At 38.8% G+C, this 115955-nt stretch overlaps 3 protein-coding genes and 1 long non-coding RNA gene across 12 annotated transcripts; 1 reads left to right on the top strand and 3 right to left on the bottom strand.

The window, feature by feature from the left end:
• Positions 1-11933: 11933 nt before the first annotated feature.
• CD200R1 (CD200 receptor 1) lies at positions 11934-68903 on the bottom strand. 4 transcript variants are annotated; one of them, XM_070243827.1, is made up of 10 exons: positions 52918-53034; positions 52144-52357; positions 48742-49059; positions 28741-28824; positions 24204-24263; positions 20637-20954; positions 20269-20517; positions 14727-14832; positions 14147-14192; positions 11934-13455 (listed from the first exon to the last, which is right to left on the bottom strand). In XM_070243827.1, exons 3-10 carry the CDS (start codon positions 48806-48808, stop codon positions 13333-13335), a joined length of 1053 nt encoding a protein of 350 aa, XP_070099928.1. In that variant the 5' UTR covers positions 48809-49059; positions 52144-52357; positions 52918-53034; the 3' UTR covers positions 11934-13332. The 4 variants fall into 4 exon arrangements, with proteins under 4 accessions (XP_070099928.1, XP_014588374.1, XP_014588373.1 ...); XM_014732888.3 differs by lacking the exons at positions 52144-52357; positions 52918-53034 and adding an exon at positions 67935-68903 and having other exon boundaries at positions 28762-28824; XM_014732887.3 differs by lacking the exons at positions 52144-52357; positions 52918-53034 and adding an exon at positions 67935-68892.
• Positions 68586-91657, top strand: GTPBP8 (GTP binding protein 8). 3 transcript variants are annotated; one of them, XM_070243829.1, is made up of 7 exons: positions 68599-68934; positions 70551-70649; positions 72333-72463; positions 73945-74044; positions 76150-76268; positions 76457-76480; positions 81099-81633. In XM_070243829.1, exons 1-7 carry the CDS (start codon positions 68599-68601, stop codon positions 81187-81189), a joined length of 900 nt encoding a protein of 299 aa, XP_070099930.1. In that variant the 3' UTR covers positions 81190-81633. The 3 variants fall into 3 exon arrangements, with proteins under 3 accessions (XP_001503003.3, XP_070099930.1, XP_070099931.1); XM_001502953.7 differs by lacking the exon at positions 76457-76480 and having other exon boundaries at positions 68586-68934; XM_070243830.1 differs by lacking the exons at positions 76457-76480; positions 81099-81633 and adding an exon at positions 91469-91657.
• On the bottom strand, positions 74744-76025 carry LOC138919265 (uncharacterized). The gene is made up of 2 exons (XR_011429295.1): positions 75795-76025; positions 74744-74831 (listed from the first exon to the last, which is right to left on the bottom strand). It is a non-coding gene; the product is annotated as an uncharacterized lncRNA (long non-coding RNA).
• NEPRO (nucleolus and neural progenitor protein) lies at positions 83959-98614 on the bottom strand. Of its 4 annotated transcripts, XM_023623776.2 has the most exons (10): positions 98336-98614; positions 97696-97833; positions 95949-96103; positions 92862-92941; positions 92351-92482; positions 91407-91484; positions 89858-90219; positions 89462-89523; positions 87108-87367; positions 83959-84595 (listed from the first exon to the last, which is right to left on the bottom strand). In XM_023623776.2, exons 2-10 carry the CDS (start codon positions 97796-97798, stop codon positions 84133-84135), a joined length of 1695 nt encoding a protein of 564 aa, XP_023479544.1. In that variant the 5' UTR covers positions 97799-97833; positions 98336-98614; the 3' UTR covers positions 83959-84132. The 4 variants fall into 4 exon arrangements, with proteins under 4 accessions (XP_023479544.1, XP_023479545.1, XP_005602037.1 ...); XM_023623777.2 differs by lacking the exon at positions 97696-97833; XM_005601980.4 differs by lacking the exons at positions 97696-97833; positions 98336-98614 and adding an exon at positions 96903-97641.
• Between the last annotated feature and the right edge of the window lie 17341 nt (positions 98615-115955).

Raw genomic sequence — 115955 nt, 5'->3', positions numbered from 1 at the left:
GTATCAATTGTAGTGTCTCCTCTTTCGTTGGTAATTTTATTTATTTATTTTTATTTATTTACTTATTTGCTTGTTTATTTATTTATTTATTTATTTTGAGGAAGATTAGCCCTAAGCTAACTACTGCCAGTCCTCCTCTTTTTGCTGAGGAAGGCTAGCCCTAAACTAACATCCGTGCCCATCTTCCTCTACTTTATATGTGGGATGCCTGCCACAGCATGGCGTGCCAAGTGGTACGATGTCCACATCCGGGGTCCGAACCGGCAAACTCCAGGCCACTGAGAAGCGGAGCATGTGAACTTAACCGCTGCACCACCGTGCAGGCCCCTCATTGATAATTTTATTTATGTGAGTCTTCTCTCCTTTTTTCTTAGTCTAGCTAAGGGTCTGTTGATTTTTTTTTATGTTTGAAAAATAAGCTCGTTGTTTCATTGATCTTTTCTATTGTTTTTCTGGCCTATATTTTATTTATTTCTGCTCTGATCTTTGTTATTTCATTCCTTCTGCTATCTTTGGGCTTATTTCTTCTTTTTTTAATTCCTTGAGATGTAGAGTTAGGTTGTGTATTTGGGGGTTTTTTAAATTAATTTAGGCACTTATTACTGTAAATCTCCGTCTTAGAACTTCTTTTGGACATCCTATGAATTTGGTATATTGCATTTCCATTTTTGCTTGTTTCAAGATATTTTTTAATTGAGGTAACATTGGTATATAACGTTATATAAATTTCAGGTGTACATTATTATTTTAATTTCAGTATAGACTACATTGCATTCACCACCAAAAATCTAGATACCATCCGTCACTGTAAAAATGTGCCCCTTTACTCTTTTGCCCTCCCCCACCTCCCTTCCCCTCTGATAACCACCAATCTATTCTCTGTATCTATGTGTTTATCTGTCACACATGAGTGAAATCGTACAGCATTTGGCTTTCTCTGTCTGACTTATTTCATTTAGCATAGTACCCTCAAGGTCTATCCATGTTGTCACAAATGGCAAGATTTCATCTTTTTTATGGCTGAGTAGTATTCCATTGTATATATGTACCACATCTTCTTTATCCATTCATTCATCTGTGGGCACTTAGGTTGTTTCCAAGTCTTGGCTATTGTGAATAATGCTCCAATGAACATAGGGGTGCATATATCTTTTTGAATTAGTGTTTTTGTGTTCTTTAGATAAATACCTAGAAGTAGAATTTCTGGATCCTATGGTAGTTCTATTTTTAATTTTTTGAGGAATCTCTATGCTGTTTTCCATAATGGCTGCACCAATTTATGTTTGCACCAGCAATGGACAAAGATTCCCTTTTCTCCACATCCTCTCCAACACTTGTTATTTCTCGTCTTTTTAGTAATAGCAATTCAAGATACTTTTTGATTTTCCTTTTGATCTCTTCTTTGACCCATTAGTTGTTCATGAGTACATTGTTTAATCTCCATGTATTCGTGAGTTTTCCAGTTTCCTCTTGTTATTGATTCTAGTTTCATACTATTGTCATTGGAAAAGATACTTGGTATTATCAACCTTCTTAAATTTGGTTTGCACTCTAACATATGATCTATCCTGGATAATATTCTGTGTGCACTTGAACAGAATGTGTAGTCTGCTGCTGCTGGATGGAATGTTCTTCATATGTCTTCTAGGTCCATTTGGTCTAAGCTATAGCTTAGGTCCAATGTTTCCCTTTGATTTTCTAACTGGGGTATTGAAGTCTCTTACTATTATTGTATTGCTGTATTTCTCCCTTCAGATCTATTAGTACTGGCTGAATGTATTTTGGTGCTCTGGTGTTGGGTGCATATATATTTATAATTGTTATACCCTCTTGATGAATTGACCCCTTTATCATGATATAATGACTTCCTTTGTCTCTTGTTACAGTCTTTGACTTAAAGTCTATTTTGTCTGATATAAGCAGAGGTATCTCTGCTGTAAGTTGGTTTCCATTTGTGTGGAATATCTTTTTCCATCTCTTCACATTCAACTAATGTGTATCCTTAAAGCTGAAGGGAGTCTCTTATAGGCAGCATATAGTTGGATCTTGTTTTTTTATCCATTCAGCCACTTTATGTCTTTTGACTGGAGAATTTGATCTATTTACACTTAATGTAATTATTGAAAGGCAAGGACTTACTACTGCCATTTTATTAATTGTTTTCTGGCTATTTTGTAGATATGTTGTTCCTTTCTTCCTCTATTGCTGTCTTCCCTTGTGATTTGATGATTTTCCATAAAGTATGCTTTGATTCCTTTCTCTCTCTGTTTTGTGTATCTACTAGAGGTTTTTTCTTTTTTGTGGTTACCATGAGGCTTGTGTATAAAACATCTTATAGTTATAACAGTCTATTTTAAGCTGACGAGAACTTAACTTCAATCCCATAAAAAAACTCTATCCTTTTACTCCCCCCAAAACATTTTATGTTTTTGATGTCACAATTTACATGTTTTATATTGTGTTACAATTAACATATTATTGTAGCTATAGTTAGTTTTAATACTTTTGTGTTTTACACTTTGTACTACAGTTAAGTGATTTACACACCAGCATTACAGTATTAGAGTAATCTGAATTTCACTATATATTTACCTTTACCAGTGTGTTTATCTTTGTACATATTTTCATGTTACTAACTGGCAACTTTTCATTTCAGCTTGAAGAACTCCCTTTAGAATTTCTGAGCAGCAGGTCTTGGGATGATAAACTCCTTCAGCTTTTGTTTGTCTGGGAGAGTATTTATCTTTTCTTCACTTCTGAAGGATGGTTTTGCCTAGTAAAGTATTCTTGGTTGACAATTATTTTCTTTCAGCACTCTGAATATATCATCCCACTCTCCTGGTCTGCACAGCTTCTGTTGAGAAATTCTCTGATAGCCTTATTGGGGTTCCCTTGTATGTGATGAGTTTTTTTCTCTTGCTAATTTCAAATTCTTTCTTTGTATTGATTTCAGAAAGTTTTAGTATAATGTGTCTTGGAGAAGATTTTGGGTGAATCTGTTTGAGGACCTGTATGTACTTAGATGTCCATATCTCTCCCAAGATTTGGACAGCTTTCAGCCATTATTTCTTTAAATAAACTTCTTGCTCTAGGATTCCCTTATGCATAAATTTTTTTCACTTGATGGTGTTCCACAATTCATGTGGGCTTTCTTCACTCTTTTGCATTCTTTTGTCTTTGTTCTTCTCCGATAATTTCAAATGATTTGTCTTCAAGTTCACAGATATTTTTCTTCTGCTTGATTGAGTCTGTTGTTGATGCTCTCTATTGCATTTTTCATTTCATTAATTGTATTCTTCAGCTTCATAATTTCTGTTTGATTCTCGTATGATTTGTACATTTCTGTTAAACTTCTCATTCTTTGTGGGTGTTGTTTGCCTGATTTTGTTTAGTTGTCTTTCTTTTTTCTTGTAGCTCACTTAGCTTACTTAAAACAATTATTTTGAATTCTTTGTCAGACAACTCATATAGCTCTATTCCTTTGGGTTTGGTTACTGGAAAGTTATTCTTTTCCTTTGGTAGTGACATATTTCCTTGATTTTTCATGTTCCTTGAAGTCTGGCATTACTGTCTTCACATTTGAAGAAGGAGCCACCTCCTCCAGTCTTTATTGACTGGCTTCAGAAGAGAAATATCTTCATCTTTCAGTCCTGCTAGGGATTCTTAGGCTTTATCAGATGTTTTCTATGCATGTATCTGCTCTATGTTTCTTATTTCCTCTTTAGGGAGAATTCTTAAGTTTGTGTGCCTCCTCTCAAACGTACAAAGCTAGCTTAGATGCTGGCATCCCATTTGCTTTCCCTATGGTAGTGCTGTAGGCTCAAATTTGTGTGCTTTCTCCCAGTCCTGTAGAGTCAACTGGTTTTCTGTACATGTTCATTAGCCATCTGCAAATGCCTGCACTCACCACCCATGGTGGCATGTCAGGGAGACAGGCACATGGTGTGTGTGGAGGGGGGTGTTATGAGGCATGCAGAGTGTTTGGGGGTGCCGTGAGGTCAGTTGGAGAGGTGTGTAGTTGAGGTGTCCCAAACAGCTCACGAATGGGTTTCCTGGTAGAGTCCACAAGGGTTTAGTAGGAACTACATTCCTATGATGTGTTCTGAGCCTTAGCCACCGTGCTCCCAGCCTCTTCACACTGTGTTATGCAGATCACTTCAGTATTCTGAGTGGGTCAAGAAAAAATTGCTTTTGGCAGTGTCCTGCACAGCTGGGGAAGCTGGGCACTCACTCACATGATCTCACTTTCCCCTGAGGAGAAACTGAAGGCTGAGTACATCTCTCCTGGCACCGAGTAATGCCTCCTTGGGGGAGGGGTCATGCAGGTAAAGTGAATCTGTTCCCTTCAGATTTTAAATCACTTTAAAAGTGATTTAACTGGATTTACAGAAGAAGAGAATGATAAAAATGGTGAAACATAATATTAAAAGAGAGAGTAACTAAGAATTTTCCAGTATTGATTTTTTAAAAAACGGAATCCTCAGATTCAGGATGCACAACAAATCCCGAGCAAGAAAAATAAAAACAAATCCATATTTAGGTGCACCACGACAAAATTTCAAAACAATAAAGACAAAGAGAAGATCTTAAAAGCAGTGAGGGAGAACGGACAGATTACTTATTAGAGAATAATACTGGTACTGACAGAAGAATTCTTAGCAATGATGGAGGCCAAGACAAACAGATTATCTCCAAAGTGCTGGAGTAAAATAACTGTGATCTTAGATTTAGTTATCCAGAAAAAAATGCTTTTCACAAATGACGAGAAAATAAAGACCCTTTTTCTATACAAACAAAAACTGAGAGTTTATTACCAACAATACGGATCTTCACTATATGAAGACCTGCACTCCATAAACTCTTGAACAAAACTTGAAAATAGGAAAGAGAAGAAAGAAAGTGATTACAAAAAGGAAGGTCTAATATTCAGGGAGAAATAACAAAAAAATTGGTAAATACATGAATAAACTTTTATAAACTACTAATAGTAATACCTAGTTTGAAGAATAGTTTTTAAAAAATGATAAAATTTCAATATTAGATGACAATAACTCTAAGAAGGAAAAGGAAGTAATTGGCATTAAAACATTCTAAGGTACTTTAAGTAGGGTAATATTAATTAACTTTAGATTTAAAGCATGAGTGTTAAATTTTGAATGGTAACCTCAAAAGAATAGACGTGAGTATTTAATTTCCAGTACAATAAAAATAGATTCTTTAAAGCTCTATAAGTACAAAAGGAAGCAAGAAATGAAAAAAGAGAAACACAGAAAACTCAGGAAAAATATAAAGTATAATATATTAATATTTAAATATATCAATATATCAAATATATAAACATGACAATAAATATCAAAATTGTCATATTTGATTTTTAAAACCCAGTTATATGATATTTAATAAAAGACTCACATAAATCCTATATACACAATAATGAGAATAAAGAATACCATTGAATTATACACTTAAAAATGGTTAAAATGGTCAATTTTATGTTATGTATATTTACAAAAATAAAATGTTTTACATTATAACGCATTCAGAGAAACAAGAAAATGCAACCCAAAAGGAAGAAAAAACAAATCAATCAAAATCAACCCAAACTGACACAGATGCAAGATTTAGCAGACGAAGGCATTAAAACTCTTTTAACTCTAATCCATATGTTCCAAAAGTTAACCTAAGACGTAGAAGACATAAAATAAGATTCAAACCAAATTTCTAAAAATAAAAACTAAAATATTTGAAGTGAAAAATACATGGAATGGAATTAACAGCAGATTATGCATTGCAGAAGAAAAAGCTGTTGAACTTGAAAATAGAAACTATACAAAAAGAAATACAGAGAAAATAGAACATTAACATGAACTAGGCATCAGTGAGCTATTGGTCAATTTCAAGTGACCTGATATGTGTATAATTAGAGTCCCCAAAGGACAGAGGAGGGGCTGGCCCGGTGGCGCAGTGGTTAAGTGCGCATGTTCTGCTTCGGCGGCCCAGGGTTTGCCGGTTCAGATCCCAGGTGCAGGTGGCACTGATTGGCAAGCCATGCTGTGGTAGGCGTCCCACATATAAAGTGGAGGCAGATGGGAAGGGATGTTAGCTCAGGGCCAGTCTTCCTCAGCAAAAAGAGGAGGATTGGCAGCAGTTAGCTCAGGGCTAATCTCCCCCCCCCCCCCAAAAAAAAAGGACAGAGAAGAGGAGAAAAAAATAAATTCTGAGGAAATAATGGCAAAAAAATTGTCCCAATTTGACGAAAACTATAAACCCATAGATCCAGGAAGCTTAAAGAATCCCAGGCACAAGAAATATGAAGAAAATTACACCAAAGCTCATTGTAATCAAATTGCTCGCAACCAGTGGTAAACAGAAAATCTTAAAGGCAGCCAGAGAAAAAAGACATATAGAAACAAGGATAAGAATGACAATAGATTTCTCATAGGAAACATGCAAGTGAGAAGACAACGGTGCAACATTTTTGAAGTACTGAAAGTAAAAAGTCCAGTCAGCCTAGAATTCTATTTGCAACAAAATAACTTTCAAAAATGCAGACAAAAAAGAGATTTCTTTGGGTGTAGAAAAACTGAAAAAATTTATCACTTGATGACCCACACTACAAGAAATGTTCAAGAGAATCTTTTAGGCAAAAGAAAAAGGACAACATAGAGAAATACAGATCTACACAAAGGAATGAAGAAACCAGACACAGTAACTACATAGTAAATATATAAGATATTTTTTCAGTAGTTAAATATCCTTAAAAGGCAACTAATATTTAAATATTTTAAATAGTTAATAGTTAAAATGAAATATTTAAATATAAAATTGAAATAACTATGTATCTTTAAATTTAAATAAAAATAACGCTATTTATTTCATAACATTAATAACATAAAGTTATAGCATAACACAACAGCACAAAGGATGGGAGAGAAGAAATGAAAGTATACTATTACAAGGTATTTATACTATATCCGAAGCACCATAAGAACATTTTAAGGTAGAATGTGATGTTAAAGATATGTACTATAAATCCTAAAACAACCACAAAAATAACAAAACAGAGTTATACCTAATAAGTATACAAAATAGAATCATAAAAATATTCAATTTCCAAGGTGGTAAGTGAAAGAAAAGGCAAAAAATACAAATGTGGAAAAACAGAAAGCAAATAGCAAATTGACAGACTTCACCCTAACCATATCGATAATCAAATTAAATGTAAATGGTCTAAATCTGCCAAATAAAGCAAAAATGGTCATATTGGATAAAATAGCAAGACTCAACTATAGGCTGCCTATAAGAAACATGCTTTAGATATAAAGAAAAATAGTTTAACAGGAACATAACGGAAAAAGATACACCATTCTAACACTAATTAAAAGAAAACTGGAGAGACAATATTAATATCAGACAAGGTAAACTTGATAGAAAAATTATTACCAAGGATAAAGAATGTCATTTCATGATGATAAAGGAGTAAATTTATCAAAAGGATATAATACTCCTAAAGGTTTATGCATTTTATAACTGTGTTTCAAAATATATGAAGCAAAAACTGATTAAATTGCAAGGAAAAATAGACAAATCCATGATTATAGTCAGAGATTTCAATACCCCTCCTCAACAATAATGGAAACAGACATGGGGCCCAGCCTGATGGCATAGCAGTTTAGTTTGCATGTTCCACTTCGGTGGCCCTGGGTTCGCCAGTTCAGATCCTGGGTGTGGACTTACACTGCTTATCAAGGCATGCCGTGGCAGGTGTCCCACATATAAAGTTGAGGGTGGTACACCCCAAACTGCATGGGGACAGAGCTCCCACATTTGGGACCTTTCCAGACCTCACCCTGTGCACCTCTTCATCCAGCTGTTCCTTTGTATCCTTTATAATATCCTTAAAATAAATCAGTAAGAGTAAGGAAGTATTTCCCTGAGATCTGTGAGCCATTATAGCAAATTATCAAAACCTGAGGGAAGCGGTTCCGTGGGAACCCTCAATTTGTAGCCAAGTCGGACAGAAGTGTGAAAAACCTGAGGTCCTACTACTTGCGACTGGCATCTGAAACCAGGGGGAGTCTTTTGGTACTGAGCCCTTAATCTGTGAGGTTTGTGCTAACTCCAGATGGTCAGAATTGAGTTAAACTGTAGACTATATCCAGTTGGAGTCCACAGAGAATTGGAGAATTGCTTGGTGTGGAAAATCCACACACTTTGTCAGAAGTGTTCTGAGTAGAGAAACAGTTATCATTTAACAAGTAAAACAAATAAAAGTTATCCAGATTGGAAAGGAAAAACTGAAACTGTCTTCATTTACAGATGTCACGATCATCTATGTAGTAAATCTGCTGGAATCTTCAAAAAAGCTGTTAGAACCAATAAGTACATTTCTCAAGGTTGCATAATATATAAGTTCAATATACAAAACTCAACTGCATTTTTATATGATCTCAAAGAACAATTAGAAACTGAAATTTAAAAAACAATACCATTTACAACAGTATCTAAGAGTATGAAATGCAATATTTAGGGATAAATCCATGAAAAGATATGCAAAAGCTGTACACACAAAAGTACAAAACATTGCGAGAGAAATTAAAGAAGGGCTAAATATATAGGAGACCTACTATGCTCATGGATTGGAAGACTCTATGTTGCTAAGATATCAATTCTCCTCAAATTGATGTATACTTCAACACAATCCAATCAAACTTCAAGAAGGCTTTTTTGCAGAAATTGACAATGTTTCTAAAATTCATATGGAAACGCAAAGTACCCAGTATGGCCAAAATGTTAAAAAAGAACAAAGTTGAAGAGATAACACTACCTGATTTCAAGACGTATAAAGCTACAAGGCAGTGTGGTGTTTGGCATAACAATAGACAAATAGTTCAATAAAACACAACAGGGCCCATAAATAGACCCATACAAATGATTTTCAACAAGATTAAAACGCAATCTAGTGGTGCAAGAATATCCATACGGCTATCCACATCCAAAAAAACTGAACTTTAATCTATATCTCAAACTACATATAAAAATTGTATCAAAATGGATCATAGACCTAAATGTATAACCAAAAACTTTAAAACTTCTAGGATAAAACCTTTGTGACCTTTGGGTTAGAAAAAAATTCTCCGATGCAATATCAAAAATAGCCCATAAAAGAAAACTTTGATGAATTGTTAATCAAAATCAAAAACATCCCCCTCTTAAAAAACAAACAAAAACAAAAAAATCTTCTCTTCAGAGAGTATGATAAAGAGAATAAAAAGGATTTGTATTCAGAATATACAAATAATTCTCAGTTAGGAAGCAAACTACCAATTTTTTTAAATGGGCAAAATATTTGGACATTTATCAAAGAAGACAGATGAGTGGTAAATAAGTATATGATAAGACAGTCAACATCATTAATCTTTAGCAAAGCACACATTAAAACCACAGTGAGAGGACAACATACGTCGATTAGAATGTCTAAAATTAGGAGGATTGACTATACCGACTTGGCAAAGACATGGAAGAACTGGAAATCTGGTACATGGGTGGGGCAATGTAAAATAGTACAATGGCTTAGAAAAACATTTTGGCAATCTCTTTAAACGTTGAACATCCACCTACCATATGATCCAGACAAACCACTCATAGGCTTTTACCCAGGAAAAATAAAAGCACATGTCCACAAAAATACTTGCACAGGAATGCTTGTAGCTTTGTTTGTAGCAGCCTAAAACCGGAAACAACCCAAATGTCCACCAACAGGTGAATGGATAAACAAACTGAGGTATATCTGTACAATGAAATTCTATTCAGCAATTAAAATAATGAACTATTAATGTGTGGATGTATCTCAAAATGATTGTGTTGAGTGAAAGAAGCCAGACCAAAAAATCTAGAAAATGCAAACTAATACGTAGTTTTAGAAAGAAGATCAGTGGTTCCCTGGGGAGGTATAGGAGCAAGAAGACTTAAGGGGTAGGATTACAAAGAAGCATAAGAAAACTTTTGGGGGTGATAGGTAAGTTCATTATCTTGATTGTGCTGATGGTTCCACAAGTGTAAACCTACGTCAAAACTTAACAAATTGTACACTTAAATATGTGCAAAAGTTAACAAAGTGTATGCTTTAACTATATCAATTATACAACAATAAAGCTGTTTTCAGGTGTTCATAAATAAAGTATAACCCCTAATAAATGTAAATTACAATGAATAACTTTTAAACTACTAGAGGTGAAAGAAAGAAAAGAAAAGAAAAGAAAACTAACCAATCCAGCGAAGCATAGTGAAAGAAAAAATAAAACAGAGTGGGGTGAGAAAACATAGAATATGAGACATACAAGATAAAATTGGAGAAATATGACCAAATAAATATGTAAGTAATCACAACAAATGTGTATGGTTTAAATTCTCTTATTAATAGTTAAAATCCTCAAAGAGTTAATAAAAATCAACTCTATCTTCTTTATAAAAAAAAGCTCTAGTTTCTTTGCAGAAGGTGTGCCTAAAATAAAATGTCACAGAGAAGTTGAAAATAAAGAGATAGATGATGCCATAGCAGGCAAATATAAAGCGGTGAAAGGATGGATTGGGCAGCTACGGACGTGAGTTGTTCAGATTTCCCATCAAAAAGGAACTTGCCATTCAACTGCAAGGAGTGCAGTTAGATGATGGTCTCCAGTTAACACCTTCAGGATCCGTTTCAGCTTTTGAGCTGAAGCCATACTCTTCCCAGCCAATGACTAAACTTGAAAGGGTATCAGAGTTTGCTATTTCTGCTCATGAAAGATTCTTCTTAGAAGCAATCTTTTCTGCTAGGGCTTCTCATTGGTTTGGCCAAGACTTTTACAGTTGTACATCGTGATCTGAGGCTCTCCCTCCTCTATGCTGCTAACTCCTCTCTTTCCTTTCACAGGTTTCATTCAGATCACCATGATGCTCTAAAGGCTTTCCCTCCCCTATCTTACATCCTGCCCCTTTACTCTTTTATAAGTGTAACCTCTCTCTCCCAATTAACTTTGTTGCCCCCAGCTCCATCTCAGCCTCTGCTTCCTGGAGCACCTAACTGAGGCACCTGATCCAATCTCTAGATTTTCCTGATTCATCAGGTCTGAAGTGGATCTGGGGAATCTATATAATTTGTTATTTCCCCACATGATTTTTTTTTTTAAACATTTTATTTTTTCCTTTTTCTCCCCAAAGCCCCCCGGTACATAGTTGTATATTCTTCATTGTGGGTCCTTCTAGTTGTGGTATGTGGGACGCTGCCTCAGCCTGGTTTGATGAGCAGTGCCATGTCCACGTCCAGGATTCAAACCAACGAAACACTGGGCCGCCTGCAGCGCAGTGTGCGAAATTAACCACTCGGCCACGGGGCCAGCCCCTCCCCACATGATTTTGATGTTCAACCACATTTAGCACCTCTGTAGTGGAAGATTTTAATTATTTTATTTTCCATGCAATATAATTTAGCATTTATAAAGCAGTTGAAGTCTTTACTATGGTGTCATTTGACGTGGCTGTTTAGACACGATCAAATTAAGATGTAAACACAGTTTTGTTTTTTAGTAATAATTAAATAGATATTTTTGAACCTAACTAACTGTGAGCTTCATCCCAACCAGGGTTGGATGAAAAGGTAAGAAAAGAAGAAGTACAGGGTTATAATGTCTATTGTGCACACTACTTGATAATATTTGTATGGAGAAATTTAATGGTTTGGTTTTTTGGGCAAGTCAAATGGTAACAAAATGATTTGGTGAAAATATCAAGTGTCAAGTGTCATTATACTAGTTTTACATCCAAAATAGACTAAAAATCCCTTTAAAGATAAAGCCTAGAGTAACCAAAATGTCTGGAGAGAGGAAAACATATTAATAAGACAAAATAGCTGCCTTAAATGTTTCAAATGGCATAATTGAAGAATGAATGGATTTGTTTTCATTTCTACCATGATGAAAAATTTTAATGCTTTTCCTGCTATGGAGAAACAGGCTTATTTTTTCCATAAATAAAACATACTTTCATAATATTAAAAAATGATTAATATACACATCCCCAATATTTTATTCCACAGAAAAATGCAGGAGAGGGTCAAGTCCATTGCCCATGGCCATTCTCTTAGCACATAGGTCATATTTTACAGATACCCAAAACCTCTGTAATGCATATTTAGCTGCTTATATAGTCAATAAATGTTTGTTATTTGATAAATACATCACAATAAAACGTACACCACAAAAATACACATTTTCAATTTATCATATGTACAAAACTGTTAGGCATTAGTTATCAATACCTCCATAGAGATATAATGAGTTCAGAAAATGCTAATGTCCTCACACTTGTTCTCTCGCTCTCACAAACATTACAGAAAAATATAAATCTAATTTTATTAAATAATATAATTGTTATCATAATCCAATATCATATTAGCTAACTGATTCGAAACAAGAAGTGGTAATCTTGCATATATTAAAATAACAGTATAGGAAAAGGCACATGCAAACACATTTGGAAGGAATGTAAATTGATACAATTTGACATGTTCATCAATAATAAAAATGCACAAACTCTTTGACCTAGTGATTTCACTCAAGGAAATTATCCTATGAAGATACTCAAACAAATACAAAAAGATGCATACACAAGAAACACTCTATGTGGTATTGTTTATAATAGCAAAACAAGCAAAACTTAAAACAGTCTAAATGTCCATCACTAGGGTTTTGGTTAATTAAATTATGACATAACTATACAATGGAATATCGAGTAGCCATTAAAAAGAATGAGGTAGCTCTGCTTGTGTTGATATAAAAGATCTCCAAGACATATTATAATATTAGCTTTCTAGAATTACACAACAGCACTATGGCATATTCCCATTTGTGCCTCGACAAGGATATGGGTATGTATATGTAAATAGACATATAAATGTACACATATACCATGGGCATACAGATATGTCATATGCACTTAGAAATTTTCTGGAGGAATACATAAAAATTTTTGATGATTGTTCCTTCAGCAGAGTTATTTCTTGAAGAAATTTGGTTTTCATTATCTACTATACTGAACAATTTGAATATTTTATCATGAGAATGATTTCTTTGTAAATAGTATCAGTTCTTCAGAGAACAAGCTAGTAGCAGCTAAGATTCTAAAATTTCACTTGTGTAAGAATGTAAATACAAATCCTTCTATTCTTTTTCTTCTAAGAATCTTTGAAAACCTAATTTCAAAATAGATCTTCCATTCTAGAACTCTAAGAAAGTCAAAGCAGTAATTGTACTGTTTCTTGATTCATTTGTCCTGGTGCTAGACTCCAACAACTTATAAAGTATCGAGACCTATTCCATCAACTTCACTTTGTAACATCCGACACCTCTCCTTGTTTGTAGTATCATAGAGTGGATTGTTCTTCTCTGTGTAGCTGGCATAAGGCTGCATTTCATCCTAAGAAAGAACTCAAAGTCAAAACTAATTTTAAAAAGCCATAAATTACAATAAAAACTACCTATGTGTTTCTAACATGTGCCCACAGCCTTAGCATCTACCAATAATGCTTATAGTTATGTCTCCGGTTTACATGAACATAGAGAAATACTTCTCTCCAATATTTTATGAAAAAAATATTTATTGATTACTTAAGTCTCAGTGTCAGATAATAAAGGTTGTGTGAAAGTAGGAATGGAGAAGAATGAAGTGACGTGAGAAGTATTTTTAAAAAGAGGGTCAAAGATTTGGTAAGTTACTGGTTACAGAGATTAAGGAGTAAGACAGGTTTTAAGCTTGGGTAAGAGGGAAATGATGATGCTATTGAGAAAGGAAAGTCAAGAATTAGAGATGGTTTCATAGGGGAGGAAACCCCAACTCAGTTTCTCTGCAGATTACCATCCAAACGAGGCAACCGTTATGTTTTGTAGGATGCAGTTCATGAAACGAAAATAAGGATTTGGGGTGGTATATAAATAGTATTTGGTAGATAATTAACAAAATAAATACATTTGTCAATTAGGACTCTAAAATTAGAATTTCTACTTTTCACCTAAAACACTAATATTGATGCAAATTATAAATTATGTGGCTAGGTTTTCAGATTACACAGCTTAAAAGCTTGCAAATATTTTTCTAAATCTTATCTTACCTCCTCAACACCTGGATTAGCTTCTGTTTTTTTCAATTTACATTTTCTGTAAAAATAAAAATAAGGTGGACTGAATGCAGGAAACATTATTATTTAGATCGACAGTGGAAAAACAATAAAACAGTATATTATTAACGATTGTGGTTCATTTTGATAGAAGCCACAATAAATCAGAAATGAGCTACCAGAAATGAGTGAAGAATGATGCTTGAAGTAGTACACTCAAATAAGATAAATCTGGATTTTGAAAAAGGAAGTGAAATTATGCAACAAGAGCTTGATGTAACAGAATATAAGTGACACCTCCTCTATAGTATATGAAATAAATTATTGTAATTCTTTTCCCAAATGAAAAACTAGCACGCCCTAAATGGCCTAATTCACCATCTTGTGAGCCTAAGTAACCTAACAAAGTCCCTCTCATCATTCAGAGTAGTCCAAGTCTATCACCTTCAGGACATGCCGCTTGATTATGGGAGAATTGATGTTAACATCTTAGTTTTACCCAGTTCATCAACTCCATATTTCTGACTCCTTTCTAACCCAATAAAGGTAAAGAAGAGAAAACATCAGTCAATACCTGCAGCCACTGTTTTTCAAAAGCCAAATGGATCCCCCGATGACAAAGACAATAAAAATACAGGGGATGATATAGAGAAAACGTAAGTTTGCTGTTGTTTGGGCACCTGTAAATATAGACACAAAAACATATGGTTCAACGTTGTGCAGCACTAAAAAGAAATGAGCTATCAAGCCAGGAAAAAGACATGGAGGAACCTTACATGCATATTACTAAGTGAAAGAAGCAATCTGAAAAGGCTACATACTGTATGACTCCAACTATATGGCTTTCTGGAAGGGGCTGAACTGTGGAGACAGTAAGAAAACCAGGAGGCATTCCTAGGGGTTAGGGTGGAGGAGGGGTTGGATAGGTGGAACGTAGAGAGTTTTAGGGCAGTGAAACTACTCTTTACGATACTATATGGTGGATACATGTCATTTACACATTTGTTAAAACCTATAGAACATATGCCTAGAGTGAACCCTAATGTAAACTATGGACCTGAATGATAATGATGTGTTAATGTAGGTTCATAGTTTATAACAAGTGCACCACTGTGGTGCAGGGCATGTAGATGGAAGGGGAGGCTGTGCATGTGTTGTGGCAGAGGTTATATGGAAACTCTCTGTACTTTCCACTCACTTCTGCTATGAACCTGCAACTGTTCTAAAAAAAATAAAGTCTATTAAAAATGAATAAAATATATGCACATATATAGCTCAAGGACGTCTCACAGTACATGAAATTCATTTCTGTGATTTTATTTTAAACACTTCTAACCCATTAATAGTTTAATAGTTGTTATAATAAAATTGTTTTATCAATTCAGATTCTAGGGTTTCCAGCAAGACATTATCTTAAGGCAGAATTTTATTGCTTTAAGGGTTTATGAATGGTACATTCCTACAGAAGAAATGTGAAATGTGAAATTTAGATCTCTCCATTAGATCTCTCTTCTCCAAGATTCAAAAATAAATAGGGGGTTGTAAGGAAGGTAGCTGGAAAAATAACCCTAATTCTGAAGTCACCTTTCTTCCAGGGCATTGAGACTGAAATGAATTCACGGCAGCAACTTTAAATTACTTATTAACTGCTGGCAGCATTATAAAGCTCAGTCTGACGAGAGCACAAGTCAACAAAGGAATTGCCAACTCTGAGAGGCAGTGGTTTGCAGCCTGTGCTCCTGGCGCTCCATGAACGTGGCTGGGGCGGCAGGAGAAGGTGAAGCAGAGGCTGAGCAGGCTGGCATCCAGGCCCTCCACCTTCCTTCAGCAGCTTGTTTTTACACTTCGGATTTCTCTGGGTTTATTTGAAAAAGAAAAGTTTTGCTTTACAGTTAAAAACAGCATTGTTTTGAAAACCTCTCTTCCAAACGAATGCGCTTTCTTTCATTGGAAGTGTACTAACAGAGGCTGGGGATTACCCTACAAAGAAGATGTGAAGGAGATCCCTGCACTGAGTGGGAATGGCCTAAGGGTCCCTTCGATTCTGAGATTCTATAAATATGATATCTCATTGTGATACTGGATGGTTGAATTTAATATATAACCAAGGCACAATTACTCTTCTCAGTAAATACTGCTAAACCCTTTTCTTTACAAAAACAAATATTCACTTTAAGAAGGAATATTGAAAAATAATGGGTTAAACACATGGGTTTTTCTCTTCTCCCTTCTTAAAATTTACTAAAACATGGGTAAAGAAATGTTTTAAAGTGCAGGCTTGCAAAAGCAGAGAACAGGGATGAAAACAAGAGCAGATAACAGATTTCAACCTGTTTTTAGGTGAAAAATGAATAGAAGAATGGGAAATAATTTAGGGTGGAATTAGTAAAAAGCCTTAGTGCCCATGCAACTCCAGGAAGACTCAAGAGTAGGAAACACCAAATACAGAGAAAGGGGTTTGTAGAGAGTGAAGTGTGGGACTAACAGTTAGGAGCTTATTTGAAAGTCTGTATTGGGAGCAGGTAGACTGCCAAGTTTCCTCCCACCCTGTGCCAGCTCACGCGCCTCCCCCAACCAGCAGAAAACAGGATGTTTGGCCCAGAGAAGATGAACCTGGAAGACTCCAAAGTCAAGATTCCAGACATAATGGAGGTTGGAGATGGAGGTTGGAGATGAAGGGCCAGACGGAAGAGAGGTGTTAACGGAAAGTCAGGGTTCTGAGCCATCACACACAGACACACATGAATGCACATTCCCCTCTCTCTCTGTCTCTCCTCCCAGAGCACTGATACGCTTACCCCTCCAGGGCAAGAGACTGAGAGTTATTTTCTGCAGAACCTGGACAACTTCAGAGAAGACCTTCAGATACATGAGGAAATAAGGAATCTTCTATTTTTTTTTTAATTTACCTCCTTTTCACCCTGTTGAAGCTGACTAGTTGACAAACTCACTCACAAATAACATAGCTTCCAATCAACACTTTAGCTTCCACTTTGATTTCAACGATAGGCAACGATTACCAAAGACTTAAGGAAAACCTCCTATGCGGAAGAAAGAGATTAAAACAAATGTCTGGAAGGCAGAAGGAACTCAGATTAAATAGACATGGATCAAGCAGAGGATCACGGGACAGAGAATGTCCAGACAATAGAAGGGCAGCAGGTTTAGTGACCAACTGGGCCAGATTAGACGAGCATGTATAAACTCAAGAAAGGATGCTTCAAGAGAAAAATGGAGCTGACAGATTACCTAACAAATCTGATCATGTGGAAAGTAGTATTAAGAGATGTTCTTTAAGCAAGTTTAGTGATAATTAACTGCATACAATATTAAAGAAACAAAAAAGTAAAGCAACTATTAAGTCCAAGAAAAACAAAAGGTTATTTAAAAAGGAAAGTACAAGTTTATTTCTTGATTCAACACAACAAAATTTACATGTTCAAAATAATGTAAACACTGGCTATTTCAGTTAACCAAAAATTGATATATTACTATATACAGAAGGATGATGGAAGGGAAGAAGATAAAGTTAAATTCTTATCTACCATAAGAGGAAGTGAGTACATAAAGTCTACATCTGACATATTAAGAAATAGCAATATAATCATGTTGTTTATAGAAATGGAGTTAAATACTAGAAGAAACACTTGAAAATTTAAAAGTAGTTGCCTCTGGGAAGTTGTGTAAGGATGGAGAGGTGGTGAGGGAGAGCCAGAGACAGGGCTAATGTTTTCCATTGTAGCCTAATAAAACAATATAGACTTAAACTATATGTGTTATGTTGATTAAAATGATATTTAACTCGTTTTTAAATAACAAGAAATGAGAGTAGGATGGGAGTAGAGAATAGAGAAACTAAAGCAGTAATGAGCTGAATCATAGACATTATTACAAGACATTTAAGAAATTTCACTGGAAGGGCCAGCCTGGTGTCATAGTGGTTGGGTTTGTGTGCTCTGCCTCAGGGGCCCAGGGTTCACAGGTTCAGATCCCAGGCATGGACCTGCACACCACTCACCAAGCCATGCTGTGGTGGTGTCCCATATACAAAGTAGAGGAAGACTGGAACAGATGTTAGCTCAGGGACAATCTTCCTGAAGCAAAGAGAAGATTTGCAACAGATGTTAGCTCAGAGCCAATCTTCCGCACCAAAAAAAAAAAAGAAAAAGAAATTTCACTGGAAAAGCCTGGAGGAGAAAATTCTACCAGACTAAAAATTCATGAAGGTAATTTATGAGTGGCTTTATTCTTCTAATAAAGTCACGAGTGTTTGTTTAAAAATTAAAACCGTAAGCATTCATTTAAATTAAATGGTGATGGGAAAACTGGACAGCCATATGCAAAATAATGAAAGTAGACCCTTATCTTACAACATACACAAAAATTAACTCAAAATGGATTAAAGGCTTGAAAGTAAGACCTAAAACCATAAAACTCCTAGAAGAAAGCTAGGAAGTATGCTCTTCAACATTGCCCTTAGCAGCATCTTTTTGAATATCATGTATCCTCAGACAATGGCAACAAAATAAAAAATAAACAAATGAGACTACCTCAAACTAAAAAGCTTCTGCACAGCAAAGGAAACCATCAAGAAAACAAAAAGACAACCTAACAATTGGGAGAAGATATTTGCAAATCATATATCCGATAAGGGGTTAATATCCAAGCTATATAAAGAACTCAAACAACTCAACAACAGAGAGACAAAGAAGCCAATTAAAACATGGGCAGAGAGGGGCTGGCCCAGTAGTAACCAGCTGGTGTAGTGGTTAAGTTTGCATGCTCCGCTTCAGTGGCCTGGGATTTGCAGTTTTGGATCCCAAGCATGGACCTAGCACCACTCGTCAAGCCATGCTGTGGCAGCATCCCACATAAAATAGAAGATTGGCACAGTTGTTAGCTCAGTGACAATCTTCCTCAAGCAAAAAGAGGAAGATTGGCAACAGATGTTAGCTCAGGGCCAATCTTCCTCACAAAAAAAAAATGTGCAGAAGATCTGAATAGACGTTTTTCCAAAGAAGATATGTAGATGGGGAACAGGCACATAAAAAGATGTTCAATATCACTAACTATTAGGGAAATGCAAATGCAAAAATGAGATATCACCTCAAGCCTGTCAGAATGGCTATTATTAAAAAGACAAGAAATAAGTGTTGGAGAGGATGTGGAGAAAAGGGAACCTTGCACACTGCTGGTGGGAATGTAAATTGGTGCAGCCACTATGGAAAACAGTATGGAGATTCCACTAAAAATTAAGAATAGAAATACCATACAATCCAGCTATTCCACTGCTGGGTATTTATCTAAAGAACATGAAAACACTAATTCAAAAAGATATATGTACTCCTGTGTTCACTGAAGCATTATTCACAATAGCCAAGACTTGGAAACAACCTCAATGCCCACTAACAGACGAATGGAGAAAGAAGATGTGGTCTATATACACAATGGAATACTACTCAGCTATGAAAAAAATGAAATCTTACCATTTGCGGCAACATAGGTGGACTTTGAGGGCATTTTGCTAAGCAAAATAAGTCAGATGGAGAAAGTCAAATACTGTATTATTTCACTCATATGTGGAAGATAAAAAAAAAAAAACCAAGAAACAAACACATAGATATAGAGATTGAGTTGGTGATTACCAGAGGGGAAGTGGGGAGGAGAGAGGGCTAAAGGGGTAAAAGAGCACATGCACAGGTGACAGATGGCAATTAGTCTTTGGGTAGTGAATACGATGTAGTCTTCACAAAAACTGAAATATAATGATGTACACCTGAATTTTATATGATGTTATAAACCAATGTTACCTCAATAAAAAAGAGAGAGAGGTAAAACTCATAAGTAGTCATTTAAAAGTACACTACTACAGCCAATTTACTAGTAGAAGTGAACATTAAAAGTAGAATAAACTGCATTGTATAATGTGACTTTTTACAATAATTTTCTGTATTATTCTTCTAGACATATCTCTTTATTCTGAGGAAGAGAGAGAGATAAACTGGAGGGTGGAAAAAAATCCTTGAATGAAATTTCTCTGCATATTTTTTTCCTTCTTAAGGTAACTCCTCTGAAAGAATGGAAAAATCAAACACAAAACGAGAAAAATTACGAACCTTGTGTCAGCTCTAAAGACAGGCTCTTGTTGCCAGTCACATGTGAGACAGAGCAGGACACATTAGACAAAGGGTGGTCCTCCCAGCGGCATGTACTCTGGACGGTCACTGTGCCATTGGCCCAATGTTCTTGCTCGGTGACACAGTCTCCCTCTGGGTTCCAGGAGATCTGTGCAGCCGGCTTCCCTGCAGCTGCCCTGCACACCGCAGTTCCATTCTTGCTTTGAAGCAGGGTCACCTCGGGGGGCACTGCAGAGACCGGGGAGAAATGCTTCAGTCTTGACACATGGGCTATGGAATTTAGAGGGACGTTTGTTTCAGTGCCAAATCTGGTTATCTGAAATACCACAATATGTGCTCTTCCTTACCTAAAACTTGGAGGTGATATCCACGATGGAAATTCCCATCAGGTGTTACCATTTGACACATGTAAAACCCATCATGAGTGGTGGCCACTGGATCAATCTGAAGGGCGAGGTTCTCATCAGGTCTGGAGGCCCAGGTTATTCTCTCGTCGGTACAGTTTCCTTCCTTGGTCTCATTTCTATCTCTCCTGTACGCTCTGGTGCAGGACAGCTTGTCTCTGAGGATTATTTGCCACGTTGTTACCACCAGAGAAGTCAACAGGATGGAAGGGCAATCGAACACAGCCTTCGTATCCACAGGTACGGACAGAGAAGCGTTGGCTGGATACACACACACACAAGGAGAATAACAAAAGAAAACCTGATAAAGAACTTCCTGTGTTAAATTTGTCCACAACGTATTACACAAAGTTGTACTAGAACATTGCTTTGCTGGAGAACTCATTCCAGAAATGTTAGATTTATAGGAAATTAACATTCATGAAATATATATAACATATTAAATCCACCCAAAGATTAATCAATTTTGTCCTGTACTATGTATCATTAGGAAAACAACATGAATTATGTGTACGACAAATTTTTTTAAAGCATTTTGAAATTAATTAGGAATCTGATGTCTATAAAACAAACAGAAGAGAAACAGAATTCTAAATTAAAAAACAAAGGCAATGTTCTAAATAAAATCTTTTGGTCATAGAGACTATTAGATGTATCATGCAATTCATGGCCCTCAGGGAACAAAATGGAATCTTTAGTGACGTGATTTTCTCCTCCTAGGTTTTGATGAAAGCAAAAAACCCAGTAACATCACAACTAAATGCCTGTCCTCGAGGGTGACACTTCAGACAAACATAAAAGTGGAAAGTATATGGGACTGGGAAATTTTTTCGTTTAATTTCCATGTGAAGAATCACAAAGTCAGTGAAATCAACAGATTTGAAAATAATCTGTTATTTTATCAGTTGAACCATCCCACAAAATGAAAAATAATCATGCCTAGTGAAAAGAGCTGCTTAGAAGTACTTATTCTTGTGAAAAAGTACTAAATTTTCTTCTATAAGTCTTCTATAAAAAGGATTTTATTGCAAATGTCTGATATGATCAAACGTGGCCTTTGAACGAGTGACCCTTCCTTCCTACTCCATCACATATACGCTCCCAGACAGTTCAGCCGCAAACTTTGTTCACAGATTTTGTTTCCAAACGTTCAATACAATTATCAGGATTAAATACAGAATTGACCTATTTTTCCATACTTTAAAGTAAAAATTAAGACCTGCGAGCATCTTCCCACATAGAAGCTCAGGCTTTCCCCTAACCTGACGTGTTCAGGACCGAGGGGTTTGCAGAGAGGTGAGCAGGTGTATCTGTTACGACCCACCTGCAACAGAGGTGTCAGTGATTTCATCTCTTTGACATGAGCTGAACCAGCTGGGGCAGGGCGAAATTTCTATGTATATGAAGCTCATTTTTTCCAAACTCTGCATTTAACCTCTCTCATATGGTCTTTTGGTGTCACCTGCCTCTTTTGTAACGTACTCAAGCCTTTGCATTTCATGGCCAAATAAAAATCACGTAACTAGAGAAAGGAAGAGGGAGGATTTTAAAGCAGATCTGAGAGGACAGTTCAAACCATACTCTTTCCACCACTCCAGGTGGCGTCTCCTCGCAGAGGGAACCTCCAACTTGGCGAAGGCTTAGAGGCAAGCAAGAACGTGGCTAGTTGGAGAACAACTGGAGGCGGGTGTGGGTAAGCATATCTGTGCACAAGGGAAAGAAGCTGACGATAAAACCAGGAAGGTAAGAGACTAGTGACATAACATGTTGTGAAGGCTCTTCTACTTTTGGTATTGTGAACTTTAGCTTGTAAGCAGTGGAAGGCTTGAATGTTTTTGCCTTATTTATCCTTAAGATCTGCCTCTAATTTTTTAAAGGAAAGTACTAGCTAATCAAATGAACATATGCATTTTAGCAGGGGCACAGTATCCAAAGAAGTAACTCAGGTGGTGAGGGTTCCGAGCACAGTGGACATTCTTTCACCTTCCTCCACTCTACGACCTTCAGTCAATCACCCTTCACCTACAATGATAGTTCTTATGTCACTGCTACGATTTCACCCTTTCTTCATCCTCTTCTTTCTTTTTTCATACCTGTTGTGATAATTTACCGATAGCCAGTCAACCCCGACACTCAGTGTGTTTGGCACCTAACAAATAGATTCTCCATACCCTCCCGCGATCCGCAGGACGATTCACCTCCTACTTCACAGAGAAGACAGAGGGCAGATTCTCATATTTGCTCCAGAACCAGCAGTCATATCCCATCGTTTCTGCATGCTTTGTCTATAAATATCTTCCAGTCTCATTCAGTCCTTTGCACGCAGACAAATTCCAGTTGGCTTTTGGGCATTTCCTTTCTTTTCTCATTACAATACCATAGCTTCACTCCCCATCACCATGCACATAGGTTTCTGCAAAAGCCTCGTAACCTCTGTCTCTCTCTAACTCTCCTCTCTTCAGTTCAAATCGTATATTACCTCCAGGTACATCATTTTATAACACAGTTGTGATTCTGTCAACACTGAGATTGCTTTAGAGATCCCTTCAGAGATCTCCCACTGCCTGAAGAAAATGTTTAAATTAAATGTCTTTGTATTGGCTCTGAAAGCCCACTTTTTCAAACCGACTCAACTTTGCAATCTTATCACCCCCTAGACTGCCCCCACATTCCAGCAAGGAATCACACAGCACAATTGCATTTCTATGTCTTTCTTCACATTGTTCCCATGGTCTGGGATGCCCTACACAATTCTCTTTGTCTACTAAAATCCTCCTCTTCCTTTAAGACTCAGTTTACATGCTGCATCCTCTGTGAAGCCTTCTCTGAGCCTTGGTGCTTGGATGCTCCCTCCTCTACATTCCCTGGTCCACTTGATGTGAATGCTTGTCTCCTCTGTCATATATGACAGCTGTGCTCATGTCTGGGTTCCCCCATAAAATAAGCTCCCTGAGGGCTCTCTGACAGTCTTACTCATCTTGCTTATCTTTGTGTTCCCCATGAAGCCTAGCACTGTGCCTGAGAGAGAAAGATCCACAATCTTCAAGTGGGATGAACTCTTTTGGGGGAGGAAGAGTGGGGTCATTCAGGCTCCCTCAGACCACAGCACTCACATCACCATTTTCTTTTCTTTTAAAGATTGGCACGTGAGCTAACAACTGTTGCCAATCTTTTTTTTTTTTTTCTGCTTTTTCTCCCCAAGTACCCCCAGTACATAGTTGTATATTTTTGGTTGTGGGTCCTTCTAGTTGTGGCATGTGGGACACCACCTCATCATGGCCTGACAAGTGGTGCCATGTCCGCGCCCAGGATCTGAACCAACGAAACCCTGGGCCACTAAAGCGGCGCTGGCGAACTTAACCACTCGGCCGTGGGGCCGGCCCCTCACATCACCGCATTCTCTAACCGGCCACAAGGCTGGCCCTCAGACCAGACCACCAGCTGTGTCTCCAAGGGCGTTCAACATTCCATCACTTCAGTACTGGCCTCTAGGAAGAAAAAGCATCTTACCTTCTGCAGGAAGTTCTAATTTTCTCTGCCTCTTGTCCGTAGAGGAACCATTAACTGAAGCTAGAAAATATTCAGAGAAAAGTAAATGAAATCAATTTTAGGTACTTACATGGAGTAGAAGTCACTATTTCTCCACAAATTCTTATATACAATATGATAGAAAGCAGTTAATCACAACTAAATTAAACAGAAAGCCTCGCAAAACAGAAATCAGAAGTTATTCCATATTAAATGGAAAAACGTTAACATTTGAAAATTACATTTATAAGCTATTAATCAATGATTTCCCATTTATGAGACACGTGGTTTTGTACTTGACAACGATTTTGTACCAGGTAACCCTGCCTGCACCGCTTCTCTAGCCACAGTGGATTGTCCATCATGGGCACCTCACCTGACCTGGGCTGATTATAGTCCTTTCTCCAGATGCCACCCCCTCATTAAAGTTTTTGGTCCGGTGGTGGGCACCTCACCCAGCTGGACAAATCAGCACTTTCTCAAGAGTTTTGGAACCAGAACTGAGAAGAGTAGTTCATCCCTCTTCCTGCCCCATTCTTCCTACTGTGATGATTAATTTAATGTGTCAACCTGGCTAGGCCACAGAGCCTAGATATATCGTCAAACATTATTTCAGATGTTTCCGTAAAGGTATTTTTTAGATACATTAACATTAACATTTAAATCAGTAGACTTTGAGTAAAGCAAAGTAACCTCCATAATGTGGGTGGGCCTCATCCAGTGAGTTGGGCTTAATAGAAAAAGACTGACCTCCCGGGAAAGGGAATTCTGCCAGCACACTGATTTTGGATGCAAACTGCAACTATTTCCTGGATCCCCAGCCTGCTGGCCTACCCCGCAGATTTTAGACTTGCCTCCACAATCACGTGAGCCAGTTCCTTAAAATAAATCTCTCCTTCTCTCTCTCAATACATTCTGTAGTTCTGTTTCTCTGAGGAGTCCTGACTAATACACCTACCTTGGGAAGAAGGAAACAGAAGCAGAGAGAGAGATGACTGTCTTCACTTAGCTCAAGTTTCCAATTCCATAGTTCTGAGACCCATATGCATTTCTTCCCTTGGGTTCTATAGAATTTCTGACAATCAAAATAGTCCTAATATACTTTATATTTGGTTTGTGAAAACTTCTCTTTTGTAGCATTGTTTTTTTAAAATGGCAACAATGATAACAGAAAATACTTCTTATGATTTGAGGGTCTCACAAAGTTCTTCCTGGTTTATAAGACCACCATTCAACGAGCACTTATGATTTCTCTGTGTATAAAAATATACTTCTTGCTCCTTCTTCTAATTCTCCACCCAACTCTACCACATTAAAAAACAAAGAAATGCAATAAAGGTCTTGGAAATGAGCAACAAACAGACCTCTGAAATAATTTGGCTTTTCTAGGCAGCTAAATGTTATTGATCTGGGCTGGAAGGAAGGCAAAGAATGAGATTCTAACAATTAAATTTAGCTCATATTGGGCTCAAGAATCTATTCCAGAAACAGATAAGAAGTCAGAGCTGGAGGGCTTACTGAGATCAAGCTATGGCTTAGATATTCCAGATTCTAAAGCTCTACCACAGCACACAATATAGCTTAGCCTTTCCAGACAGCTCCCTTTTACCACACCCAGCTTCTCAGGGGTCCTAAGGTCTGTCAGTTTCTTCCATTATCACATTCACCACCAACCAAGACTGAGTGTTTGTAATGGAAGAAAATTTAAGATGTGGGTATTTTTGATGATGATGTTGTTGAAGTTCCCATTTGGAAGCATCAAGAGGAAAATTTAAAGTTTTATTAAGAATAAGGGGTGCAAGTAAGGTGATGTAAGGGTATTGGAAGAGAAAAAACCAGGATCTGCAAACTTTTCCCATAAAGGGCCAAAGAGTGAACATTTGAGGCTTTGCAAGCCATATGGTCTCTGTTGCAAGTATTCAACTCTGCTATTGGAGCAAGAAAGCAGCCATATGTAAACAAATGGGCGTGGCCTTACACAATTAGGAAAAAAGACAATAAACATCCCTTGAGTACTCTATTTTCTTCTGATTACTTTGCCTTTTAAAAATAAACTACCTCTCCACGGACAACTTCAAGTTCTCCCTCAATTTAAATAAATTTCCTGTTCTATTTTTATCATAAGTAGCAGCTTCCTCCCTCCTTTTCTTCCTTCCTTCCTTTTCTCCATCCTTTCCTTACTTTAAATGAAACGTGGCAAGTATTGAGGACACGCAGTAGGATTCTGACGAATAAGAAAACTGCAATGAGCCCTGCCCCATTCCTAGCTAAGGGAGCTCTCTGGTGATCACAAGATGCCAGCCATGATAGACAAACGTTACTGCAGTATATGAGGGCTTTCTCTTATGGGCATCTGGCCTCTGCAGCCCTGAGAGCTGCTCTCTACTTTAGAGATATAGTCTGTTGTCAGCGGAAAGTTCAAAGAACTCAGCTTCGATTGATACCTTTAAAGGGATATTTAAAGGCTGTTCTTCTATGCTTTGGCTTTTATTTCATATGCGTTATAGAAATTTTTACTTTTAGTGACACAGCAAATGATTGGCATGCTCTGAACTATTAAGTTGTTGCTACTTCAGTGGATTCTCATTGTAGCTGTCCTGTCTAGGAATAGTGGAAATTTGACCACATTAGTTCTTATCAGATATAACTAAATCAGTGTTCAGATACTATGGATTCTGTTGGAAGAGCCTGGTATCGCATTAAGTAGTGTCTTCCAAATTGACTTGAATGACGTTTTCAGGGATTTTGAGTGTCAATGATCTCCCAGTGGGCTGGAGTGTGGAAGGGACCTTCTGTTTAACAAAGGTTTTCCAGTGAGTGGAGGCCCATGAAAAAATCTGCCTCTCAAGCCAGATACCAAATTCTCCTACCCAAATCAAGCAAAGTCCACCTCCTTCCCAAGAGTATCCTGTGAAGGAAAATCAATAAATGATCCCTGCAACTTCTCATACCAGAGATAAAACCCACAAGTTGGAATATACTCTTGAATGTGCAAAAATAATTGTTTTTAGATGAGAAAAAATATATACGTATTGTCACAAATATTCCCCTGATTGTTTTTATTCTATTGGATAAGCTTTTTAAACTTAGCTAATTGCTAATGTATGAGTCCTTTAGTTGTATTATCTCTATTGGTAGCTGGTTGCTACAGAATGCCAATTCCATATCATGTATCATGTCTTAGTTGAAAATAGATAGCATCCTTCCTAATCTTACTTGAAGCTTTGTATACACCAAAGTAGTACAACAAATGTTTAAAGCTTCTGATCAATGGTCCTGTGATTTCTTTAATTTCTTCATATGAAACCAAATTTTCTCTTGAGTTTAGAAAGATTACAGTTTTACATCGTTAACATCAGAAGTCTAACTTAACTCTTTGACAATATGCACATAGAGAGACTGAAACAAATATGAATTGTTTTTGAAAACATATTTATAGCTGAAAAGTAACTTAATTACTCATTATATTAGATTCCTTGGGCTGCCTTAATATATAACCACAGAGTTGGTCACTTACAACAAGAGAAATTTATTCTCTCATGTTTCTGGAAGACAGAAATCTGAAACCAAGGTGTCACAGGGCTGGTTTTCTCCAAAGGCTCTAGGGACGAAAGCTTCCTTGCCTCTTCCAGCCTCTGGAGGCTGCCAGCAGCCCTTGGTAGTCCTTGGCTGGTAGACACCTCATTCCCATCTCTGCTTGATCTTCACATTGCCTTCTCCCCTGTGACTTCACCTCCTCTCTGCTCTTACAAGGACACTTGTCATTGGATTTAGAGCCCACCTTAAGCCAGGATGATCTCATCTCAAGAGGCTTAACTTTAATTACATCTTCAAAGACCCTTTTTCTAAATACGGTCACATTCGCAGGTTCCAGGTAGACATATCTTTTTGGAGGGTTATCATTCAACCTACTACACTCACATATTGTCCCTACCCCTACGATTTATAGTTTACGTAGTTATTTTACTTACTTTATTCTGTAATTGACCTGGCATCTAATTTTTCCAGATGTTGAATAATTGAGTATAATTAGAAAGGATATTTATTGAATCCAAGAATACATTTTGAAATCAGTGGAATTATTTTTCCATGAAGTACTCAATGTAAGATACATAACAAAAATAGCTTTTTAAAATATAAAGAAAAAGTTAACCACAATGACAAACAAAAATTTGAGAGACAGTAAACTGAGCAGGGGATACAGAAAATAAATAACTAACATTTGCTAAAACCTATTTTTTAAGTTCCCTAGAGTAATACCCTATGTTTTAAAATTTGAATAAAGAAAATTTTGGATATGTCCTTGGTTTGTGTAGTGATCAATTCTTGACATAGGTACTAAATAAGCACAGAAATTATTTCATAATAAAAAATTTACCAATACCCTTAAACATAAGCAATATTTTATTTAGATAATACAGTCTATAAGTGCATGTAAGACAATTAAGATTCTAAAATGTAAAAACATACAAGTATCAAGCACTCTCCATTAGAACTACCATTAAAAGATGAGCATTACCGGAACTGTAATTGCCCTTGCCTGTTTGCTGCATCGATGAATTGCTTGTTGTATTAAGACTTTGACCTCTTGCACTTATGCATTCTGAAAAAATATATGGGGTGGAGAGAGAAATATACATTAGTATTTCTGATTTCTAGTTAAAATTACATTTGTTTCACATTCTTGAGGCTATTTTTGGATTGTGGTCGCCACTGAAAACATAAATTAATACAGGCAAGCAAAAGTCTCAAAACATGTTGTCTCAATATGAACTTTTGACCTGATCTTCCCACCTGTTTGTCATATTCCTACTTCAGGTCGAGAATGCCCCTCATCTCTCTCCTGTCTTTGTATTCAAATCAAAGTATTTCTTCTCCCAGGCTGATATGCATTTAGTCTATCTTTGTGGAAGAAAGCATTTTACCCTCTGTTACAGACTTTTCAGGCACCAGTGAGTAGTAGAAAAAGTTTTGTAGTGATATGTTGATCAGCTGCTGGTATGGAACAAAAAAACGATTTTCCTAAGCATTGTTGAAATCACATTATATACACTATATATATATATATATATATACCACTAATTTCAAATTTTATAAGGCAAGCTCTAAGTGGGAATTGCTATAAACATTTTTTGAGCAGCAACTACTGGCAAAGTACTTGCTAGGCATAGAGACCCAGACATAGAGACATAATAGACAATAGCTCTTCTCTCCAAAAGCTTAAGGTCCAGGGGAGAAAGCAGCTATGTAAACAACTATGATGTGAAGTTTTCAATGTGATGACAGAAGTATGCATATTGTCCAGAAGTTAAAAAGAAGAGATTTGGGGGCCGGCCTAGTAGCATAGTGGTTAAGTTTGCACATTCCGCTTCAGCAGCCTGGGGTTCTCAGGTTTGGATCCCAGGCACAGATCTATACAGTGCTCATCAAGCCATGCTGTAGTGGTGTCCCACACACAAAACAGAGGAAGATTGCCACAGACGTTAGCTCAGGAACAATTTTCCTCATCAGAAAGACAAAGATGGGCAATGGATGATAGCTCAGGGCCAATCTTCCTCACCAAAAAAAAGAAAAGAAAAGATATGTATTTCTAAGAGAGCAAGGGTAAGAGATTAGGGAAAACTCCTTACAATAGATAATATTTTGAGCTGGATCTTAGTAGATGAGAAGTTTTCCAGGAAGATAGGAGGAAAAAGAAAATTGCACATGCATACAGGAAGAATGGAATTTAGAAGAAGTCATAAAGGCAAAGAACTACAGAAGAGTTCAGTATTGCAATAAAGTGAGAAAAACTGGATGTGTGGTTAGAATTGAGGCTGGATACTGGCAGGCTCTAACTGTGGGACGAACAACACTCTTAGAAAGTGTTCACAAGGAAATGATGCATTTCTAGTGCGTCTACAGTGAATGTATCTGACCAGTAAAGAGAAACAATTTAGGGTAAAATTTAATGCACGATGTTTCTCTGGAAGAATTTTGAATCCTGTGCCCCTCTTAGCTGCCATTTTCCTTAATAAAACACTCTTTGAAAGTAAAAATGTTTTCAGCACTTATACTAGGAACAGATTTCTAGGAATTTGCATTTGTTATTTATTTTAGTCTCTCCATACTGACAAGTATAATCACCCTCATTTTACAGATAAAGACGTGTGGACTCACAGGGGTGCAGCAATTTGGCCCAGGCCACTCAGCTTGTAAGCTGCTCCAATTGCTCAATTGTTCTTGTACAAGTAGTTCACACCGCAGTGAATAGAAACCAAGGGTTGGATCCTAAGAAACACACTAGGATAAATATACTACCCAAATTAACCCAAACTGAGAGAGTTGATGAAGCAAGTCCAAGCCATGTTTTCATGGAAACAGAGAGACAAAGGTCTGAAAGAACATGTCAAATGGCAAGTCCGTAGAATCAGTATTATAATGGCATACGGACACAAGCCATTATAGATCCGAATGGGAATAGTTAAGCTGAGGGGGATTTCAGACAACTGCCAAAATTCATGGGCCAATCCCATCACCCCCTCACTAGATTATAAGCTCCATGAGGGCAGGGCTTTTTGTCTCCGTTCAGTCTGCATTCTCAGTACTTAGAAGAGTGGCTTACACAGCTGCCTGGCACGTGGCTGGCTCAAGCGAGGTTTAATATAAAGGTCAACACAACCCTATGGCAAACTGAACTAAAGATATGGAAAGTTAGTTTACCCAAAAAAGAACTACAAATGTCTCTTAGTCATCTAGAAAGATGCTCAGCACTATTCGTGGTAAAAGAAGTACAAATTAAAACTATGCAGAAATACTATTTCACACCTACGAGATCTGTAAAATCCAAAAGTTTGACAATGTACTGTGTGTGCAAAGCTCTGGAGAGATAAGCACACCAATAGACTGCTGGCGGGAATGTAAAATGTCACAACTTCGACAGAGGAAAATTTGACAATATACGGCAAAATTACATATGCATTTCCCTTTTGACCCAGCAATACCACTTCTCAGAATCTATCCCAAAGATACACAGGCAACAGTATGAAAACAATATATGCACAAGACTATTCATTACAACATTGTAATAGCAAGACTTTTAGAAACAACCCAAATAGCCACCCATAGGAGATTAGTGTCTACACGACGGTACATCCACAAAATGAAAGACAGTGAATGAGCGATAGCTCTATAAACTATTATGGAGTGATCTCCATAGCAAGACAGATAAAAGGATATATAGTATGTACCATTACTCTACAACATTATGGGAGGAACACAAGTGTGTGTGTGTGTGTGTGTCTGTGTGTTCTTTCTTTTCTTGCTTATAATTTCAAAACTAAAAAGATAAAATGGGGGCAGGAATAGAAATAAGATGTCTCTGAATATACCTCATTTTATAGATTTGACTTTGCAACCATGTAATCACTTTACATAATTATCAAACAAAATCAAATTATTTGTAAGCACTAAACTGTAAAGCAAAATGAAACAAATGAACTTAACCGCAAGTAGAATTGGTTGCATAATCACATATAGAGGAACTATTCCAAGTGACTTCCAAAACACAGTAATTCAACTGTATGTCTCTAGTGGAATATAACTCAATGACAAAAATATTCTAAAAAAAACCTTAAACTATTTTCAATAATTGCATTTTTCTAGTGTCTGGTATTATTCTTCTCAAATTATTCTATATGTGTTGTGGGATAAATCAAAGAGTTATTATGTTGGTGTCAGTCAACTTTTCAGTGTGGGAGAAAAGATACAGATGTAAAATGAACAAGTTTAAGTAAAAACTCTGAGTCCTAAATTTGAATCAAAAGTATCAGTATCAGGGCTGGCCCCAAGGCTGAGTGGTTAAGTTCGCGCACCCCGGTTCAGCAGCCCAGGGTTTCGCCGGTTGGGATCCTGGGCGCAGACATGGCACTGCTCATCAGGTCATGCTGAGGCAGCATCCCACATAGCACGAGCAGAAGCACTCACAGCTAGAATATACAGCTAGGTACCGTGGGGCTTTGGAGAGAAGAAGAAAAAAAAGAGAGAAAGAGATTAGCAACAGATGTTAGCGCAGGTGCCAATCTTTAAAATAAAAAATATCAGTATCAATTCACGATGTATTTTATCTTTTAAAATACATATTGCCCAGCTGCTGCTAAGTTTAGCAGTAATTCATTACAAAGCAATAGATAATCACCAACGTAGCTATCAACAACAGTAACCATTTAATTGATATATTTCGAACACTCTACTCACATTGGCAGAATACACTTGCTTTGCAAGTGCAAATGGTTTACTAAGTTTAGCCATATTCTGGGCCATAAAGCAAGTCTCAAAAAATCTCTTAAAAACTAAAATTATACAAAAAATGTTCTCCAACAAAAATGGAGTTAAATTGGAAACCAAAAAGAATAAAATGTTAAGAAAACCTTAAGTATTTGGAAATCAAACATGATTCTTGGTAAGCCTTTGGTCAAAGAAGAAATCCACAGAGACTGGACCCACGGCCTAGTGGTTAAGTTCGGTGTGCTCTGCTTTGGTGGCCAGGGTTCGGTTCCTGGGTGTGGACCTACACCACTCATTGGCCACCATGCTGTGAAGGCAACCCACATGCAAAATACAGGAGGATTGGCATGGATGTTAGCTCAGGGACAATCCTCTCAAGCAAAAAAAGAAGAAGAAGAAGAAATCCATAAAGAAATTAGAGAAGATTTTGAACTGAATGATAATAAAAATACAACATATCCAAATCTGTGATACACAACTAAAGCAATGCTTACAGGAAAATTAATAACTTTAAATACTAATTACGAAAGAAGAAATGTCTAAAATCCACCTAAAGAAGCTAAAAACAAAAGAGAAAGAAAGAAAAGTAAGAGCAAAACTCCACGAAATAGAAAACAAGCAAGACAAAAGTTAACAAAATCTAAAGCTGATTTTTTGAAAATATCTTTAAGATTTATAAACCAATAGCTAACTTATCAAGAAAAAAACAGAGAGAGTACACATCTCTAACACCAGGAATGAAAGAAGAGACATTAATATAGACTACATTCATGAAAGGAATAGTAAGAGAATATTAACTACTTTATGCTAACCAAATTCAATAACTTAGATGAAATGGACAAATTCATTGAAAATCACAGCTTTCAGTGTTCATTTGGGATTAATCACATAATCTGAAGAGCCTTGAATCTATTTAAAAAATTGAATTCGTTGATAAACATCTTTCCACCAAATTGGCTTAACTGAAAACTTGAAGCAAACATTTAAGGAAGAAGTAATATCAGTTCTACACACAAACCCCTTCAGAAAACAGACAAGGAGGGAACGCTTCCCTATTCATTTAATAAGGTAGAATTAACTAAATACCAAAGCCAGATATGCACATTACAAATAAGAAAAACAACAGACCAGTAACCCTTACAAACATAAAACACAAAGATTTTTCACAAAAGATTAGCAAAACAAATCTAGCACTATAAAAAATAATAAATATAAAATAATAATAATAATAAATATAAAAAGACTAATACAGCATTATCACATAAGGTTTCTCCCAGGACTGCAAGTTGACTGACCATTCAAAAACAGATGAAATTCACCACGTTAAGAGAATAGAAGAGCAAAAATATATGATCAATTCAACAAATGTTGAAAAAGCGTTTGACAAAATTCAACATTTATTCATGATTTTTAAAACTCTAGGAATAGAAAGAAACTTCCTCAAACTGCTAGAGGGCATCTATGAAAATCTCACAGCTAATATTTTACTTAATAAGGGAATATATCCCTCCAAAATCAGGATGTTTCAATGTTGTACTAGAGCTCCTAGACATTGCAACAAAGCAAGAGGAAAAAAGGCATATAGATCAGAAACAAAGAAATAAAATGGTCCCTACTGGCAGATGATACGATTGTTAGGCGTCTATAAAAACAGCTCCCTGATCTAATTGAATTTAACAAGGTCATAGTATAAAATGCTAATAATATTTTAAATAATTATATTTTTATATACTAGCAACAAACAATTGGAAAATGAAATTTTGAAAATTCCATTTACAACAGCGCACGAGAAAAGAAAACTTAGGAATAAATTTAATGAAAGATGTGCAAGGCCTATCCACAGAAAACTACAAAACATTACTGAGGTAAATTTTATATAGATGGAGATGAATACCTTATTCTTGGACAGAATGACTAATATTGTTAAGAGGTCAATTCTCCTCAAATTGGTCTATAGATTCAACAGCCTTAATCAAAACCTGGTAATCTTTTCTGTAACAATTGAGAAGCTGCAGATGGGGATGAAATCAATGATGGGCTGTAAATATCCATGAAGGAATATTTTGGGAATGATGGAAATGTTCTGTATCTTGTTTGCGAGGATGATTCACAGGTATATACAACTGTCAAAATTCATCCAATTGTACCTTTTAAATGGATGCAGTTAATTGTACATAAATTATCCCTCAATTTAATTAAAAATAATACCAGAAACATCAGCTTTTAACACACATAACATTAGAATATGCAGCCACACAAATAAACACAAAACAAAATACAGAGAACCCTTGACACTGAAAATAATGTTTAAAGAGAAAACTTTTTCCATCTAAGTCAAAATCATCAGCAGAAGTAAGATTGTTTTGTGATTTTACTACTAATGAAACCTCTTACTCATTTTGAGCACCAGAAGTTTTCTTTCCCAAATCATCATTGTCATATGCCTGAGCAAGCATACACCACCCACGCAAAAGACACCGTATAGGCATGACTGTGCAGATGCGAACGCCAAAGGCTTCCTCCAGCAAAGGGAAAAAAGGCTCTCAGAAATAGCACATGGTTTTCTTGTGATGTTAAACAGTTTTTATCTATTTTAAAAATCCTGTGCTCTGTTGCGCTCTCCTGACTTAAAAAGTTAGAGATAGGTATTTCTGATATTTCACCATTCCCAATAAAAACCCCTGATTTAGTCATTGTTATTAACCAAAAGAGAACATGGATTATGTCATACTTCAGTAGTCAATATAGTTGCTAAGATTTATTTCTTATTTCTAAAGTGTTGGAATGGGAAACAAAAAAAATTAGATTTCCTGCCCTTTCATTCATTTGCAGATTTTCTGGGAGAATACAAACAAAGTAATAAGGAGTCTTATAAATGAATTTTAAGCTAAAAGAATCCTTAAATTGGGGCAAAACTTTAGCCTAAAATATTTGATTATGCTCGAGTAAGATGATTATGATCTAGTAAGATATAGCTGCAAAAGTCAATAATGTAGAATAGTTCTATTTTTAAATTTCTTTTGACATTTCTCTACAAGACTTGAGGCCTCTGTGCTAGCACTGAAGTAATTCAAAGTCATTCTTATTGCTTATAATGGTCTTTACATCTTCATCTGTCATCTTCATTGTCATTTAACATTTAGTGAATTTACTACTTTTTAAAAAAACAGAACACAGAATACATTGAAATATATTTCAATACATTGAAATCTGTGGAAATACCCTGATATTTTGCACAAGGAAAACCAAATAATAGAATTATTTCATTCTTCATTTGGCATTTCATGTTTTTAAGCTTCGAAACTCTGCAAGTTATTATAATAAATACAGGGCTGGACCATTGTGGAGTAAGCAATGACTGGAAAATATGAGACATGAGTTTTATTTCTTACTCTGCTTCTTTCCTGAATCATTTTAGAAAATTAAAAAAATTTATATGATCTAGTTTTCTCCTCTGCAAAACATAGACTATCATTCTTACTTAACAAGCAAGGAATAACTCATAAAAGGGATTCAAAGCACATTAGCGACTGAGGTATTAAACCTGGTTAGAATGACACAGTCCGCCTCCCCTTAAGATTCAAGGTTTCATTTAAAATGACTGCAACTTTGAGAGTGAGATCGTACTCACACAAAGACCAGGAAATTCAAATTACATTGCCAGAGCAACCTTTATTTAGCTACACAAAGCACATAACTTTTTCTAATTAACAGTATGGAGAAGTCAATACAATATAAAAAACTTTACTATCAATCTTCTGGCTCCAGAAAGCTTAAAATATCAACCTTAACGTTTTAGTTAGTGAATGTTTGTACTGCATTTTATAAAACTGCATATTGTGAATGTAGGTTAGACATAAAAGTATCATTTCCTGACAGTTTTTAGAGTAATGAATGGATTCAAGCAAGAAGTTGGAGAATTAAATTGTCTCCCTTTTTTAGGGGTCCTGAAAATAAGATGACTTGTCACCCAAATAGGCTAATTATATTTCTGCCTCTAATGCAGCGCTTTTCTCATTGTGATCTGGGAACTAGTGGAAATTCATATTAGTGAGCCAGAAAATCCGTGAATTTTGTAACTTTTGGAGGAGGGAGCCTAAATTACAATTTTATTTCTGATACATAAGTAAAAAGCAGTATCACCCTGGAGGAATAATTAAAAGCATCACCAGTTTGCTCCCCAATGCTATTATTTCTAAATAACAAACAGGAATGGTTGGAATAAGAAACTCATGTGATCTTTTTCTTTACTAAAGCTACCTGAAGACTGCCACACTAATTTTACGATAAATTTTGGAAGTAAAGGAAGTATTTTCTTTTCTGCCTTTTAAGATTATGATCAGTCTCTCACCAGTAGGTTTCATTCAAATGGCACCCGAGTGACTCCCTATCAGGTATATTAGTGTTTCTGGACTGGTAGGGGAAAATTGGAAGCTGTAGCAACATTCATTTATTCAATTACAACAGCTAGGCACTCAACAAATGCCTATTTATCAAGGAGCTTTCAATCTTCTGGGGACAATAGACATTAACCAAATAATCAAATAATTACATGAAATTGTAATAGCAATAAGTGAAAAGTATGGAAAATGTACCACAAGCAACTCATCTTAGTTTTGAGGCAGTGGGCAGCCCCTAAGATGGTTCCCAATGTTCTCCCTTCCCAGTATTCATGTCTTTGGAAAATCCCCTCCTCTTAAATGTGGGCTGGACTTCCTAACACACTTAACAAACAGAACACAGCAGAAATGATGGATGTCACTGCCAGGAGTTAGTTATAAAAAGATTGTGGCTTCTGTCCTGGTGTGCTGTCTCTCTTTCATTCTTATGTCACTTAAGAAAATAAATATTCGTTTGGGGGTAATTTATTAGGCAGCAAGAGGTAATTAATACAAGATCCAATGGACAAGAAGCTGCTAATAAGCAAGAGAGGAGAGGACAGGAGACAGAGGGAAGAACATTCCAAAGAAAAGCACTACTATGTGCAGAGGACATGTGCCTAGTGGGACTAAGGGGAGTACCAAGACCTGACGAGAGACCAGGGCCAAAAAGAGATTATGCTATTATGCTGCTTTCGCAAACTGGTTTCAGGATTTTTCCTTCCTGAGACAAATATATTTTCCTACAGAAGGCGAACAGAAAAGAAAAATAAATGTTTGCTGTTTTAGCAATATGAAATACAATGTGTTTTTAGAATTAATACTTTCTCCTTCATACATCTCATATCTTAATATTTCAATTACCATGAATCTTTGCTTCCAAAAAGGAAAAAAACGGAAATGCAAAATATGAGATTTCTTGTTTTAAATCATGTTTGTTATTTCTGCACCAGAATTTTTCCAGGGAAGAAAACTATTTTTCAAACACTTGAAATTTTAGGATGAAAATTATCTATATTAATGAACTACAGCTACAGACTTAAACACGGATAAACCTCGAATATAATATTGGGTAAATGAAAGCAGTTATAAAATAATATACCCAGTATGATTCCATCTATGCACAATACAAAACAAGGCAAAATAAATTTTATTGACAGGGGCTGCATACATACATGGTAAAATGTAAAGAAAAACAGGAAGTGATTATCTCAAAAGATAATGGCTACCTTCAGAGCAAAGGTTGGAGGTATATTTGGGGAAAAACTGGCAATAGTCTATTTCTTAACTTACATAGATATTCACTGTATAATTGTTCTTCAAAATGTGCAGATATCATACACTCTGAAATATATATTATATATGTTAATATAAAATAAAATTAAAATAATAAGTACAAAGAAACACACGTAGTACAATTATTACTTACATATTTTTTTAACATAACAATATGAACATTTGATCCTACTATCACAGCATATATTTCATGTTCTTTCATTTAATTTATGAAATTTACATTTTTAAAGACATTAATTTAGCAGCGGACAACATCTAATTAGGTGTTCAGTAAATAAAATATTGGATGGAAGCCCAAGATTTTAGCAAAGACTAATATAGAAAAATTAAAAATATATATATGTAAGTACTAATTGTACTTCTTGTGTTTCTTTGTACTTATTAGTTTAATCTTCTTTTTAGTAACACATAATATATATCTATATTTAATATATATCTTTAATATATATTTCAGAGTGTATATGTACATTTCAAAGAACAATTATACAGTGAATACTATGTAAGTAAGTTAAGAAATAGACTATTGTCGGTTTTTCCCCAATTATCCCTCCAACCTTTACTGTAAAGGTGGCCATTATCCTTTGAGATAATCACTCCCTGTGTTTTTTTACTTTTTACATTATGATAAACAAAAGGCTAATTTACTCCAAAAAATATGCAGAAAACACATAGACCCATAAAAAAAGAGATGGACAAGCCAAATGAAAAAATGGGCAAAAGATATGAATAGGCCAACAAAAAAGTAGATTAATATGTTAACAGTGACTTAACTAGTAACTATAATTATCCCCTTCAGATACAACGGAGAGAAAAGCAAAAGATGCAAACAGTTTATAAAAAGGAAAAGTGAGAAATGTTTAAGAAAAGTAACAAGCTCCAAAACACAAGAATTCAATAATGAATTCAGTGGATGGATAAAATTTAGAAAGCAAAAAGAATTATGGTGAATAATAAATTTGATCCTAGTTTCCAGTGCAATATAATCACAAAGTCTGTATCAGTTGGCCAGGACACAGTGCTAATAAAAGCCATGTTGCTGGGCCTAATTTTTTTTTTAAGCATAATCACAATGTGCATCAGTTTGTTAAGACACAATGCTAATACAAACATATCGTTGGCCTAATTTTTTTTGAGGCAGTTACCATCACATAGTCCAAAACTAGTTAATGGAGACAGATTTGTTCCCTGGCCCATGGAAGATGTCATATACATGTGTATCAGTGATCACAAGGGATAGCACGTTCAATGGGCAGATAGTGAATATCCACACGTAAAATACACAAAGATATACATACTAGGCTTTTAATTCCAGCATAGTTTTTAATTCCAAAAAACTGGAAACAACCAAAAAAACCAAGCATAAAATAGTTGATCTGTAGGGCTAATTAAATAAGTTATGAAATAATATCTATGAAAGAGCTTTGAAAACTGCAAAATGATAATTAAGGTGCCGTCTTTTGAATGTTTGTAAAATTAAGACATAGTGATAAGTGCTTTATATGTGATGTAACTTAATCCTCACAGCAACCCTAGACTCTAGGTCAGGGGTTTTCAGTAAACTCTCCCAACTTTAAAATATCGGCAACTAATTCAAATTTTTAAAAATATTACATGAGCCAACTAAAAGTGTCTGCAAGCCTGATGTAGCCCATGGGCTGCCAAATTGCAGTCTCAGATGTGGAAATTAGAGAAGAGGCCAAAACCCAAGTCTTGAAAATATTTATAATTAGGGATCTGTTAGAGGAAGTGAAGTTAGCAAAAATGATGAAGGAAAGTAGAAAATAGATGCAATGTCTTAAACCGGGGAAAGAGGAGATTTCAAAACAGAAATAATCAAGATCAAATCATGTGGGAAGAGTCTTAAAGTAAGGACTAAGAGGCTTTATGATTTACTAACAAGAAGGTAGTCAGAGACCTTCAGGAGCTGTCAGAGGGCAGCGTTAGTACAGAGGGAGGAACAGGACCAAGACTGAAAAGAACTGAGCAGAAGCGATTGTCAACAAATGGAGACTTATTCGTTCAAGAATTTTGACCTTGAAAATATGGGAGAATGAGACAGTGCCTTTATCCTTTCACATCAAACCAGAAAGAGAGAGATGGGACAATATCTAGAGCTAAGAGGACAGTGACAGTATTTAAGAATAGAGGAGAGCACAGCATATGTGTAGATAGAAAGAGGGAGAGCTAGAAGTTACAAGAATGAAGGAGGCTAACTGGTAAAACAGGATCTTAGAGGTGATGGGAGGAGATGAGAAAAAGCAAAGTGGAGATTTGCTTTTGAAAAGACACACTTAGTCTCTGAGAGAGAAGGAGAAAAGGCAAGAGTGGTTACAGACACGAGGGACATTTTGAGGAAGTTCAGGTTGACATTTTTGAGTACATCTACTCAGCGTCAGGTAGCTATGCAGAGGTCTGAGGACAGTAAGATGAATGAGGCAAGGTCTCTGCCCTCAGAAACCTCATCATCTGGGCAAGCTAAAGAAGTCCACACTGGCTGATGGGTAAATCAGAGAGTGAGCAGCCATCTGCTGAGTATGAGGGACAATAGGAATGGTTTGGGCTATGAAGAAAGACCTAGGGCAGTCTTCTTGATCCTGGCTCCCATCAGAACCACCTGCAAAGATTTGTGACAGTCCAGATTCCCAGACTCTAATCCCTGAAAGGTCTCATTAAGTAGGCTTGAGATGGCACCACATTATCTCCAATATTTTAGGCTCTACAGGCAACTCTGTTGGCAACTAGCTTAATTACTGGTTTAGAACAACCCCTGGGGAATATCTCAGAGGGAGCCAATGAAGGATAGATTGAATGATTTTTTTAGACAATAAAAATAACTAGACTTCATTGTTTTGAATCTAGCAATATTTACTACTTGAACATTTTTTTAAAAGATTGTCAATATCACAAAATGGATCCTATAACCAGATATTCTCATATTACATAATAGATAAACCTTTGAGAAAAGGTAGCATTTCATGGTAAACTAACCAAATAGAAAGGAAAAAGAAAAGAAATGCTAAACAACTAAAAGCTACATAAACACACAGTCAGTTTGGAAAAAATACCTTTACCCAATCACTGTATATTCTCAAATGATACCCCTTGTACACACTCAGGTTTCCCCTATGTTGATAGAAAAAAAAAATTAGATGCTGCTTTCTCCTTCCAGCTATGATCTTTTCTCTCTTTTTTACTGCCAAACTTCCAGAATGAGTGGTCTGTGCCCACGGCCTCAATTTCCTCCACACCCACGCTCTCCTTGATAGCAGCAATCTTGTAGCTCGTACACCCTTCCATTCAAACCACAATGTTGAAGGTCACCAGCCCCTTATAGTCAAGCTTTTGGCCTTTCTTCAGTGCTTGTGCTCCTGGACTGTTCGTCAGATTTTGATGCTATAAACCACTTTTCTGTCCTTCTAAAACCCCTTCCTTAGCCTCTATCCCTACCCCTAAGCTTTTCTCTGTCTGTCTCCTACTCCGTCTTCTCTGCAAGCCTGCCTTCCTCCTTAGGCACATTAATGCATATATTCCCCAAAGTCTCACCTGCTCACCTTTCTCTTTATGCCTTCTCTCATCATTCTCCCCTACCCTAGAATACCAACGGGTCCTCTACACAGTTGACTTCTCCTTGTTTTAGCACTTCAGTCATAGTTTAGCTCCCTCTCTTCTTCATTCCTGTCTGGAATGTTAGCTCCTTCAACTCTTCTTGCCTACGTGTTTTCTGCTTTTCTTTATCTTAATCATCACTTCCACCAGGAAGTCTTCCCTGACCCTCAGACCTGAGTAGACTTACCAATTACACATTTCTCTCTCAGCCTCTATTTCTCATTGCATACTTATATATTACTTAATTATTTGCAATACTTTTTAAAATATCTATCTTTCCTACCAGATTCTAAGCTCCATGAGAGCTTTATCTATGTCTGTCTTGTTCAAGTATCCCCAGCATGAAGCACAGTGTCTGACACATGACACACTCCTTTACTTACTGGCTGACAGAATACCTGACCCATATTCTAGCTTTGACTTATTTTTCCTAAACAAGAATCTCAACCCTTTAGGTGAAATTTCTCCCCACTTAAATGCCTGTCGTCATTTCAAGTACATCACATCTGAAAACCTTATTTTCCCACACATACCTACCACATCTCTTTCCCCCTCTATTTTTAGTATTACGGAGGAGTTTCAAGCTCAGCTCATCCACTAAAATATTGGGTAGTATCTTTAGTAACTCCTTGAACACTCTTGGGCTTTATTTGCCCGTGAATGAAATGAAAGGATTTAATTTGAAGGTTTCTAAAGTCCGTCCTATCTGAAAGCTCTATACTTCTCAATCATGTCATGTGTGTCCTTCATTTCACAAATGAGGAAATTACTATCTAAAGAGGGTAAACAATTTCTTACAGAAGACACAGCTAGTAGTTGAATTATATCCCATGACAGGCCTTTAAACCCAACACAGAGATATATAAGAATCTAGAAACTGCAGGAAAGTTGAGTGAGATTTTATTGAGAAAAGTGAAAAGCACCAAAACATTGAATGCATGAATAAAATTTAGAAAGCAAAAAAGCGTGTAATAATATAATACACTCCATCTCAATGTCCAACACAATATAACCAACCAAATCAATATCAGTTGGTAAAAGCACAACGATATTAAGAAACATGGATTTGAAGAAAGTTCCACTTCCTTTATGGCAAAGTAAGCTTCCACAGATAACAACTATAAATTCTGGATAAAACATAAAAACAACTATCTGAAACCACTGGAGAGTGAAAAAAGCAGGATGATTCTTGAGGGGTGTCAATCCTTGGAAGAAGGAAATGGCTCAGGGTTGGGTGTGTGTGTTCCCATTTTTTCCCATTTTTACCACTTTTAGTCTCAGGGAAGGCTGCAGTTGGCACCACACTGGACAGCTAGAACTCTAATAGAAATCCCACAGTTTTCTGAAGAACAAGAGGACAGATTCTGGAGCAACCTTGGTCTCTGGAAATTGAGAGAGGCAGCGAGAGAGTTCCAAAGTCTGTGTGTAAACTCTACGCACGTCTCTGGCTGACACTAGGCAATATATGGCAGGGCACACTTGAAGCCAACTACTAAAGGTAAAAGAACTGAGATTTAAGACACTGTTCAAGAGATAGAGTTTGCAGTTTGAGTCCAACCAAGTTAAATGATGTCTAAAAAAAAAAATCAACAGAGTAATAGAACCCAGAGTCTCTATGATGTAATATTGACTATCCAAATTACTCAACACACAGGGAATAAGGAAAATATGGCCTACTCTTTTGAGAAAAAAATTAAAGGGAGATAAACCTCAAGGTGACCCAGATATTGGAATTATCAGACTAGGACCTTAAAGCAGACACTAAACTATGCTGAGTGATGTAAAGAAAAATATGCTCATACAAATGAAAAGACAGAAAAATTTCACCAGAGAAAAAGAAACTAATTAAAAAATACATGGAAATTCTAAGTTGAAAATACAATGTCTGAAATAAAATATTCACTGGATGGGCTGAACAAAAGAATGGAGATGAGAGAGAAAATTGTTGGCAAACTTGAAATATATCAATAGAAATTATCCAATCTGAAGAACAGAGAAAAACATTGCAAAACACATAATGGCCACAAGGACCTGCTGTGAAACAGCAAAAAAGTTCTTCAAACATATGTGTAATGGGAGTTCTAGAAGAAGAGGAGAGACAAAGTTGGCAGAAAAAAAATATTTGAAGAAATAGCAATTGAAAATTTCTCAAAATTTGCTGAAAAGTATAAGTTTACAGATTCAAGAATCTCAGTAATCCCAAGAAGGATAAATATGAAAATAATAATACATAGAAGACATTATATGTGCTGAAAACCAAGAATAAAGAGAAAATTTTGAAATAAACCAAAGAAAAGTGACAGATAATATTCAGGGAAACAATAATTTGAGTGTCTGCTGACTTCTCATCAGAAATGGTGAAACAACATGTTAAAATGATGAAAGAAAAAAAAATCAACCCAGAATTCTATATCCAGCAAAAGCATGCTTCAAGAATGAAGCATATTCAGATAAAAGGAAACTGAGAGAACTCCTCATCAGCAGACCTATACTACTAGTGATGATAAAAGGAATTATTTAAGTTAAAGGGAAATAATACCAGACAGAAACTCAGAAATTCAGAAAGGAACGAAGACCATTGGAAATGGCAGCTATGGTGGACATAGTATCTGTGCCCAGAATCCTCTTCAAGGAATGACTCTTTGCTCCTGCTACTAGGAGCACTGTCAGCACACAGCCTTCAGTTCTCAGCATCTTCAGGGATGGCCTCAGTGACTTTGCCCAAAGTGAGACCCTTCTCTGGGCAGTCCACATCCAACGACTGATTGAGATGGAGGTATTAAGGCCCAGCCATTTTGATTCATTGCAGGGCCTCTCTAGGGTCATTCTAACTCCACGGCTCCACATGAGGGTCAAATGAGGGTGTCAGTGGTTAAGATTGCAGATGGACTTTTCCCTCTACGACACTACCCTTCCTTCCAGGTGTTTCTTCCAACAGTCCTCCCAAATAAACATACTCTACTCAAAAGTCTGTCTCAGAGTCTGATTCTTGGAGAACCTGGAACAGCATCAACACCTCAAAGGAACAGAGATCTTTCAAGAAAATGATTTGCTTCTAAAACCTTCTAGTCCTGTTTCTGGGACTTTTCTATGCTGCTTTCCTTAAACACAAATAGGATTTTGTTCTTAGGATGGTTTCTAGGTTTTCTGGACAGACAAGACATATAAATTGTAGCTAAGAAAACTTTGAAATTGTTTGCTCAGTGTTAATGCATGAACAATGCTGTTTCTTCCTGGAAATAATGAGCCGATTATAACACTTATATGAGTTTTGATATATATATATATATATATATAAAATTTAATAATGATAAAAAAAGTAATGGTTGTGGATTTGATTCTTAGGAGCTATTAGCTCACACAGCACAGTCCAAAGCTATTTTATCACCACAGACCTGCTCCCTAATCCCAGTGTCTCAGTGATAACAAAGAAGACGAGGCAAAAATATATCAATGGTTACTGCATTTTAATCACTGGGCAGATTGATTTTTCCAGGTACAACATAAAACCAAATGACAACTGAGTTATTTTATTAACTAGCATCATTAACTGAAACACTCATGATCTTATTAGGAGGCAATTTATCTACTGTGGGACTCTCTCATTTGTTCCCATCTCCTTATTTTTATCATCAACCTATTAGCATCCCTCTATCTCACTCCTCAATTTCAGAAGAGTTTCCCTCCTCCTATCAAAGGGTAAGCATTCCAATTATATCCCAGCTTGTCTCTCTTCCCATCTCTTCTCAGATCTTGCTCTCCGTTACAGAGAGGAAAGAGATAATTATCTCTTGTATCCAAATCCAAAAATCTCTAGTGCTGATTCTCCTATTTCTATCTCTATGAGTACTCTGTTTGTGAGATCCTCCACTCCATGAATGATTCATAAATCCTGGATTGTGCTATACTTCCAAGTTCCTGTAGGAATCTCCCTCCTAGGGACCCTCCCTCCCTGTACTGGATTTAACACCTTCCTCTGTAGCCACCGATGTCTCTCAGCGATGTCACACAACTTCCTAAAATGGAAACCCAAAGGTAGGAGCTCTTGACTCCTGCTTCAAAATAAATCTTCTACCACTTGCAACTCTCACTCAATGGGATACTGCTGCCACAGTATTCTCCAAAGATATTGCTTTACTATATTACTTTCCTATTCATAAAACAACAGATGGCTCCTCAGTGCCTGCTGCACTGTATCCACATTCCTCTGTTTAGCTATTGAGAACCCTAGAAATTCAGCCATAGGTCCTACAATCCATATAACACACAAACTCTGTTCCCTCGAGCTAGAGTTCTTTCTTTCCCCAGACTACCTTGCCTTTGTTTGTGCTGTGCATCCCCTCCTCCCAATTTATGTTTCTGCCTTTCCCCATTGGTCCAAACCATCATTCAAGACCCATCTCCTCCATAAGTCCTCAACAACTCCAAACCACCATAATTTCTCTCATCTTTGGATTTTCACTGGATTCATAGACAATTTCAAGACTGACTGATTTAAAATGTTCTCCAATTGTTTCATCTTAGCTTGATCTCCCTAATTTAGATTGCTGATAACTTTTAGGCACTATTCACACACACATACACACACCCCCTGCATACACACTTATAAAGACTTAATAAAAACTTTTGATTAATTTACTGATTGCTTAAGCATGGATGTTTAGAGGAAAACATACCTAAAATTTGTTATAATATGTAAATTCACAACTATCAAAAACTAGAAAAGGAAGATAGAACTGAAACTATGAGAACAAACCCCTTCTTTTTAGCAATTGCTTTTAATTTCTTTTTCCATCTTTTGCAAACCTGCTGAGGCTACCAAACACCCCTGTCTTCTCTCCTCTGATTGTTACTGCCTGCCCCCTAGTGGAAGATGAGGATAATGGTAAAAATTAGCCAAAAGAAAGAAAAGTGTGGAGGATTCCTTTTCAGGAACTCATAATCTCAATATCAGTGACTTTTATAAAAGGTAGAATCATATTGATCGGAATAGCAAAATTTAATTTGAATTCAAGAAAAAGAAATCTAGAAGGCAATAGGCTAAAATAAGGAGGAAGAAGGGGCACAGGGTGAACGGGGATGAGGGCAGGGGACCCGACACAGATCTGTAGAGCTTTGCTCTGCAGTGGATGACTTAGGTTGTTTTAATTTTTCCTCTCAGATATTATTTTCTTAATAAACTTGGCTTACTAAATAGCACATTGCTTGAATTTATAAGCAAATAAGTAAACAGAAAAGTAAATAGATTTTTTTAAATGCTATGTTTTACCTTGAAGTCATTAGCTCTCTTGCTCCTTTGTGAATTTATTTTGTATAATGAGGTGAGTCATTTCTGTTTGGCAGTGTTAATAACAAAGCAGTATTAGTAATAAAGAAATAAGTTCATGCCCGCATAATTTGCTTATTTTTCTGAATTATTTCGTGGTGAATTTATAATGCCAAGTCTTTGCATGTTAAGTTAAATTAATTCGCTTTTTTGTATCTTGATTCTAAACATTTTGATAAATTTATAATTGTATAAGCCTTAACTTCAGACATTTGGTATATGTAGTATCTCCTAGTTGTGTTCAGAAATAGTTGTAAAATTCAAACCTTTAAACCACTAAAATTCAAAATTATCTGTTGTGTTTTAATCTTGATTTTTTTTTTCCCTTTACCCAAAAGTCATAGTGCAACTTGACATAAATAGCTTCTTGCCTACTTAGCTTCCCTGCCAAGCTGGGACTTGCACAGCTTTCTCTAAGAGTTTGCACACAAAGATCTTAACTATTGAAAGATTCAGATCACTTGATATTTTTTTTAAGTAAGTAAATAGTCCATTAGGTTCATAACCCAGTGGTGTAAGAAACCGTGGTACTCTTAAGCGAAAATCACAATGGCTAAATATTGAGGAAAATTGCCCATTCAAATGTTCAGCGATGCACAGACGTGGCCGGGTGGGACTCTGCAATGTACCAGTAGTGCTGGACAAATCATTTCATCTCTCTAAGCCCCAGCTTCTGCCTTTGTCAAAGGAAGACATGTCCCCCACCCCTGCTTCACTGGGCTGCTGTGCAGATCAAAGGAGAAAGGGATGTGGAAATCCTGCCTAGAAAGGTACAGCAGTACAGTATGGCTATTTTATGTGTGCTCACCGGTAAGACTGCCATGTGGAAAACAGATTTTTTGGCTGGAAGATAGGCAATATTTTAAAGTCATTCCTATGAAGGGAAAAAACATTTTCTTCTTTCAATTATCAAATTATAAAATTTAAACCCAGCTACACTGTTTCCTTGCAGCTGCTCCCACCTACTAAAAGTGAAACCTGAAAACTCCCTCCCACGTCAGCTCCTACCAGGTCTCTATAGTAAAACCTGGACAACCCACAATAGCCCCAAATTCTCTACAACTCCTACAGGAACCTAGAGGTTAAAGAGTGTGCCCTCTAACCCAGAAAGTGTCTTTTACAGCCTACACATCTTAAAGATAAATACAGTCATACAACACAGATGCACCACCAAACTGTGAGTGTATTATATTTTAAAAGCACCTGGTCGTAGACAGAAAGCAATTAAATTTCCTAATCTATTCCGTTAACAATACAGACCTAAATGGGTTGGGATTATTATTTAAATTTTCTTTAAAGGAGGAAGAAGATAAAGAGAACCCAGATGACTTGGATCACTACTTGACATGATTTAATTTATTCTGCCTCATTCAAAAGAGGGAGGAGGGGAAATGAGGAAGTGGAAAGCGAGGCAAATTATAGAGATATGTATACTGTAGGAGGATACAAAGTAAAATAAGTAAGACAAAGAGGAAAATACAGATAAAAAAGTGAAATACATCTGGGAGTAGGCCCCCTCCCTCCTATCTATGATTGCAATTATTTTGCATTGCCTCATAAGAAAGGCAAAGAAAGCTCAGGAAAAGCTGAGACCGGGCTTCTCCCCAGTCATTCTCTTGTCGCTCTCCCGAAGAGAATTTCCACTTACCAACCACTAAGAAGACAATCAAAGTCAATAGCAGCCGCAGGTCAGAAGTTCTCCAAGTGCAGAGCATTTCTGGTCTCTTGTTTCCTGCCCTTCACTTAGAAGTTTTCCTCCACACAGGTAGAGAAGGAGCTGTGGACATGGTGAGGCTCTCTCTGGTCGACTTCTGAGTGCCAGATCCTCTGAGCCAATCGGCAGCGGGAACTCCTTTCCTCCTGGCCTCTTCCTTCAACTCTATGTGTTTTAGCCTGATTAGTAACTTGGAACAGAAGAAACTCTTCTCTGGAACTTGACACAGCAATAGATTTCCTGTATGAAGCGCTGAAGCAGAGACGGAGGAAGCGGATTGATTGAGTTATGTTTCAGCTCATTGGTCCTCCTCTCACTTCTGTGGCACACAGATAAACTTTACAGTAAAGCATTGAATGTGCCCAAGATAAATGGGTTCGTCTAACCTTGGATTTAAAAAGTAAAACAAGATATTTCTCTATTTTTAGCCCATCCCTTTAAATTTCCCAGTCGTGATAGCTTTTAGAAGCTTTCTCCAATTTGAAAAGGTGGACAACCTCAATAATAAAGTTTGGAATAAAATATTTTCCCTTGAAATTCTTATGTGAAATTACTATCTACCAAGTCTACAACTCTAGAAGCATCATAAGTGTATGACTTTCCTATTGCTACTGTAACAAATTACCACCCAGTGGCTTAAAATAACACAAAGTTATCTTACAGTTCTAGAGGTCAGAAGACCAAAATGGATCTTACTGGGCTAAAATCAAGGTGTCTGCAGGGCTGTGTTCATTCTGGACACATGGAAAAAATTCATTTGTTGCCTTTTGCAGCTTCTAGAGGGCACCATCGTTCCTTGGCTTGTGGCTGCATAATTCCCACCTCTGTTCTGTTATCACATTTCCTTCTCTGACTGTAATCTCCCTGCTTCCCTCTTACAAAGAACCTTGTGATTATATTGGACCACTCAGACAATTCAGGATAATCTCCCCATCTCAAAATCCTTGATTTAATCACATCTGCAAAGTCCCATTTCCCATGTAAGATTACCTATTTAAGAATTTCAGAGATTGGACGTGGACATCTTGGGAGGCATTATTCTGTCTATCACAGTTTGGTACTTATTTCCGTTCAGTTTCACCGTTGAAGAGCTAGAGTGGTCATTTCAACCAAATTACAAATAAACACTCATCTTTAGTTGTTACACATCTGGAATTCAGACTTACTGTAAAACCTCTGCCTTAATGTGGCTAGTTCATATGCATTTATTTATGTTTGGGAGGAAAGAAATCCTCTGCGTGCTAAGAATTTCCTACCCAAGGCAAGACTCTCCATGAAGGGGAAGAAAACATTGCAAACAGGAAAAAGATTAAACACATGCCTTTTTTTTCTTTTAAGTTAGCAGTTCCATTTTCCCCCAGCCAAACATAAACTATATATATTTTCCCCTTCCCCTCCTCAAGCTTTCCTTCCAGTGAACCAGTTTGATTACGACAGAAATCAGGTAACTGAGAGCATGAAATACTTGAAGACGTGAGCTCAGTGACAATGGTGGACTACAGCAAAAACAATGCCTCTCCTGGTTAATGTTTTACCAGGTGTCAGAAAAATCAGTGATGAAATCTCATTTAAAATATAACAGTCTGGTTTCCACCACGTAAAGGTTAAGGTCTGTACTGGTTAAGACCATGGGTTTTGATGACAGACAGACCTAAGGTTGAGTCTCTGCAGGGCAATTACTAGTCCGATGATACGAGACAAGTTTCTTAATCGGGTGCGCAACCTGTTTTTTCCACTTAGTATTGTATTGACATGAGCATTTTTTCATGTCATCAAAAATTCTTGATGATTATTTATTTTAATGCCTCTTCAACGACAGAGCCAAAACTAAAGCACGGAAGGGCTAAATGGCCTGCCTAGGTCTCAAAGCAACTTGGTGACACAGCTGGGAGTAAAACTCATGGCTCATGTCACTAGCCCTGTGTTCTCTCCACTTAATTCCTCTGGTTTGAAATTTCAGACAGCAACTTTCATAGACTCACTCCCATGCGCTTTCTCAGGTCAGACCACAATCTACAATCAGCAGTTTGAGTCAAGAGAATAGTGTCAAAAACCATAGAATTCTCAAAGTAGATTTGGCAGGATGAGACTTCATCCCCCTTCCTTTATCTCCTCCACCCCAAACTCCACTCCCCCAACCTCCCATCTCCCCCCTTTACCTCTTATGGGGAGCAAGTATTTGGAGAAACAATAAAGGGACCAAGAGTTTGTTAGCATAATCATCCATCAAAGATGTGCCATGAAAGTCAATATAATAAAAGAAAAATGTGCTTGTCTAGTAAATGTACCTCTCTGAAAAATCTAAAGGCCCCAGATTCTCCTTAACTGTGCCCCTTGAGCAGAGGGACCTAAAAAACAGAGCAGAAGAGCAAGATAGGATCAAGAGAATGGTATAGCTCAAAACAAAAACCCAAACCTTTTACTCTACCAGTCTCCCAACTTCTCTTCAGTACAACCAATTAAGAATCAATGCACATGAGAGACAAACAGAACAATGTTATGCTGGTTACTATCGCAATAGTCAAAACTAAAAGGCTTAGTAAGCTTTAGTAAGTGAGAGCTGCTTTAAGACACAATGTCCCCAAATTTGCACTGTTGATTTACTCAAAAATTGGTTTATCTCCTATAAATGCTTTTGAAGGAGACTTCCTCCAGTCAAGTGTATCTCTTTGTCTCCAATATCAGATTCATACTTAGCCACAACTGAAACCAGTTAAGACATTGCTGTCTTGCCCTTGGGATTCCTCCCCATCATGTAGAAGCTTTGCATGGATCTTGAACACTTACTGCACAGACTCTAATGGCCTTTTATTCCTGACCCCTTGTTCTCCATTGGCTGCCTTTCACCTCCTGATTTGCATCATGACTACCTAGAACTCAAGCACCTGCCTGCCACTCCTTCCTTAGCTGAATTTTATGGGTGCTCATCCTTGCAAAAATGGGCCAATACCTACTTGCCTTGTCATTTTTACTTTCTGTGAGCTCTCTGGCTTCGACATGTGGCCTGACTTACCCTTCCACATGCACACACTCACACACACACACAACTAAACACTTAGTCCCAAATTGCTCAATCTACCCCATCCTGCTGCTACCCAAGTACTAATGCAACAGTTTCACAGATATGAAAGAACAATGGCCAATAACATGAAGAATTTCAAGGAACTCAAACTCCACAATACTCCACTCTTTATTTCACTTCCTCCCTGCCCTCATGGCACAATCTTTAGAGATTTGAAGCTAATGAATTACCACAGAGGCACTATAATTCAATGCATGATTGCATAAAATGGCTGTTCTCCTGGCTATATCCTATTTCCCTATTCTCCAACTCACCTCTCTACAATCTTCATTGGCCCAAGCTCTGAAGACTCATCTGAAATCCTGGATCTTCTTCCATGCACAATCATTAAATGTACTGATGAGTAACCTAAAAGAGACTCACAAAATGTATGTTTCTATTTTTTACATTCTACTATATCATTGATACTTACCTTGAAATTTTGCACTTCCAATATACAGTTGACGCTATGTCACCTCCCTAGTTCTCCTTTAAAAGTTAGATAAAACATATATCAGATGAGAGTTAATCATTATTTTTCAATATAAATTCACAGATTGTGGAAAAAGAAAAACTTAGAAATTGATGTTTAAAAATAAAATATGTGTAATAGCAAATAAACAGGTAAAACCAGAGCAAAGAAATTAGTGACCATATTTTATATTTTGCTGAGTGTCAATTCTAGACCTCACTGGTCATATCCATAGTAAATAGCATTTGTCAAGGCCTTAGCTTAACACCCAGGCCTTGTTCTAAGCACTTTATAAATATGGCCTCATTTAATTCTCTCAACAACCCTATGAAGTAAATATTATTATCCCCATTTTACAGTTGAGGAAACTGAAGCCAGAGAAGTTAAGTAAATTGTCCAGTCACAGCTAAAAAGTGTTGGAGACAACATTCAAGCCCAAGAAATTTCACTCCAAAGTTTATCTCTTAGTTATGTGGCTAGTTACTTTACTACCTATTTTTTAACAAGACAGAGGTCTTGTCTCCAATACATCTCCCACGCTCCTCATCCCTCCAAAATCTATCATCTAGTCACTCACTCTTTCCTCTAGTTGGGCACTCTTACAACTTTATAGCTTGTTTGTTTTGAAGAGAGAGACTGAGAGACAGAGACAGAGAGAAAGAGAAAAGAAACTCTGCTCTGTCTCCAATTACCTATTTGCATTAAGATCGCTCTCTGCTGCCCCCTAGAGATCATGTGGTGAAACCAAAGCTAATGTTTTCATAAGATCATTTAGCAAATTCAGTAACAGCTGCACTTTGAGATTTTGATCACAAAGTAAGCTAACATGCTAAACATTGCACGTTTATTTATATCTCTGGAAATTAGTTAAACATGACAAATGAACACGTGATGGATAGGATAGGTATTATAACCTAAAGAAAAATTATTGAAAAGAAGAAGAATGAGTCTTCTGAGACGCCAGTGTGGCTTAATGAAAGCAGTAAAGAAAAGGCCAGCCCTAGTGGCCTAGTACTTCAGTTAGGTGTGCTCTGCTTTGGCGGCCCAGGCTCGGTTCCTGGCATGAACGTATACGACTCCTCTGTCAGTGGCCATGCTATTGTGGAAGCTCACATACAAAAAGAGGAAGATTGGCAGCAGATGTTAGCTCAGGGTGAATCTTCCTCAGCAAAAAAAAAACAAAAAACAAAAAACAATAAAGAGATAGATGGGTAGATGGATGGATAGATGGATAGAAGACAGATTCCATGCCTCATTACAGGGAAATTTAAAGTAGATTATCATAGGTTTGGGCACCCTGGGAAGCAAACCCTGGAATGGAGTTTAGCGTGAAGGATGGTTATTAGAGAGTAACTTTAGATCATCCTTGTGGAAATGAAGAGACAGAAACAGGTGTGGGCAGTGAGAGAAATTAAATTATAAGGTAGGCCCACAACGGGCTCAATTAACCCCATGGGGAGTTCTGTAGCTTGAACTACCCTTTAGAGTTGTCCTCTGTTGGGCTGAAATGGCCATACCTTTATGCTCCTGCATTTGTCAGTCATTACATACAGCTCTAGGAACAAGCATGACCTTGGGTGAGGCAATCCATGGAAGCGCTGACTTCTTAACTGCTGACAAAATTATCAACACTGGAGAAAAAAGGTCCTTCATTGAAGGGGGTCAGGTGGTACCTCACAGTGCCCGCCATGTGGATAAACATCAGAAAATAATCTACTCTAATTCTAGTCTCAAGTACAATGGTATTCCAACCAATTGTCTTTCATTCCTGAGAAACCAAATTAATGAATAGAAATCTTGCTGAAAATTTAAGCTTGGAGGAGCTCTGCATTAAGATGCATGTGAAACAAGGAACCCAGTCCCCACCCTAGTGCCCTGAGCCCTCCTGGAGACCACTCACACTGCACCCTCTTCCCACCTCCTCCACTCTACCTCCCCAAAGAGAAACTGGACATGGCTAATGGGGAGAGGTGCTGGCCAGAGGAGGAACCCTTTCCAGTGGTATTAGAAAAGGGAGGGACAGCTGGGGGTCCCCCCAAACACTCCCCCTCCCTCCAAACTCCTGACTTGGCCCCTCAATCAGTGTTCGAGTCTCCTCTTTCCCTTTACACACTCCTTGGTGAATCTTTGGTGATGATTTTGGCAACTTCAGGAATAAATGCCAATTCTCACAGAAAAAAAAATATTCTAGAGGCCGTTATGTTATTTTCATCTATGAGCGACACCTGGGAAGGGGAAGTCCAGAAGAATACTGAAATGAATTGAAAAGAATAAAAAGCCAAGACATATACCTTGGCTAAAAACTGACATCCAGGCAAAGCATTCTGAAGAGACAGGTGTCATCTGATCTCCAAAAAGCCCTCATTGCTAGAGGCAAGAGGGACAGGAAATTTTAAAAAGTAGTATTCCGGACTGAGCCAAATGGTATCCCCTTAAATGTCTCAGACAGTATTAAATGAATAAATAAATGAATTCTTTGTAACATCCTAGTAAAAGAACATGAAACATGAAAACTGTACCAGTCATAGGAGCTGCCATCTGTCTGCAATTTCATTTAATTTCAATGGACCTTTTTCAGGAGAGTGACAAATGGTCCATTGAACCATCATGGTTTTTTATATCAGTGACTTATAAGTTTTATTCCCAAATAACATATTTGACCACGCTGTCTATCTTTTATGAGATGATTTAATGTTTTCAATGAATAATTGGGAAGTAGTTTAAGTTGGATTAAGTTTAATTAGTTAAATTTGGAAGTTTAAGAATATCACGATTTTTTTCCTAGTTTTGAGAGTAGCTGTTAAGACTATAGCCCCTAAAGTTGAATTTTCTGGGTTTCAACTTCAGTTCTGCCACTTAGTTTTTGGTTACTGTATTTTTCTTTTCTGTTCTAGAATGTCTATTTGATTCTTTTTTCAAATCTGCTGTCATTTCGGTAATTTCTAGTTCTCCACCCAAACTTTTGATTTTGTCTTTTGTCTCCTTGAATGTAAAAAGACTATTTTAAAGTCTCTGTCTGAAAATTCCAGTATTTAGAGCAGCTGTGAGTAAATCTCTAACATCTACCGTTTCTGTTGGTTCTTTTCTATGAAGTCTGGTTTCCTCATGTGCCAGGCATTTTGCTTTGTTTTTCAAATTATAGAAATAATTTGAGGCTCGTATGATTTTATCTTTCTCCAGAGAGGATTTTCTTTTACTTCTGCCAGTTATCTATGAACATTAGCAATCTTGATCATCTTAATCCAATTTTAAGGACAGATTTTCTAGGCCACCATGTGACTCAATGCTTGATTGTAATCTATGTGAGCAGTGGTTTTATTTTCTCCCTCCTCCCCCCACCTCTGCCTCCTCAAGAAGCTGTCAAAGCATTATTTAACCTTTCAGCCAGCTCTTCTGGATCAACAAATATCCCCAGGGTAAAGTAGGTCTAAGGTCCAAGCTCACCATTCTGTATTTCTCTCTTTTTCTGGATCTTGGCCAAGTAATTCTTCGTTACCTTGCAAGTTCTCTGATACTTTCCAGTAGGGTTATTGCTGTTATTATTATTATGTCTAGCTTTCCTACTTGTCTTCAGTGGGACTGTTGGTCTGAATTTCTGTCTGCCATTTCCTGATACAGAAGTCCCATCTTCTGAGTCTTTACTTTTCCTCACCTCTCACAATCCATCAGCAAGTCTTTTGGTTCTTCCTTAAAAATATTTCCTGAACTTGACCATTTCACCAATCTCTACTGTGTTGGAGTAGGAAAAAGAAAACATGAAGTTATGAATTCAAAAGCATGGTTTTTAAAAAATAAGTCACTCTGCCATTTAACTTTTGGGTAGCAGCAAAAAGATAAAGCGATTCCAGAAGCTGAAAATCCTTTGTATTTTGTAGCTGCCGCGTTTAACACGACTTTCATCAATCGGTTCTGTTAAAATTGTTGTTTATTCTGGTCACTTGTAGCACTGATTATGTCAATGCAACATAAAAGCTCGGATATTCCATAGATCAAATTTAAGAATTTTAAAAGTTCAAAGATCTACATTAAGATATTTTTCCTTGTGAGAGTTTAAGCTGCACTAACATCTATCTAAATGATGTTTCTGTGACTATTTTCCTACTAATGATCTCTCCTTTTTGTGTGCTTTAATTCTCACTTATCTAATATGTTGCCAACAATTTTGGATTGGTTTAACATGATTTGAAAGTGTGTCTAGGGGAATTTTCTAAAGTATACTGATATGATTATCTGACCTTAGGAAAAGAAGTGTTATGAGACTGTTGAAAATGTTTAGGTGTTGAATGCTCTGTATCAAGAAAAGGAAGTAGATTAAGATCTTTTTTTGATTTAGTGTTTCTATATTTTACTTGGCTGAACATGACAAAGTAATCAAACCTGTAAGAAAAGGTGCCCACCTACTAACAAATTAGTCCTAAGAGTGAAAAAACCAATTATGAGTGAGCTCCTGCTGGTGGTGTAGCAACCTTGGGGAGGGTAAATCAGGAATGGGCTTGCACCACAAGTTGATCTGTAAACCCTGATTCTTCAAAATGAAAACCCCACAACCAACGGCAGTGGGAACACAAGCAACTATGCCTCCGTCTTGAAGAGTAAATCACTATCACAGTATTCATCATTAGACGCCTCCACGCAGAGGGACGACACCTAGACCATTAGAATGTCTTGGGAGATACTATAAGGAGAAGGAAATTGGGTGGCCATGTTAAGGTTAGGCTGCTTTTTCTTTGTCCACTTCACATGCATTAAATAGTCTGTTTTAAAATAATGTATTTCATGACTGCTTAAATTTGGTTTGTCGATATGAGAGGATCAGGAAAAGATGGAAATAGACTATTACTACTGCTAAAAGAGTTAAGCTTTCCCAGAAACATGTTGTCAGTATTTAACTTACTATTTATCTTAGGCCCATCTGGAAGCAAATAACAACTCCTTGACCCCCAGGATATTAGTGTTAATGAATAAGACCCAACACACAGGTTGGAACTAGTTTTGTGGAAGTGACATGCTGACATACCTCCTGAGTATCTTTTTTTGTTCCTTATTTAGTCTTTTATTCCACCGTTATTCTTCTTCCAAAAGTTTGCTTTATTCAAGTCCTATTATTCGGTAACTCAGCTGTGCTCTATGTACATCAGTGTGTATCTCTATTACATGGGATTATTTAAAACAATGACTTTAAGAGGCCATCAAAATAATGCTTCCACAAGTCAAAGAGAAGCACTATATAAAATTTACTTTCTATAAAAAGAAACAAAAAATGGCTGAGGGATCAAAATAAATTTTTAAATGACTGTTATTAGAAAAGTAATTTCTTGTTGACAAAATTTAGTACAGCAGTACAAAATGGTATAAAGTAAAAAGTGAAAATGTTCCTCCGAGGGCTCAGTTCCCACCTGCTTCCCCATTCCCGCTCTCCATTTGTGGTAGACAGAATCATGTCCCCCCCAAAGATGTCCACGTCCTTATCTGTAGAACCTGTGAGATGTTACCTTATACTTTGCAAATGTGACTAAATTAAGGAGTTTAAAATGAGGTGATTATCTTGGATTATCTAGGCGGGTCTCATATAATCACAAAGGTCTTTATAAGTGAAAGAGGGAGGGAGAGTCAGAGGCAGCATGAGAGAGATGCAAAGGCTGCACTACCAGCTTTGAAGGTGGAGGAAGGAGCCAGGAGGCAAGGAATGCAGGCTGCCTCTAGAAGCTGTAAGACAAGAAAGCAGATTCTCCTCTGGAGCTTCCAGAAGGAAGACAGCCTTGCTGACACCTTGATTTGAGCCCAGTCAAGGCCATTTCAGACCTCCGACCTCCAGAATTGTAAGACAATAAGTTTGTGTTGTCATAAGCCACTAAGTTTGTGGTACTCTGTTACAACAGCAATAGGACATTAATACACCGTTTAACCACTGCTCCACTTATGCAGTCTTCCACAATATGTAGGAAGCCCTGCTACGAATTTCTTTTATTATTCTTCCTCCTTTATCAGGCCCACCCCTGATATTTGTGGGGCCCAGGTGAGAGTGCAGATGGAAGCTTATATATCACACATCCAAATATTTTAATGTTATAAATCAAGATAACAAATTGTTAACTAAAATATGCTCCATCCTCCTACCTTAACAAACACAACTTAAAATTAAAAAAAAAATTTAATGTAAACCTATAGTTTTTATAAGACCCAATGTCTGCAAAATATCAAAGATGGCCAATTCAATTACTGTTCCGTAAGTCTGGATGTTTTCTTGATGGTCCATCTGTGTTTGGAAGAATCATAAAATATACATAATTCATAAGCCATTATATAGTTAGCCATAAATCCTTTTCTTGTTTCTACACAATTCAGTTTTCCCCCTCAGTGAATTGACCATTCATATGCTTTCCTAGACTTTTGTCTTTCTATCTGGGTTAACTATATTTTTTGGTGATATACTAAAGTTCCTTATAGTCTAGATATTAATCCTCTCAGCTGCCTCCTGGCTTGGCCCCACCCACCTGTCAGCTTCAAATAAATAGTTTAGAAGAAGTCAAAAGGCCAAATATTTTTATTTTAAACTTTGCCTTAAAAACAACATATAGAATTATCTAACGGATTTGAATCTTGCATTTCTGTTGTCTTGTGTTTGTTTTTTACTTATCTGAGAATCCTATCATTTTATTGGTTAAACTATTTACATTTATTATATTGCTATGATAGTAGATCTTATTTTAGCCATCGTATTTCTAGTTATCTATGTGTCATACTTTTAAAATTTATTTACTTATCCTTTTCTAATACTCCCATTAGAAGAATTCAACTTTCTTATTCTATTTTAAAAGGTCTACATCCTATTTTCATTCTTACGGTGAACAATGCAACTTAATAACACTCATATTTACGCTTCTTTTTCCCTAAAAAATTTAAAGTTTATCTATATCTAAATCTTCTCTCCACCACAAAACCAAGACAAATAGCTAAGCTCACTCTCACGTTCCGATGCTCACTCTCACGTTCCGATGGCCACGTGCACTTCCACCCCACAGTGATATCATCTACAGCAGTGCTGCTCAAAATGTGCTTCATGAACAAGCACTGGTCTACAAACTGTTTGATACCAGTCTTGATATTTTAAAAAAGGACCTTTGTGTCAAAGTGTAAACCATCTGTATTACTAAGCACAGTTTAGTCCCGCTGACTTTTTTTCTCCTAGCAAGATTTTCTCAATAAAAGCAGCAGCGTCTTGATCTACTTTCCTGCACAAGCTTCCTGTCTCATCCAGATGGTAACAAACTATTTTTTGAACCGCAGTCAAAGTAGCGTTGGTCTAGACTAGAGTTTTAGTGCTAGATTGTTAGAATATGTTTTTCGGGTCATTGTTTATGTAGTCAAACTTTACTGAGCTCGATGTTCATTTTCTTCAACGCTTGATAAATGCGACTTTATTCTTTTCTTGCATTCTGTGCTGCTACTCAGAAAATTTAATGTGATTTTTATTGCTTGGTACTTGACCTGCATTTATCCTCTGGAGACTTGTAACATTTGCTTTTTGAACTTGGTGCTCTAAAATGTTAACTCAGTATGGCTGGTGTAGAGTTTCCTTCATCTATTCTGTTGTATGAGCCCTTTCAAACTGAGGTCTTACATCTTCCATTCTGGAAATTTTTCAATAATTATTTTTTCAAGTACTAACTTCCCTCCATTTAATTGACAGTGACTCCAATGATATTGATACTAACATTTCTTCTTCTATCCCTCACAGCTCTGAACATTTTTTTATTTTTCATCTTATTACCCCTTCCTAGTGCTTTCCTAGAATATTCTCCATCCTGAAGATCCAGCTCAATATTTTCTTCTTTGGTTGTATTCATTCTGCTACTCAATTATTAAACCCGTCCAGTAAGATCTTTCCTTCAAAGATAATATATTCATATCTAGTATCTCCAGTTGATTCTTTGAAGCTTCCTGTTACATGTTTCTCTATAGTCTCCCTTATCTCTCTGATGATATTTACTGTTTTTATTGTAAATTCTTTGTCCACCAGATCCATTCACTCTGATTACTTCTAGAGTGACTTTTTTGTCTTTTTTTTTTTGGCTTGTGGGTTCATAATGTGAGTTTGTGAGCTCATATTATCACGGTAAAATCAGTTAGTTATGTTGGCAAGGCAGATACAAGGGAGAGGAGTGACAGTCTGGGCCCTAGCTTGTACTAGTTTAGGCAGTAGATGGACCTCACAGCACGAAGACCATCTGGCATTACATTCTGGGGTCAATGGCTCTTTCTGTGTCCTCCTCTGAGGAGATCCTGCCTATCAGGTAACTGCCTCATACCTCTACCCCAGACATCACTCCTTTCTAAAAGTAATCATAAAGACTCTTTTGTAATCTATTGTCCAGCTCAGGAAGGAGGTAAGTAAGGAGGTTGGAGGGAATGTTGCAGGACCTAACTGCACTCAACTCCAGCTAAACACCCCAGGGCTCACCTAGTCCATCTAGGATCTGCTGTTCATACCAGTTCAATTGCTAATGTTCCTTGCTCTGCTCTCCAAAGGCCTCATCCTTCCTGACAGCAGCTGACGCAGCAGCTTGGGTTATAACCTCCTTCAACATGAAGAGTTCTCGTTTCGCCATGCTCCACTAAAATGACTAGAGCAGGTTTGTCCCAGTTTTCTCAAAAATCTCCAGAAAAATCATTCGTATTTAGAGCTGAACCTGGAATATACTTCTCCTACAAGTATATAATCTCACAACAAGTGCAGATGAGAAACTCCTCATTTTTGAATTCACCTTTTAATGTATGTGCAGGCCTGTGACGGCGGCCCTTAGAAAGGCTTGCTCACAGATTGGCCCTTGGCTGGCGTCTGAGCACTTGATTAGGAAATCTTCCCTAAGTGGTAACAGTGGCTGCCTGTATCTAAACTGCTTGTGCAAACTGCGTGGTTTACGCCGAACACCTGCTGTCCCTCTGCGAGTCTGGAAAGTCGGTGATCACAGTCAGTCACACAGGCACCAGGTGCCTACACGACCAGCCCATGATAAAAACTCAGAGCCCCAGGCTCAGGAGAACGCTCCTGGTAGACATGTCACACGTGTTGTCATAGCGTGTTACTGAAGAATTAAATGCATCCTGTGCACCTCCACTGGGAGAGGACTGACAGAAGCTCGGGACTGGTTGGTTTCCTCCAGATTTCACCTTGAGTGCTCTTCCCTTTCCCACTCTTGCTTTGTATCCTTTTACTGTGATAATTCATAGCCATGAGTACGACCATAAGCTGAGTCCTGCGATTCTGCCTAAAGAATCACCAAATTTGGGGAGTAGTCTTGGGGACCCTGACACAATCTCCCTGTGAGTGAATAAAACAATCTGAATGTATCTCAGCATCTCTGCCTCTGAAAAGCTGTCTCATTGATGCAGAGTGCCGGAGAGCACATATTTACTCCCAAGAAGGCAACGAAGATGTAAATTAGAGGTGCACCTCCAAGTAAACTTGCCCATCAAAATATAACCCTGCCTAACAGGTAATAAGAATTAAAAGGTTAATGAATTCATCAGTGAGAACAGCCAAACCCATGTTTTTTTCCAGCAAGAAAAAAAAAAACTGTATAATATAAAAACACAAGTTAAAGAGTGTTCTAAAATATTTTAATCGCGCTAGTATGGCAGAGAGATCAAACATACAACTACAAATGAGAAAACTGACTACATAAAATAATTATTTTTCTCTCTATTGAGAAAAACAAGCTTGAGGGAAGCGAGGCTCTACCCTCCTCCTCCAGACCCAAATCATTCTAAGAACTCACCTCCTACACATGAGCACTCTCTGATATTTAATCTCCAGATCTCTTTAGAGAAACGTGTTTGAACAGCAAGCACAACCTTAAAAGAAAGCTCAAAAAGCTTCTCTGAAGAAAAAAACCCTCTCTGAAGTTAGAGATATTCTCCAAAGGTACAGTAACAAAATATAAAGTGAAACTAAATGATTTGAGGAGCTCCCAAAGAAGAGGGTCATAGGAAATATGTCTTCATTGTTTTTTGTAAGATAGTAGAATAAGAAATTTCAAGAATAACAATTTATAATCTAATCAGGAAATTCGGCGGACAAGTCATACATTATGTTGCATGTGTGTGCTGTAAATGTGTGTCAACCTGTTAGGTGGTATTTAATGTAAACTTTTTTCTCTTTTTTTTTTGCTGAGGAAAATTCACCCTGAGCTAACACCTGTACCAATCCTCCTCTTTTTTTTGCTTGAGGAAGATTAGCCCTGAGTTAACATCTGTGCCAGTCCTCCTCTATTTTTTTGTGCGTGGGATACCTCCACAGCGTGGCTGGTGAGTGGAGTAGGTCCACACCCAGGATCTGAACACATGAACCTGGGCCACCGAAGCAGAGGACATGGAACTTTAACCACTCAGCCACAGGGCTGGGCCCTCTAACGTAAATTTTTAAAATGAGTGTTGCACAGAAAACTTGAGGAAAATATAATTAAATGCATTTTAAATTTAAAGAATTCATTCAAACAATTCAATTACAATTCAAGCAACTCCCGTGATACTCTCTTTCATATAATACCTTTTCCTTTCTTCCTCCCAATATTTTCCTCCTAATACAAGATTTTGAGATCCCAATTAGATTGTGACCATGTTTTTCTCTTATTTTATTCCTGGCACACAGATTAATTCCTGACATAGCAGTCACTCAATAAATGTTAATTACTGTTTTTAAAACAAGGGGAGAGGTATCGTAGGAAAAGGTTTTCTGTAAATTGGACACTGAGATCTAATCCATTACCTCTCTCTGCATCTAGACGTAAGTTGTCCTAGAGTCTCTGCCCTTGCTCCTGTCAGAGCATTCAAACCATTTCCAGCCCAGGAAGAGAGTTAATCTATGTGTATGCTGTGCTTGCTGACTCTCTGACACTCCCGAGTCTGCCTCCCCATCGAGGGCCACCTTTGCTTTCTTCATGTCTTAGATCAATTCCCTAAACATGATAACCACCAGACTTGGACATAAATTGAGACCACTCGGAACCCAATTACAGTTCATTATAGAGACAGACATCACTGAAGGAACAATTGAGATGATCCCGTCCTAAGAAAAAGATCCCACCTCTGCTCTACCTCTGTTCATTCCTTTCACTCTCGTTCGATGAACATGACAGAGTAGAACTTTGGCGTTTAGGTCAGATAGATTTTAGCAATAACAGCTGATTTACAGGAATGTGAGTAAAGTATGTAATATCTTCCCAAGTCATATTAGAGAGTAAAATCTTATTAACTTTGTGGGGAACTACCTCCTAAGCTGTCCAACAGAAGGCACTTTTTCTCAGGAGGACTATAAACACATCCTGAACTCTGCTAATTTTCACAACATAACCAGACTACTGACCTTTACCAAAGATCATGAATACCCACTGATAAGGAAATACCCTGGGTGGAAGGGAGACTTGAACTTCCTCAAGTCCAGCTTGAGGGAGGATAATATTTTGACCTGCTTAACTTGCATTCACAGACATTTTAAGCCCTAAAACTTTATCATGCCTCTCTAGAAGAGGAGTGAAATTTACATAGGACTCTCCAACCACCCTGCACGGTAGTCTGATGGCTGTGGATTTACACAAGGAACCACACAGCACCTTATAATGCTGTATTAATCAGGACTCTTGGTTGCAGATACAGAAAATCCAAGTCAAGTCAGTTTCAGTCAAAACAAGGAGAGGAACACATTGACTTGTGTGATTGGAGAGCAGAGGGACAGAGAACATGAAATTCACCATAGGTTATCAGGAGTCACGCCGCCTCCCATCCCCACCACTCAGTACCGTTTTTCTTTCTGTGTTAGCTTCATCCTTTCTTAAAGCACTGTTGGTGTCCCTCATGTAGCAGTGAAGAACAGCCATCATGAGTGCTGGACTTGCATCCCAGCATCACGACACAGGGCTCAGTGGCAGAGCCAGCTGCCCATCCAAGTTTAACGTAATAATTGGCATGGTTGGGATCACTTGCACATTACTCAAATAGTCATCATTGTCCTAATACACACAATGTACGGCCAAATCCCACCTGCTGTGATCAGAAGAGTTGACCACTGTTATTGATAGCCCTTCTAGAACCACACAGAGGGGGAGTGGGTGGCTTCTCTCTGTGTAAGGGATGCCAAACAGCAAAAACAAAAAACATACATTCACTTCAAATGTCTATATCCAACCCCGGTGACCTAGTGGTTAAGTTCAGCCCACTCTGCTTCTGCAGGCCAGGTTTGGTTCCCGGGCACAGACCTACACCATTTGTCTATCAGTGGCCATGCTGTGGCAGTGGCTCATGTACAAAATAGAGGAAGATTGGCAACAGATGTTAGCTCAGGGCAAATCTTCCTCAGTGAAAAAAAAAAAGTTAAAAATAATACTGAGGTGTTAAAAAACAAAATGTCTATATCCAAAGTAAAGTTTGATAGGAATGGCTAGAGTCACTGCCAGCACGCATCCTTGTTTACTTCATTCTGGTCACATTGGCCTCTTTGCTGTTCTTCAAACAAGACATACACACTCCTGCCTCTGAGTCTGCACTTCCACCTGGAACGCCTCCCCCGGATCATCACTTCGTTATCCCCTCACCTCCTTCAAGTCTGTGCTCAAATGTCACCTTCTCAGTGAAGACCACACTAAAATGGCAACACTCCCACATCTCAACACACACAGACACATCCTATTTCCCTACCCACCTTTAGCTTTTCCCCAAGAATTTATTACCTAACATACTCTGTATTTTACTTATCTTATTTATTGTCACAAGACAATAACGTAAGGACAGAAATATTTTTCTGTTTCATTTATTCACTCATATATCTCCAGTTCCTAATACAGTGCCTGGCATGTAATCAGTGCTTATTAAATATTTGATGAATGAACAAAAGATGAAATTGAGCGGGGGTGCCTTATCACTCTCAGTGTTAGATAATTTGCACTACAGTACTATACAGGGAGGAGTACAGCACAGGACAGTGCATGAATACAGTGCTCATTTATCCACCTCCCCAGGCTACCACAGTTTAGCAAAGTTATGTCCTGACCTCAGTGCTGTGGAAGTAGAACAAGGGTGGGTTTTCCACAGTTCTCTGGGAGGAGTGCTAAGATGCCCTGAGATCAATTCAAGCGCTATCTCCTATCCTTGTTATGTTTGGGCAATCTGCATGACGTAAGCAGCTGCTTGGTTTCCTAATCCACATTCCCTTTCCCCACTAGGACTTAATCCTATTCTGAATCTCAGCCCTGATACCCTGCCTAGCCAGGAGGCTAGATCCTGACTCCCAATCCAAAGTCGTTGGCTGGGGTACTGCTTCAGCCAGACAGACCACCTGGAACCAAGATGCTGCCAACAACCAGAGTCAGAATACTGCCAGAACACAGAGAGTACTATTGCAACATCCTATCCACCAACTGAATGCCCTTCGACACCAATGTGGCCTGATTTTCCTGGACTTTGACCATTCTCTGTGGACTCCGTGATTTCCATTGCAGCTCTGCAATGGAGTTAGTTCCCCTAAGCTAATTCCTCCTGTTTCTAGCTTTTTCCCTCTCCCTGGGAAACCTCACTGCTGTGCATGCCTCTGCCTGCAGTGGAATTTAGGGAAGAGTTTAATCATATTTACCCAGGGAAAGCATAGTGTATTATTTACTCTAAATCATCTTTCCTAAGTTTGTATGCTTTGCTTACATAGATACTTTTGAAAATAGAGTAAAGGAGAAAAAAGGATGATTAAATAATTTGTTAAGTGGTTTTCCTTGTCACATGTATTTCCAGTGGATTGTTTGTTTGACCTCTCAATCTTTGGATGACAAAAACGTTTATTTTGCAAAAACTGTCCTGTCAAGTGATTGTGGATCCACAGCTACGTAGGATTACAGAAGGAGGACTGTGATGTCTGTTAATGCCTGAATACCTCCCAAACCCCTCTGAGAATTGGAAAAAGTCCTCGATGCTCTGGTTTATTTCCAAACCTGGGACCTGAAGGTTAAGAAATGAAATAGCACATACGAAAGCACTTTCAAAGTTCGGAGCTGTCTGCAAATGGACTCACATTCATTTGAAAATTTGTTATTAGGATACAAGTAGTATTATCAATCAGTGAAGAAAAGATGGATTATTTAATAAATATTATCAAGGCAACTAGCTAACCATTTCAAAAAAAAATAAAGCTGAATTCCTAGCTGACTCTTTCCTTTAAAATAAATTCCAGATGTATCAAGTATTTAACTGCAAAGGAACATTAAACTACTAGAAGAAAAGATAGGTTAATTTGTTTATAATCTTAGAAGAAATTTCTAAACATAACACAAAGCTAAGAATACATAAAAGACTGTTCAGTTTGGCCACCTACAAATTAAAAATCTGTGCAACCAAAAGTACTATTTAAAAACCAAAAGATAAACACATTGGGAAAGATATTTGGAAAACATGACAGACAAGAGGTCAATGTTCTGAATAATTAAAGTTATAAATCAAATTTTTAAAGGTGAATAATCTAATACCCCTTTTATTTTGGCAAAAAAAGAAACAAAAATGACCTAACAAAATGTCAAAATATGTTCATCCCCTCTAAAATCAGGAAAATATGAACTGAAACAAGAAATGAGTTTTTCATCTATTATATTGTCAAGATTATACAACATGATAATACTCTAGTTTTATAGAATCTGCTTTGATACTGTAGTACTTTGTTATTAGGGAGTAATTTGGTGCAATTTCTTTATAGGATAATTTTCAACAAAGATATAAAAAATCTAAATGCACATACCCTATGACCATCAAGTCCTCTTCTGGGAATTTATCTACTTCCATAAGTGTGCAAAGATATCGATTCATGAACACTCACTGTAGCATTGTTTGTAATAAGAAAACCTAATTAGTGACCAATAGGACACTAGGAAAATAAATGAAATAATATGCCTCCTACTAAAAGCAATCAGTAGGTCAGTACCCATTGCTACAGAAAGACTTCCAAATATATTGTTAAAAGGAAAAAAATGCCCTAGGCCAGTATTTGGAATTAAAATACAGACACAGCAATATATGTATCCAAAATGTCCAGATGTGTACAATAAAGTATTTTATTATGGGGAGCTGGGATTAGAGGATGGAGAAAAGCCTCCGGGCCTAAAGCAAAGTTCAATCAAAAATTAGTCAGCCAGGGGCTGGCCCCGTGGCCGAGTGGTTAAGTTCATGCACTCTGCTGCAGGCGGCCCAGCGTTTCGCTGGTTCGAATCCTGGGTGCCGATATGGCACTGCTCATCAAACCACGCTGAGGCAGCATCCCACATACCACAACTAGAAGGACCCACAACGAAGAATATACAACTATGTACCGGGGGGGGCTTTGGGGAGAAAAAGGAAAAAATAAAAAAAATAAAAAATTAGCCAGCCAGCCACAGGTCAGGCTGCTCTCAAAGTCCTCGGTCCTGTTCGTTAATTTTTGTATCACATTCATTCATTGAACAACCTGGGGAACTGCTCAAAGGGCCGGGAGTTAATATTCCTCCGCTGTTTGTTGCTGATGTTTTAGAAGACCTATAGTTTTTTAAGTAGGACTATCTTTCAGTTACTCATTTCATCATACGATACCTGTGTCTCCCATTCCAGGGCTGATCAGTTTGAATTGCTTTGAGAAGAAACTTTTGAAATAAAATGTCAGAATGTAACTTCCACGAAACAACTCCATAACACCGGTGCAAAATTGTTTTTGCTTTCATTCTGTAAGAAATCTCTAAAATTTAATGACATTTCCTACAGGTTTGGAGGAGGCTGAAATATGGGCAGTCTCTCCCCTGAAAACCAGGTGCTGCTTCACCCCCATTTCTCATCAGCCCTGTTCTTTTTTCACAAAAGTTTCCTTGCGATGTGTCGTCAACATCAATGATCGTGAGATAAGCAGAAACTGTGAAGTGCAAACGGGCCTGGAATCCACCAGAGCTTCACACGTTTTCTTCTTTGCTTGAGACTCAAGGACCAAACAGTCAGACATGTCTTTTCACCTCTGGAAACCGTTAAACAGTCTCCTCACTGCGACATACAAGTCAAAGGCACAGTCATCGGGGACAGAGTGCGAAAGGCAGCCAGCAAAGGGGGCAACTCCTGCCTCCGTATCCTGGACCCGAAGAGCTTAGGCGGGAACGAGCGAGGAAAGCGGAGACTACAATTCCCAGCAGGCGTAGCGGGAGCGGAGACACGCACACGCAGCCGAGACCCTAGGAATGAGGTCCCGCTGCGGGGCTTCTGGGAGAGGAAAATGGCCGCACCGGGGCTGCGACCTGGCCTGGGCAGGCTTTTTGAGATGCCGGCGGCGCTGGGGCGCGTGCGCCGAGCTTACGGCACATCCCAGGCTTTCGCGGAGGTTCTGCGGCTGCCAAAGAAGCAATTGACGAAACTCGTGTTCCCGCTACAGGAACTCGAGCGGCACCTTGTCCCCGACTCGAAGCATGAGTTTCACCTGAAGATCTTCGACCCGAGCCTGGAGGACATCGCGAGAGCGGAGAGCATCTTCACCGCCACCGCTCAGAACCGCATCGAGTACCTGAGTTCCGCCGAGCGCCTGGACCACGCCCCGGCCCTCCCCCGGCCGGAGGTGAGAGCGCGGCCGCCCGCTGGTCGCGCGGGCTTGGCGGGGATTTTCATATCACCTGTTTCTTGTCAACGAACGAGAGCTATTTTCTAGCTTTGTGTGGACGCATATAATTATCTTAACTAAATAAGCATGTATCACTTTAATTAGTTTGGTGATGAATATAGAAGACTTTAAAAGGTTTTCAAACCCAAACTAAACATTCAAAACATTGCCTTTTTATCTTTTTCCTATATAATTAAAGGAGGGAGAACATGCCGAGACAAATTAGAAAAAGTGAAGGATATGAAAAGCATAATAGTTTCACAAATGAGGTAATCCCTATCGATATGTAATTTTCACCCAATCTAAATTTCCTATCATATGCAAAAATATAGAGATGGCAATAATGTAGAGTTTTTAAAAAAAACTGTGCTGAAATTCCCTGAGTGTGCGTTTTATGCATGTCCTGCAGTTTAAAATATTTTGTTCTAAGTCTGCTGAAAGAAGGCTCGTATCTTCTTACATATTTGCAGTAACTGCAGCACTGCATCGAAACTTTTCTTCTAATATATTTAGCACTGCTGTAGTAATTTAAGAGTACATAAATCATTTAATAATTTTGAGGTAGTATCGCTTTTCGATTTAAGCTTCAAAATGACTGGACTTTTTGTGTAATTCATTTTTTAAAATTCGGTTTTATTATCTCTGTATTATCATTGGATTTAATCTGGCAGAGCATTTGAATTTATGCAGGACTCCGATCAATGCATTTTTAAGGACTGCCCTCAGTTTTGCAAAATAAATAGGATCCCTGGCCGCTGCCGGTTAAATGCCACCCAATCGTTGGTAACCAGAAATGCCCTTAAAAATTTCCAAAACACCCCCCAGGGGGCGGTACTGCCCTCGTTTAGAACCACTGATTGGTATTGTACCGCCTTCAGTATTGCGTTAAAAAGCAGAGCCACGTATATTAATGGTTAGTATCAGGAATATTTTGTTGGTTTCTACACTATAGAGGACTAAAGGAGAAAAGCTTAATTGGAACAAGAGAGAGCCGGAAAAGGAATAACCTCTTAATTACAACGGTGTTGCAGTGTCCTCATAGAGTGTGTGGGGAAATGCGGTTCCAAATGTGTGGTTGTACTTTAGAGCCAGTTTTGTTGAAATGCATCTAGTTTTTAACTTCAAAAAGCTTTGTGAATAGGGAATGCTTGCAGGTATTCTTGAGTAGCATAGTGTAATTAAAAGCACAGATTCTGAATATAGAAGACCTGAGTTCAAATTCCAGCTCCTTCACTTTCTAGCTGTATAATTTGGGGCGAGTTATTTAATCTGTATCTGCCTCTAGTTTTATCATCTGTAAGACGGGAATAATAATATTACTGACCTCACGGAGATGTTGTAAAAAGTAAATAAAATATATGTTAAGTGCTTGGAACAGTACTTGGCTCATTGAAATCATTCAGTAGATAGTAGCTGTATGTTAGAATTTGAGGTTTGACTAAACATAAGCCACTTTTTATGGCGAGGCAAGACTGAATAGGTTGGCAGATTTTTGCAGTTAATATGACATACAGCATAAAATAAAAATATATATATAAACTAGTACTCAGTTATCTTCTTTTTTCTTGTATAAGGTGTGTTTTATAGGCAGAAGCAATGTTGGAAAATCCTCTCTAATAAAGGCTTTATTTTCACTGGCCCCAGATGTTGAAGTCAGAGTCTCCAAAAAACCGGTATGTTGAAATTTATATTATGTCTGAACTATCTGTGAACTAAGATGAATAATAAATGTTGGGAGGCACAGGAAGTCGTAATTGCTAAGTTCCTAGAAAAGTGATTCTTTCAAACAAGTAGTGAATTAAGACATTTCATTAATGCTTGTGTATTTCTCTGAAGAAAAGGAAGTGTGTCTGGACTCATTTTAGTAGTCTAGCCGGATCTTTAGGAAATCTTTAGGAAAGATCTTTGGAAAATCTTCCTCGGTCCAGATCTTTTCCAGAGAGTTGTTCTATTGTCATTCTGTATTTGCTTCCGGGAGAACGATCATCTAGTTCTACACTGATTTTAGAAGAAACAGCTTTGAAGTGGTTTTTTTCCTCCTATAATTTCGTATACCTTGCTAACTCATATACATACACCAATCAGGCAGTCCCCAGTTTACCCAGGGCCAAATTATGTGCTTATTATCCCAGCCAGTCTGGTGTAGTAGCTTTCCGTCATTTTCTAATTTCCTCCACTTCCTTCTCGATGATGCAGACTCTACCGATGCTGAAGATACCCTTTCCTCAAATCTCACCCCCAGTTCCCCTCACTTTATTATCTATCCATGACAGAATGTTCCCACCAGCCCAGTGCTCACTGCCCCCCCTCCTTTCATTGGAACCCTTCCATGAGGCTTCACTAGTTTTCTCTGCTCCCCACTTCTTCACGTAGCTGATTCCCTGGCTCCATCACTGGTGAGTGTTGTCATTTGTTACCCCCCATCCTCATTCCTGCCCTGCCTCACCAGATGACCCAGCTAAACTTCACCTCTGTGTAGGAGGTTCCTTTCATGCTGTGGGAGGACAATAGGAGAAATTCTTGACATTCCTGATCTGTAATTCTAAAATCATTTTCCCAAAGATAGACACATAAGCCAACTGGGAACCTAAGCACCATTTATAAAAGCTTTCCTCTGAAAATATTTGTTCTAAGTTCCAAATAATTGGCTTTTCAGATTGTTTATCTTAATCTTTCCTTTTCTGATTAATAAATGTGGACACAAAACCATGAATAAACCAGTTTTATCATCTTTATGTCAATTTTAGTTGCATAGATATAGTGTTGTATGTGTTTTAGAAAATGTTTTAATGAAAGCACTAAAACCCATCTAATGAAACATGCAAAACATCTTGATTTAGGGAAGCAGTAGTCTAGTGTAATAAACTGTCAGGCTTTGCATCTAGGTTTTATGAAAACCTGCGTGACTGACGGTAAGCATTTAATTTAACCTATTTGTGCCGTAATCATTCCTCTTTAAGGGGAGATACATTATTCATCAGAGAATACTGACGAATGCAGTCACACCATTTAGAACAGGGTAACTTTTTCACTGAAGGAGGGATAACAAAATAGGAAAGACTCCAAAATATTTTGCCTACATATTTCTCATATGGAATCTAAAGTTTTTCTTAAGTCATTTAGATCCTTTTTAAAAAAAAGAAATGAACTGGAGGGGAGAAGTGGTATCATCTAAGCTCATCTCTAGCCACTTCCCTTCTGTCTTCTCTTCCTGTGTCATCAGCACAGCTAGGATGATCCATAGACTGCTTAGGCTTTTAACAAATATTGTTGATTGAATAGAAAATATTTTGAGTCATGAAATTTATGAAGGACATATTTTAAGGAAGCTTTTGTTTTTCCATTTACTTTATCAGGGGCACACAAAGAAAATGAATTTTTTCAAAGTTGGAAAATATTTTACATTGGTGGACATGCCAGGTTATGGCTATAGAGCGCCTGAAGATTTTGTTGACATGGTAGAGACCTATCTAAAAGAACGAAAGAAGTAAGGAAAAACATTTCTTATGATAGTTATACATTTAACCCAAAAGCATGGTTTCATTAATAGAGCATTCTGCACATAATGAACACTTCAGTTTTATCAAATGACTTCTTTTAGAAAGGCCATTTTATTCTCAGAATATTCTCCAATACAATATTTAGGACCAAGGTATGTACTGCTTGGTTAGTTTTTTCCTATAGGTTAGCTTAATCTTAAATTCAAATGTTTTCCTAAATTGAGACTATAAATAGTACTTCAGCAGAGTTTATTAATTTTTTTATACCAAACTCTTAGCTGGCTAATTTTGCAAATGAAAATTGTGGGTTAATTCGGTATTTACCAGATTTAAATAAACTTCAGTAAATTCTGATCATTCTTAAAATACTTCTGAGATCACATCCTCTGTAAGTGTTACCTTTGTATTGTCTCCATAGGTAGTTCTATCTTTTTTTTTTTTCAGTGAGGAAGATCAGCCCTGAGCTAACATCTGTGTCAGTCTTCCTCTGTTTTGTATGTGGGACGCTGCCACAGCATGGCTTGATGAGCAGTGTGTATGTCTGTGCCCGGGATCTGAACCTTCGAACCCCGGGCCACCAAAGCAGAGCATGCAAACTTAACCACTGTGCCACTGGCCCAGCCCCTGGCAGTTGTATTTTTCAAGCCTTGCCTGATATATGGAAAAATTAAGTTAAACTTTTGAAGTGTAAAAAAGTGTTTACATGTATCTTGCTTGTTGTGACTTTACATAGAAACTAAGATGAAATATTTACACAAGAAAATGCAAAATGTGTATCTGGTTTCTGTTATCTGTTGGTTTTAAAGTAATGTTTGAAAATTTAGACATTTTTATGATAACTTATAGTTAATTGGGTCATGCCTCCTTTTCTCACTAGAGTTCAAGCTCTTAAAGGAAGGGGCTCACTCATCTTTGTATCCAGTCCCAGGCAGAGTGTCATATGTTCAATACATGATATTGAAATAAATGAATATTTAGTGAATTTAGTTATTGAAACTAAATAGCATTGAGACCTATTGGACTGTAGGATGCACTTCCTGGTGAATTGAGAATTCTGTTTGCCTAAAGAAATTTTTAAATTTTGGATCAAGAATTATTCAAAGGGAAATTTCTTTTTTTTTTTTTAAGAGATTGGCACCTGAACCAACAACTGTTGCCAATCTTTTTTTTCTTCTGCTTTTTCTCCCTAAATCCCCTCAGTAGATAGTTGTATATTTTAGTTGCAGATCCTTCTTGTTGTGGCATATGTGACGCCGCCTCAGCGTGGCCTGATGAGTGGTGCCATGTCTGTGCCCAGGATCTGAACCAGCGAAACCCTGGGCCACCGCAGCAGAGGGAGTGAACTTAACCACTTGGCCACGGGGCTGGCTTCTCAAAGGGAAATTTCTTAGTATCATGAGGGTCAGAGGGAGAAATGAATGAGTGTATTTTGTATTGCCATTAATCTTCATTTTTTGCATTCTTATAGTTTGATGAGAACATTTTTGTTAGTGGATAGTGTTGTCGGAATTCAAAAAACAGACAATATTGCTGTAGAAATGTGTGAAGAATTTGCATTACCTTACGTGGTAAGTATTTCTTTTGAATCATGCTTGTGATTAGAAATACCAGTTGTGTGTGTGTGTGTGTGTCTGTCTTTTTCTGGGAGAGATTTGTGCTGAGCTAACATCTGTTGCCAATCTTCCTCTCTCTCTCTCTCTCTTTTTTTTTTTCTCCCCAAAGCCCCAGTACATAGTTGTAGGTCCTTCTAGTTCTTCTGAGTGAGCTGCCGCCACAGCATGGCTAGTGACAGATGAGCGGTGTGGTTCCACGTCCAGAAACCGAACCCGGGGGTGGGGAGGCCGAAGCAGAGCATGCTGAGCTTTAACGACTGAGCCATCAGGGCTGGCTCTGTGTGTGTGTCTTTCTAATGAATGAGCGTGTCTTGTCTTCTCAAGAGATAAAGGAGTGCCTTTTGAATAATCTTTTTGGTTATGAGCCATTAATATTAAAATAAATTCTGTGGTACTTTTATTCTCTTCGCCTTCTCTCAGCTTTAAGTCTTTGAAATTCGAGTCAAAGGAAAGATTTTTAAGCTGTTATTTAGTATTCCTAAGTGCTTTTCTTTATATTTTTTTATGGCAATATAAGTGATTGTCTAAAACATGCTAGTAGCTCTTTAATAGCAGGTTGGCAGATAGTACGTATCAGAATGTAAATAAAACTGCAATTGAAAAATTTGCTAAACTGATTTGGAATTTAAGAACCATTACGGGAACATAGCAGGCTCCAGCACACAAGTAGGATTTTTATTTTCTTAAAGAAAACAAAATTTCTTCCAGTAATATCTTACCAGTGTTCTTTCTGTAGTTTGCCCTAGAATAGAATACAGATTAATAGGTTGGTATCCACATTTATTTTGCTTCAAGAGTTTTCGAGATAAAATAGCACTCTTAAAGTTCCTTTTAAAGGAAAAGTGAAGAATACATTGATAATAATTTGGTTTCCAAAAAATGTCAGAAAACCACTAAAATGTAACAGTGGAGTTTAATGCAAATCAAACCGTGTTACTAGTCAACAACGTTTTTGTATTCTTGGGGTTATGGAATTGTTGGAAAAACCCTGTGAACTATTAGAGATAACTTACCGTATGAGGAGCCAAAGGATTGATAAACTTAGTCACATAGTTAAAAATGCCCAAATATTGCCAAACTGGCTTTATTAAGTAATACTATTCCTGATTTAGTATCATAGGGACCAGCTTGTGAAATCATACATTGTCCTCAGTTCTAACTTTAAGGAAATATTACTTTCTTCTTTGGAAAAGAGATTGTGATAGAGGAATTATATCTCCATTTAAATATCAGCATATTTGCCTCTCTGAGGAAAGACTCCCATTTGGAGTGATTCACAGGTCATTAGAAACCGCACACCTTCTGCTTTTCTCTCTTTCTGCCATTAACATTTTTCATAACTCAAAAGCATAAGTGATTAATCAGGAAATTTAATTTTATAGAAATTCCCCAGGAAAACCTGATAGATCAAGGTTTTACTTTTTAATTGATTTTGTAATCATCCATACCTTGACCTTCCTCTAGTATGAAATTGCCTTTGAATAAGTAAATTATTATAAGTAATTACTAGAAAGCCTAGTAAATTCTCTGGTTACTTGGAATATAAATGTATATAACTTGGAATATAACTACAGTGGATACAACCTAAAAATAGCCTGATTTCTAATTTTTACTTTAGATTGTTACATATAAGGTGGAACTATTTTGTAGGTCAAAATTGATTATAAGTTGGCAATTTTATAAGGATCAACCTAATAATACTCACTTATATATCTTAGACCACATATATATGGTGATCATATAAAACATTTGACTTATGGCAATTGCAGATATGGCTCCAGGGTCCTTTTCACTGGCCTTGAATCCATGATGGGGCCTCAGGCAGCGGTAAACAGGAACACGCAGTGTATGCTTTATACAATGCATACGTTAACTCACTCAGGCTTCACAGTAACTCCATTGGGGGTATTGCTTTTCTTTTATAGCTGGGAAACAACTGGAGAGATTAAGAAACTTGCATGGGTCACCTAGTTGTTATTGAAAATTTGTAGCTAAAATATGTAAAACTCTATATTAAGAAATACTTTATTTCTAATGCTTAAATATTTATTTCCTTACAGATGGTATTAACAAAAATTGACAAATCTTCCAAGGGACATCTTTTAAAACAAGTGCTTCAGATCCAGAAATTTGTTGACACTAAAACACAAGGATGTTTTCCTCAGTTGTTTCCTGTGAGGTAAGAGTTGAATTGTTTTTGTAACTTAATGTACTAACAACCTTTAGTATTAAATGAGTTTTTCTTAAATTGAGGTACCACCTAAAATTAGAGGAATTTGGAAGACCATGCACTTAGCCATGATTTACTGGTACAACCCATCAACATTTTTATTTTTTTCATCCCTCTATTCTTTCTTCCTTCTGCAGATTCTTGCTGGATCTTCCCTGTAGGTATCTTCATTCTCTTTCTACCTCAGCCTAAACCACAGCAGAAGTGAAAACTTTTTACCTTTTAAAATCAGCTAAAGAACAGCCACAATAAAGACACTACCTTCCCTTTCTCAATTCTGAAGAAAAACAATGAGTCTTTATAGTAGAAAGAGCATTCAGGCTGTGAAGGATAAAAGTTTTCCTTTAAAAGGACCATATATAAAAAAAAAAAACGCTTCGTACAAGTTAGAATTAAGCATTGGGAGCAGACGGAGTGGTTATTTCCTGAGCTGGCAATTTCTGAGACATCAGATGTAGTTTAGCGATGAAGCTTGAGTTTGTACTTTCAGTGTGTACCTTGGGTACAACAAGTACCCTGTACGTAGCAGAGCCACTCCCCTGTGGTTTTCGTACTTTAACTTCTTTGTGGAAGGCACCCAATAACAGATGTATGTGAAATGAAACTGTCCTCTGCTTAGAGGATCCAGATCACGTTTAAATTGTGTGTATTTATCAACAAGCCTGTCAGAATCCCTCTTCATTCATTCCTACAAAATGCTTTTCAAAAAACCCTTGGCTTACATTCAAGCATGTGTCCCATTCATTTCCGTGTGTCCCACATAGACGATGGAAACTCCCAGGGGCAGAAATGACATGCTAATTCTTCTTAGAGCCCTGAGCATTATCATAAAAAATAGCTGTTTCTTTTAACTGTTTAAGAAGAAGGAAGTGATAGTTTAGCTGAAAAGGTAACACAAACATAAGATGGGCAAATCATGGCTTAACAGCAACATTTATTGAAGAACAAAATTAAGTTGCCTGTAAGCTGAGTTGGAATTAACTGCATAATGGGGCTGGGGAAAACTGTCAGTGCTTTCTTGAACTACGTTAATAGAAGTATAGTGTTCAAAACAAGGGCGTGCTCGAGCAGTAGGCCACACTGCTCTAAGCTATGTGCCACTAGCCTAATCAGGATAGATTGTGGCTCGACATTAAGAACAGCTAGAGCTATATGAAAACAGATGGTCTTGGGGGAGGTTATGTCATTAGATCATTCAGAACACTTAATCGCTCCTCACAGTGCACACCCCCATTTCACAGATACGGTTACAGATTGGAGAGGCGATGTGAGTTGCAGAGAGGTATTTGCCGAAATAGAAAGAGCATGCGCCTTAGGGTCAAACAGCCGTGGTTTTGCATGGTTCCTCTACTTCTTGGCTATAGATTTTAAAGCAGCTTATTTCGTTTTTGAACAAACTCATTTTCCTTTGAATCTGTTTTCTCACTAGTAAAAATGTGATTGTTAGAAGGATTAAATAAAATGTATTGTGAGTAATAGACACACACTAGCCACAGAATAAATGTTAGTTTCCTTCCTTGCAAAGGTCAGTCAGTAAACAGCAGGTCAGGCTAACAACCCAGGTTATCAGATTCCCGGGACTTTTTAGAGGCATCCCCTTCTTTAGATATGCCAGCATTCTCTGCTGCATGGCCCTGGAAGCACTGCTGCCACCATACTCACCATAAGTGACCAGCACACTGCATAGGTGGCGAACGCACACAGTAAGAATTGAGATGGGGGCCTGTTGGCTTTCAAGAACTTCAACGTCCTTTATACCACAGTGACCACGTACAGGAAATTGGCAGGCTATCCTCTATAGCTTTGAAAACCCAATTCAGAAAGTAGATATATACTCCGTGCTTTTGCTTATATGACCAAGTCCAAGTCCATCTTTCCAGAAGGAAGTCTGGCCTATTCACAGAATAATTATTATAAAATAAGTCAGGTTTTCTTTCTTTCTCTTTCTCTATGATCTTGGTGAGAGAAAAGTGGAAGTGTTGGTAGACCTGTAGTCCAGTGAGGTTTGGCTGTTAAGTGTGTACGCAAAAGTGAACCTCTAACCTTCATGTCTGAACTCTGCCCCAGCTAAGCAGAGCAGTGTAAATGGTGAAAGGCCCCTAAAGACTGTTACTGGCTTCAGTCTGTTTTTATAAATGGTATGGAAGAAATATATAAGTAGGCATTGTATACTTGCTTCTGTGGTTTACTATGTAGTGAAGTTGTAAGCAAATGAGAACTGACTCCAAGGACAAAGAAAATCATGAGTTGACAGCAATGTTGCAGATGAGTTCAAGGTGCCATAGTTAGTGTGTGGACTATCCAATTTGTATCTCTCCTTTATATGTACAACTTCACTTCTATCTCAAGAATCATTATGGGCTGTTCTCAAGCAGGCAGCTTTGGTCAAAAAGTCTAAAATACTATACTTTATCAAGAAGGGAATTAGCATACAACAGAAAATATTTTACCTGTTTTATAGACATCAAAGCTGTGTCCATAAAAGTCACAGTGTATCCATAAAGATCCATGTATCCTGAGAAACCATGAGGTCATCACTTCCATGCTGACAAATGGATGAATGGATACAGATGAATGTAGTAAGACAGATAGATAAATAATAGACACAATAATGGTAATGATAATTTAAAAAATAAATCATGAAAAAAGGTCTGAATTATCAAGGTGATTGAATCTTTGCCACAAAAAGAACAAGCTAAAGAGATCAACACTTTTAATCTGAGAAATACAAAGCAAAATAGAAGATATTCCAGTGGCATTTTTCACAGAAATAGAACAAATAATCCTAAAACTTGTATGGAACTACAAAAGACCCTGAATAGCCAAAGCAATCTTGAGAGAGAAGAACAAAGCTGGAGGCATCATGCTCCCTGATTTCAAACTGTATTAGAAAGCTAAAGCAATCAAAACAGTATGGAATTGGCAAAGAAACAGACACACAGATCAATGGAACAGAATAGAGAGCCCAGAAATAAACCTGTGCATATATGGTCAATTAATTTATGACAAAGGAATCAAGAATATACAGTGGGGGAAAAACGGTCTTTTCAATAAATAGTGTTGGGAAAACTGGACAGCCAAATGCAAAAGAATAAAAGTAGACTACTGTCTTACGCCATACACAAAATTTAACTCAAAATGGGTTAAAGACTTGAATGTAAAACTTGAAATCATAAAACTCCTAGAAGAAAACATAGGTGGTAAGCTCCTTGACATTAGTCTTGGTGACGAGTTTTTGGATCTCATTCCAAAAGCAAAGGCAACAAAAGCAAAAATAAACAAGTGGGACTTCATCAAACTAAAAAGCTTCTGCACAGGAAAGGAAATCATCAACAAAATGAAAAAGCAACCAACTTAATAGGAGAAAATATTTGCAAATCATGTATCTGATAATGGGTTAATATCTAAAATATATATAAAGAACTCAATAGCAAAAAAAATCCAATTAAGAAATGGACAATGCCACAACTAGAAAGACCACAACTAAAAAAAATATACAACTATGTACTGGGGGGCTTTGGGGAGATAAAGCAGAAAAGAAAATAAATGGACAGAGGATATGAACAGACGTTTTTCCAAAGAAGATACACAGGTGGCTAACAGGTACATGAAAAGATGGTCAACGTCACTAATCATAGGGAAATGAAAATCAAAACCACAGTGAGATATCATCTCATGCCTGTTAGAATGGTTATTAATAAAAAGACAAGAAATAACAAGTGTTGGCAAGAATGTTGGAGAAAAGGGAACACTTGTGCATTGTTAGTGGAAATGTAAACTGGTGTAGCCACTATGGAAAACAGTATGTAGGTTCCTGAAAAAATTCAAAATATAACTACCAGATGATCCAGCAGTGGTACTCCTGGGTATTTATCCGAAAAAAACAAAAGCTAATTCAAAAAGATATATGCACCCCTGCGTTCACTACAGCATTATTTTCAGTAGTCAAGATGTGGAAACAACGTAAGTATCCATCGATGGATGAATGGGTAAAGAAGGTGTGGTAGATATACACAGTGGAGTACTATTCAGCCATAAAAAAGAATGATATCTTGCCATTTGTGACAACCTGGATGGACCTTGAGGGCATTATGCTAAGTGAAATGAGTCAGACAAAGAAAGACAAATACTGTATGATCTTACTTATATATGGAATTTTAAAAAAAAACAATAATAACAAGCTCATAGATATAGAGAAGAGATTGGTGGGGGGTGGGAGAAATGGGGAAGGTGGTCGATAGGTACAAACTTGCAGTTATTTTACAAAATAAGTCCTGGCGATGTAATATACAGCATGGTGACTATAGTTAATACTATATTGCATATCTGAAAGTTTCTAAGAGAGGAGATCTTAAACGTCCTCACCACAAGAAAAAAAAATTTGTAACTATTTATGATGATGGATGTTAACTAGACTTATTGTGGTGATCATTTCACAATATATACAAATATTGAATGGTTATGTTGTACACCTGAAACTAATACATTTTATTTATACCTGAATTTAAAAATGAACTTTTAGCCTGGGAAACAAAAAGCAAAATAGTAGATGTGGTGAAATTTTCAGAGCCCTGAAGGAAGTAGGTGAGATCATGTGGGTCATCAGATTTGGAATACCACAGAGGCTGGGGGAGGAGAGGAAAGGTGGCACAGATGAAGATGTTCTGTTTCCTACATGGAACTCACAGAGTTTGTATACAGTTTTTTAAGTTAGATGAATTCAGATGTGTTACTACCTCTGAAGGAAGGAAGAAAATGATTTTTCTTTTCTTTCCACAGTGCTGTGACCTATTCTGGAATCCATCTCTTGAGATGCTTTATAGCAGATATAACAGGAAATCTTAAGACTCATTGCTTCCAGTTCAGCTGAAGACAAAATTCTTTATGCCAATGGGAGTTAAACACTGAGAGTTTCAACATTGTTTTAAATGTTTTGTGTCTATAACTTGCAGAAGGATCACGTGAGCTTTAAAACTTGCATCTTCCAGAAGCAAGAATGTATTTATGCCTGAGGGACAAAAGGTTTATAAATGATTGAATTATGCTGTTCCTTAGAACAGATGCTAATAGTTTTTCCTGTTTTAACAAATGACAAACAAGAATATGTAGAAGTCTATAACATGAAAACCTGTTTACTACTGTGTAGAGAACGGTTTGCCATGTTACTTACTGGGCTTTTGTCTTTTAACGAAAATGTCTATTATGTAATTTCTATATCTTTTTAAATATTAAAATGGACTAGGTAAACAAGGGGCTACTTTTCTGTTCAGCAGATAAGCAGGTTGAACATAAATGCTCTTATGTATACCTATAATTTATCTTTTTTCTGAGTCCTTATTTGAAAAAAAAAATTAATCTTGAGGCCAGCCCCGTGGCATAGTGGTTAAGTTCGTATGCTCTGCTTCGGCAGCTCAGGCTTCATGGGTTCCAGATCCTGGACACAGACTGACACAGCGCTCATCAAGCAACACTGTGGAGGCGTCCCACATACAGAATAGAGGAAGATCGGCACAGATGTCAGCTCAGGGACAATCTTCCTCAAGCAAAAAGAGGAAGGTTGGCAACAGATGTTAGCTCAGGGACAATCTTCCTCACATAAAAAACAAAAATTATTATTGATAACATTTCAGTCAGTCCATGGAATGGAAACACCAGTCATTTCAGGCCAGGATCAGTCACTTTCAGGCGAACACAGGATTCAGACTCAGAAGACCAGAATTCAAGTTCCAGTTCTAATATTTATTATATGTGGGACCTTGCCGAAGTTACTTGATTTCTCTGAGTTTCATTTATATTCTAACCTCACAAGCTGTACAGATTAAAATGGTATGATATGTGACAAGGACATCTGCATGTTTGTAAAGCAAAACCAACCCAAGGATACAGCAAAATTCACAGGTAGATTTATCACAGAAAGCATCCTGTCATGGGGGAGGTAACATTTTCTCTAGTGAAAAATAAAAAACAAAAACTAGTTTTTAAGTGAGAAAACTGATTTGTACAGGGCAAGAAAGTTGATGAGACAGTTTAGAATTGGCACGTTAAGATTCAGAATGGAAAGATAAAGCCTGACTTTGAACTAAAGTTAATAGAAAAGATTTCTATGAAGATGCTACTGACCTGTTCATGTAAGTGGTTTAGCTTTTCAAAGTAAGGCTGAGTATTCAAAGATCACAGCGATAGGACTGGATAAAAAATTAACGCTGTAAAACAGTTTTGTGTCTTTTTCAGAAAATTCAATTCTGAATATATTTTCAGTTGTTTTATAGTTGATAGCGCTGGTCTTTTCTAATCAGCAGTGTTTTAAACTAAAAAACTTTTTATATAGGCATTGGGTGACAATAGAATTATCTTAGAAGTTATCTTTCTGCCTGCCAGTGTTGCTTTACTGCTTGTCTTAGCTTTGGTTCTCCTAAAAGCAGAGCCCAAGACAAAAGCTTGCACACAGTTTATCTGGGAAGTGATCCCAGGGAAGAAAGAGTGATGGGGAAATGGAACAGAAGGGAGGGAAGCCAGTCAAGGATGCATTGATGCATTGAGTGCCACAAAGGCACTAGTGTGTGATCTTGAGGGACATTCTGAGGAGCCTGATGAAATATGCCTCTGAACCGTCTGAAGAGGGGAGAGGGCAGCCCCACAGCTCCTCCAAGTTGCACATGCCCAAGTGCCAAGCGGTTCCTGCAGCCTGTCAGGAGCCAGGGGGCAGGAAGTGAGGGCCCCAGAGCGGGAGGCAGGGTGCAGTTGTCCAGTCCTCCTTGACACTGGTTCCCACACAGGAGCTGAAGATAGAAGGCTAGGAGGGTCTGAAGAGACGCATGGGAGGTCCCACCACACTGCTCTTACAGATGGCCTGACCTGTGTTCTAGTGCCAGCAGAAGTGATGAAACTAGTATTCACTATGATGATACTAACAATAGTTTCTAATTTACTAGTTTAGTCGTGGTTTTGTATAGTTTAGATTTCACTATTAAAAACTTAAAACATTTGAATTTAAGTTGTTTGGGGAAATTTAACTGATACAGAATACTACATTCCTTATAAATTATCATTTTGTGGACACATGTGAAGCTTTTTACTGTTTTTCCCAGAATCGTAAGGGGCAGGAGATGGGAGGAGGAGATGAAAAAACTTACTCCAAGGGAACATTAATGAAGTAGAAAAAAACGCTAGGCTTATAGTCAGTCCAGGCTTTATATATTACCCCCTTGGACAACTCACGGAACCACTCTGGTTTTTCCAGTGAGGGATAATCTCCAAAGTCTCTCTCAGCTGTAAAAGCTTATGATTCTTGAACAATACTGCCACTTCAGATGAAGGAACCTAAGCCCAGGGAGACTTACCAGCTCGGGGGAGTCATATGTGAATAAAAGAAGCAAGACTGGACCTTAAATCTTAGAATCTTAGAAGCTGATGGCTGTTTCCAGACTTGTCATGAAGGAGATCTCCTTGATATTGTCCATATTTTAAGGCACTAAGTAGCTACTACAACTTGGTAGGAAACCAGGAGGAATATAAATGAAAAGTGACTAGAGGTAAGAGCTCACTTAAATCAGGATGTTTAGCAGGGCTTCACCTGGCACATAGAGTCAAAATCTGACTATTCTAGAGTCAAATACTTGTTGATTAAATGACACAAAGCTACTATAAATGTTTATTGAACGGAAACGAATTTTCTGCTGTACAGAGTTGCACTAAAGCTGCTCCTCTCTGAGTCCAAGTGGTACTTCCAGACCTTTCCAGATCTCAGCGGTTCCACTTACAGCAGGACACCGGACCAGTCTGTTAATCACTTAAAAGTCTCACATATGAGCATCTAAACTCCCATTAAAGCAAAAATATCATCAATGTCATCTGTCTTCTTCATGGTTCCTGATGTATTATGTTTATTGATTTGTATCACTGTCCGTGAATCAGCTTCATTTTCATCGCTTCCTGTAAGATTTCCATGAATTTGTTTCTCCTTAGTCGGTAGGACAGGACGTGAAACTCTGCCGCTGAGGAGGTGCTTACTGTTAGGGTAGAAGTCAGTTCTATGAACTGTGCAGTGAGAGGGTCCCCGTTTACTGGTATCCGTAGCACTCCTTGTCTCTGGAGGGGACGGCTGAATTTCCTTTAAAAGAGTCGACTGCAACTTTCTCTGCAGTTTCCTCTGTCTCAGTAAAAATTTATTCTGTGATCTTCTTTGTCTCAGATGATGCTTTGAAGTTTTGATACCTGAGCCACGAAGAAGGCAGTTGCAAATGGATGTTTTTATGCACTCTAATTTCTTTGGCAAACTTTAAAGGACAGAGAGAAAGGAAAAATCTGAGACTGTTAAGATGCAGAAAAACGTTCTCAAAAACTTTTAATTTGTCTCCTTTTTACCCTTCCAACAGAAAAGTACACAATTTATCTACAAGTCCTACGCCTGTATACAACCCCAAAATCATGATGAAAAATAAAGAAATAGGAGCTTCAGCCCATATCTGTATGTTCAGAGCACAACTTCCCTCTGATTCAGGTTGTAGGCAAATGTGTCCCCGTTATGTTCCCAAAGTAAAGTAGCTCCTGCAGCTGCCTCGTAAGGGGCTGAACGCTGAGACACCGCCTCTCTCCAGTGCTGGAGCTTCTCCCTGATAACTGCTCATCTGTTCAGAAGGTAGTAGGAATGGAGCAGGAGAAAAGATGTATCACAGATAGAAAAATCTGCCAGGATGTGTTAATTCATTTCTGGATGAACAACTTCATGTTGTAGAAGGAAAAAGGAATAAAAGTGAAGAGGGAGCGTATATAAGAATAAGAACACGGGGCTTCTGGCATAGACAAACCGACAGCCTTGAGCTACCCTAATTGTGATTCATTTATCATCTTCAAGTTTGGGAATTCAGAATTCAAAGCTGATTATTTTAGGAGTTTTGCTTCTGAATAGGGGACACTGCCACAAGGTACAGCAGAACCTTGATAACTACCTCACTGTTGGTGATTGTCAGATTTCAAAAGATTAGCATGGGTCTATACTTCCTACCCCACCTCTCTCCCCTCTTCCTTTTTAAACAAATAGAGAACTTTGGGAAGCCCATTATAATGTAGTAATTCATGAGCTGTTTCTAAACATTTTTCTTGTCTTACTATAAGCTGTGACTTTATTTATTTATTTATTTTTGGTGAGGAAGATTGGCCTTGAGCTAACACATGTTGCCAGTCTTCCTTTTTGCTCGAGGAAGACTGTTGCTGAGCTAACATCTGTGGCAGTCTTCCTCCATTTTGTATGTGCGATGCCGCCACGGCATAGCTTGATGAGTGTTGCATAGGTTCGTACCCAGGATCTGAACCCATGAACCCTGGGCCACTGAAGCAGTGTGGGTGAACTTAACTACTCACTCCACCAGGCTGGCCCCTATAAGCAGTGACTTTTAAGTGGGGAGAGGGTAAGTGTACCTCCCCATTGAAATGGAAATGGAAAGAATGAAAACAGAAGAATCCGAAGATCTGAACTGAATTCTAGATCTCCAGCTCTAACACCCTAAGCAAAATCTTCATTTCCTCATCTATAAAATGGGAATGACACTGCCTACCTGACAGAGTTATGAACATAAGTAAATTTAAAATGTACTAAAATATAACAACTGAAACCTCAAAACAGGGCACTATGAAAGAACACTATATTTTTGTGGCGTACAGAATAACGGTTTAACCAAATAAACAGCAGTTTGTTAGCCTTCTCATTAATTCTTAATTCTTACCACCTCTACCTCATCTACCCCTGACTTTAAACCCAGTCTTGAACAGAACAGCTCAGGCTGAGTTTCCACTCTAAAAGAGATCCCTTTTAGATGGCTAGAGGCCTTTAGGGGACCCCAATGTAAAAACCGTTCCAGCAATTCATTCCTTAGGAATACTTAACTTCTCCCACCACTTTTAATCAAAACTTTTTACAAAACTCTCACTATATATCAAATTTTTTACTACAATGGGAATATCTTTTCCATAAATTTTAAAAGAAAATTCAACAAATTTTAGACAAAGTGATTCATCCATGGGAACCATTTAGAAAACCCTGAATCGATATACGTCTGTAACTATAGATAAGAAATGATGGCGGATGCACAGAATATTTCTTGGAGGATACATAAGCTGGTCAGAATGATTGCCTCTGTGAAGGGGTAATAAGGCATCTTTATAGCCATTTGTGTCTGAAATTGTTACCATGGGCATCCATTATTTTTTCAATAAAAATATAAAACCCTAAAGTGTCTAACTTCGTGCACTGGCTCACAATCAAAGATGGCCATCTTTACACAGTTCTGTGAATGCGAGAGAGGAAGAGATCAACACATGCACAGTCTAGCTCCCATGACCGAATGCCCCCCGGGCTCTGACCCCGAGTCTGGCTGGGCCTGTGGGAGGCAGGCACCTCTGCTGCTGCTCTCGCACCCTCGCCCGCTGCGCTGAGGCTCTGGGCAGCTGGGCCACCCCTCCGGCTAGAGCTCAAGCCCTGTGAGGATTGAGTCTGTCCTACTCGCACCTGTACCCAGGCGTGGCCACAGCACTCCTGATACTCTCTGAACCGACAGATGGAATGGTGAAGAGGACAAAGGAATAAACCCAATTAACCAAGTTGTTCTTCCCAATGCTACAGCTTTGCCCAACAAAAGCAGCAAACAAAACTGCAGTGTGACTAGATCCCACTTTTAGCCCCCTCGGGCTACTGGACACCCCATTTTAGAGAAAGCTGACTCGAATATATACACTTTTGCCCTAAATGACAACAGACAAAGTAAAGGCATATAATTTTTGTAATATACCCACCTATAGCCTTGAGCTTCCACGTGTTTAAGCCGGTTACTTTTAAGAAGTTTGTTACCCAGAAAGGTGGCCTGAGCCTTGAGTTTTCTGCTCCTGCTCCACAGAATTGCCTTTTGGATTTCTTTAGAAAGTTGTGTAAAAGTCTCAGCTTCTCGGAATCTTTGCACAAAGCTTTTGGCACAAGGAGTTCCTGTCCCTTTCTGAGAAGAATGTTTGCTTGCCTTCAGTTTGGATTTAGAACATCTGAACTCAGAGCTGGTTTCCTGAAATATGGAAAGGTAAGAAAAATGTATTAGATTTGTTACTGACTTGTAAATACAAGACAACAGAGAAAAGCTGACTCATAGTCTATCAGAATGTGAAATCCATCTTTTTAAAAGAAGGAAAACTTTTTTGAAAGCTCACTGCACTTTCCTTTTATCTTAAAAAGCTTAATTTTTTATCCACTGCTTCTAACAAAATTTCTTTTCCCTCTATGGTACAACAGATCTTATCTGTAGCTGCATTCAGAGGAAACTTAATATAAATATTCTACCACATATCTATTTAACCTACACAAAAGAATAAAACTCCACATGATTAAATACTGGGCAAAGCCAATATTCCCTATCTGGTGGGAAAAAAGTCAGTGAAGAGCCCTGTTCCTCTACGCCACTGGGCTACCGCATCTTGTTTTTCACTTATTTCTATGACCCTGTCACCCTCCTCACTGATGGATCATAAATGTTACTAAGACGTGTGAAAGCAAGGATGATTGCTCAGCATATGTTAAAAGTGCTTAACCGAGCAGCATTTCCAATTCCAATTCAAGCATCCTTTGATGTGGCACCTTTGTCTCTTCAACCCCATCTTTCTATATCAAGTGAAGTTTTAATTTTACCAACTCTTACTGTTTATGAAAATATGCCACCTACTAAGTCTGCTTCCATCCTTCATTGAAAGCTCACCTTCTTCCAAATTCCTCACCCTCAAGAAGAATGTAACAAAGTAGGAAGTATAAAAGTAGAGACCCATCAATACTTTGTGTTGGTGATTGATAAGGGTGACCTAAAAGTAAGCTGAGCATATTAGTGCTAATTGCTAAAAACGTGGTAGTGATTAGTCACGAATAAGAGGGAAGCTGGCCACCAGCTCACCTAGGAACAGGTGGACGGACTGCAGAAGTTTCAAGGGTCACAGCGAGTCATAGTTCTTGACACAGAGTTGACAAAACTATTTGGGGACTGGTGTCATGGTAAAGAACAAAGACTAGGAAACCAGACTGCCTGCGTGCAAATACCAGCTCTGCCTCGTGGTTGCTGTGTGGCCTGAGCAAGTTTCTTGTCCTTTCCATGCCTCAACTTTCTCATCTGAAATTTGGAAACAGTAATAATAGCAACTATATCACAAGGCTTTTGCGAAGATTATATGAATTAACACATATAAAGAGTTTCGCATACACCTAGCAAAGAGTAAATGTAATATAAGTATGAGCTATTATTATTATTACTGTTACTAATATTCCTCTCTCTGGAACTCATGAATTGGATGGAATATAAATGCAGGCTGGAAACTTGTAAATGTTCAAAAAAGTACACTGACTTATTAGAAATTATTAAGAATTCTTAAGAGAATGGAAGAAATAACCCATGAAGGAAACCAGAAGAAAACAATTTTGAGAAGACAGGGTAACAGAAGTCAAGCAGTTACCGGATGCAAGAGGGTGACTCTGATGTACTTATCTGTTGTTAGGTCCAGAACAAAGAGAATTTACAGACACTGACTAAGAAGAGGAATCAGGTTAAAGTTGAACCCTGACAGAAGAAAGAAGTAGAAGCTTCATGACAAAGGATGAGGATGGTAACGATGAAAGTGGCTAAAAACATCGAACACTGATTAAGTGCTTACCGTACTTCAGACTCTATGCTGAACACTTTACATGCATTAAAACTGGCACAAGCCTATGAGGTACATACTATTATTAGAAAACAGAGGTATGGACAGGTCAAGAGACTTACATAAGGTGACACTGGTATAAACCAAAGCCAGGACTCAAACCATTTGTGTGTGACTGCAAAGCCCATACTCTGAAGCTGCAGTACAATCCACACTTACGATGGATCCTAGGGTGACTTTAAAATTCTAGCAAAACTCTTGGTAATATGTTTCTGAAGGCCTTCTATTAACTGATAAACTGGATCCACTCAGACCCCTTGGGAAGGCCTCTATGCATTCAGAGGCATAGACTGAGAACTAAGATGGCGCTAAGCTTACAGCTGGGGATGAAACAGAAGTAAGATTGAATCTCTTGCCTTGGTTAGTGGCATCTAGTCTACAGATCAGAAATCATAAGCTGTATTAAAATGAGCCAGACAAACCTGAACAGCCCTATGTTTCAGCTGTTTGCAGAAGGCCCTCACATCAAATTCTGATGACTTTTCTGTGGAGAGGGAAAAATCACAGATACAAAAACTTAAGCATAGTATTTTCAAATCAAAAAATTAAGTGCATGACAACATTTCTTGCCAAATTACTACAAAAGAAATAAAGGGAACTAAGCAAGCAAAGAACTAGGAAGTAACAGCAGAAACAAACAACTTAAAATGCTCAAGCTTAGAAAATGCTGGTATTACCATACCTCTCTAAAGATAATCAATGTGAGTTAAAATTAAGAAGAGAGAGACCAAATTTCTCCTGCACAATGCATGATTATAATTTCAAAAGTTCTTTGCTTTTTTTTAAATTAGAGTATGCGCTATATCAAAGCAAATTACCTTTGAAGATTTTCTTATTCTTTACTGGCTGCCCAAGATCCACACTGTTCTGTATATTGATCTTCATTTGTTGAGCCTTTTTGGAAATTCTAAGTAAAGTTTCTTCACTGGACCTCGGTGATTGCTCTTTTGTTAAAAACAGTTTATTTAGCAATTTAGTTACTCCTTTAGCTGCAAAAGCTGTAGGCATTTCTTTCTTAAAGACTTCAAAATAGGGCTGTCCTAAAAATTCAGCAATATCAGAAGGAAAGGTGAAATCTTTGAAGTAAGGCAATGGTTGAATCCTAGAGACCTCCTGAAGCAATGCAAACAACGGCTCATATAAAGAAACCAGCCTTTTTAAAACGCCTTTATACAGAACCCTAGAGAAAGAAACAGGAGCTCGTGAATTAGCCAGTAATTACAATTTGCAGATTACATAAAACCACAACAGAGTCAAAGCTGAAAATAAATGCCCATCAAATCTGCCACTATAGATAAAAATGCTATAGTGCATATTTGCAAATAGCCAGGTTAGTCCACCCAAAAAGAAAAATCCAAGTAAAACATATTACATAAAACCAAATAAAGTACTCCATGAATTGATATCTCAAAGGGTGTGCATCAAAATCTTAAGTGTGATTTTATCTAGGTGGTGAGATTTTTAGGCAAATGTCAGGTTCTTCACATTTTTTCCTATTTTTTTAAATTTCTTAAAATAAGCATTGTATTATTGTCATAATCAGCAAAAATTAAAGCTATTTTCATTATAAAAAAGAATAAGGAAGGTTTGACATCTTAAAATAATATGACTAGTAATTCTAACATTGTTACCTCTAAGAATAAGCAAAATAAAAAACAAGATTGGAAACAGAACTTGAGCTATCTAGGTTAAGATAGCAAAGCAAGGTTTTTAATATCCAGAGAGAATTTTGTACTTTTTGCTTTTAGTTTTCATTCAAATTAGAGCTAATCATCCCAATTGTTTAAAATGGCCCAAAATAGGTCTCCTTATAAATACAGGCTGATTCTGAGTCCAATTATGCATCAAATAAATTTCATAATATAAGTTGAGAGATGCCAGAGAAGCTCTTTGGTTTGCAACTATTCCCAGTGTTCTTTACATCAACTATCCCTCAAAAGGCAGTGGTGTTTCAGGTGGAAGAAAAGAATCTAGAGCCCATACAGAAGGTTATTGCCGGTAAAAAGTGGAAACCTAATAGCAGAAAGAATCAAATGATACAGCCTGCCCAGGAACACTCATTTTAAATGGGCCAGTTGCTGTATCATTACAGCAATCACTTTTTTATTATTATTTCAGTTGCTAATTCTAGGAATTAACTTGCTTAATTGTTTAGTGTGGAGATGATCTGATGACTTCAGATTCAAAGCCTAGTCTTTGACATAACTCCAATCCACCCCAAATAAACTCTGATCAAATGAAGAAATGGAACTCCCACACCTTCAGAATCCCATGGGAAAGCAAATATGAAAACTACTAACGAGAAACCTAGGCTGAGTTAGAGATGAAAAAGAAATGAAAAGATTTCAAAGGTATGAACATACATACCATAACCTGCTCACTATCCCAACCATCACAAGGTTTAAAATAATGAATTCTTGCAAACCTAGGTGTTTCACAGTCAAGCTGGAGAATCAAGTTAAAGTTGGAAAATGAAACCAAAGTGATTTGGATTTTTAAGTGAACATCTATGAAAGAAGCAGACTGGAAGTAGAAAGAGTTTTCTTGAAGGAATTAAAGCCTTAAAACATGTACTATGTAAGTCATGGAAACTTAAAAATAAAGTAATATACACTCTGCTAGAGCTCTCATTATTAAATTTAGTTTCTACGATTAAGAATTTCTAACTATCAGGGCCAGCCCAGTGGCGCAGCAGTTAAGTTCACACGTTCCACTTTGGCGGCCCAGGGTTCGCCGGTTCGGATCCTGGATGCAGACATGGCACCACTTGGCAAGCCATGCCAAGTAGGCGACCCACATATAAAGTAGAGGAAGATGGGCACAGATGTTAGCTCAGGGCCAGTCCTCCACCAAAAAGAGTAGGATTGGCAGCAAATGTTTAGGGCTGGCCTGGTGACACGGTAGTTAAGTTCACATGCTCTGCTTTAGTGGCCAGCGTTTGCGGGTTCAGATCCTGGTTGCAGACCTACACACTGCTCATCAAGCCATGCTGTGGAGGTGTCCCACATACAAAATAGAGGAAGACTGACACAGATGTTAGCTCAGTGACAATCTTCCTCACCCCCTCCAAAAAAAGAAGAATTTCTAACTGTCAATGCCCTTAGGATAATACATGCTGGACAGAGACAGGCAGTCTCTGGCAATGGTTCTATCAGGAAATTCCTGGGAAAAGGAGGCCAAGAAGCAAAATTTTAAGAAATCCCCATGGGTTATAACTCCTACAGACCCCCTAGCTTTCAAACAGAAATACTATTAAATATACCCAAACAATTCCAATTCAGAAGAAGGTATTTCAGTTGATTCAAGGATACAGAAATGTCTTGCAGCAGCAGTCCAACAAGCGAAGTAACAACTTGCAGGCTCCCAAAATCTTCATCAACACCAATTCCACCACTGGTTGGCTGGGGATGACACATGCCTTGGTAGTTACAGGCTGATTTTCACTTGACAAAAAAAGAGTAGTACATTACTTTCATTCTGGAATATAAAACACTTGTATATCAGTTTTCAAGCACAGACTTGTTTTAAGCTCAATTTGTGGTAGTTATGCTGAACAATGGCTCACTGAAGTTGATCGACACTGATGCTTCAATAGAATCTATCATGACCCGATTTCAGTGTCACGCCAGTCCCTCCCACAGGCCAACAGAGGGAGACTACCCCAAATACCAGGTGCCCTTTATTAAAACACAATTCCTACAGCTGAGATATAACTGGTTATATCCCAACACCAAGCAGAGAAAAGTCCATAGGAAGATCAGGGCAACACACAAAGGCCCCAGCCCCCCACAAAGGCCATCACAAAGCAACTGGACCACTTACCTGGGAGAAAGCAACTCAGACATATCTTGAATTGAATCTTCCAAATTCATGCTCTTCAAACGTTTTAAGCATTGTTCAACCTGAAAGGAGAAGAGCAGCTCAAATCCATATGTATATAATACAGACAAGGCCACTAATGTGACAGGAAAACAAATCCAAAATTTCAAAGTATAGAAATACACTGAATACCACAGAATACCTTTTTTTAACGGTAAAGAAATCCATAGCCCAAAGTACTTCTGGTTAAAAATTTGAAATTTATCCAGCCAAACAAATTTCTCAAATCAAGTTATGACTAAGAATTTACTATATGCCAGGAGGTACTTGATAGTATAAGGGGGACAAAGTCAAGTATAAGGTTATTCTCAAGATTATAATTTTTCTGAAGCAACGTGATTTCTAATAGTGAAATTAAAACAAGACAGTAAATTATTAACTACTAAATTTCAACAGTCTATAAATGCCACAGAGATGAGGAAAGTGATGGATTTATTCACTTCACAAATGGATATTGAACACCTACTACATGCAAGGCATGCTGGGAAATAAAATGGTATATAAAACACTTCCCCATCTCTAGCTGCTAAAATCTAGTAGTAAAAAAAGAAGACATATAACATAATTAGTTAAATACTAAAACAAAAATAGATACGCCCTATTTAAAATTGCATCCCCCTCCGCACTTCCTCTTCCCTGCTTTATTTTCCTCCATAGCATTTATCACCATCTGACATTCGATTCACTGACCAATTGATTTGATTGCCTTTCTCCTCCCAACTATAATGTGAGCTCCATGTGGACAAGATATTTGGTCTATTTTGTCCACCACTGTAACTTACTACTTAGCAGAGTGTTGACTAAGCACTCAATAGTTTTTATCAAAAAAAAAAACAAAGGTAAGGGCCATCCATTATACAAAATGTGGTAAGAATTCTGTAGTCCTCAGGAAATGCCATGCAAAGGGCATGCATGGGACTGCCTCCAGACTTCACAGGGTGTGAAGGTCTGGATGGGCACTGATACTGGTGAAGATAGTATCTTGCTAGAGCTACATATATGCTACTAAAAATTAAATCAAAGTTAATCAATCCTAACAGCACCGTTTTCAGAGCAATGGAGACAACACAATCCTTAAATCCTCTGAGGTCAGCTGCTATCTTTTCCAATTTTTAGTTCTGAACACCATCCTTTGAGAGAAGTACTTACAAACCAAGATAGGAAAGCACCTGGCAACATAGTAAGCGACCTATGGTTCAAAAAAAAACAAGAGGGGAAAAAAAGACTTGAGAATTTAACAGGAATAGAGAACATGGAGGAACATAAGAACAATCTTCATATATTCAAAGGATGTCACACAGAGGAGGAATCAAGACTATTTTCTCTGTTCCTTGCAGAGATGTTACAGGGAGGCAAATTCCAGTACCTAGCCTTGGAAGGTAGGAAAAATAAATCTTAAAGTAGATGAAAGCTCTCTGTCGGTGAAGCAGATAGAATGGTAAGTCCTAGTAATGGTAACAGAGTAGCAGCAGCAGCATGAGAAATGTTTCTGACTGTAAGGTTGTGGGGAACCTAAAACACGTCCACAGATGACTGTGCCACAGTGTACACTGTGCTAAATGTCACAGAGAAGCACAAAGGGGAGGCCCCAATAGCCAAGAATCATAAAAAGCAAGGAGTTCAACTTCACTAATAATCAGAAAAAGGTACTTAAAATGAGATTGCCATTCTCTACACTCATGTTACCCTTGGGAGGTTGTTTATGACTGAGAGGAAGGATGGAAGTGGGACTTTGAGGATGTGAAGGCCTTTACAGGTAGAGACGGAGGGACCGGGCTTTCTAAACACACAGGACCAGGTGAGCAAAGGCTCAGGGGACGGAACGAAGGTGGTGAGCAGGGAACTCGTGAAGAGTGCAGGCTGCCTGGAATACGAAATATGGGAAGACCAGAAAGAAGCCTGAGCTAAGGAAAACTGAAGAGGCCAGATCACGGAGGATCTTGTGAGCCAAGCTAAGAGGTTTGGTCTTTGTTCAGGAGACAGTGGAGAACCATTAAAAATCAAAGCTGTGTTTTAGGATGATTCACCTGGCTTTGGTACACATGAATATACCAAAGTGCAGGAAAGACTGGAGGAGGAGAGATAAGTCAGGACAGCAAGACAACTAAAAGTTGGCAAGGTCTGAAAAAAGATGGCAGCCAGAACTAAAAGGAGGGACTAGATGCAGAGAATCTTATGAGTGATAACTGACTGGATGGGAGAGCTACATAAAAGGAACAGGCAGAGAAAACGGAACACCAAATTTTTCTGACTGGATAATTATTCACAACTTAGAAGCCAGGAGGAGAAATACGTTCAATCTGAGATAACAGGTTTGGTTTTGGAGCAAAAGACTCACAAGGAGATAAAAGCTGCCCCAGACAAGAAAACTTAGGGAAAGACCACGATCCCAGATCTTGCTTTGATGAAGAAATCTTCATCCTTTTTGCCTTAAGTAATGGGAGTGGGAAATTAACCAGAGAGCATGAATCTGTAAGGTCAGAGATTTTTCACCCCTGTATACCCAGCACCAGGCACAGTGCCTAGCACATGGGAAGTTTCAAAAGTACTTGCATAATTAACAAAATGAATGAATGAATGAGCATAAAAGGAACGCAGCTTAGAAGGTTCTTCTCTGTGGTGTAGCCCCTGCACTGCAGAGCCCAATTTTGTCTTAAAATCCAAAAATTAAATGAAACCACTTTATACCACAACTTGTTATTTACCCATTTACTCTAATATATTACAAATTAGATTGTATACCCCAAAATAAATAAACCACAACTTTCTTCTTTTTAGGATTTTAGGATTTTGATTTTGCTCAGGAGATTGTTTCTTAATCCAACACTTTGTCGTGATCGAAGATATAGTGATCTGTTTTTTGAAATGCTTTCAGAAAAAAAAAACGCCCAGGTAGACCTGTGGGCTGGAGACCTATAAATCACAAGTAATTTACTGAGATTTCTATAATAAAAAAATATTAAGTGGCAGTGTGATTTCCATCTTCATCAGGTAAACATGTGAGTCTTAAACACAGGGCTTCCTCCTTACCTGTTTGAGGGCCAGGTGGGGCTTGTGGCGGCCCATTCTGTTGTGATTGCTGTAGAGGACAGCACATAACACGTCTGTTTCTGCATCTAAGGTTTGACTCTTCAGTGACAGTGTGACAAGACAGCATTCTTTAATTACAGCTGCAATGCAAAGGTCTAAAGCGGAGATGTTTAATAAGATAATATGTATTTCTCCATTAAGTATATTATATAAAAAACACTGAAAAGCATCTTTCCTAATTTGTTTTAAAGAAATCAAGAACAAGTGAACATCATCAGCCTCAACTGTAAGAACATAATTAATGATTCTAAGTATGTGAGAAGTTGGAAGTCCAGGAAATCATTAAGAAAACATCTGTTAAACTCAAATGTGTATCTTTACACCACATTTTATCACGATTTTAATAATCTTTCTTATAAAGCCATTTGGTGTACACTTACACCTGAAGTACCTTGAGGGTGGGGCACTGCATACTTGTTTAAAACTCCCGTTTTGCTATACACATAAGCAAGGCAGAATGGATTAATTCATACTCTTAAAGTCAAAGGTTACTGTATTTGGGTACCAATTGAAGATAAGGATATACTCAGAAGAGAGAAACCACCTTGGTAGCTGGAAATTATATTATTTGATAAATGCCTGACTGAACACGGGGTGCCCAGCAGAATGAGATAAAAGCTGCCTGGTTCGTCGTCTGAAAGGTGTGAAGTAGAAGACGGGGTTAACGTGTTCTCCCTGGCACTAACGGTAGCACTAGCATCCGAATTGAAAGTAACACAAAGGCAGATCTCTACACAACGTGGAGAACTTTCTTACTGTCCCAACTATCTCAGGCCAGGATGGGTTGTCTTAGGATGGGGGGGGGGGGGGGGGGAGGGGGGGAGCTTGGTGAATTTCCACGCCTAATGGGAATCCTGGTAAGGAACTTCTGAAGGAAGAAGAGGGAAGATTAACCTGTCAGCTTCGTAGGATGGACGGATGAGGAGGAGAATGTGATAACTGGATAGATCATAAGTATTTAATACTAATAACCATCATGTGAGTGTTTATTTACTGTATCAGGCACTGTTCCAAATGCTTTACCTATAACGTTAACTCTTTCATTCCTCGAAACAGCCCTGAGGCAGATACTATTTTATACCCATTTGAAAATGAGCCGAGGCACAGACCGGTTAAATAACGACACCCCCTCCCGCCCAGCTCCTGCAAAGACCAGGATTCAAACCCAGGCGATCCGGCTCCCGAGCCAAGCTGCGAACTACCACGCCCTACTGCCTAATAACGGTAATACCATCATACAGTGGGGAAACGCTTTAAGAGCGCTTTCCCCGAAACGACATCGTTAGATCCTCCAACACCCGGCGACGGGTAGGGAGGACTAAACCCACTTTACAGGTAAGGAACCAGAGGCCCAGACAGACTGCGGTTAAGTCCAGAGTGCTCAAGTGACTGCCCTCCGCTCCTCGGAGCCGTAGGTGGGAAACAGGCCGCAGGGAGCACAAGGCCCCAGGCAGCACCAGCCGCACCCGCCTCTCTGCCCCTGGGGTTCAGCGAAGGACTGCGGTCCCAGAGTCCCTACACTGTCCCCGGCAAAACCCGGAGCCCGGCGGCGTGCCGCTCGGGGCCTCTTCCCGGCGTCCCGCGGGCTCAGGAAGTCCCGCCGCGCCGCGCACGTGCGCGGCCCCGGCCGGACACCTCCCCGCCCCCGACCCCGGAAACGTCTGCCTCTCGCCGGCGCCTCACTCACCCAGGGCGGCGCCGGGCGCCTGCACCGTCACGGTGCTGCCGCTCCCCGCCTTGGGGATCCGCACGCGATTCCACGGCTCCGGGCCCGGCGGCTCCGCTGCCATCTTGCGATGCGGGGAAGGGACTGGGAAAGGCGGAGCTGGGCGAGACCAAGTGGAGCGCCGGAAGGAGGGCAGAGGAGACGAGGCTGGGAGGCGGCGGGCAAGGGGCGGGGCGAGGCGGGCAAGGGGCGGGGCGAAGCGGGCAAGGGGCGGGGCGAGGCGGGCCCTCCGCGGGGTCTTGCCGCAGCGACGGCGGGCGGGAAAGCCCCAGATGGTCGACCAACCCTGGTCACCAGAACCGGACCGCGGATCAGGGCCACTTGGGAGAGTTTGGGGAAGAAACCCCATCCTGGTACTACTCAGTCAGAATGTCGGAGTAGGACGAGGAATTGCATTGTGTTTACGCTTCCCCACAGGGGATTCTGAGGCACCGCCAAGTTTGGGACTGCTTCACGGCATTTTACAGAAGTAGAAACTGAGGCTGCGAGTCGAACTGGTGCATGCACCCCTATCTCCGCCTCAGACATCAGGGGAAAGGGAAGCAGTGAAATAGAGGCTCATGCAAAGTGCGGCGTTTGTAATACAGAAAAAGTGACTTACTTTGACATAGTCAAGCTCCTCCGTCTTGAGCAGCAGCACCGCCATCACATCAAAGAAGCTTGGAGGCCGTCTGACTCCCTCAACCCCATCCTCTCCCAGTGTCCTAGACACACGGTGTTCCAAGTTCTACTGATCCTCACCTCGTTAATGTCTTTCTAATAGTTCATTAACCTTCAGCCACAGTGATGCCGTCCTACTTAAGTACGTAAGGCCCCAACCGTAACGTATTAGAGAGGTTGTTAGTGGTTTCTGGAGACACACCGTCAAGGTTCGAATTCCAGTTCTGCCGTTTACCAGCACTATGAGGCTTTCGGGGAGAATTCATCATTTCCTTGCTTTTCCAGCTTCTAGAGGCCACCTGCATTCCTCGGCTCATGTGTCCATCTCTCATTTTCAAAGCCAGTAGCATAGCATCTTCCAATCTCTCTCCACCCTCTCTTTCTCTCACCCTTCTGCCTGCCTCGTCTTAAAAGGACCTTGGTGATTGCATTGGGCCCACCAAAATCACCCAGGATAATTTCCCCATCTCACAATCTTTGACTTAATCACGTCTACAAAACCTGTTTTGCACTGTAAAGTAGCATATTCACAGGTTCTTTGGACTAGGATGTGGACATCTTTGGGGGCCGTTATTCAGCCTAGCACAGACTCTCTCATAATTTACCTCACTGTATTGTGTTCACTTGTGCATTTGTATGTCTCCTTCCCCAGTGGCATGTGAGCTCATGAAGGTGGTGCCACCAATACAGCTCCCTGATCTTTATATCTCAGTGCTTAGCTCAGAGCCTGGCATGTAGTAGGACCTTAATACATTTTGAACAGTTTTATTGAGGTATAATTGCTATACAAAGAACCACACATATTTAACGCGTACAATGTCATGAGTTTGGTAATGTTTACTGGCTGAATAAGAGACCAGCTGATGCTTGAATGGAGTTCTTAAAGGATGAATAGAAATTTCTCAGGCAGATAAGGGAGGAAGGACATTCCTGACAGAGGTGTTGAACAACATGGGTTGGAAGAGTCGCTAGTCCTGGATCCGTATTGCTGGAGCATGATGTGTGCTGAGGGAGGAAGCTGGGAGTGGTGGTCTCAGATCGTGGGTAGAATTTGGATTTTACTCTGAAGGCTGGTGGTTCCCAAAACTGCCTGATAACCTGGATAGCTTTTAAAAACAGAAATTTTCAGGCCCCCCCCCCCTTTGGAAATTCTTATTCATTAGGTCTGAGTAGGGCCCTAATCTGTGTTTTTTAAAAGATCCTTGTGCTAGTGCTCTGGATTGGGGAGCCCTTGCTGTAGGTGATAAGGGAGTCACTGAGACTTAGGCAGGGTAGTTTAATCACCTTCCATCAAAGGAAGAGCACTCGAGAACAGATTTGAAGGAGATGAGGCTGGGAGTAAGGAAGTAAAGGAATCTGTTACAAAATGAGGCAAGACATGATGAATGTCTGAATTCAAACATTGGCACTGAAGATAGTATGACTGACTTAGATGTCTGATATTTAGGTACTTAGAAGTCTAGTATGACTTCCAGATTTTTGCTTTGAGTTTGAGATATGGCATTCAAAACAAGAGCAGTTTTAGGTAGGAGGCAGGGATAAGGAGATAACTTTTGATATACTGAGGTGAGATTGCTCATGGGCTGCCCACAAGAATATGTCCAATTCTCCAGTTGAATAAATGGGACTGTAGCTCAAGGGGTGATGGCAAAGGGAGGATGTAGAGGTGGTGAATGTAGGATAATGTTTTTAGATAAGAAGGGAAGACAGAGTTTATGTGGTAACAGAGAGATGCAGGATTAAGCAGGTGTTGTTTTGTTTTGTTCTGATTTTAAGGATAGTGTATCAGTCAGGGTTCTACCAGTCAAACAGAGCCAGTAAGATATATATTTGGGGCCAGCCCTGGTGGCCTAGTGGTTAAGTTTAGCATGTTCTGCTTCAGTGGCCCAGGTTTGGTTCCTGGGCACAGACCTACACTGCTCTGTTAGCAGCTGTGCTGTGCTGGCGGCCCACATACGAAAAAATAGAGGAAGATTGGCACAGATGTTAGCTCAGGGTGAATCTTCCTCAGGAAAAAAAAGATATAAATATTAAGGGATTTATTGAAAGAAATTGGCTTGCACAATTGTAGGGGTTGGATAGTCAAGTCTGAAGTCCATAGGGGAGGCCGTCAGGAAGGGCAGCTGGAAAGTCTCAGGCAGGAGCTGCTGCAGCAGCCTACAGGTGGGATTTCTTCTTCCTCCTTCCTGTGTTCAGGGAAACCTCAGTTTAAACTGGTTGGATCAGGCTCACCCAGGTTACCTGGGATAATCTCCTTTACATAAAATCAACTGATTGTAGCTGATACTCCCAGCTACAGAATACCTTCACAGCAACACCTAGACTAGTGTTTGATTGAATAACTGGGTACTATAGTCTAGCCAAGTTGATATATAAGACTAACTGTCACAGACAGGAAATGATTTGCTCATATATAAAGGCCAAGGGGAAGGAGCCAAAAGAGTGAGAGAAGGTGGACATACTAAAGAGATAAAGGGGAGAGAATTGATGGAGCAAGACCCGTTATTCATTCAACAAAGTTTTTGAGCATCAGCTGTTTACCAGGCACCATACAAGGGCCCAGAGGAGCCAAGCAGGGATGGGATCAAGTGCTTCGGTAGAGGGGTTGACTTAAACGTCAAAAAGCTTTTATTCTCTGAGCCAGGAGGAAAACTAAAGATAACTTTAGATATGGATATGTTTGCGATGGGGTAATATTACGGAAAGATGAGGGGGCCCTGGAATGAGAGCTCCTGTGTTGTCAGTGAAGGAGGATTTTCAATCAGTATGAGAATAGAGGGTAGGGAGAGGGGTTCTGGGTGAGCAGTGGATATTTGAAATCAGAGCGTCCTTGAACTGGGGGATATGGAAGAGGCATGGCCTGTACATTAGAGAGAAAGTTAAGATTTAGAGCCATGTTTTAAAAATTTCGAGTCTGCAAAGAAAAACTGCCATAGACACAGATGACCATTAAATTATAAAGCCTTGTGTATGTCATTAGTAATCCAAGAAATAGATTAAAATAATTTTCAGGTACTGTCAAATAGAGTAAAAAGTATGGTGTCCTGTGTTACTAGGGCTTTGGACAAAAATTTACATACAAAGTTAGCCTTTGTTGTTGTAATCATGAAAATGGAAAATATTATATTCACACAATGAATCAGCTGTTTTCTAATATTTTGGCAATGGATTTCTTTTTTTCCCACAAAATCTTACATAGAAATCAATATATAAAACAAGTAAAGGCAGAATGGCAGTGGTTAGGGGTCTGGTAGGACACAGGGCCCTCCCACAGATGCCTCCTACCCAGGCCTCTAGAGGTAGCCCAGAGACACTTCCTAGGAAGCCACTGGTGCAAATCAGTAAGTATGAATTGACGTGAGCAATTTCTGTTGATACAGTAAGGTATGTTTTAAAGCAGTTTAGAGAGCTGTATGTATAATGTGATTCCATGAAAAAAACATACATCCACATGTTGAGGAAAAGGTCTGGAAAGATATAAATGAAAGTATTAACAATGGTTATCTTTCCAGAAGTAGGATGGATCTTTTTTCTTCTATAAGCTTATTTGTATTTTCTATTTGAAGGAAAGAAGTAAATATGTGTTGCTGTTGTAATGAGAAAAAAATTATTTTTATTGCCAAAATAGTGCGTATCAAAGTCTTAGGATATTTGTGTGTGTGTGTGCACAAATATATTCAGAGACATAAACTTTTTGCCCCATCCAGCTGTGGCCTCAGCTTCAATGCCACCCTTCTATACTTCACGTGTTACTGTGGATGGGACTCTGCAAAACCACAGCCTCTCTGCCAGCTGATAGTTATCCCAGTATGGACCACTAGAGGGAGATTGGAAGGCAGGAGGCAGAGCGAAGGGACTCGTTCCTTCCTGTTTGCTCCCTTACTCTTGACAGTGTTGCCTGGCAACTGCTCTTCATCCCAGGTAATGACAGTTGGTTCTAGTCCCTGACTCTTTTTGACATGCTCACAGAACTAGTTGACTCCTCAGAGGTACTAGAAGCACCTGGCTGGTGTTCTCTCTTCAAAAATCTGAGTCCCAATTCAGCAGATCCTTTCCTCCAAAAGTCTAAATTCTGATAACCCCAAACTCTTCCCCACGTCTCCTCAGGTTCAGGGGTTGTGACTGCTTTCAGCAGTTATCTCTGTGTTACCTCAGTGCTGCATGTGTGCTTTTCAGTTCTTAAATATCTATTTAACCAATTCCTTATATTAAACTCTCTCTGGTGAAATACTTAGTATGCTTCTGTTTTACTAATGGACTCTCGCTGATACGATACTTGGAACAAGAAGTAGTCGTAGGAAACAGCCCCTTGAAATGGGATTCGGAGGTCGGTTTGGCCATGTCCTTAGCTTTGGACACAGTAGTAATCTCCTTACCAAGGGAAAATGGGATTTGAGAAATCCATGCTGTGCTCTGGCATCATGCTTAATCACCGAGGTTGATTGTGCTGAAATGCCTTCGGAAGCACCAGGGGGACCAGATGACCATTATGGTAGCAGTGATGCTTCTGACTTCACTAGAGAGTCTATGAAAAATGGCAAGCTCAGATCTTTAACTCTTAGCTCAAGTCATAGCGAAGCGCAGAGCTTCTATGGTGGCCCTAAAAGAATTACTTATTATAGCTTCAGGGCTGACCATGACCCAAAATTTAATTCTGTGGGTGGCAGAATTCCAACCTAAATTGAATTCGTAGACTCACAAGTCTTGTATGTGAAAGTTAGGGCGTTGATTGGTAAGAAAGACTCTGAGACTTGGAATAGGAATAATCTAGTTTGACTTGGGAAAAGCTGAGAATCCTGGAGCAGCCTGCCTTCTTGGTCTGAGAAGACTTGTTTCACGTGAAGACCCTAATAACCTCAAGACCCACCCCAAACACTTTCATCATCTCTAGAGCTATAATTCAAGTCAGATCTCAGTTTGGTCCAGGAGGACAAACACGAAGTCTGACATGGAAGGAGATAGTTTATTCTCCAAAATAATTGCAAAGTGTTTCCAATTTTTATTGACAGAAACTAAAATAATAGTGGATTTTAAGTGTATTAGACTAAAGAAAGTGGAATATAAAACACTAAATTAGGCCATAGGCATTGATATGCGTCATCATATGAGTTACTAGAGATTCTTGAAGTTAGAAGTGTGTCTAGCAGTTTTCTTTGCGGATTAAAACTTGAACTCAGCTATAACCTATATTTAAAGAAGGTAAGATGCCAGAATTTTCCTGACATAATATGAAAGGAGGAATCCAAGGGCTCAGGGAAATTGGAATGATGGTGTGGTTGTATAATCTGCGATCTACACACCCACACACCCACCCACCCCCAGCTATGTCCTCTGAGAGGTCACTCCTCCACTGAGGCATTGAGAAATACCTTAATGAGGGCAACTAGTATCCTCACAAAGTTCTGTGATGTCTGTCCTCTGTAGACTAGGGTGATGGTAGAAGATGCTGCCACTGAAATTGGCTCCCTGCTTTCACTAGAGATGATGGGATCTCAGAATGAAAGGCCAAGTGGCAAAAATTAACTACAAGAGACAAGGTTGGTGCATTTCCTATAATGGGCAATATGGACAAAATGGCAGCCAAATTGTTTAGACTAGCAGGGATCTTTAGTAGTAGCTCATTGATCACAATGTCTGTAGGAACTGAACAGATGGCAGCCTATTAAAATATTTCTTCATCTGTATAGGAGGGGCCAGAAACATAATTTGAGCACCAAAATGGAGAGACATGACTTCTTACTTGATTCCAGACTTAACCATGTCCAGCAACTTAAAGTCCCCTGATAGAAGAGGGAGCCAGTACAAAGATGCTCATCACTGTCTTTTACAAAACTTTGGAAACATATAAATACCCATGTATCAGTTATCTATTGCTGGTTAACAATCTGCAACTTAGTGACTGGAAATAACAATCATTTTATTGCTCGCAGTTCTGTGGGATAGGAGTTTGGGCAGGGCTCTGCGGGGATGGCTTATTTCTCCTTCACGTGGTATTGGCTGGGAGGCTTGACTGGATCTAGGGGACCCAAGATGGCCTCACTCACAGATCTGACGCTCCCCCTGGGATGGTTCAAGTGGCTGAGGGTGAGCTGGGATGGCAGGGTCTCTCTTTTCATGGCATTAGCTGGGCTCACACATATGTCTGGGGCCTTGGTTCTCCTCCATATGGCTTCCCTCTCCATGTGGTTTCTCATCCTCTGGAACCTATCTCCCCACATAGACTGTCTCTCCAATAGGATAACCTGGACTTCTTTACATGGCAGCTGGGATCCACCCTAAGCAAAAGCAGATGCCTGAGGCCTTTTAGAATCTGGGCTCAGATGTCCACAAATGCCACTTTCATCATATTCTCTTATGTCTAAGACAAGTCATAAGGGCAGCCCAGATTCAAAGAATGGGAAACAGACTCCAGCTCTTGTTAGAAAAAGCAGTAAAGATACTTTACAAAGAGGCATGGACACAGGGAGAAGTGATTCATTCATTTGGGGCCATTTTAACAACCTACTACAGTCTAATAAAAAGCATTTCTTTAAAAATTATGGTACATCCATAGGATGAAAAACAGAGTAGGCAAAACTGCTATAACAAACAGACCTGAAAATATATAACGGTTCAAACATAATAGATATCTCTTCTCATCCACATGGTGTCCAATACATGGTTATTCAAAATTTTAGGCTCTTTCTATCCTGTGACTTTGAGTTTCCCTAGAGCCTTGTCATCATCTGCATCTTGCTATAAGAAGGGGGAACAGATAACATAAAGGAAACACACCTGCCTCTTAAAAGTGTTGACAGGAATATCACATATCACATTTGCTCATATTTCATTGGCTACACCTAGCTGCAAGGGAGGCCTGGAAGTGTAGTCTAGTGCATGCCCAAGAAATATGATACGGATTTTGGTGAACAGCTATAACACTCTGCCACAATCGTGTTTTAAAGGTGTGTAATGCACAGGGAAATGCTCACCTTACATTCAGCAAATAAAAAAGATTATAAAACTTACATGCAGCACGACTCCAAGTTGGGGAAGGGGAAAAGGGAGATGTGCATCTGGAGTGAAAATGGTATTAATAAGTCTTTCTGATAAGAAAACAGAAGAGTTTTATTTTCTATTCTTTTCATTTTTAGAATTGTGTTCAGTGAACACAGATTACCTCTATAACATGATAAATAACATTTCTTAATGTTAAAATATCTAAATTATAAACACTTTTAGCAAGGATCATTGCTGACAATCTTCTTAGAAATGTAAAAAAAAAAAAACACCCATTGATAGCATTGATTTTGCCACTCTGTTTTCTGAGGTATTTAGAGGTCAGCACACAATTTTAATACAGACAATCCCTAATTTAGAAAAACCATTTCTCAGTCCATTGTTTGAAGCTGAATGCAGTCTCCCATAAAATTATTCTAAAAGATGATATTTAGAATCCAGAACCAGCCCACCAAAGCCACTTTACTCCAACTACACATGACATCCCAACAATTGGTTCTCTAGAGGCCAACCGTGGATCCCAGGATTGTTACAGAAAAGTGCTTTCCACAATCCAGATTAAGATAACAGGAGCACGTCTCTCCTCAGCTTGTGTCGCCCCTCATCCCCTACAAGCCCCAGCAGCCAGAGTGGGAGCCTGTGCCCCATATCCCCAGAACCAGTCTCCCCATCATGTGGAAAGTAGGAGCTGGGACTCTCTCAGCAGTGAGCCCCTGACATGGTGGGAGAGAGGACATGGAGTGGAAAGCTGGCTTCTAGGCCTGGGGTAGCGGTTCCCATATGGCACGAGCACATGAGACCCAGGGTTCTGAGGGAGATGCAGTGGTGGGATGTTAGATTAGGATAACAAGGAAAATGCTAGGGACTCCTATATGGGGGCAGCGATGTTTTCCCCATTCACTTTTCCCTTCATTGAAGAAGTTACCTGAACTGAAGAAGACTTCAGTTCCTCTCCATCCTACGTCCTCCGTCTTCCCGGTTACTTCATAGTCCTCATCTCCAGTCACCTTCACATCCGCTTCACTTTAGTCATGCACTCTCAAGTCATATCCCAAATCCTGTCATCCAGAACTGTCCCATCTCTGAAATTGTACATTCAGACATTTCCCTTTCTGACCATTGCTTCCTATTTTTTCCACTTTCTTCCTCAAGGTACTCCTTATGAATCTGATCTTAAACCTCGTTGAATCACCAGTCCTTAACCCCACACCCTCCCCGTATCAGGACCCTTCTGCCTTCACCCTTGTTTGTACACAGCTTAGATTCTCTTAGTCCATCACTTGCCAGTGTTCTCAATTCCTTCACCTCATTGTACTTCCATCATGTTTGCCTGGCAAATGCCCAACCTTATATTAATTCTACTCTTTGAATTTTATGTGATTACAGAAAAAGACAGAGTCCTCAGACAAGAACTTTCTCAACTTCCTAACACCAAACCTGCAAACTTACTTGTGCCCCCGCCATCCTACCTTCCATTCCTCCAATTACACTGGATAAGGTGATCTGCCCCTCACCTAAGGTGTCTCCCTCCATTGGTTTTCTGTGTCCCAAATCCTTCTGCCTTCTCAGACTTCAGGCAATAAATGAACCCCCTACTCTCAAACATCAACCATATACCCTCCATGGGCCCTTTCCCATCAGCACTTAAACAAGTCTATTTAATCTTGGAAAGAACGAACTCCTCCCTCCACTTCAGGGTTTCTCCACTTGTTGTCCTTTTCTCTCTCTCCTTTCGCTTCTGCAAGGGAGAGGAACGAGAGATTGATCCCACAGCCAAACACCTTGAAGGTCTACTCCTTCTTCACCACCTACTCAATCTTCAACCCATTGCAATTTGGTTTCTAACTTACTGCTGAAATGCCTCTATCAGTCAGTGTGCCAGCAGGAAGAAGAATCCATTCCAGATGGTTCAAAAGAAGGGGTTCCTTACAGTGATGTAGGCAACAAAAATGTGATGGTGACTCACATCAGGGACAGAGGGAAGCCATTATCATTCCTGGGACTGAAGAGACAGAGAAGGAACTAGAACAGTGAGAAGAGGACACCTGGTGGGAACTGAAGTCAAGGTGGGATGCACCTACTTACAGAGACCAAACACCAAAGCACAGGGAGAGTGGGGAAAAATACCTTGCCCTCTTCTGCCTTCTGAGCTGCCATTGCCTCCCATTGGCTAAGCTCATTAGAAGCCAGAGGGGAAGGGATCGTAAGTGATAAAGTCTACAGAGCTGAGGCTCCAGGGCACAGAGAAAGGGAGAGAATGGTGGATAAACAGAGTAACCAGCACATTCCCCCACAGCCTCTTTTTCATAAAAATAGTGTCTTGCTTTGACACTGTTGACCACTGCCTCCTTGAAATAATCTCTTCTCGTGGCATCGTGACATCACATTCTGCTGCTTTTTCTTCTCCCTCGGGATGCTCCTGCTCAGTGTCCTTTCCCAGTTCCTCTTTGTCTGTCCATTCCTTATATGTTGGTATTCTCTACGCACTCCCATGGCTACATTTGCAAATTGGAAACTCACAAATCTCTATCTCCAGCTCAGATTCCTTTCCTGAGCTTTAGACTTCAGAGTAGGTAGCTAGAGCATCTATCTGCGTCTTCACCTTGTGATCTTGAAGCACCTCATATTTAATGTATTCCAAATTGAACTCCCCTCCCACCCTCCTCCCTGAAAACTCACTCCTTTTCCTGTGTCTCACTGAATAACATTACCATCCACCCAGTTATCCAATTAATCATCCAAGCCATTCTCTTTACTGCTGATAGAATGACTTTTCTAAAATTAAAAATATGATCATTTTACTCCTTTGCTGTCAGCGGCTTATTAATTCCATGATAAAGGCTTACAAAGCTTCCGTCAGATATTGCTAGCTGTTGAATAAGATCCATGTTCGCCTCTTATTCCTGGATGCACAGCTGGGCTGCTCTTCCCAGCCTCTCTTGAATTAAAGGTGACCATACGACTGAGTTCTAGCCAATGGATGCCATTCCCAGACAGTGCTTTTAAGAAACATCTGTGTGTCTTCCACATTCTCCGTCTTCTACACTTTCTCTTTCCCCTTCAGCACTTAGGATGAAGTCCAAGGAGATGGCAAAGCCACAAGATGGAATCAGTGCCTGGAGGAAGGCCACTGCACACCATGAACACCTGCTTGGGTCGTTAGGTAAGCTAGGAATATATTTATATCAAAAATTGAAGTGCAAAGAGGTTAAGTAGCTGGCCCAAGGTGACATGGCATGTATTCAGTGGAGCCCAGATTTACACCAGAGGACAGGTTATGGACCTCTGTATGTACTGCTTTTCTTCTTACACACTGAGAGATTTTATTCTATTGCTTTATTGGCTGTCTCCATCCTGTCAAAGCTTTTCAGAGAAGGGATCATGTATCCTTGTTAAGTGTTACCTTCCAGTACCTGGCAGAGCATCTGGCGTATAATAAGTGCACAATAAATATTTGTCACTGAATAGCATTGGCGATTTAAGGAAAAGATAGGAACAGAGAGAAGAAAACTGGTTATTCCTCCTCTCTTGTTTTGCTGCTTTTGGTCAGGAGAGAGGGGAGTATTCTGAGGAGGAGAGAAGAAATCTTCTAACGTGTAAAGTATAGAGGTTGATCAAGAATTGGCAGTATCTAAACTGTTACTAATTCTCACATTTCACAAAACACCTGAGTGGATGAATATCATTTCCATGGCACTTACTATCTGTCTATAATTTATTTTCCTAAGAAAATTTATTCCTTCCGAAGAAATTTCCAAATTTCTGCCACGTAGAATAGTCTTATGTCCAAATCCTATTCAACCTTCAGTTCCTGGTTCAGATGCCCCTCGTTTCACCCCAAAAGCTGGAACTCATCTCCTCTGTCTCTGAACTCCCATGTCACTTTGTCTCTACCTCTCTAAGTGATACTGACCACATCCTGCCTTGTCCTGACAACATTTGTGCTCAGTCCTCCATGCGCCTTCTGCAGGGGATGTGTGTCCTCCATCCTGCTGGTCAATGGTGCTGAGTGAACACTTGTTGAATAAATACTGAATGAATTAATTAATTCATGAATGAGAAAGCCTTCTAATAGGAACCAACTATTAGCCTGGCCTTAAGAATTTCTTAATTCAAAACACATGGTAGCTCTAGAAGTTACTGGAACACATTTGAAAGGTGGCCATATCCTTGTCTATAATGCATTAATATCCTATACACTAGTCTCCAAAAATTTTCCTTGATTCTGAAAATTATCCTCTCATAGATTTTAATTAAAAATGCATGCTTCTACCTGACTATACTTTTTGAGAATTTGACATCTTTAGAGCTTTAAAAAAAAGTCCTATTTTCTTTCAATATGTAATTTGCATGCAAAAGTCTTAAGGAGACAGCCTCTCGTTTGTGTCAAGGGACTCTCAGAATGATTCATTTGAATTCCTGAAGTGAATTTTGCTTTGCATTTTGATCTAAATGTGTAGGTATAAATCTCAGTTTAAGATCTGGAGTGTAAAAGAATTACACTGTTCCGGAGCCAAACGCTCTTTTCCACTTTTTGGAAATGTTAAAGAAAAGGAAGAAATTAGAGAGAAAAATGAGAAACGAGTTCCCCAGCAAATAGAAATAAAAAGGAGGTGGGATTAAAGCTTCCATTACTGAGAAATCAGACTCTTATAAAGTAGTCTTTCAAACCTTTTCATTTAATGTATCTTTCTATTATGACATTTAGATTCACAGGTTAGTATAACTTAATGACTTTAAGTGTAATTTTCCCCACGGACCTTTGCGCTCACGCCTTAACAGCATTTGCTCAGGACTGAAGTCCTGGTATGGCTTGTTCAATACCCAAAGTCTCCACCAGAGGGCAGTAAGAGGCTGTAACCGGATTACCCTCCCGCAGTGGCTCCTTCAGGCTTCGCTCAGAAGCCAAGCAGAGGAACCTAATCCACATTTCTTCCCGCCAGTGCAATCCGGGCTTCACAACCTCAGACAGAATGGACACAAATTGACTTATCCCTGGCAGAGGAGATTCAGATAATCAAAGAAACGTCTCCAGGCAAAGTAGATGCACATGATTTCAAGGCTTGGCCCCTGATGTGGCAAGAAGGTCACACGACCTGAAGACCTAGCTTTGGCCAGAAGTGGCATAACCTAAGTTTATTTTCAAGGAGCAAAGTCACCAGACCCTGGGAATGGCTAGTCTAAAAACAAAACAAAACAAAAGTTGGTAACCTGATAACTGGATGTATTTTCTCTGCATGGTAGACTAAATGCCCGAGAGCTGGCCCTGGAGAAAATGGAACCATTATTTCTACTCTTTAACAGCCTTGAGGCGAAATTTCCAAGTCAAATTTACAAGGTGTACAGGGATTCAGTTTTTCGTTTTCTTTCTTCTCTCTTGCCAGTTTCCTCCCAAGAGCTGGGCCTGGATCAGTGAGGGCCCTTCACTGTGACTGCCAGCAGGGCGGGGCCTGATTTGGCAAGTTCTTGAAAATGTACCAGGGCCTCCAATGGAAGGCGACACAGTAGTGCCATGGCAAGGGAGGGAGCCAGGGCACTTGTCAGTGTCTGCTGCTGAACAAGCTATGAGCCGGGGCCATCTTTCCTGCCCAAGAACTTGTAACTGGAATCTTTTCAGTGTTTGCTTTTGCAACTAAACTGGTCAAGATAATGTTTTTTAAAAATAGAGTTGACTCAGAAAGGAGGTGGTCTCTGTACACCCAACCTTTCCAAGAGACCCATCATCTGTGCACCCAAATACCCCACAAAAACACATACGTGCGTGCACCCCTGCCAAGAACCACAAAGTGCTCAGTTAGGACAGTCAGGCTCCTAAAAGCTTACTCTTCTGCACAGTATTTATTGCTGTCCATTCTCATAAAATCTACTATGGGAGATGCTGGCATAGCACGAATTTTGCCTCAGGAATATATAAGGAAACATGATCAGGGCAGTAAGCAGATATATTCAAATAATGACAAGGTACTCAAGTGTGATAAAACTAATACATGGATCAAATCCAAATCAGGTCAACTCTAGGATAAAAAGTAGGATATTAAAAGTAGTATTGAAAATCTCCCCCGTGAGCGTGTAGGCATCATGAGAATAGGAATGTTTAGTTCCTTGTTCTAACAAGAAACTATTGTGTTCCTTGTTCTTCCCTAAGTGCCTAGAATAGTTCAAAACGTTAATGCTCAATTAATATTTGTCAAATGAAGAAAATATTTAGGAAACATGCCACATCAGAGACCAGTATGTCTGAGTAAGTCTCTTGTGGACAGTCTTTTCCCGCCTCCAGCATTAAAGCGGGTCACAGTTTCTTCAGCTGAGCACTAGCTCAAGTAGTTGTCTTGGGACAAGGGGCCTGTCGTGTGCATCTTTAACAACAGTCGTACCCAGAGAGGCAAGCAGCTCACCCTGGGGAAGTGCATGTGCACAGATGCTGATTAGATAAATGGAAGATTCCCGTCCCACACTCTTTCTGGGGTAGGGCTGCCAGATTTAGCAAGTAAAAATACCGAGTGCTCAGTTAAATTCAAATTTCAGACACATGAATTTAGCATGGGACATACTTATATTAAAAAAATATTCATTATTTATCTAAAATTCAAAATTCACTTGAGTGTCCTGTATTTTATCTGGTAACCCTATTCTGCAGCATACACTCTCTGAGCAGAATGGTAGGAGAGCTGTCCGATTTTTAAATCATGACTTTCTCTCTGACACAGGAATGTACCTTTTGTCTTCCATGTATGAATGTCATTATAGTGTGATGATGACAGTGGATTCCATTTAATCCCTTTAGATGTGCTATAAAAAATTCCAATATTTGGAAATGTTCCCTGAACTCGAAGTTTTGAAGACCATTGGTATACAACCTTTGGTAATCAATCTTCTTTGATCTGAACAAAGGGTCTGCCCTGTAACCTTCTTCGTCCTCTATCCTTTGGGAAATGATTTCTGGGCAGATACCTTTGTTTAGAAGGTAGAAACCAGGCTTAGGAGTCCCTGTGTTTGCTAAGTAAGTTCTGGCCAATTATCAACCTCCCGGTCGTGGAGTGGGTCTAACACCCAATGTTGGGGGTGGAGCAGGTATTCATAATGGAAGAGTGTGGGGAAAAAGTACTGAATTAAGTGATGATAATATGAACTCAGCTTTTCCAGTGTAAATAAGGCTTAGAAAAAAGTGACCACTTTTTCTTGTTTGTGTCCACAAACATCCAATATTAGTCCTGGACCAGAGCCAGTCTTCCTTGAGAACCCGCACCTAGCTGTAATTCTAAACATGTGAACAGTTCCTGGTTCCAGTCCCAGAGGGACTGGGTCCACCTTTCAGCTCAGACCTTGTACTTCTTGGGTCAGCTTAGCCAGAAGGCTCTGAGGATAACCCTGGACACCTGGGGTAGAAGTGTGGGTATGGGTGGGGATGGGAGGAGTGGCAGGGGGCAGAGGAATCTAGCTAGTAATCGGGGAGGGGATACAAATGGACACTTTTCCATAAGAAAATCTTTGTTCAAATGACCTCAAAGCTTTACTTATAGAATTTTGTAAAGGAAATGTGCTTTTGTCACTTTTAAGCATTATCACTTTTTATTGAACTACACTATAAATGAGTACTATTGAGTAAAATGAGACCAGTTAAATGAAAAAAAAAATGAAACTTATCTTTCTAAAAACTTCCATTATAAAATATGACATTTAAGACCTTTCCCAAATTAACACCAATTTATCTTTCCAAGCTCATCTCCTGCCACTTCTTTCTAGGACCCCAGGGTTTCTGAACCTCAGCACTATTGGCATCTTGAATGGGATAATTCTTTGTTGTAAGGGACTGTCCTGTGCATTGTATGATGTTTAGCCGCATCCACTAGATGCCAGTAACACCCCCCTAAGGTTGTGACAATAAAAAAAATGTCCATAGATGTTGCCAAATGTCCCCTGGGGGACAAAATTACCCCCATTAAGAACCATCAGGGGATAACTGCCCCCTCCATTGAGAACCACTGCTCTAGCCCAAAACAACTTGCCTTTCTATGAACTCATTTTCACACACCCTCCTCCACCACACACACCTTTCTTCCTCTTCCCTTTACCTGAAATACCCTACTTTCTTCCTTTTCATTGACAAACTCATACTTATTCTTAAAAGCCTAAATCAAATGCTATCTATCTATGGAGTTTTCCTTACAATCCACGCCCTTCCCTCCTCTGGCTGCCAGGGGCACTGCACACATCTTTACTTGTGCTAATAGTGTTTACCACATTATCCCCTCCTCCCAACAGACTGTGAGTTCCTCAAGAGCGAGATCTGTGGATCCACACTGCCCGGCATGGTCTCGTGTGTGTGTGCGTGCGTGTCCTAACGAATACACACAGTACTCAAATAAATGTTTTTGTTGAAGCATAAGCCAAAGTTCTACCATTTATGATGTATTTCCTAAAGGAGTATGTGGATTTTCGTACTCATCAAGTAGATTAAATTAGAGTAGACCCCACTAGACTTCAGCAAATCTGGATTACTTGCTATTTTCCAAACATGCCTGCTACTTTCCCAAATTTACATCATTGTAAAATTGTTTTCTTCACCTGGAAAGTTCTGTTCTCATTTTTCCCTGTCAAATTCTCCACAAACACCACCTCTGTTTTCATAACCCTAGACACACACACACACACGTGCGTGCGCTCGTGTGCTATGATCTCTTCCTTCTGTAAGTATCATTGCTTCTTTCTCTTCTTTATTCTAGCTCTCCTCATTCTCTGTCTTATGGCCAATGGTCTTCTCTTAAAGTTGAATTCTACTCCTTGAAGGAAAGACTCTATCTTCCTCTTTTTACCTTTGTATCTCCTCAGCAAGTGACTTGCAGATACTAGGCACTGAGCAAGAAGTTGTTGATTTGAACAGAAAAATCAAAGGTTGTTTTAAAAACACTCAGTTAACATCCAGAGACAAATGTGAGTAAATTCAGAAAGGAAGGGAATTCTGACACCATCAGAGTGAAGCTTTAGAAAGATTAATTCATCTTGGTTGGAAAAGTATGGAGATGCATAATCAGGCTACCACAGTAGTCCAAGGACAAGGGAAAACCATTGCTTTGATAATAGCAAAGATGGCAGGAACCTTGGGGCTGGCTCAGAGGTGTAGTGGTAAAGTTTGTGTGCTCCATTTTGATGGCCCTGGCTTTGCAGGTTTGGATCCCGAGCACGGACCTACCACCGCTTGTCAAGCAATACTGTGGCAGCATCTCACATAAAAATAGAGGAAGGTTGGCAATGGATGTTAGCTCAGGGCCGATCTTCCTCACACACACACACACACACGCACAAAAGATGGCCGGAACCATTTCAAAATGACACCATATAGGATTTGGTACCCAGATGGAAATGGGGCAAAGGAGAGAGGGGAGTAGGAATAAGTATTATCGTTCAGATCCTGATTGTGGATACTGGGATGATAACAGCATCACTCCTGAAAATATCAAGGTTTGGGGGAGAAGGTAATGAGCACAGAAGTTGAGGTGTCAGAGAGCTACCCCAGTAAAAATATCACAGAGACAGTTGGAAAGATGAGAGGCTTAGGAAAGTGGGGGACCTAGAGACGGAATGTGGGAGTCAATCATATAGCTGAAGTCAAGGGGCAATATGTGATGACCGAAGGATGGGATCTGTGACAAGAGAAGAGAAGATGGGCTGGTGGGGCCAACAGGCAGAGGAAGAGGAGGGTGGGGAGCACGATGCTGTGCAAGCCAAGAGGGTGAAACATTTCAAGAGTTTAAATGATGCAGAAGTGGGTGAGAATGGGGGGGTGGGGATGGGCCCATGGGTTTGCTGGTCTGTTGTCTTTTGAGAGATGAGATTCAGTGGGAGGAGGGTGCTGAAAGCCAGGATGCCAGAAGGTGAGGAGTGAAGGAGCAGGGGTGAGAATGTAGAGACTGAGAGAAGAAACCCATCTCCTCAACAGGTGTGTGAGTAAAAGGAAGGCGCTCAGCACCACAGCAGCTTCGGGGGATAGCAGGGTTCACAAGGTGCTGTCTGTTTTAGGTTGTGTGAGACTAGAGCTCTTTTGTGGATGGAGGGAAGGGAACTGGAAAGTGGGAGAGTTTGAAGCCATGAGACAAACTTAATAAGCCAAGTCTTGGAGGAGGTGGGATGGGATTGGAGGCCCTGAGGAAGGGCTGGCTTTGGAAGGAGAAAGGACCTCTGCCTCTGAGAGAAGGAAAGAAAGGAGGAGGAGTGAAGAATCACAGAACTGGGGTAAAGAGGAGAGCGGAAGGACCTCCCCTCCAGACATTCTCCTCTGCTCGAGCAAGAGCATATTGTGTCCGGTCCTATGAGGCTGGAGTCACATGAGGATGATCCTGAGAGAGATCCTGAGAGGGAAGTGACAAGAGACAATTTAAAGGACTGCAAAGCAGCAGTGAGGTCCCAGGATTCCTTTCAGATGGACATGTCTTTTCCTGGAAAATTGCTACTCACCCTTCAAGACCCAGCTCCAGTGCTCCCTTCTCTGACTCACCCAGGTGGACACTGAACTCATGGGATCATTCTCCCCCCCCCTCCACTCCCACAACCCTTACAAAAGTCTT

This window comes from Equus caballus, chromosome 19 (assembly GCF_041296265.1).
Source record: "Equus caballus isolate H_3958 breed thoroughbred chromosome 19, TB-T2T, whole genome shotgun sequence".
Taxonomy (NCBI): Eukaryota; Metazoa; Chordata; class Mammalia; order Perissodactyla; family Equidae; genus Equus; species Equus caballus.
This window is presented reverse-complemented; position numbering and strand designations above follow the sequence as displayed.

What these genes read in the sequence shown, in the direction of transcription:
- CD200R1 (XM_014732887.3), bottom strand. Translation starts at nt 48,808, where the DNA reads ATGCTCTGCACTTGGAGAACTTCTGACCTGCGGCTGCTATTGACTTTG. An exon ending in ATATCACCTCCAAGTTTTAG is followed by an intron (nt 20,518 to 20,636) that starts GTAAGGAAGAGC and finishes CGGTCTCTGCAG; the next exon opens with TGCCCCCCGAGGTGACCCTG. An exon ending in CTAATCCAGGTGTTGAGGAG is followed by an intron (nt 13,456 to 14,146) that starts GTAAGATAAGAT and finishes GTTCTTTCTTAG; the next exon opens with GATGAAATGCAGCCTTATGC.
- GTPBP8 (XM_070243829.1), top strand. Translation starts at nt 68,599, where the DNA reads ATGGCCGCACCGGGGCTGCGACCTGGCCTGGGCAGGCTTTTTGAGATG. An exon ending in CGGCCCTCCCCCGGCCGGAG is followed by an intron (nt 68,935 to 70,550) that starts GTGAGAGCGCGG and finishes TTCTTGTATAAG; the next exon opens with GTGTGTTTTATAGGCAGAAG. An exon ending in TTGCTGGATCTTCCCTGTAG is followed by an intron (nt 76,481 to 81,098) that starts GTATCTTCATTC and finishes TTCTTTCCACAG; the next exon opens with TGCTGTGACCTATTCTGGAA.
- NEPRO (XM_023623776.2), bottom strand. Translation starts at nt 97,798, where the DNA reads ATGGCAGCGGAGCCGCCGGGCCCGGAGCCGTGGAATCGCGTGCGGATC. An exon ending in TGCTGCTGCAAGACATTTCT is followed by an intron (nt 91,485 to 92,350) that starts GTATCCTTGAAT and finishes TTGATTCTCCAG; the next exon opens with CTTGACTGTGAAACACCTAG. An exon ending in GGGATAGTGAGCAGGTTATG is followed by an intron (nt 90,220 to 91,406) that starts GTATGTATGTTC and finishes TTCTTTCTCTAG; the next exon opens with GGTTCTGTATAAAGGCGTTT.